The sequence below is a fragment of the Haemaphysalis longicornis genome, unplaced genomic scaffold (assembly GCF_048455015.1).
Source record: "Haemaphysalis longicornis isolate Haplotype H1 unplaced genomic scaffold, Haemaphysalis longicornis Haplotype H1 scaffold_3, whole genome shotgun sequence".
NCBI lineage: Eukaryota > Metazoa > Arthropoda > Arachnida > Ixodida > Ixodidae > Haemaphysalis > Haemaphysalis longicornis.
Window position 1 is genome coordinate 157726080 of NW_027526335.1, and position 125281 is coordinate 157851360.

General features: G+C 45.8%; 2 protein-coding genes across 3 annotated transcripts; both read left to right on the forward strand.

The window, feature by feature from the left end:
* The first annotated feature begins 1636 nt into the window (after positions 1–1636).
* On the forward strand, positions 1637–35128 carry LOC144175168 (uncharacterized). Its single transcript, XM_077704272.1, has 8 exons — positions 1637–1830; positions 7010–7113; positions 12961–13163; positions 18413–18581; positions 23910–24194; positions 28278–28422; positions 33169–33438; positions 34636–35128. Exons 1-8 carry the CDS (start codon positions 1770–1772, stop codon positions 34761–34763), a joined length of 1365 nt encoding a protein of 454 aa, XP_077560398.1. The 5' UTR covers positions 1637–1769; the 3' UTR covers positions 34764–35128.
* A 13744-nt stretch (positions 35129–48872) lies between these two features.
* LOC144175169 (uncharacterized) lies at positions 48873–115528 on the forward strand. 2 transcript variants are annotated; one of them, XM_077704274.1, is made up of 11 exons: positions 48883–49008; positions 59100–59245; positions 79539–79688; positions 84835–85036; positions 90771–90874; positions 94070–94272; positions 105033–105201; positions 108871–109155; positions 112418–112562; positions 114206–114475; positions 115157–115528. In XM_077704274.1, the coding sequence occupies exons 3-11, from the start codon at positions 79566–79568 to the stop codon at positions 115282–115284; spliced, it is 1629 nt and encodes a 542-aa protein (XP_077560400.1). In that variant the 5' UTR covers positions 48883–49008; positions 59100–59245; positions 79539–79565; the 3' UTR covers positions 115285–115528. The 2 variants fall into 2 exon arrangements, with proteins under 2 accessions (XP_077560399.1, XP_077560400.1); XM_077704273.1 differs by lacking the exon at positions 59100–59245 and having other exon boundaries at positions 48873–49008.
* Positions 115529–125281: the final 9753 nt, after the last annotated feature.

Below are 125281 nucleotides of genomic sequence, written 5' to 3' on the forward strand. Positions count from 1 at the left end.
GCTTTCACCGCTCTTTTTTCTTCTCATGAACCCCATAGTATTGCCATCCTGTCATGCAGATTTTTGTCAGACACACCCGTTTATTGGTTACCTTTCGTCGGAGCAGTCCTCAGCTGAGAAGTTCTAGCAATTACTTAAACGCACTCGAGGAACCACCAATGGAAGAAAAATGTATGAGCCGGTATGCTGTTTAAAAACGTGACATTTTCTAGTATCTATGCTTGAATTCTGGGTAAAATTCGGAACTACAAAGGAAGTGTACGGAAACCGGGTAGACAGAGAATATTTGCTGCCTGTGAGCCGGATATTGATTTTTGCAAATATTACTTCCTCAATGCACGATTTCAAGCGCATAGCTTCCTCGAAATCAAAAGCGGTGGGTACGGTCGCCGCCGTTTGTTGCGACCGGAAATGCAACCAGAGGCGGTGTGCAGCCAAGCACGATTTTTTGGAAGCTGTCACGCCCAGCTGTCACGCCAGAAAAAGTACAGCGGTGAATAAAGATATCAGATGAGGTGGCAGCCGCGGTGCACCCGCGTTCACGGAAAGCCGCGTGTGGCTTCCAGAAGCGGTTGCTAGGCGGCGCCGCGATAATATTATGCCAACGCTCCCGTTGGCCGTTTACCTCTGCCAGGAACTGCACATATTATGGCTTTTTCATCTGATACCATCCGTCATATAACACAATAAAACCAATGCAGCCTCTGTGAATGCGGTTCAACAGTCTCGTGTCGCAGAGTTGTGGTGCTTTAAATTTGGTTTTTACTAGGACGACTGGTTCCATTGGAACTTTGTCATCGCATAGGTGAGTCATAGGCGCTCCCGGAGCCAAAACGTTCAATGGGACACTCGGCGAATAGAAATAAAACCCGCATAAATCAAGAAACTGTGCAATGTCAAAACGCTCCCCGCGTACATTCATGATGTACATACGCCTCGCAAACAAAAAAGAAATCTTCTGGAAAATATTTATGCACAGCGTCTGTTCAAAGAACCTAGGAAGTGCATTTTCTTCATTCGTGACTCATATTACACCTACCAGAAGCAACATTGGTTCGTTAGAGCGGCTTAGTCAGTAAAAATTGCCAATGTAAATGTGCTGTGTGCAACATTTTACCAATTCTATCGTAGGATGTGTTTCTAACGCCAGCAATCAACCTCCACAATACATTGATCATTTTCTTTCCTCCCTTGGCAAGACTTGCCTTCGCAGTGAATTTCTGAAGCACTGCATTTATGCACTGGTGAACTATTCAACGTTTGCGGATCTTATTCCGAATAGAAATATCTATGGTTACAGCAGTGTGAAGCCTGCCGTCTTCATTGTTTATTTTCGACTATGCGTTTACTGGCTTCTATACCTGGCGGCATGTTACCTATAAGCGAGAGGCCGAGGGGTACCACTAACTTGCATGAGGAAGAACATGCACTTCCAGAATGGTTTGTTATATTAACCAAGATCAAGTATAAACTTCACACTGTTCTGCCATTTTCCTGTTTGTTTTTTATGGAAACAATATTTCAAAGAATTGCGCAATTTTCGAGAACAGTAGTTCTAGGTAAAACTAACATGTATTGAACACATGCCAAAATCACCCAATTTTTGGAGCCCTGACATTGTGTTCCAGGTGGACGATGTGCTGAGCCTCAGTCGAGCGGAATTGCTGGTACGATGTCAGCGTTATGCGGTTGGCTTCAGGCGCCATGGTGTGAAGCCGGGGGACCTAATTGGCATTCAGCTCAACAATAGCGTGGAAAACCTTGTTGCCATGTTGGGCTGCATCTTCGCTGGAGCAACCATCGTTCTGGTGAAGACGTCACTCACTGAACGTGAGAATACTGAAACACTTACTTGATATTACTCTTTGTGGCATGAATTAAATAGGCGAGAACACGGCAAAACCAACGAGAGCATGAGATGTTCAGACTGTTCACCTACAATACACAGGAAGCATCTATTGGCGCTTTCGCCTTTTATAGCAGCTGGTATTCGTCATGTGTCTCTACCAACTCGGCAAGTTTTTCACTTACGTATAGGCCTGGTACTATTACTGTTTTTAGAACCAACGCGATACACATATATCCACATAAGGCACCGGTAGTAGAGTAGGCACACATCATCCGGTGGAATAAAATTTTTTTGACAACTCCTTATCACTTTTAATGAGTGTTGAATGCGTGAACATCCTTATCTGATTCCACGCCACGAGTGGTCTTTTTTGTTCGGCAATGCTAGTCGTTTTTAATTTTTATGAAGCATGTTCTGCTGTGGTACTGTTCAACAGGCTCCGAGTACTTCTCAGAATTTCTACTGTAGCACGTGCTTGTTGGCTGTACACAGAAATATCTTAAACGGCATCGCATATTATTCAAATACACTTTTTCTTACACATTGTGTTCGGTAATGTTTAAGCGAGCCCACCTGCACCTCTACGAATTAAAGCAGCCCGAAAACATTTTTCCAGCGATGTCTTCATCGTCACACGGGCAGCGGTTTAGACTAAAACAGTTGTAGGACAAGTACTGCTATGCAAACCGGCCTGTATTGGCAAGACTCTTGACAGCTGAATCGAGAGTGCTTGCAATCGAACACATCACTACCTATGCGTATGAACGCAACTCGTCCAGCAGTGCCGAGGCATTTTTGCCCTGTGCGTTGGGCGTTGCCCCATACATCTTTGGGGGAAGTTGCTACGCCTCATGGATCGGTGAAGTAGGCTTCCACACTGCCTACTTCACCTGAAAAGTATTTTGTTAAGCCAACCTGTAGTTTATACCTGTTCTTGTTTTGAATGTTGAGCTCACAGAACTTGCAAGAAAGGCAAACTCTTTCTTCGTACAGTTGGGTGTACCGGTTGTCGAAGCTTTCTGGTTGGAATTCTAAAATGCATGCAGTGAGCTCACCTAAGTGAACTGCAAAATGAAGTAAAACATTTGTAACGAAGCCTAGGCAAATATTTGACAAGCCTGGCCACCAAGGCGCGCCGCTAGCGCGAAATATTTCAGCCTGTGCGCTCCTTTATCTGTAGTGGTCGACCTCAGTAATTACATGTATTGCGGTGGCAATACATCCGTCACAAGGATGATACATGTCTGGTACGCAATCCTCGCTTCGTAACGGTTGCAATGGTTCGGCTTGGTGGTGCTTTTAGCTGCAACACAGGCTTCACTCTGCTCTCATTTCAGCGTTTAAGTGTTCCCTTTCGTCTCCTAACACGTGGTATGGTGGCCCACAACGTTTCACAGTTGCGCTAACGCAGGCTATGCGGAGTCTAGTGCACTAGAGACGCTACAGACTTGCAAACAATGCGTGCAGTGTTGCAACGGCTGTTTATTCCCATCGTCATTACCTTTTTTCGAATTTTGCCGTATGCTTCTCTCTGTAATTAGGACTGAGAGGTTTGACGAGTGGCTGGTTTTAGCAGCACACGCGCGTGATCACCTGCAGAGATGGGTTAATTAGCATAGTGAAGTTACTCATGTGGGCCTCCAAGGGTGCAATGTTGTCCCCGTATTTTCATCCCCATGATCACTGTCCCTGTGCTTTCTTTTCGTTTTTTTTATTACTATAACTGAAAAGGTAGAAAGAAAGTGAAAATTCTTTAGTGAGACCGAAGAGGTCAACCCTGCATAATGCCGGACTGGCTATTTGGGGTGGTTGGTAAACATGTTATTAGGGTTAAATGCTAAACGGAACAATACGAATTACATAAGGAAAATGAAAGATTATTTACCAGACGGACGAACGCACACGTAGGCAAATAAAAAGCGACAGAGGCAGTCACAAGCTTGAATGGAGTACAGGTTCTTAAGAAAACGCACAAGAGCTTTAAAACCCCGCACCGGACTGTCTTCGCTGATCCAGAGGCCTAAAAGGTCCTTCATGCTTAGCTTTTACGTCCGCAGGAAACTTTACGCTGTCATTCGAACCAAGCTGAAACGTGCACAAACACACAACAGGTGTTCTATGTCCTTTCGTACATCGCAAAGGGGACACGAAGGTGATACCGATTTTGTTAAGAAATACCTATTTTGTTAAGAAATCTTTTGGTATGGGCTACTTTTAGCTGCAAGCGATATATAGCACACTGTTTGCAAGGATAAACCGTGAGGTATACGAAACGTACACGTAAACAATCGTCGTGACTTCAGCAATCATGGTGGTTAGCCCTACATACCGCTGTTAGCGTAAACAGGCTTTGCCACTTGGTAATTAGTTCGCTGAAAACACTCCTGTATGCGTCCTGTTGTAAGCTCGTATTGTCTCCGTTCAATCACCCTTGTCATCAGGCAAGGCGCGTGCCGGTGCTTGCGGCGGAGTAAATTGCGGCGAACTTATACATGAATCGACGAGACTCACATCAAGTTTCTGAAAGTACTTCATCAGTCAATCTTGCTCTCTGTAAGTGGCATGCACAATCAAGCCATCATTAACTCCGCGAAAAAATTCTTTCCACTCCCTTCTACGAACGCCGTCCTACCAGAAACCCACAGCGAAGCGGATGTTGCCGAAACATGACACAACCCGGTGTTGCAACGTCCCGAATGAGACACAAAACACCGGATTCAGTTTTGAGAGACCGCTAGATCTCTCATCCCTTCATTTATTCCAAATCACCCCTGGTGCTTCACCGAAACCTGCTTCACAAGGGTTGTCAACCATCCGTGCAAGCCTTCCTGTGAACTAAAAACAATTGGCTCCAATCGACGCTGTGAAGGTGGTTGGAAAGTAAAGTTGTTAATGATACCCACAACAAGCAGCCATGCGACATCACAAATTCACACACGTGGTTCTAGCGGCATGTGGTGGATCCTGCTAACAGAGCTCTCCGGAGAGACGGTAGTGTTACACCGGTGTCTTTAACATCGCCTTTATTTTATAACGCATTGATTGCTGGACCAAATTTTTCAAGGTGCAGGGCCATTTGTTAAAGAATATAAAATGCCAGAGGGGCACAGGTGTCTGCTGGTTTACCGCAGACACCTTTGGTAAACCAGCACTGCGTGGCACCTTTGTTCCACTCACCGCAAACTCAACAAACTGTCTTTCCAACGCTACCGGTAATTTTGTACGAACTTTACAGAAACAAGTGGTGGCGTTATGACCATACAGCCCCCCTCTGCCTTCCGTGGGTTATTTAGTATGCATTGGACGTCGGTTTTTCAACCATAATAGACAACAACTGCTTACGCTGTAAAATTCGCTATCACACGGGGAAGGTGCGTAATAGCATGGTGGCAGGCCAGTCTGAAAGGTTCTACTGGTTTTTGGTCGCTCTGAAACCTCGTGAACGACACGAATATTATCCATTGCTACATAGTCACTTTTGCACTAAGCTTCAATTACAAGTTACGGAGAGTTGAACTGGCTGTGCGGCTCCGATGTTAGCGACCGCAAGCACCAATGATCAACCTTCGGTGCAAAAGCAATGCATAACATTGTTCGTAGAGTTCCCAGTGGTAATGGACAAAAATGTTGTATTTCAAAGTCTTTGCACAATTTTTTATATGCTCTGTCAGTGTAGGCTGGATTCGATGTGTGTTTCTTCGCATAACTATTATTGCGATGAAAGCTATATTTTTCATGCGGTTTTCTTCAATGACTACTGCAATTTCTGCCGGCCTCTCACGGTAACCGACAGCTACAAAAAGAATCAATTTCGTTAGGTTAACGCGTCTTAGCAATACCATTGTTGTCATGCGATCTCCACTTGAAGATATCCTGCCGTAGACAAGAGCTCGAGAATTATATCGAATAATAAAGCGAAAGACTGGGTGAGTCGCTACATTTTCGAAAGATGAAATTGTGCTAAACGACCAAAAAGCGATAGACCGAAAACACGCCGTTGTCTGTTCGCTATTACTCAGGGAATCTTTAAGGTCCGCTTCAATCTCCTAAAGGGGCGCTGTCGATATTCTACCTAGATCCTAAAGGAGCCGTCACGACTAGAATTGAACCCGTGTTTTTGGCTTCAGCAGCACAAAGCCCCTACCCACTGAGCCACCGTTGCGAATCTGAAAGAATTGAAATCGTCGCCTTAACTGGCAATATTGCGTATTCGTTCAGTTTCCACTGCCCCTGTCCCCCCTATGTAATTTTTCCTAAACTTTTATGTTTGTGTACCCGATGATGGGATTTGCCTAAATTCCTACGGGTGGAATGAATCAGTTAGACGTGATTGTCACTGCTATTGAAGAGGCGACAGTGATAGCATTATAAAAAACGTTTCCCTGCACAAGTAAGTTTTTAAGGCAGCTCGATGGTCACAAATGCTGGTATCCCGGTGAACCCATGAATGACAGTCGAACAAGCAGACACAACAAGCAGTGTTTTTTTTGTCCCATTAATTCAAAACTCCGAGCGCTGGTGAGATCCCGATTGCGCTCTGAAGAGCTGCCAAATCTTCGATCTGCAGGCATTAACCCCGTTTTGCCTAATGTACACAAGTGTGTGATGGTTCAGCCCAATATCTGCACTGGCGCCTCGCAAAATCGCTAGAGGTGACACTGATGGGGCCCGAAATGTTTTCACGAATTATTCGAGAAACCTATTTTAGATCCAGTACAGTTGCCAATCAGATTTTATTGGCGAATTTATAGATTTCTGACTATTCCAGGAGGATTGACCGGAAAGTTGGAACCCACGAGTTTGGGATAGGTATTACCTTGCACGGTACACTGGACACTGGGCGCCTTTATAACGTGGGCGGGAAATGGAACTCAAGGAGCTACAATTATTGTACGAAGTTTTGGCACACGTGTGAACAGCTTGTTAGAAGTGGCAGTGTTAGGTGTCATTTCTTACAATTTCGCAGAACTACCGATCGACAACAGCAGCATATACCTTGCAGTATTGTTAACCTAGTGTAGAATGGTGAGGGCGCACATATTAGAGACATCACGACAAATATTTTCCACCAGCGAATGCGTTTTGTATCCTAATTTTAGTGATTGGTGCTCTGATTACAAGTGGCTGACAACATATCATTCGGTATGCTACATTTCGCAGAGGAAATTCGAAGCCAGGCTCAAGATTTCGGGAGTATGCACATACTCACCGAGGTTCAGTTCACGAATAAGGTTGCCGCAGCAACTACATCCCTGGATATGAAGGTAATCTTGGCAAATAAAGTTGGCCTTCTGTGGTGTAACTGCCATGACGTCTGTTTTGCAGATAGTCGTTGTTAGCTGTCTGAATGATAAATTATTGCCTTCCATGTCTGTCTGTTTGTCCCTTTGTCTTTCTTTGTGCCTGCCTCCAACGAATCAGGCAGAACTTATACTTGTTGGCCTACTTACTATTGGGCTACTGAACCACAGGCAACCCATTGGAAAGTGCTTAGTGAGGCGAAGAGGAATGCGGCGGGATAAGAAGACATCATGTGGAGTACACTAGTGTGGGAAATAGAGGAGTGGCTGATGAAGAGGATAGAAAAAGTGTATAGCTAAATTGAAAACAAGGGAAACACTTGTTAACAATCAGGAAGGAATCCACTGTAATGGGGAAGTTTGAAGAGGTGGAAAGGAGAGGGAGCACCGAACCAAGTCTGGTTATGAGAATAATGCCAAGAGAGGAAGCGGAGAATAGTGCAAGGGTATATGGAAAGAAGAACACTGGGCTAAAAAAAGGAATAGGTGTGAGGACAATAAATGAACAAGATAAAAAAGGTGCGGCAAATGAGTGCGTAGTGGTTGCGGAGAATATATTGTGGAAAAGAGTGTAATGGGGAGGTGACAAGGAGGGGAATAAAAGCAAAAATGACGCGGATGGTTAGGAGAGGAAAGGTGCCTTTCAGCACTGAGGTGAAACTTTGGAAATACATAAATGATGAGAAGATTTTTTACAACCTATTCCTGCCAAAAGTGCGCGTTTACAAGAGCTTTAAAGCTTAGCTTGAGCGCTCCGTGGCGCATAAAAGCCAGACTCTTTGGTGGGGTTTACCAAGAGCAGAAACTCTTGAAGCTTCACTGACACCGTCGACTAAAAGCCCAACGATTGTAAGTTGCGGTCCCAACAGATGGCGTGCGAGAAGGCGGCGCGTACCGTCAGCAGCCAATGCTACACGCAGCATGATGCAATTTGTGCAAGTTACGGCCAGTCATGTCATCCTCGTCACACGGGTGCACCGTGTCCGCGCCATCGAGTAAGGCTTTATGCAGGCAGCAGTTAGGTCCGTGTGTCGTGTAATGCAGGAGACGTTACCATAGAATATTTTGCAGATGCGTTGAGGAAGAACGGTTCCGCGGGCTGCGTCCAACGCGTTGAAGGATGAAGTGGTTGGTTCTGGTGCCCACGTGACCTGACGATGCTCGCACCCACGACACAACTGCCGCTACCCGTGCGCATTCGGGGCACCGGGCTATAGAGTGGGTTTAAAGGGGGACTACAGTTATTCCTAAAGAATAAAGGATTACGAGCGCAGATTGTAGTCCGGAGTCTGTAGGCCATGTCTCGAGCACTCTAGATGTGTTTACGTGATTTTATTTCCTAGAAAAATGGACTCAAAACGGCTGTCCTACTCTCTGCATTATCATTCATTTTTTTGTGACGTTCTGTTTGACGTCAGAAAAATGTTGCTTGGCTTGACTGCGCTACTGCACGGCTCTCCAGCCCTCTGACTGGGTCAGCAGTGGGCTCAGCGTTTAGTCCGCCAGTCGCCAACGAGTCGTCGCAATTCGTTCGCTAAACTGAGCCACGACGCGATTGTGAATGCAAGAATGTGCCTTTAGTTTGCTATTTTGTACACTGTATAAAGTTCTAAGTCCAGATCGCTCCATACAAGCGCTGCACAAACCCGCATGCGACGCTTCGCTGACCGGTACGCTAGCCGGAAAATCTAAGGCCAATTGAAGGCGGGAGAACAGTCAGCGAAGTTAATACAGGTACAGGTAAACCCAGATATAACGAAACTCCACTTAATGAATTCCTAGCTTTAACGAAGGTTTTAAATTCTTGTCGTCTTCCGAATTGCAGCCCGTGTGTTTTTTCCTCTGTGTAACGAAGGCGTTGGGGCGAATAACCTTGATTTAAAGAAGTCGCTAAGTTGATTACCTAATGGTTCTCAACTTTTACAAAAAAATCGGCTGGATAACTGCACTATTTTGGCGTATACTAGCACTATATTAGGAGGCCAGCAGCTGCGAATACGTCTAGAATTGAGTAAAGAACAAAATTCCCCATGATGATGATGATAAGAATAATTATTATTCTAATAAAAAGAACGGCTCGCGTCTTTTATGTGTAATATAGTATATAGTAACCAACCTCTAGTTTTATTTGTCTAGCGTATGACACCGCACCAAGTAGGGTGTTCACGCGAAACAAGCAAAACGAGAGGTGGTTACTACATTAGCCATGGACTACGCCAGCCATTCTTTTTTACCTGCACCACAAACTGCCGTCCGTTTCCAGGTGTGAGCGTGGTCTCCTTCGAGACTAAGGGCGGTATTCTGAGTCCCTCCTCCTGTCCATTTGCTCCCTCCACTCAGCTAGTGGGAGGATTCGGCAATGCTTATGAACGGGAAAATGGATTTTATTGATCTCTTCCACTGGACGAAACGTTGTCTGTTTTAAAGACAAACTCTGAATTTCTAAAGCATCTCCGCTGGCGGAAAGATGAATATCGGCACCCTGTACAGTATCCTAGCTAGCTCCACGGCAACAATTTTAAGACCGTAAAAGAGCATCAAGTTCACCAAAAGGCACCTTTTTGGCATACCTTTGGTTACTGAAACACGTTGAAGTACGTAAAAGTAGTCACCCGCCGTGGGGATCTGTGGCTAAGGCGTTGTGCTGCTGAGCACGACGACGCTGGTTCGATTCCCGGACGCGGCGGCCGCTTGTCTGACGGAAGCGGAAAGCACAAACGCCCGTATGTACGAGATTTAGGCGCACGTTACAGATCCCCAGGTGGACAAAATTAATCCGGAGCCCTCCACTACAAAGTGATAGTTAAGTTAGGTTTGTGAAAAGGGGGGTAGATCACCTTTCTTGTTTGGATCGCCGGTTTAGCACCCAAGCTCGTGCGAAAGCCGCAGTCGAAACTCACATAATCTTTCACTGTGGAATAAATCTTTGAACTGTCAGTTCAGCTTCACTCAAACCTAACATTTTCGCTTCGTTTATGCTTAATTCAAGCGAGCCTTAACTGGATGCCTGCAGGTAACGAAAACCTGCATGTAACAAAAATTTGCGCGTTTTGTCAAGTCGCTTAGAATCAGGTTTAACTGTACTGAAATATTAAAATCAGCAGCAACTTTTGTAGCACCGCGTAAAACCAAGTTTCCGTAAGCACCTTTTTCTTGGGGTGGGGGGAGGGGGGGGGAGGTGGTGAGGGGACTGGGGGGATGCCGTCTGAACTATCACAGCAGTCAGCAGCCTGACAACAAAGCTGCCAACACTTTTACGACTCAGCAATGCAATTGCTAGACGTGAGATATTCTGGCAATTTGGAGGACGCTTACTGCACGATCCCTATACACGAAATAGTCATCTAAGCTGCTTGCAATGCTAAAACTAAATAAAAATGCAAACTGGCTATACATAACTATACTTTATATTTCGACGCTGGCAGCGTTGGCTCGTGGCCGAGTCACTGTATATTGAAAGCACGAATAGCTGTGAATCATGGTGATGTGATTGCGCGAGTTGTGTGGGAGAACTTCAGTGAAAGTGTTGTGTATGTACGGGCTGTACCGCACTCAGTGGACACGCCCGAGATGCTGCCAGTTCCCAATAATTTAGTTGCTATGAAAAAATTGTGATGTAAACGCATCGGTGTAAAATGAATCACCGGCTTTTTTAGTGTTTGTGCTGAAACTTGTTTTATATCTAAGAAGGCAATAAATAAAAGAAGGCTCGTGGCCGAATGGTCTTGAGCGTTAAGCCTGTCGTTTTGAAAGTCGCAAGTTCTAATCTGCGAGATTGCATTGTTTGTTTGTTACTTTTTAAGAGTTTATTTTTTTTTCGATGTCTTCTATGCTGAATTCATCATTGTGCCGAAGCGAACATTGCTCCACGAGCGAGTTCGCAAAACGCGCTCCGACTGACTCTGGCGTTATAGCGAGTTCTCCTTGGCGTGCTGTTGCCATAGGCACCGACTCCTTGCAGGCAGTGGGCACAGTGCCGAACATGCCTACCCTTGGCCTGTTGCGAACATGCTTTTCGAGATGCAGACATGAGTCAGCTAAGCTCAAAAGATGAGGGAACGCGCATCGCATTTGAGCGTCTGTGGTGACGCGGAGGCCGTTCATCCACTGCGTACGCTTCGGCTAGTGATTGCTATGATTCCCAGCCGTGCTGGTAGGCTTACGTGACGCGTTGTACAGCCGACAACCTGGAAGAAGCGCGCAATGCCGATTACTGAGGTATCGATAATACCCATTCACCGACAACGTCGGATGCCAAGCATGTTGTTTCACAGAACAGAAACCGAACCTGGTTTGAATTCATTTCTTGCACATCGTGCAATCCCGTAACACCATTAGCTTACGTCACTGCTTTTGGTGCAGCCGCCGCTAACCCCGCGTGGGAATTTTTCTCCTTTAAGACTTTATAAAATAAATACCGCCTTATCGCCCGATTAAACAACGAAAAGTGTGTTTTTTGAGCCAGTCTATCCAGCTGAAGTTAACACAGGAGCTTGACAAATTCACTTCATTGTCCCTTCAATGTAATGAAGCACGTGCTCACCCTTATACTCGTGTGCTCCAAGCGCTTCAGTATAACTGTGCTTGGCGTACTAAACAGTCTACCTTATTTTAGAGTAGAAAAAAAGTACAGGTGCACCCAGGCACTCATGCCGATTTAACGAAACAAAGCAATTAGGTTTTAATTGTGGAAGCTTTATTTCATTATTTTAATAATATTGCCTCTTTGAACCTTTTATTCCTACCATTTAATAATGAAAAGCCTTGGTAATGTAGCATTAGCGACGTTCATGACGCATGACCCAAGAACGTACGGCTTACCATGTGCCAAGAGCAATAATACTATGTGCATGTCAAGCTGCAGGTATCGGTTGACGACTTAGAAATAAAAGTACAACGTCAGGCCTGACTGGAAGCTGGTAGCTAAGAGTGTTCACACTGAAGGCGCACCGTCCGTTGGGAAGCGCCGTATGATAACAGGTTTTAGAGTATCCCTGGTTCTGGCTCTACTAACATCAGTACAACTAAACTGGCGCTCGCATCTCCAATCATATAGGAAACTTAGCGAGATAGCGCTTTACAAATTGCTGTCTTTCAACTTCCAGTATCGACATTTTAAATGATTTGTGTACGCATCAACAGATGTGCTTAACACATGTTTCCAAGTTAGAAGACCGCAACATATTTACTACGTCTATCATTCTCAGCTCTGGAGCCATGGAGCCTCCGGAGTGTTAGCAATGCGTGCGGGTCTTGCATTCTTGAGGCGTTGGCTTGGATTCCCATCCACTCGCAGATATAACTCATTCACTTTCAACTCAATTATCGTGATTTTTAGCCTTCGCACCATTCCTACGAGCTTCCAGCTTTGTCTCAATAGTGGCGGATACTTTTAACTAGAAAGAAAATAAATATTTCGCTATATTAAGCTTGGTAAAATTGTCTAAAGTAAATATTGAAACCACAATGCTTTTTTTTTATCATCGGTGATGGGGTGCTGAAAGAGTACACATTTGGAACTAATACGATTCACAGAGAAAAATTAGCTGGCGCGACAACAGTTGCCGATAGTTGGGAGCCTACATGGATCCACATTGCAGTTTCTAAAATACAAATCTCACCTATAGTAAAAAATTTTTAAACACAGAATACCACAATGTTTAGCGCTGCATATATGACAAGATGCCATGATGATTTGTTTAACCAATGCTCTGTCAAAACCTATATAGTACAGAGAATATGTCGGGAATAATTATTGTAAATTTTGAAACCTTTCTGAAATGCATTCAGCCCAGAAACTTCTATTCACAGGGTCTTTTTTCTATGGGCCCTGCAGCGGGCTTTGTTACGGCAATCGATTTCGCAACACTGGATGAAAAGGAATTTCAAGAGTTTCAAGTTGTGGATCCAAAGAACACACTTTTGGCAGTCTGCTACACCTCGGGGAGCACGGGTCTGCCTAAGGGAGTGGAGATATCTCACTACAACTACGTGGGCGCCTTCTACACGTGCCGGTAATTTTCCTATATAAGCTAAATTACAATGGAATTACAGCTTTTGACCTTGTTCTATTTTATAATTTCACTTACCCTATTGCCTCAGGTACCTATTCAAAATAGGGCTCGAATTAGTGTTCTTAGTGAATAAGTGAACTCCTCCATCACACCTAAACGGGGAAGGAGACCTTGGTGCCGTAGTTGGTCCAGCGTGGCATAAAATATATGAAGCCGCGCCAAGTAAACATAGCTCAATAGTTTGGAGTAGCCACTATTGTCCTCTCGGTGACAGTATATTTCAGACCTGTCTAACTTCCGGCCATAAAGTCGCTATAGCTTCCTCTTTCTTGTACATCTTGGACCTTAGTTCATAATAATTTGCCAGTGCTGCTAAGTTTAGGAAAGGAAGTTGGAGCGTTACGCAACTAAAATGACCAAGACAGGTAATAAATCCCGGGTGCTCTACTGCCCAGACAATGGGTTAACGTTAGATATTTTGGATGCAGAACTGCCTGATCGAAGTGGGTACGCGCATTGTGTAGTCACAGGGACAAACGAATTGCTGAAATGTATTCGAAAATCTTGTCTGCAAAGTGGATATTTAGACGTGTGTGTGCAAGGAGCTCCCGTTGTGTGCACGTTCAGGTGCAAGAATGTGTCACGTAGGCCTATTTAGCCTTTGTAGCTTTTATTTCTTCCTGTTCCCGTAACGATCACTCGAATATATCATTGACAAGAAGCATGTTAACGTACACGGAGCAGTAAAAGCTTCCGTTTTTGCTCAGTTCTTAGCAGAATCAGTCTCACTGGGCTTAATCGCAGAGAGACTTTGAAATCTCACAAAGGCTGATAGAGAGAATGACAAAGAAAAAGCGAGAGGCAGGAAACATCACCACTAAATCTAGCAGACGTGAGAACAGTAGTGGTTGCCCAGGAAAACATTGTTAATGCAGAGTAATTTGGGCGGAAGCCTAAAGGAGTAGTTTGGGCAGAAAAACACCTCTTCGCAAGGAGCGAATATGTAAGACTGGCAAATATAAAGAATGAAATAAAAGCAAAAAAAAACAATCAACCTGCGAGACTAGTGATAATACACTAAATATCGAGAAGAAGTGAAGCAAAGAGAACCACAAAAAAGTGCAAGAAAAAAAAGTGCAGGATGGCTGTATAACAATGAAAATATGATACCACTGGGGGCTACAGTCGTGGTTTGAGAATGCTAATTACGGTAGTCGAAAGACTGGTTTGGAGAAAGAACGTATGACTAGGGAACGCAAGGGCGATTGGAGAAGACCTTTAATCAGTAACGGCTAAAGGAATAGAAACGACTGAAAAGGAGAAGGGTTATAATGATGATTAAGAAGAATACAATTTAACCCCTCGAGGCGCGCATCACTAAAATGAGCAAGCTAAATAAAAATGTAGCAGACTGTGTTTACTCCAATAGCGCATGCATAACAAAGAGACACAACGAGACACTAGTGAAGGGATAATGACGATTTCAATAAAAGGACCATGCACGTCTCACGACCCGTTTCTGTATGTCTGTGCCGCCTGCAGTACAAACGTCTCTTACGTGTCAACCTCAGCGACAGCTGTGAATCGTGGCCGCCCAGCCAAAACGCCGCCGAACAGATGTAAATGCCGCACCACGGGCGAAAAACCTGGAACTCGCTGCTGCTCGAACCAACAGCGGCCGATACCGCTAGAACCATCACGATGAAAAAATCACACAGGGTTGATATATGTCTACTGTGGCAAAGACAAGGTTGTAACAGAAAAACGCATAATCACCCCAGAGCTAATATACATGTACAGAATCTCATACGTTGAAGATAAATGTGTTTTTACATTGCCCCACGTAAGCACTCTTAAGTGTTTCTTGGAATTTTTTGTAATGTTTTCAGACAAATTTTCACACGCTCACGTATAGATTCACATTTTCCCCGGCAGTAAGCGATTTGTCGTTCTTGTGTATTGTAGTTAAAGCCACGCGGATGGGAACGAGAGTGAAAAGAAATAAATTAGTCCCAGCTTTTGATGCTGAGGAGTCGAAAAGGTCGACGAAACAAGGAATAATCTCTCAACAACGACAAGGGGCGAGTGCCAGAGAAGAAAACGTTTACCATTACTCGTCTAGCGTTGTGAAAATTCCTGGTCTTACCCGCCGCGGTGGCTCAGTGGCTAAGGCGTCGTGCTGCTGAGCGCGACGACGCGGGTTCGATTCTTGACCGCGGCGGGCGCTTTCTGATGAAGGCGAAAATCAAAAACACCCGTGTTTACGAGATTTCGGCCCACGTTAATGGCCGCTAGGTGGTCAAAATTAATCAGAGCCCTACACTACGACGCACCTCATCGCCTGCGTTGTGTTGGCTCGTAAAACCTATACAACCAATTATTCCTGGTCGGCACTTTTAGCAATTCATCTGAAGGTGGCGTGCTCCATGAGTCGCTGCAACACCTAAAATATGAACCTGCCATTTTGTTGGTATGGTGCTTCGATGCACGTTCATTTAATGACCATGGTTTTGATCCGTTGTCAGGGCTGGTATCGCCTCAGTAGCCTTCGCTGCCTTGTTGCCGCTCTTTTACATGTGACCAGTCCACATTGCTGAACACGTGTTGTTGCAGCGGCGGCACTTCTTTCGGTCGTCCAATTTTATGATTTAAGAGGCCCTAAATGAGTCCCCATGGGAAGCGCGCTATCGCTAGATAAGCGTTTTTTTCTTGTCCTGTTTACATGTGAAGTTTTACCATCATTCAAGGTAGCCTTGACGTAGCTTTTTTGCATCTGACGTAGCCTCTATGACGCAGCTGACGCGGAAGACAACGCCGCCGCTGTTGGAGGGTTCTATCAAATGCTGCAGCGAAAAGCGTTTCCGGCTCTGGGGGAAGAGGCAGGTGGTTTTGCCGGCTCGGGCGGCGTCTACGGGGGCGTAACTGCGACATGGCATATCATTGTAGGGAAGAATGTCCACCGTCACCATCCGTCAGGCGAGCTTAGCTGAGGTTGCTGTAATAGCGCGTGCTTTAACACATATGAGTAACGTTGACAAACACGGACCATAGAAACGCTACGCCTGCGACCGGGACGACGATCTGCCTTGACGGTGGACATGGACCACGCACGAAACGGCACACACGGCATCAGCTAAAACTCGTCCCCGCCTGTCAGATCCGGGCTGTTGCTGAATAGCAGTTTACAAATGCGTGAAAGGGGATGATAGTGCGCTGAAAAATTGGGCTGAGGATCGTCGTCGGTGCTGCTTCATAAAACGGTGACCGAATAGCTGCGGCGATGCTGAACCTGATATTCTTAATCATTCCTTTACTCTGCTCTCTGGTGGAGTAGATCCTTGAAATAGATTTTCCCATGCATAAGCATTGCAGAATCCTCCCCCCAGCCGAGTGGAGGGAGCAAATGGACTGCAGGAGGGACTCAGTATACGGCCAGAATTCTTTGTTGCACGACTCGGCCTCCGAGACACCTGTTCGCCGCGACAGAGCACGCGTGCATTAAACTTATGCGGACCGCTAGTCGCAGGTGGAAATCTTCAATCATTGCCGAAAGCGAGCATGTTGTTTCGGGAGCCCTCCTATCTGGCCTTCAAACGCTAGTTTCCCCTATACTAGAACTGACTTGCCATCGCTAGCATGGCCGACCCGACGCGAAAAGTAGTGCCCCGCAGCCAGTACTAGGCGCAGCATGTGCGCCGGCTGCTAAAAATGATGAGCCGGACAAGCAGCAGAGCAGAACCGATTGCTGCGCGTACCTCGGAGCGCAAGCGTCCTGACAGATGTTTCTAGGTTGTTTTGCTAGAGCTTTTCAGCTCATAGCATCGACAGCGGTTTGAGGCACGAGGAAAGCGTGTAAGCTCCAGGCCTTGTAGCCTTCGCCACCCTATTTAGGACCCCATTAAAGCTTGTAGTGTGGAAGCACGCGTTGGGGAGTACCCCTCCACAGCCAACCACGTGACGGCCTTGAGTTGCACAAAATTACACAGCGGGCAGGGATGAACTGCGGGCAGGAACAGCGGGCAGGGATAACACGGATAAAATAGCGCAGCTGAATATCAGTGCTGATGAGTAAATTGCAAAAGGCAAAAATGGTAAAACGGCAGTAACAACGTAAAATAAATTTGCACTTTACGCAAAGCATTCAGAAACCTGTCAAAATATAAAAATCAAAGGAAACAACAAAAAAAGATCAAGTCGTGAAAATGATTTGACACTGCAATACTTCGTATTTTCACACAGAAGCGTCCTTGGTACAGTTCACTTCATCTTGCTTTGTGATAGGCTGAACGGAAATAATTAGTCGAAGGAAATGACTAAAGAGGACAAAAGTAGGAAAATAAGAAAGCTACAAAAGAAACAAGCGAATTTAAAATATTTATGCCTAATAAACAAACCTCTCAAAACAAAAATTGAAATCGAAAATTGCGAAAATGGACTAACCGCGCAGCATTCTGCATTTTCACGAAAATACATCATTGCTGAAGTAATATATTTTACTGCTATAACTCAATAAATTAAGATACTCGGCTGGACGGTATCTCAAAAATCAGTAGATGCCAAAGGTATCAAATATCATCAGAGAAATAAACTAAGAAACTCAAGAACAGGTAATTTATACGGCGCCTTCACGCGACGAACACAAAATTTCAAGAACTCTGACAAAGATAACTGATACGCTACCACAGAATTCCGACAACGCCCCGCATGTTTAAGACATTGCTGTTGCACAAATATGAATATTAGGCGCAGATAAAACAAGTTCTCCTTACAACAGCGTAAGTACAATTCTCTGGACGGTTTGTAAATAATAATTCTCACGGAAAAATATAAAAATATTAAAACTAGGGAGCTCAATCAACAATATCCAACTTCAACACTGTCCTCATAAAATAGAGAAAAAAAACGACCAAAGCCGACCTAAAAACACCCGCACGTTGCACTACGCCTTTCTCCCTCAAAACAATGCATAATCAGCGAATGTAAACAGCGCAATCTTGGTAATAGTGTAAATGTGGCTCATCAAAAGAATGACAGCTACAAACCAACACAAATAATCAGACACATTCCGCTACTTAGAAACATCACTGGCTATGAAAACGCAAAATGAAAACAAGCCCAGCCCGCGGAGACATTTCTCTGAATTTCTGCAATTTTTTTTCTCTCGCGTGGCAGCTGTGGGCTGCCATTTTGTTTCGCCTATTCACTCACGCAATATTAAAATCATTCAACTACAAATGTGTTTCCCGCAGGGGGGTTTTGCCATGGAGGACCACCGAAATTTCTCTTGGTGCCAACCCTATCACCCACATCTCTGGACTGGTGTTTCAAATATTTCCCGTTCTCAACGGCGCTGTCGGTGCGGTTGTGTCCGCCACGTCAACCCCAATTCAACTCATGGACGCCATCGATAGGCACAAGGTGGGAATATTTCGCCATTCGTTTACAATAGGGATAGCGGTGCGCAAGTCTTATGCTTCAGCAGGTTATGTAAAATGGACTCTGAGAGGCTGATGGGGCAATTTTAACGCTTAACCTAATTTCAGCTTCGTATAGTTGTCATCTGTGCTTCGAAGAAAGGCACTTACCATTGACGTTGAAATGTAATCCACTCTCAAAAATAACTTCGCGTGGGGGACAGTAAAAGAACGATTCACAAAAGATGGCTCGGTTGTGTCATTTTCTACAAAAAAACAAAGACTTGTGTCGTCTTTTAACTAGAGCCGCGCGTATGGCATATTTTGCAAAAAAGAGCGCATACCGCGTGAGAATGCCAGCCAAACAAGTACAAAAACTTCAGTCAATATTTTTCTGTCGGACACAATCCTCATTTTTACCACCATCGTAATTCCGGGACTTATGGCTTCCCCCCGATAGTACAAGCCCCATATGAGCTATAATAATGGTGACTGAAGCATTAAAGGAAAAAAAAACCCTGTTTTTGGGCCGAGGAAACAGGAAGAGGTTTCCAAACGTAATTCTTTCAGCTGGTTTTCAGATAGCTACAAAGTGAATAGTTTGTTTTCCTTTTTTTTCTCTCCAGAAATTAAAAGATCGTGTGATGCTGTGTTTTTTTATATATTTTAGATGTAGCGCAGCGTTGAATATGTTCGGCAATCTGCTATGATGTACGCGTTGTAGCTGCCTCGCACAGAAATACGATTGAATGATTGTAGGGTTTAACGTGCCGAAGAAACGCAGGCGGTGAGGCCCACTGTAGTGGAGGGTTCCGGATTAATTTCGAACACCTGGGGTATCTTTAACGTGCGCCGAAATATCGTACACGCGGGCATTTTTGCTTTTCGCTCCATCAGAAATGCGGCCGCCGCGGACGGGAATCTAACCCGCGTCGTTGTGCTCCTCAGCACGACGCCTTAGCCACTGAGCCACAAAGAAGGGTACACAAAATACGTCTGAGACAAGATTTATATTAAAAGGAGGCACTTCCCCCATTTCTGTTATAAAGCTGCGTAGTTCGCTGTATTCTGTGCACGCGCGAATGGGCGGGTTGCGCCAATTATATCTCGCATTTTCCTTAAATGCGGCCACTCGAAGTACAGGTGAAGCAAGCACGTAGCTTTGGAGCAGGCATTAAGATAGAGAAGGAAACGAAGGAAATTTTGAAACATTCGAACTTGTGTGTGCGCTTTTTCCAAAATAATAATGTGACTGCTTCAGCAGTTTTTACGTCGCCAACTATAACGCAATGTCGCCTGCGTTGCGTCGGCGCGCTAAACCCTACCAATAACCAATGAATAACGTATGTTCATTTAGCAGCGCTGCGATGTCTTGAAAAAAAATATCCCACCTCCCCTCGCGGGAACCACTGTGTAGATGCGACGCATAGGGGGGTTCACGTTGCAGCGTTGGACAGTGGAAGAACGGCGCTAGAACGATGCAGCGGAGCGGCGCAGGCACCGCGTTTTATAGCGTGCATAACGGTGAGGGGACGCGCCGGCGCGAGTGCGTCTGTCGCGGCTATGACGCAACACAATCCAACACAATCCACTTTAATCCAATTCAATCCAAATCCAATACAGTCCAATCCAATTCAATCCAAGCCAAGCCAAGCCCAGCCAATCCAAACCAATCCAATCCAATACCCCTCGCGAGAGAGTGTTCGCTATCGGAGAGGAGAGGGGTGAGCGGCGGAGAGCGCAGCTGGCGCGGCGAGGAGAATGGGGGACGGGCGGACGCCGACGACGACAACGCCGGATGCAGGGACAAGGCGGGTTAATGAGATGGGTTGCATCTAAAAAAGTTGCGATGCTTCAACGCCGTAAACCATGTTTGTCAAGCGATAACTGCGGTTTTGCCCCGACAGCCGGCAGAAACTTCACACATAAATGTACCGCAACGCAGCCCTGCGCAATCACCGGGGTCATTTGCTGTAACATTTTCAGATTACCCGCACCCTTACTCACTTTGTTTTAGTCCCCTTCCCGCACCTCTCCTGAGGAAACAAAGCGCGTTTTCATGCTTTTATAAAGTCCGCACAAGAGCGCCATACGCTAGCTTGACCTCCATCATCTTCAAGTTGAGACTACCGCTAATTGCAATTTAGGCAATGACGCGGAGCAACAGAGTACTAGTTTTAAAACCAACTTCTTTTTCGCAAGCTCAAAAATGGAGTTAGAGTCGCATGAGCCGTCATCGTGATGTATGTTTTTTATTGTAGTTATAGTACTTGCCACTGAATTCAGTGATAGCGAATAATCAATGCTTTAGTTTGCTTGAGTTGAGATATTCGAAACTGCAAAATACATTACTGAGGCGCTGGAAATGAATACCATAACTAAATTCATTACGCGAGCACCTACGACTTTCACGTCTTCTCTGTAATATTCCCAATGGCTTCCGAACCCGCTTTTTTATATACCTTCTACGCCACTGGCATCACTTTTATCTTGTGAGGAATGACATGATGCGGCTTTCAGGAGGCTTCAGTTGCGTCAAGTAATTGTGCCTGGTGAGCTCGCTGGTTGTTGATTTGCGGGTTTTAATATTCTACGAAGTTTTCATATCTTTGAATTGAGCACTAGTCAGTCTTTTGGCTCTTTTTGAAGCACGTATGCAACGTAACAGAACACAGAGAACGCTTTAGTGCATGTACAAAACGCTCGTTGTCTAATTTATTAATCTGTCTATTTGCAGGTAATCGTATAAGCATTAGAATAAGGGTGCCAGCACTTCATACGATGTGGCCTTTGACTAATATGAGGGTGAAGAAATATGCCCATTGCACAATCAGGCATTCCTGTGAAATCTCTCGTGAAACAGCGTCACACAATTTAGGGAGGAAACCTCGCAGGGTGTTTTCAGAGTGTTTTTACACCGAATCGGCCTTAATTTGTTGGTACGTTTTGTGGCTGACATTTGGGGTCTATTTGTTAGTGCATTGTGTATACAACCGCTCCAGCAGGGGTGTTATTTTGTACAATCAGGCAGTTTTCCTGACAAGCCATCCTTAGAACACCTTGGTAAAAGCCTTATGAACAGGCTGTTCCACAAGTCATGATTTGTATTACTTCGCTTATTGTCAAGAACTACAGTGGGACCCTGATAACACGACTTTCAAGAGACCGCAAGAAAACGTCGTATAACCGGAGTTCCCTACGACCGGGGTGTAGGTAAATGCCGTCCTAGTAGTTGGGCTGCTAACCTTTTTGAACTACTATATTTAACGCGTTCTCACGCAATTTTCTAATATTTATTTGAAAAATCTGCTTCAAAAAACGCCTATATTTCCCCCTCTCTTCCAGTGCGTCCGCGATATCCCGCCAGCCAAGTTTCGCGCGCTACAAGACACCCGTGCCATGCGGTGCTATTTGTAGCCCACGAGCCCCGCGCCTTGCGCCCGCGATATAAGGTCGACTTGGTCAACCAAATTAAGAGGGGAAAAATGGAGTGTGAAACTCCCAAGGCTAAGCGAAACGAACGATAGTACAAGGCGGATATGAAAAAAAAAAACTGAATTTCCGTACAAGGTGGAGACACCCTTTAAATGATCCCGTGCGTCGCTGTTGGGTCAAAGTGCTATACGTGTCTTCACCCTTGCGGAGAACGCCCGTGATTGTAGGCTACCAAGCAAAAAAAGAAGCGGAGTGACAATGCCGCTTAGAAAGTCACTGATAAGCAGAGAGCAGAGGGAGGGAACGGAGCGTAGGGAAAGGAAGAAACTTGCATCGAGCAGGCGAGGAAAGCGGGTGTTCAGTCATCGTAATGGCGTTACGTCCTTGTGTTTTTGCATTAATCGGCGGCTCGATGGAAGCTTCACATTTCGGTCCGACAACCACCCGTACCCTCAACTATAACTTTTCGCGGTTGGCGCGTTGGTGTACTGGTGCCGCGTGGGGACGTCGAAGGTTAACTTCCGCTCACGAGTACCCGCTTGCTTGCTTGCGTCTGTTCAGCAAGTGGTCTCGCTTGCATACGGACATTTGCACATCAAGCCACGTCAAATGGGGGTTAAGAACAAAGGCCGGTAAAAGCCGGTGAAGCCGTGTAAAATATGGCGAAACCGCCGGTTTATACCCGTCAGGGTCCCTCGTATGAAGCTGACCGCGTGCACCGAAGCGTCATATCATCGGGGTTTTCAATGCATTGTTTCTACAGAGAGTTTCCCGGGACCGCGGTGATCTGACGTAACACGCGGGTCGTCGTACGTCTGGGGGACGTATCAGCGGGGTGCAACCGTAATTCATTCAAGAAAAAAACCAATTATTCAAATTTGGTCAAGCAATACTTGCTCTAAATATGAACCATAGCCGTGTTGAAATCGCAATAGGCCTCTTGGGCCCGCCAGATGGTTCTTTTAGGATGCCCTTCTGAAGCCAATAAAATATTGGGGACTATTGACGCAACAGCAAATTTATTTAAAAAGTTTAAAAGGCCTTGTACTGGCCATTTTTTTATACGTCTCAAGTCCCTCGAGGGCAATGACGCTCCACACTCTGCTGCACAGAAAATCCCCTCCGGGACGTCTGTGAAGACAGCCAATACCAGAAAATTCCCAAACCTCAACGGCTACGCCGTCATCCCGTCCCGCTGCAAACGCAAACGTCGACGGCTCCATCCACCCCACTCCTGCCTTTCCCGATCCGAGGCGACCACACTTCGCCGGCTGTAGACCACTGCACCACCAACCACCACTTCCACCACTGAACACTCAACACCTTCCACCACTCAACACTCGTCCAACATAACCTACCATACCAAATAGTACACCAGCTGAAGGTCCTGTTCTAGCCCAACGCCCTGTGTCATCTAGTATGACAGTACTAAAAATCGCCATCAATGACACTCAATTCCCGTCCCACGTACGAGCAGTGGGAGGGCCAGGTGTCCAGGTATCTCTATAGCAAGAGCACGCTGATAGACAGGGCACGAGCAACCATCATGAATCAGGGCATCCCGAAATAAAGGACGCCCCCTCCACCGCTCCATAGGGGCGATGCTCTCACCATGATGCCCCAAATAACTCCCAATAATGGTGTTTATTATTTTTTCCTCTTCTCACCTCGTACCTCTCGTCGTTGCGGTCTGTCCTCTCTATTTTCTGCTGCATGCATAAAAGAAATACGGGGTATGGCTAGCCAATGTGGTGGCCAACTGCGTCCCAAAGGGGTTCATATACTTTTCCTTTTATTTCAATGCTTAAACTGGTTGTTCCAGAACCTAGAGAACAAAAGCTGAAATCATTTAACAAAGCGCCCACTCAACTTATAATTCCTTTTTCTCCCCCGACAGGCCACATTGATGCTGACCTTCCCGGCCCCTCTGCAGACATTCGTGCGTGAGATGCGTCGTACAGGACGACGCCTACCAACGATGAGGCACATCACTGTTGGTGGTACAGTGCTCACAGAATGGCTATCCAATGCAGCCCGTTCTACGTTTGGAGGCCTCCACAGCCTACAGAATATTTACGGCATGACGGAAGCATCTCTTCTTATCTCTGCTCAGCCGGAAGACCTTGCAATTCAAGAGCACAGAGGGGACATTGGCTTCCCAGCAGTAACCGTCAAAGTTAAGGTAACCGTCAGTTACTATGTGATTGACAACTAGGGGCATCTCAGTCGTGTCATGATCTGAGCGGAATCCACTACGGTGTCGGCATACCAATGCAGTACCTTTATTTGTTTTATTTATTTATTTCGAAAATACTGCAGGCCAAGAATGGCGCAAGCAGGAGTGGGGGTGGTACAATAAAAGAAAACATGACCAAAAAAGGAAACAAAACAGAGGTGATGGTGGTCATATAGCAATAGCAAGGAGGTAGTGGTGGGAAGTGGAACAGGTTGTTACGCTGAAAGTCGGAAGTGGAGAAAATGGTGGGAGTGGGAGGCAAAGCACAGAATGCGGCAGCAGGGTAGGAGCAAGTGAGTGTCGTGGTCTTTGGAAGCTGCTGGGAAACGGGCAGCCCGGAAAACACGCGTCAGTGGGCACGCCGTAATTGCGGCGTCGGGCGGTGCCACTCAAATCTGTGCATGAAAAGAAGGTCAGCTACCCCGCCGTTGGAACCCAGAGGCGGGTGCCGCGGGGGCAGGAGCAGAGATTGGCCTATATTTCTACATTTTCGCATTACTCTCGAATTCTTTTTTACTACACGTCTGCAATTAATGCTGTTCGAGCAGCTCCTCTAACACACACAGCAGTAAAGAGCAATCATTTTAATATTTCAATGTATGCGCAAGCACTTGGGGATCAACCACAAGAAATCAAGATGTTTATCCTGAAGCGTGTGCCCCAAACCTGAAGCATAGCCCAGGGATACATATCGAGAGAGCAGCCGAATTAGGATAGTGTGCACTTGGTACGCTTGACAAAATGGTAGATATTTGGACGCCCAAACCAGTGATTCGTAATTTTAAACGAACAATAAGCAAAACCCTTTCACTCACCGGTGAAATGCTACGAACTACATAGCAACAACCTATTCACCACTGTACAAAATTGTGCGCAAGCATAAGAAATAAGGACCCCAAGTATTTCACGCGTGTACCCTAGCTTGATATTACGTGAACGCACACTTTACCATACCAACATGGGCTGGTGAAAAACCATATATAACGGGTTTTCGACTTATGCATCTTCATCGGTCAACATATTGAATAAGCCTATTAATCAGTTATACAACACTCTAACAGCGCAGTATACTGGGGCGCGGCCGTTGAGCGGGTGGGCGACAAATAATCTGTGCGCTTGCCCTGAAATTTAAGACAGTGTGACACAGCAAAAGAGTATCACTTTGCTACAGGATTGTGTTGGACAACAATTTATATGAGGAATATATGCTGCGCCCTTTCGAGACCGTTGGAGAGAACAAGCAAGGGTTATGTACACCTGCATAGCAGCCAATGTGAACATAATGGGAATAGGTTGCGCATTCTGAGGGAATTCGCACCCGATGGTTGCGTCAGTGGTCTTTGATTTCATTTTCGCTTAATATCTAGGAGCGTACGCCTGCCATTTTCCCTCCATTTTTATTGAGCACACAGTAGCAATTGACGAAAATTGCCATCTAGTTCATTTAGGCGGCAAACGAATTTCACTACAGAGTAAAATCAGCCAATATCAGAAGTCTCCGAGGAGGCGCATTTATAGGGAGTAATATTTAGGTGTGCATGCGCGTTGGTCAAAATGTGTTCTTTGCATTGAGCGCATCACCAGTAGCACCAATCATGCACTGTCCAGTTCATAACAGAAAAGTGTCTCTTCGCAGAGAGGAAGTGGCAGAAATCGGAAGCAGGCCCTCCAGTTATTAGGCGTGAATTCTAACCACTCAACCATGGTTTATTCCTCGGAGGAAGTTATAATACCCTATCTTGCATTTTCGGACGTGTTTTCAAACCTAGCAGGAATAAAATAAATAAACTACAGCTTGACGAATTCGCCACTACTAGAACTGGAAAAACTGATCCGATGCAGACACACGTACACACAAAACACATACGAGCGTAGGAGGACGAACGACTGCACTGTCTTTACCCTAGTCGTAGCAGTAGTAAAAATAATTTACTTGGGCCGACGATTTGCGAGTGCTTTCCTAGTAGGGGAATCCACGAGTTGAGAGGATGGCCTTCGCTCTAGAGAAGCGCAGTTGCTGTTTGTCTAGAAAGCTGCTGGCCACCAGGTTCTCCAACAGCTCAGCGGTGTAAAGAATGGATCGGATATCGGGAAGGTTGGGATACTGCTCACACTGCGATATAATATGACGTAGATGAGCGGGCGTTGACACAACTAGTAGTCTGAAGGGCAATGAGTTGAAAAGATACGATACAGGCAGCCTGGGTGAGGAAATGCATTGGTTAGTATCCATGCAGTAGCTATTCTTCTTCCTTTGATAGTGCAGGGTGAGCGGGGTGAAAGTGTTGGCTGAAAGACACGAAATTTGGAGCGCGTCTTAATGGGTGACGAGAGCGGTGGGCGACTTGGACTCGTTTGAGGCCTCGAGCCAGGGAACGCTGGTTTGCGGATGCACCGACACCTAAATAAAAAAAGTGCTCAAGACGAGACACAAAGGTGACATGAAGCAACAAGCCAAAATGCTTCTCTTTCTTATGTTGGTGCTCAAGGTTGAGGTCCATCAGTCAGGAATAGCCAGTAATAAGAACAACTTTGACTTGTCGGTAGGGTTGCTGTAGCGAGGGTAATTTTAATATACAGGGGGCCACCCTCCCGGCTAAGAATATCCGTATGGTCGAACCAGGCGCCACATATTGACCGACAGCACATGTCCCCTCCAAGGTGTTTTGCTGTGCCTTGCTGCTGTACTGTTTCCTGCACCGTTTTTCTGGCTGGCTAACTCTCTGGCACAAATATAAACAACATATTGGGGACACATTTTCCAACCACTAGTACCGCTGACACTATGTGTACATGTCAACCGCATTTTGCCCACCGGAAACTTCAACCACACGAGTCGGAATTCCAGCGTACACCTGATGCTAGGAACAGTTTTACATTAAAACAACCATTGCAGTGAATGACAGGAACCTAGATTACAATATACATGTCTAAGGTAAAACCCAAGGTTAATAAGAGGCCACGTGGCTTCGCGGAACGAACAGCTCCTCTACACTTCCGCTAATTGCAGCTCCGCGTGCACACAACAGCCGGCAGGAGGCACGAAAGAACACGGAATCTTCCCTCGATAGGGTGCAACCAGCCGTCTCGTTGACAGTTTATGTATTCCAAAAAGGTTGGCGCTGTTTCACGCTCTCCGAGATCCGTGCAGCTTTGCTCTGGCACAGTTGCCAATGGCGCTGTTGGGACTAACAATTACAGCAGAGATAAGCACTTTTACTGCAGTTAAAATTGTGTAATACATTCTTTGCTTCTCGGTTTTTCTGAGCTTCGCTATGCTAGCCTATCATGATTGTGAAGAATTCTTTGGCTACTGATCCCGGTTTCCGGATATCGCCTATCCGATTTTCTGGCCCCCTGTCGGACATGCCATCAAATGCGTCATGACATCTGCCGTTGCCTTAGGTCGTGCACGCTGCCTAAGCTAATACTTTCTGCACGCACTGATGCAAAAATACTTACACGGCCACCACACGTGCGCACACAAAAACCCAAGCACAACATATGCGTATGTATCCAAACACCCACGCAAAATCATATCCACACACCACATACACAGACGCATACCGAAGGTGTGTGTACCTATTTGCGCTTAGTGGGGTGGAGGGTGAAGTGAGTTAGATGCACCCGCACTTCATATTGTCCTTCGATTTTACCAATTTATGCGGAAAGCATTATTAATTGTTATCGTTCCCCAAGAAGGCAATGAATGCCACTGTAAACTACCTGCTAATGGTTACGAAAGAATTTCGCAAACGAAAGTAAAAGTGCCCTCACAACGGTGCTGATACAAATTTTATTGCAAAATAACCACTTATAAGGGTCATTTCCATTAGCACTGTTTGTACCATTACAACATCATTCTTTACTGTTTTCTCATAACTGACGAGATTCGGCTCCCGGCATTTAATGTGATGCGAGAGTAATGCGGCAGGCGACAATGTAAACGAATCTTTAAGTTTGTGCCAGTGACAAATGAGTTGTACTCAGGCACGCCAATCACGTTTTCCTTTTTGGTTTCTTTGAAAGGTTGTAGACACAATAACGGGACAAAAGCTCGGCCCTAACCAAATGGGAGAGATCTGCTTCCACAGCGCTTCCATGGTGAGAGGATACTACAAGAATCCCAAGGAGTCGGCAGAGCTGTTTGACAAAGATGGCTGGATGAAATCAGGTAAAGCGAAAGCACAACACCAAAATAACTGAAAAGCTACAAGTGTGCCGTAATCTTTTAAGCGTTTTAGTCTACACACTAGGAACGAATAGAATTCAAGAGGAAAGACTGTCTTAATCGAGGCGAGATACACCGATTGACGCAAGTGCAAACCGATTGTACTCCGCATACGTTCTGTAAGAGTTTGGAAACCACAAAAAAATTTTCTCTCCCAAAGGATGGTTGAAGACTTTAGCAATGCCACACTTATGAGCAATCTATACGCTATACAGAAAGGTGGATTTCAACTGACATATCGAGACAAATGTCTGCACAAGCAAGCAATTATAAAAACCAAATGTATTTTTCCTGTATTCGGCCGTGACGGAAACAGGCAGGCCACAAACTGTCGAAGGTTTTATACCGTATGCAGATGGAGCCGGGCACAAAAAGTATCGGTTTTGGTAACGCTATTGCTTACCCCTTTCATATGGGACTTTCCAGGTACTACTTTATCACTCACACAATTCGAAATTTATCGCGAAATTCCGGCTGCTAACATTATTTCGAGGGCGACGTTATACACTGGCCGCCGCATGCCCCCACACATTTGTCAACATCTAAATCGGTTTATCTCGCCGTTAGGGAATGTGCTGTGTAGCCGGCTCGTATACATAAATACGGCGTAGTAAACACTAGATGACACAGGTGCTGGTCACCACCGGCTTCTTCTATTGAAAGTGATGGCGTTATGGGAAGAAAAAGTATCCGCAAGACCAATCGCTCTCTGCACACCGGTATACGTAATTTATTTTGCAGGTATCACTTGAGAATGCCGAAAAGTATGGAGAATCCGACGCATAGGTACAAATACACCTACGATAACGCTTTCGTCGTGCTTTGTCTAGGTAGAAAAGAACTGTGCTGATGAATTTTTTAGCGTTCCCGTTCTTGCGTTAATTGCAGATATTTTGTAAGCCGCGGTGTGTGCGTGGACAAAATACGAGATATACTTTGAACGCTTCTACTGGTATGGGGAAACGGCCACCCAGTGCTGTGCCCTGAGAACGTGATACACGCAGATACAAAGTATTCTCGAACCATTACCCCAGTGTCTGTCACCACTGTGGCGCACAACAGAGCGGCCTGTGTTATCTCGTGCGACATCGCCGGGCACCCCCACCGCTCGAGGCCACTTTCCGAGCACCGCAGGCGCCATACCCGCGATTGAGCCAAAGTTATTTACTGTTAGAGAAAACCCTGCGGATGACCACAGCAGGAAGTAGCAGCAGCTGCAGCTCCGCTTTCCAGCCTGGCTGAAAACTGAAAGAAAGCTTTACTTTATATAATAGAGGGAAAACACATACAACCGCGTATTATTTGTTTAGAAAGAGTGAAATTGAGCTGCAGTTTTGTTCTTTAATGGCGGTTTGGAGCTATGAAAAGCCTCTTCATTCACGCGCTTCCCCTTAATCAAAAATGCTGGGGTTACTTCTACTTATTTTGTTTGTGGATGCTCATGTTTGCAATACGCACGTTTCATGCACACTTGTGATTGCAATCAAGGAGATCTGACCATGACCTTATCCACGGCCGTAGGCATAACTTTAGCAGGTTTTCACACAGCTTCCAAATTGGTCAATGCAATCTTGTCTACACTGAAGGGGTGCATAATAGGAAAAGATTTGGAGAAATAAGCTTGCTTTTTACCTTGCCACGGAAACAACATAAGGATCGGTTATACCCGGAAGAGCAGTATGCAGTTGAGTAGAACTATGCTACTTGCATATAAAGTTCTTGATAGTTATGAACCATATAGCTATGAGTACGGACAGGAATTTGTCCCCGAGCGGATTCAGAACCTGTTACAAGGAACGCCTACTCCTAATGAAGACAGTACCATGGCATGCACTAGCCTATTTTCGCAAAAAACAGACTGTGGGAGCCGTAGGTGCGCTTTTGTATCGATAGACTGGTATGAATAAGTAAAATGGTGCCGTAATGCCGCAAATTTTAGCGCAGCCTCCACGGTGGATCATTGTGATTGCCGCATGGCATTTTTACATTCAAACGTGTGATTATGCGCCGTGATGTAGATCGACGTTTATCCAACGCACTCGTTCCACATATGCGCAGGCGAACTTTGTATTCATTTTTTATTTATTTATTTATTCAATACTGCCAGCCGCCCTTTGGCAGCCAGAGCAGCAGCAACTTTATGCACAGATTGACAGCGCCGCCAACACTAAATGCAGACTGGGTACAGGGCATCTCACATTTATTATGAGGGTATATTGTTATCACGATTACGTATGTTTTTTACATGTGTCCCTGCTAAAAAAAAGAAAAAAATAACCAAGTCCAAGAATACCTTAGGAGTAGCTTGGCAAGCAGTAATTGCTCGAAGTGTAAGAACACGCTGCTTTCCTTACACGGTGCATCACCGCGTGTTTGATGACTGGATGGTGTAACACCATTTCGAAGCTGGGTAATGTGATGGGTGTGTCTGTTTTCAAGACAGGCTTGGAGCATAAAAACCGGCCCTTCTATAGGCCCCGGAAACATGTATGGCTGCAGTCAAGCATTTCGGATGTATTTGTTGTTGTCCGCACCGCTGCCGTTTTTGTTGTCCGATGTTGTTGTCCGCACCGCTGCCTTCCTGCCTGCGTCCGTTGTTGTTGACCGCAAGGCTGCGTCTATCCTTCACTCTCCCCCTCTCCTCTCCCCGTTGTTGTTGTCAGCACCGCTGCCTTCCCGCGTGCGTTCGATGTTGTTGTCCGCAGCCACTCTCCCCCTCTCCTCTCCGATAGCGAACGCTCTCTCGCGAGGGGCATTGGATTGGATTGGATTGGCTTGGCTTGGCTTGGCTTGGCTTGGCTTGGCCTGGCTTGGCTCGGCTTGGATTTAATTGGATTGGATTTGGATTGGATTGGATTAAAGTGGATTGTGTTGCGTCATAGCCGCGGCAGACGCACTGGCGCCGGCGCGTGTCCAGATGAGTGCGAACAATCTCTCTCAACATCTGCGGGTGTGCGGCCCAGCGCGCTCTCACTTCGCCGGTGGGCGGCGCTGCGCGCGGTGCTGCGCATGTGCAGTACTCTCTCTCTCCGCGGTCTCCTCTCCTTCGGGCGCGCTGCGCATATAACCGGTGTGCCGCTCTCCGGCGGCCTTTCGGTCGACGGTTGCTCTCCGCGTGCGCTTGAACCCCTCCTAAGCGTCGCATCACACCAGGGTTCTCGCGAGGGGAGGTGGGCGGAATTTTTTTGTTCTGACCGCCGTAACTTACACTTTTGTTTCATTCTTCGTAACTTCTTTTACGATTCTGCGAGTTAATTTATCACCGACCAATTTATTTGCTATTATGGTATTGTAATATTGCCCATTAAAGCAAAGCTTCCTACCTCTACTTGCCGGCAGTTCTTTCGTGGTGTGCGGGACAAGAAACCCCCAACGCAGCTGGGAAGGCAGAATGCGCTTTTCCCTCACGAAACACAGTGTAGGTGGCACGGTGATAAGGCGCAATTACCAAGCCTTCTCCGTTCTCAACCTTCCGGGCTCTTCAGCGGGACCCTTCCGTCGGCTTTGTCGTCTGCTTTAGTGACGGTTGTGGGCCTGTTTTGGCGCAGCATCACGTCCATTCTCGGCTTATTCCGCACGGCTTTAACAACTTGTTCTACAGCACCTCCTGGGTAACCCTGACCAGACCGAATTAAGTGGTCGTACACCAAAGATACATCAAGGATTGGTTTGAATGGCGGGAAAACAAAATGTAGAGACTACTTACAGACATCTGGCTCCTAGAAAAATGCCACCTTTTGCGCACTGCTTGTCACGAATAGGACTGTTTTCAAAATTGCTGAATGCTAACACCGTTGTGTTTTAACAGGTATTGCAAAAGACGAAAAAATAACTGGTTTTCGATAAATAGCAATGGTAAAAGTTCTGTCAGCTTCTCGCAATTCTCAAACTTGCAAAACTATTTAGTTTTATTCTGCATAAATGGGAATCACTAGGCTCACATGCCAGATTGTTTCGGTGTCTGCGCTTGTGTCGAGCTGCGCGATAGCTCCGAGCTAGCCCATCAGGATGGCTAGATTCCGCTGTCTCACCCTTAAGAACGGGCTCCTTTCCATTTTCTTTCTTCCGATGCACGGCCGGGCCACAGCAGTGGCGTCCGCTGGTCGAGCCCTGACGTGGCCGACGCTGCTGCGTTTGGGACGACGCCCCCGCGAATCCCACGTAACGGCTGGAAGAACCTCTGGTGTCACTCTTTCTAGAGCCACGTGGATAAATTCAAGTGACGTCACATGTGGAATTGTTGTGGGGGCCGTTCACAGCTTTGCTTTCCAACCACCGTCACAACGTGGATTGGAGCCAATTATTTCCACCTTTATTCTTTCAAGTACAAAATCAAAGATGAATATATTATTGTAGTCATCATGAATAAATTTCTAGCATGGGCTCAAGCCTGGTGATATGAGATATACCAGCGCAAAAATCTAGCCATTTATGAAAAATCCGGCACGACTCTGTGTTTAGGTGTGACAGATGTTCTCACATTGTTGGATGAGCAATATAGAAGATTGAGAAAAAAAAGCAAAACTCGGACATCTTGCTGCTTCAGGAAGGCTGTACCTTTCCGTATATTGTTTTGGAGCAGTCATATTACTTGCTCAGTCATCTCTAGCAAAATCTTTCAAACGCAGTTGCTTGGGCCAAGTGGACAGGTTCGTGAGAATGTTATGACTATATCCGCAAACTTCCCAGGAGATTGCGGCTTCTACGATGAAGAAGGACGTCTATACTACTGCGAGCGGCTCAAGCAGATGATTAAGTGCATGGACAACCAAGTAGTTCCCGGCGAGCTGGAAGAATTGCTGCTCCTCGAGCTCGGCGACGAGATCGCAGAGGTGTACGTAGTGGGTTTGCCCCACGACAAGTATGGAGAAGCAGCTGCGGCTGCCATCGTTCTCACGGAGAAAGGAAGGCAGCAGGATCGGTCGGACTTTGGTGACAAGATCAAAGCCACAATTGCAGGTGAACCATCACAAGTCCTTGCTTCCTTTAACGTCTTCTATCAGCAACGAGTATTAAAGTGTGTTGAATTGCAATGTTTGGGTTCTTAAAATGCGCCCTAGTTGTATTTGTTGAACTTGGACTGCCAAAGTAATAAAAAGGGTTCGATAATTCTAGGCAGTGCTCGCACTTATACGGCAATCGTGGCTTTCTCGGGGGTGTAAAACGGGCTCGCACCAGTTGGGTTGTCTATCTTCGCACGCAAATACCTTAAGAAAGCTGTCTCAACCTAACGGATTGAACCCCCTCGGAAAAAGGAAGCAGATATTATGGCTCGAAGTTTATTTGCGAGGGGATTTCATTGAACATATGACAAAACAGAAAATTGTCAGCAAAGAAAAGGTACGGGATCATGTAAATTGTGGAGGCACATATTATGCGGGGTTTCAAATAATGGGAAAATATGATTAAATAGTGTTTTTTTTTTCTTTCGCCAATGAACCGTGTTGCTTGTGTTGCTCAAAACTGTTCCGTCACTCCTTACGACAACATGTATGATAAAGTGCAACTTGATATCTAACTTTTTTCGAGAGTGCAGAAAGGCAGCGGGAATACTATACACCTGCTTAACTCTTTTCTTGGGTTGTTTCATTCGGAATATCCGCCGAACAAAACATTCCGGCGAATTATAGAACCTTCCAAATATCGGTCCGTGTTTTTGGTAAGTGTAATTTTACATATTTCACCTATGACAGTTTAGCGAGTTCGCCCACTAAATAAACTATAACAATTTTTTTACAACCCATTACTTTATATTCCAAAAGTGCTAAAACAACTCCCTGCATGATAGATTCAAACTCAAACATTCCATTCATGCTACCAGAGAGAAAGTTTAATAACTCCGTGTGGCAAATTCACCTATGCTGAGGAATGTGTGACATAAACTGTTAATTTGTGTTTTCACGTAAATGAAAGCTTTTAGGGTGGAATAAATTTGACTAAGCGAACAAGATTAGCAAGAATGCTTCTCAGAAACGGACGTAGCTTTCGCAAGTTAGTGGTTTTTAGAATCGACTGCTGAGAAAACCCCGAACTGGCCAGAGACACAAACACGAACAAGCTTTTCAACTTATACGAGAAAACTGCAGTTTGAGTTCAGTACCAAGCGATATTGCAAAGGTTTTGCCCCGGTAATTTTTTCAATCATTTTTCTTTCAGATAAGCTGGCCGTCCACAAACATCTACACCGTGGAGTCTTCTTTCTGGAGTCTTTCCCTAGGACTGAAAGCTCTAAAGTGGACCGTATTGCTTTGGCTGGTTTACTTCTCAATAACTTAAGCAACTGAAATCGAAAAGTGTCGCGCACAATGTTTTCAGCACAAACAGAAAGAAAACATTGGTGCTATTTATTGGTAAACTCAGCTCTTATGCCTTTGCTGCATCAAATCTGATTTGTCAACATGTCAGAGCCAAACAAATTCGGCTTTTATGGCTTTGCTGCACCAAGCCTATTTGTGGTTACTTGACACGAGTGTATTTCTGGTGCTTTCTCAGTGGCCAATGCAACACTGTGATGGCTCGAAAAATTCATGTCAAAGGGTCAGCTGTAGAACGTAATAAAGTTACATGTTCGTCTTCGTAGTAAACAGCCCTGGTTCGCGTATGCGAATTACATGGTAAATAAAATGCGTCATGGATTGCTAAAAAAACTAAAAACAATGCCACGTCTCAGTGTAAGTTGTCCAGGAACTAGAATTGATGCCACAGTTTTAACTAAGTACAGTTTGTAATAGCAAACTTGTGATCCCAAAATTCCCGAGGACCCTTAGTTTTGCTTGCTACCTCTCAAGAAAGAAAATATTATCATTTCTCCTGGGGATAAATATCACTAGCTGTTCTACGTTGCCTTTCTGTCTTTTTACCTTTGGTAGTTCAGTCTTTGGGGACCAATTATTTTGAGAGGCACAGGAGGTGCGCTTCACGTGACAGCTTCCCAGTAGTTATAGTTCTCTATGCCTGGAGTGTCCGTGTTCAACTCAGGTACCACCACATCCTCCTGTGATGTGATATCAAGCCACTGCTGCGTGCAATATACTACAGCTTGGTTAGCCGTTGGCAACAGGATTAGGTAGCTCTGTGATTTGGCACAAGGCTCCCACTCTAAATACCCTTGTTATAACTTGAAAACGTTTTGCAAGCTTGAAAGGATGATTACGAAGAAAAAAGCACGCAAGAGGCTCACAAGACATACACAGTTGAAGTCTAGCCACCGTCCGGGAGGCTGCTTTTTTCTACCCCCCTTTTTACGCTTGTGAAGAGTTTTTATGTATTAGCCAACAACTCCAACTTTCTGCCTTAACCCCTGTTGAAGTCTCATGAAAAATCAAATGCGTTTTCTTTATACGTTTTACAGCGGCTGCCATTTTCTGTAGACAAGAAAACACCTCCTCGTTTTCGTTCCATGTGTAACGTTAGGCTTTCTTATCAAAACCTAAAAGTGGTGCCTTCGAAGATTGCTCTGGTCAAAGAAAGCGTGTATTAAGCCAAATGTGTTCAAGAACGAAGCGTGATACATCGTTGACTTTTAGAAGAGCGAACCGGCATTTTCTGACTGGCAGTGTTGTATCTCCACGAGCATCTGTTTACGTTGTGGCATCCTGGGACAAATAGAATCATTGGGCATCGGCGAACAAAATGCAGCTGACAGGCGGACACGATAGAAAATGTCTGCCAAAAACCGCCGAATACTAAAGGGAAACTACTGGCCGCACTACTAGGACAACGCTCATGAAACATTCAGTGATTCTACTCTCTCATGTAAGCTGCAGCATGCGAAGGGTTTTTCCTGGTTTGTACAGCTGGCTGTAGATCGGATCAGGATTCAAGCGACAGAAGCTGGTATATACAAATATTTATCTGCAGCAAGAGTACACAGAGCAGAAAGCATCAATTGCCCGAGTAAAGTTATAGCCGCACCATACACTTTACCTCAAAACTATTTGCGGGATTACGAATTTTCAATGGTGAAGCGCCGTATGAGTAAAACCTGCTTAAACGTTTCGAAGCAATGGCTCTTTCGGCTCATCCGTCAATTTTACTGGAGGCTGCTCTTGCTGCTGTATAGCCGTATGTGCCACTCGGTGTCACCTAACACCAGATATGACTGGCCTTCACGCACCGTCCCCGTGGGGCCTGGAAAGGGATTTTGGCACGGGGAGGGCCCACGGCGAAGTTACACGACTTAGAGCTAGCTTCCTGCCACAGGGCCCGACAGGTTGTCCTGGGAATAGATTCGGGGTAAATCCTAAGAAAGCCCCAGTGCGTGTCACGCTCTCTGCGCTTGGAGCTGGTGGATTCTACGCCACCGGGATTGAGAAGAAAAGTTTTCCTCACGACCTCACAATCAGTACACTTCTGCCAGCTCGCTGCTCAGAAAATGCACCAACTACTTTACCCATGGTAGCAGCAAAAACATGTGTATCCCTTTATTTTTCTCCTGGGTATGCAATATGAGAGCTTCGCGTAAGTTGATTACCTTGTGTTCATTCGATCCACCAACTTGTGCAGTTATATCAACTCTAACGCCTGTTGGTATCCGATGTGCGCATAGTATCTTCCATAATTATTCCAGCACGCATTTTATTCGATATGCATGAATCGAACGCCGAGGTGTTTGCTGCTCATGTATTTATGAAACAACGCAGTCTTTTGTCGAAGTATTCACTAAAATTGAGAACGGTTTCCATAATGCCAACCCACACCCAGCATGCGCGCGCGTGCGTGCAATATAGCCAGTTCAAAAGGTTGTTTCCGGATCGGTCCACTGTTCTGACTGTTCTGTTCATTGCCATCACCTGCCTTCTAACGAGCGTTCGCTACATTATTTCTGGACAAAACAAAAGGCTAGTACAACTACTACAAACACGCCAAGTGCGTAGAAGCTGGCGATAGCACTCCTGACAGGAGTAGGAACCGGCAATGCAAAATGGTGTTTATTGCGTGCGTGCTTCTAAATTTCTGGTGTGGTCCTCTTGGTGGATTTGCATACGCTTACTAACGGAAAAACACTAGAGCGAAAACTTCCCACAAAGCATTTTATTTTGATTGAAATGAGTTTCAGTCATGGTTTTACGATCCTTATCAACAACGTCACAGGCAGAGCTGACACATATAAACTGTACAGTCTGCCGTGGTGAGAAGGTGAGAGGTAAGCAAAAAAATTGGGCCCATCTCCCCGCGAGGGGGACTCGAGTAAATGCGTCGCATAGGGGGTGGGTGTATTGCGTTAACGTTTAGTGTATGGGGAGTTGGTGGTAGTGAATGCGTTGTATCAGCAGCTTCTTGACGTAGTTTGAATGAGTCAAGGATATAAGGCGCGTTCGTAGCCTTTTATTCTGTGTCGGTTTTGTGGCGCAGTGGGAAGAGCACCATGTACCTCGCGTTCCGCCCACAGGTAGTGAATGCGTTGTATCAGCGGCTTCTTGACGTAGTTTGAGTGAGTAAAGGATATAAGGCGCGTTCGTAGCCTTCCATTCTGTGTCGGCTTTGTGGCGCTGTGGGTAGAGCACCATGTACCTTGCGTTCCGCCCGCAGGGTCGTGGGATCGAAACCACGCGCCGGTAAGTATTATTTTTTTATATAGTGTAGGGGGAAGGGTGTGGACTACTACGGACGCCTAGAACGGGTGACATCGTGAGTTAAAGAAATGCTCTGCATTTAAAACCTGGCTGTGTATCAGCTCACTTCGCTGTCAATCTAATCGAAACACGTTAGTTTCGTACCACTGCTACACACGAGATATCACTCCAGGAATGCTGTTCTGCAAAAGTGTTCTTAAAGGTCGAGCGATGCCGGCAAACGCGATGACGTCATAGCTAGGCGAAGCTCGGTCCCGCCAAGGCATTGCTCGGAGGTCTTCACGGGCGTGTCGCGCCCGATGAGTTTGTTTTCTTGTTTTCTTGGCATTTATTTTCCACACGCAGGACAGAGCATGTTCAAGCTGAATCAGCTCAACTTTTAAGAACTATCGTCTTTAAGAACTGCTACTTTTTACTATCAGGGTGATAATAATGCGCTTTTAGATGACCCTCCGATTGCTTGAAATCTGTCCACACACTTAAGATTCCCCAATCATGGTGTAATCAAACTTTTCGAAATAAAAAGTCGTAAAGGGACACTAATGGGTTGAAACAAGTTGGCCTGCATAGATAGGTCACGGTGCCGCGAATGTATGTACACCATTATCGCAACTAGAACTTTTGAATAAGGAACAAAATGCCAGAAACATGAAATCAGCTTTCGACGCCACGAACGCTTTTGCGTGCTACGGTTTGTGACCTCACCATAGTTGCGAACCGAGAGAGCTCATTGGAGCAGCATTTTAGAGATGTTTTCTTGACATAAACAGTTCTTACTTTCTTTTGCACGTGAAACAAGTGCGAATATAAACCTTACGTGAGCTCACCTCATTTGGAAAACACCAAATACAGCGCTTACAAATTTCGAGGGAGACAGGCTGCTTCCCTCACTATTCAATCAGCTATCATGCATACCGTTTTATTTTGTAAAAGCATTGGAGCGCAAGTAGTGAGGTCAATTCCCTATGACAGTGGAAGCGGGAGACTCTGCAACCCATATTTCCAGCATGAAGAGCATAAACATGATTCATTAGAAGCGAAAAAAGGAAAAAGATTCACTGAGGTGGTTAAGCGGCCCGCCGGAACTTCGAATATCCTGTTCTCCGTGCGCGAATGTTTCCATCCGTAAAGCGCGCCGTGTTCCAACCTCACCGCCCGTGAAATGATCAGTACTTACTGCACCTGGTTAGATGACCGATCTCTCCTTGTGTTTTCCCTTGGCGTAGAGCTTTTTTTTTGTTATTCCGTTAAGCCTGTGTCCTCTACCCTTGTTAAAATTGTCCCAGGGGAGCGGGGGCAGCGACAACAATAAAATGGGAAGGGAACTGAGCTTCCTGGGGCAGCCTGATAACCTCACCAGCGTTTGGCGAACGTCACGTTTCCGGCATCTGGCGGCAAGCGAAGGAAGTGCCCGGTCATCGCCACAGCCGGCGCGCGTTCTGTTCACGATCGCCCAGTCCAACCCGGCCGCGGCATCGCATCGGTATTTCGCCGGGCCGCTGAAACATTCCGTTGCCGAACCGAGAGTGTGTTCGCTCTTCTGCGCTTCCGTTGGCTGAAGAGCCTGCCTTCGCGATTATTTTCTGTCAATTTTAAACCGGCCGGTACAAGATAATAAAAGGTGCATTTTCTTTTTATGCGTAAGCAATCTTGCGCGAGCAGCAAGCCCTAAATGCAAATCTGCAAACGGAAAATAAATTAACGCCAACCCATCCTGAGAATGTGGTTGGAAAGCGAAGCTGTAAAGGGCCCCCACAACGTTTACCCATGCGGTAACAGTTGAATTCGCTCACGTCGCTCTACAAATAGTGAAGCCAAAAAGAAGTGACATGCACTTAACCACACCCTCTATTACTTAAAAGTGGTATCATTGGTAAGGTTAAATTAATGAATCATGCATGAACGGTGGTTGGTTGAGTTGTATTGGTGTAGCACATGAGGGGAAACTCTTTTTCTCATAAAATTAAAGCTTTAAGCCCGGTGTTAGATTTTATGTTAGGTAAAGCCCGGTGTTAGAGAAAGCCCGGTGTTAGATAAAGCCCGGTGTTAGATTAAAGCCCAGTGTTAGACGATCTCATTACTCTGTCGCGGACGGAGGCTGCGAGATCGGCGGCAGAGACGGAGGAGGAGCTGGGGAGGAGAAAGATGAGGAGGAGGAACTACTTCTATTCAGATTTATGAACGGCCTACAGTGCGACCCAGGGGAGTGGTTCCTTCTTCACTGTAGCCCATATTCAGTCCGCGTTGGCTGTGTTATATCCACCAGCTGAAGATGGGTAGGCAGAGAGGGGTTGGACAGCCGCATCTCCCATTGCTCTTGTTCGGTAGTTGACGGAACGAGAGCAGGGTGCTCACGGCTAAAGTCGCTCACCCCGATTATGTGGGATAGTGTTCCTACTTATGAGCAAAATTTACATTGATCGTAGTAGCGCTTCGGGTGTATCAATTGAAGACGCGTCGGGTGTGGGAAAGAGCCGGATTGTATCAGCCGTAGGGTAGTTTGTTGTTCTATGTAAATGTCATGGTAAGGGGAAGGTAGGGTCTCTCTCACAAGGCGCTAATGCTAGGTTATGTCCCGGAACGAGACAAGCGGTTGACTGTCCTCGCGCAGCTCCATAGCACGGGAGGTAAAAGTGCAGGCTTGGTGGGCGTATTCGTAGCCCTCCATGGAAGCGTGAGCGGGTGTCCAGGTGGACTGAATGGAACCATTTGTGGAGTGGCTTTTTACCACACGCAGATAAGGTCGGGACATAAAACCCGACTGGTAATTTCAGGAGCCTTGTTGGGAATCGGTGACTACCTGACGAGACCCTGGTTAAGTGAGAACCAAGGCGATGGCTGCCTCTTCTGCTGCCGTCATGTCGTCGCTCCTGAGTGAGCCACAAGCAACGAGGTTGGTTCTGAAGGTAGCCAGGATCATGACGTACTGCTGCCCTCGATGTTGGGAGGCGACTGGGTAAATAACTGCATGATCCCTATCGACGGTGGTGTTGAGCGCTTGAGCCCGTGCTTGTCGGCGACCCTCGTCGTCTGAGAGGTTCATATTTCAGCAAAGGGAGCATCTTTAGTTCTTGTCGCCAAAAGTCCAGGAGTACATCTAGCGGAGTCACATTCTGTGCTGCCCAGCAAATCTGGTGAAAGATGCGGTGACCCGCCACCGTTCTGCTCATTCGGAGCTTCTGGATAGAAAGATGGCCCTCAATCAGCTCTTCCACCAGAGAATTCTGCGTGTCTATCGCCACAGCACCAGAGGAGTAGGGGCTGCCGCTAAAGTCACTCCTGTAAACGGAGTTTTGGATCAGGCAATTTGTTTGTTTAAAGTTTGGATGTCTTTCTTGCATACAAAGAATACTACAGTGATTTAAAGAAGAATTTCGCAGATATCTCGATTATTTGTTAAGCCCCCAAAGTTCCATTGTTCAATGCTGGGTTTCATATACCTTCTAGCATATTATTTATATTATATTAAAGGGTCGTTAGGTAAGGGTATTAAAGTCAAACTTCGATATATCGAACACGGGTATATCGAATTATTGCCTATATCGAACACTTCCTATATCACGTGGAAAATCACATGCATTTTTAATTTTTTATTTCGAACTGGGACGGACATAAAATGGGTATATCGAACTCCGCCACCCCAGACTGCCCAGACCGCTGGCGCTCTGTTGACAGGCGGCGTGCTATCCCGCAGTACCCTCGAGGATATCGGTGGCGCGATGGGCGTTCCCGACTGCTGCGCATCGGTTGCACCGAAGCAGAATTAGACGGTGCAAAAGAATAATGCGAGCTTGAAGAAACCTGAAGCCAGCTGGATCGTTTTGTTGGTGCCGAGTCACGAAGCATGTACATTGATGACTTTGTTGGCGGTCACGACAGCACCGGAACGACGGCGGAGTTTACGGATGTGGAGATCCTAGCGGAGGTTACTACTGAGCGCACAAACGAAGACGCTGCCGAGGTTCTACCCGCAAGCGCTGATAGTGCCCCGCTCCCGACTTCGACCGAGGCTTCAGCGGTTTTGTCCCTACCGCACCGCAACTGCAGCGCTATAGAAGGCACCGGCCTGTCGCTTGTGGAACGTTTGGACTACGTTGAGGACGTCATTTATAACACGCGTGTATACCCTGCTGCAGTACTTTAAGCCAAAAGAATAAATACTTTGAAGCACCAAGTGAGTATTTACTGCACAATTCATTCATTTATTGATTTGTACCAGTTTATGACGCGTTTTTTTACGTGCTTTTATATTTCGAATTGTGGTTATATCGAACTGCGGGCACCGCGCTGTTCGATATATCGAGGTTTCACTGTAGGTGTTCTATTTTGGTGTGGTCACCTAGGGGGGTGGCTTTTTCGGGCGTTCAAGAGAGGGCCGTCTCTCCTTGGGCGTCTGTGTTGGTGGTGAGGATGGTGGTCCACGCATTAGGTCCCCTGGCGTGCTTGGAGTTGACGCTGTGTCAGGTGACTTGCACGGACGCCACGAAGGACACGATGGGGGCGAAGCCCATGTGGTGGCCGCACAGGGTGGTCGGGTGAGGAGTTGTAGCCATCGCTTCATTTTCAGTGTCAGCCGCAACTCCAGGTCCACGGGGGTATTGTAATAGGCACAGGAGAGGCCACACCACCTCCAGACGTATTTGTCGCCACTGTGACTGCGGAGTCCGCAGGCTGTTTGGAAGCGTGGGCTGGGGGTGGGTGGAGGGACCAAGTCAGCGATGATATATTGTGTTCCAACCAAAACCTGACGCCGCCCTACCTCCCGGCGAGCAGCTTCCGCGTAGCTTCCTGAAGGAAGCATTTCGGATCTTTTTTCAGCCTCTGGGTAATATATATATATATATATATATATATATATATATATATATATATATATATATATATATATATATATATATATACATATATATATATATATACAGGGTGTTTCAGTGAACACTTTCAAAAATTCCTGAAGGTAAGCTTTTCAAGAAAAATAGGAATTCTCTTAAGAAACAAGCTATCTGGCGGACGTGAGCAGTTCTGAGAAACATGCGAATTACATAGTTAATTACTTAAAATTGTCTAATGAACCTTTAAGTGCGAATGCACTTCTTAAGCGACCCTGAATCACGCGTCCACCGCCGTCCATCCGTCCGCACCACATACCCACTTAGGGCGATTGGCCAAGAAGAGTTCCTAATTTCTTTAGCACATACCCACTTAGGGCGATTGGCCAAGAAGAATTATTTCGCATCACCCGTGCATTCTCACTTCCCCATCGATGACTGCTGCTTCGCCAGGAGCGGAAGTCGGGTCGAGTACTGCGGCGTCTACCTCGTCGGTCACGTCTACGCGAACCTCGTGTCGCACGCCGTGTCCACCTCGCCGGTCGGGGACGAGTCGCCGTACAGTGCCGTCTACACCGACGCGTACTCGGGCGACGGAATCGTGGTCGTCACCCTCTACCTCGCGCCAAACATCTCGCGCGACGATGTCGTCGAATACGTGGACGCGGCGATGGAGAGTGTGGCCAGGCGCGTAAAGCCCTCGGACCCGGTCGTGGTTGTTGGGGACTTTAACGTGGACGTGCGAAAGGGCAGCGAGTGGTTGAGGGAATACATGCTCGCCAACCACTCCATGACGTGCCTACCGCTAGAGGCTCCCACCACCATCAACGGCAGCTACATCGACCTGGCCTTTGCGAGGAACTGTCTGATACGCGCGGTCTTGCAACAACTCTTGACCGTACATTTCAGTGACCACAAGGCGGTCATAATGACCGTCAACTACAACGACAACACCAACAAGTGCTGAATAAAGAATACTGTCGTTTCACTTTACTTGCGTGTGTGTGTGATCTCCTCGAACATACACTTTAATTCACCAAGATTTCCAGAGAACGACTAACGGGGTGTGTGAATCCCCACTTGATCACGCGGGGGTGTTAAATGCAACTAACGGGCGAATGCCAACACAGTTCAACATAACTCCCCCTCATAGCATCACCCGTGCATTCGCACTTCCCCATGGTCCCCTTCGGGGAAATGCGGGTGTTTTTTTAATTAGCGGAGTTTGGCGGTTATTGCCAATGGCGACTTTGTAGCTACGGAGAAGATGATAACCGATCAGTTTTTAAAGCAACGAAAAAGACACTCTGTAGAGCCCTGCAGCCCGCAAAAATCAAGTATTTTTCCCGCATGAAACCGAAACGCAGCGCACATGGTGCGCCAGAAGTGTAGTGAAAACGCAACATCCGCTGATGACGTGTTGCAGTGACTGTGTCGCCAAATTCAAGAAGGCTCTGGTGATTCACCACGCTAGGGAATCAGCTTATATAAACGCCATCGCCTCCTGTATTTCTTTAATGATCAACGATCACCTTATACCACGGCTAGCGTTATCTTTTCTTTCGTTGGTAGGCGCAATATCGCCCACTGCGCGGTCGCCCGTTTCAGGAGCCCTAGTGGGCGTTGGTGACAGTTTTGTTTTTCTTTTTTTATTGTCTTGTCCACATCTGAAGTGGCTACCAGTCGTGCAAAATGTGAAACGTCACCATCCGTTCATTTTTTTTTCCGCCAGGTTTTATCTGCTGTTCCTTCATAATCGCTGCGTGTCAGAAAGCGCATCAGACAAAGGAAAGGTTTGTTTGCTGGGTGAGGAAGGCTTTCGCAGCTGTGGCCGCATGCTGAGGCTTCCTAGCTGGGGAAAATTGCACTTACATTTTAAATTGGCCGCCACATTCATTGAAACACCTCACCAGCGGACGTTGCGTTCGCTTAAGACTTCCAGCGCTCCTCGAACGCCGAATTCGTTTTTCAGCGAAAAACAACGGCAGGTTTTCTCGTGCTACAGGGCTTTAAACACCGACTTTTTCGTTGTTTTCAAATATGATGTGAAAACGTCTTCTCCGGGGCTACAAAATCACCATTTACAATAGCCACCAAACTCCGCTAATTAAGAAGTTAATTAGTAGAGTTTAATTACCCACCTAACTAATGTGCACGCCCTTCATACTACCTGGCGTCCGCCGCAGCTAGCAGTCTCCTTCTGTAAAGGGTTTCTTTTTTTCTCGAAGAGTTTAAGTATTTTTGAAAGTGTTCACTGAAACACCCTGTATATATATATATATATATATATATATATATATATATATATATATATATATATATATATATATATATATATATATATATATATATATATATATATATATATATATATATATATATTCAGTAACTTTCAGATATATTATTTCCTTTCATTTTTAAACTTTAAAGGAAGCGGCGTGAGAGGCCCTTCATTGTTATAGCACATTACCTGTGTGGTGCGGCAATCACCGGTCCGGTGATTACTCGCTTAGCTTTTTGCGCATGTTTCTTGGGTTCGACAATTTTTGCTATTGTGCCCATCCCATTCACACTTTGAGGAACGTCGCGGGTGCGGGATGCAAGGTCTTGTTTGGCAGTGGAGGAAACCAGCTGTTGCAGACTCGTAGGGTGCTACGGTCAAACGCCATGATTATGGGTTTGGTTGTCCGTCACGCCTTATTGCGATATGTCTGACTGCCGTAACACTGTGCTCTCGCAAGCCATCGTAGACGTCAGAATCACTTTCATTAAAAGTTCAATTTCCGATATTACTCCCTGCAGCTATTGAGGGCACCGTGAGGTGTTAGACTGATCTGTGATCACCAATGTTTGTTTGTTTTACATAGACGTTGGACTGGGATAGTTGGTACATGTTTGATCGGATGAAAAACAATCGGGGAACACAGAACACAGAAGAAAACGGCGGGACAAAGAACGAAATCTTACCAAGCAACCACAGTGTTTGAAAAAGCTCACCCCTTTGCCACACGGGAGGAGTGACATGTCGCTGTAACCATTTCCCCCCCTTTTTTTATAAAAAAGCCTCCAAAATTTTCAGAGCGAGGCTTTACTACTTTTGTCCAGCGATTTCGTAGAGGATGCATAGGGCGACCTTTTGACCGGAGACACACCCCCTGGCGACACCTCCCCCCTCCCCGTGCATCGCGTTCAAAGCTGCGGTCAAGGCTACGATTTCTGCAGTGGGAGCGGTCACCTCCGCCGCTGCAGCCAAGACTGCCGACTACCACTGCAGCCTCCCATACATGCGGCGATGGGTTGTCTCGGGAAACGTGACTCGTCTCGCGCCCGGCGAAGAGGAACGTGCGTTTGCCGCGAATGAACGCCGCGTTTGCCGCATTCACCCGGCTTCTTCTACGAGCTATGCACGGAACCGAACGGCTTTGAGACGTGGTTGGCACTTCAGCTAAATCACAGGTAAACCAAGCGAAACCAAGACTTCACCCGGCTAAGATAAGGTTTTCCTATGCATATCCAAGATTAGCTGAGCTAAGGCGCAGCCATTTTTCCTGTCGGTTTTAGTACTACCCCGGCCTTAGCGTTATGAAAAACAGAGTGCACCCACATCGTGTTAGTATGTTACAAGTCTGTTCTTCACTTTTAACTTCGATGAGCATGCCACCAGTGGTTAGCTTTTTTGCTTCGTAGTTTTTTTCCAACCAGACTTCCGATAAATTTTGTGATCAGGAACACAGACTTGGTGGTAATTGGTGTCTCGCGGTCCACTGATCTGATGACCAAAAATGATGGGAAGTTTCCCAGGTTTCCGAACCGAAGCTTTGAGACTTCCTTAAAATGGCTTCGGTGCGGATCCTGCTCATGACCCCATCAGGTTTAAAAAGGGTTCAGAGAATGCCATCCGCCATAGCATAAGATAGGAACGGGGGCGTGCTCTTCACTAACCTTAAGCTAATAGCGATGTCCCGGATATTTATGCCGGCTAAACATAGAGGGAACCCATCGGCTGGATATTGACCAAGGCTCCGACGACCACCGTTAGAGGCTTCTACTTTTCGCCTTAAACCTCGTTGCTACGGTTAGATACAGTGCGAGTATGGGGCTCGTGGTGCGCAGTGTCTTTATATACACAAGGTGGCCCATGAGGGGGACTTTATTTTTCATTCTTCGGTTTGGGGAGAGACATATAGGATGCATATTTTTATTTTTGTCACAATATTTTCCTGATTTTTTTTTCATTTTGCCTATTTAATGAGTTTTAAAAATTGTGTTTGCGTAATATTTTTATTTACGCTATTGTAACAACGAAGGGTATCACTTCCGGCAACTCGGCATTTTTATGGAAATTTTGGACGGAACCTGATTCACTCGTTACCGCAGTTTTTATTGGTATTTCGTACGTCTTTTTGGGAAGTATATTTGTTTAGTCTTTGGTTTGGGGGGGGGGGGGGCGGGGGGTATGTATAATAATATGCGTATTTTCGATTTTGTCAGACCAATTTTGCGGAATTTGTTTCTTTATTTTCTCACTTGAAAGTTTGTTGCACCAGTAATCTCCATTGACGCTATTATTACGATTGATGCCAGTGCAAGATATCTGCATTTTTGTGGATATGAAGGGCGTTTGAGTGTTTGCTCAATAATGCTGTTGGTGTATTCGTAATTTAAACGATCTTTCGCGGACTTCTATTTTTATTCATCAGCTTTGGGGGGTAATGTATAAGATGCCTATTCTTTGTCGTTTCTCCTGTGTTATTTTCTTTATTTTTTGGTTTCTAATGTTCTGTCTGACCAACAATGTCAATTTACGCTATTGTAACCTATAAAGGTGTTACTAGGGCCAATTATGCATTTTTTTCCTATTTTTCAGTTATTCTAAATTCTATTCGACCAAGTATCTCCGTTTACGCTATCATAGCGATGCAAGGTAATACTTCTGCGAAATATACATTTTTGTGGAAATGTAAGCCGTTTCACGTTCCTTGCTGTAGCGCTGCTCCGCAAGGAATGCTGCGCATTAATAATCTTTAGTCGCATGAAAAATTCTTGAACTGAGTATGAATGGCGTCAAGTGGCAATCTTCGCCCTTTAGAGTCCTCACACATCTCACTTGGTCAACGATTAGTACTTCGTGTAGGTTCAAGCAGCACCGCCCTACTTTATGTATTTTGTGAAACAATGAATTACATCCGAAACATTGAAGCGCCAGTTAATGATCTTGGCGAGAATTTATCGTTCGGGCCTGCCAGATGTGATTGGTCTGGAGATTGTTATGATTCCCGAAAAAAGGGAACCACCAGTGATTATAAACATTTCGTTGTTACCAATTTCAATGGGCATTTCTCGGCAAGATCTTTCTTTGACCTTCTGAGAGGTATGTGTTTGTGTGATGCTCTTTGCCTCTTCTTGGCCATTGTCCTCATGGCGGATCCTTTAGTGAAAAAGTTCACGTATTAACCTGCACGTTGAAATCAGGTCATCGTCCTAATCAATTTAAGCCGTCACATGGAACGCCACCTTAGCGTTTTATTCGCACGATGGGTAAAGAAAGGACAGCGATATATTTGCACACATGTTCGTGTGGCTATATCATTTTTTGATGCGCACTGCATTTCTTGGCAATACCACATCCATGTCCCACAAAAACATGCCATTTCATAGACTAATCATGTTCTGTGCCGCATCAGACACTATAGACACCGTTTTTAACAGAAAAGGCGAAAGCGTCAACTCATAACCTATAATGGGTAGTGTGTGTATATGGAACGTTCGTAATCATTTTGTGGACAAAATTAAGTTGATGGATGCGTGCAGACGGAAGATGGTTAGGACGAATGGTTCGTCTATATATTTGTGCACGCGTCTTATGTTTTTCTTGTAACACCAGGTGCGCAGTTCATTGTTTTCTACGTGCGTTGGCAGGGGCGTTAGTGCAAGGCATTAAACAGCTGCTTTCAGGTATGTGTCATCCCACAACTGGCACCCCGCCACTGCGCCATGGGGGAGTGTATCCGATAATGCTGCAGCAGCTGCTAGAACGTTTTTGATCAAGTGGCAGTGCAGCCAAAAGGAAGCAACGCTCATATACACGCCAGCAGGGCGCCAACTGCACCAGCAGAAGTATCAATGTATGTATTCAGTATTTTCTAATACCAACCCAAGAGGTGCAACATATAATGCTGTAGCTTAGGACTAGATAAGCCCATAGAATGGGCAACTTTGTGGTTTACGAGCGTCGAAAATAAAATAATCTCTGTCACTTCAACAAATGCGGAACGAAAAAGTCACTTATTATATCAGCCTTTGTTTGTGGTCTTTCTAACTACTTTTTTGGCTCTGCTTGGCAGGTGTGACGACCGTTACGCTGGTTAAATTTTTCATTTGCTGATCGAGTACGCTCAGGACAGCAATGACCTTGCACGTGTAGTTCAACAACTAATGCAAAATGCAATGTACGTGAGGTTGAGGGAAGCGATAAAAATGTTATGTTATCTTGTCCCGACACGAGCTCGGAGCTACTAACGCTACTCTTCCTTACGGAGTACGAGGAATATTAAATTAGGTTGGCTTAGTTGCCAATAACACAACGGTAGCACCGCCGTATATTTTGCAGTGGTGTCACTCCGCGCTGCATCACGTGGTCCATACGATCGGGTCTGCTCTTTTGCCGTTCTATGGTGTACAACTCGAAAATATTTTGTGCTTGCTTGGCGTTCGCATACTGTCTCAGTTGCAGTAGCGGAAGAAGACTGCATATAAAAGGCGGTGTAGCAATGAACATTGACAATAAAGTGGATGCCGGCGCGCACACTACATTCTGAAAGTATTAACTTTTGCAAACCTCGATATCACGAAAAAAAGCAGTCGCTTGTATTTACCCGCTTTTTTGTTTTATAGTTGTTCATATCGTAAAATACATCGTCCGCATCTTATTGTTCATGTCTTGCGCCACGTAATATGTTTGGTGAGGTGCAGGGTATTGCTGAAGAATGGCGGCTACAGCATCTGCTATCTTAGGACGCCTGCGTGCCCAGTAAGGTTCTCTCTAGCGTGCTTATCCGGCCTCACTTTGCCCCCGTTCCACATTAAAATTTCAAAAGCCCGGCGTCCAGCTACATCAACTAGATCATTAAGTTCAGCCAGTCGTTGCGCGGAATAGCCAGCACCTACGGCCAAGCAAACGCGTCATCTATGACAAGAAAAGCTACCAATCGCCGGCAAAGCACCCGCTAAACCTTCCCCTACTCACGTAGCACAGCAGCTCGGAGCGAGCACAGCTGAGACGCTCTTTCCCAGCGGATCACAAGGCGTGATGTCACACATGCTTCGCTTGTGCTCCGGTGGCTCTAGGTTATTGTGACGCGATGAATTATCTTGCGATAGATGACGTAGTAAAACTTCTGCTCTAAAGTTTGTTGTTACCGAGCAAATAAACCAAGGCAGACTCAAGATCCACGACAGTTCGGAAGCGAGTTCGCTTGAAAATACTGCCGCCGGTGGTCAGATCGCTTAGCGAAGAATGATAATATTCCGCGGACAAACTCAGGTGAACTTCTAGATTTCGTACAAGGACTCACATGGAAAGTGGAAGTCCATAAAACCCAAATAAGAAAGTAAAACATAAGGTTTGTTGCAACATCGCACAACAGCTAATCACGACAGGCATTATCCAGCAGAGAGTCTGTACCGTAAACAAGTACATTTCCCGGATGGCCACAACTAATTTCAATCTCAGCGTGTTAGCCCACAGAGGCCCGCGTATTTTCGCGTATTTAATCGCATTTCTTTTAATTTCGGCGCTCTCTGTTAGACATCTGGTGGAACAAAGCAGATTCGTGGATTTGAGAATCAAAACGTCAAAAATGGAAGTCTAGGGAGGCTATAAAGCAAGTAAACGGGCTGATGGAGATGTGGAGCACTCCGCCTGCTCAGGGTTATCACAGTTACAATCGCTTTGTTGCCAAGATTAAAATCAACCATGATTGTTACTGCGTGTTGCAATGACTTAGGTCTTTATAATGGGGCTCGGGAAAAGTTTCCGAGCATGAATGCCAGAAACTAGGTTCTCTTATCGTATATCTAATTTTTACAGAAACTCTACAAACGTAACATTTTATGGCCCAGGTTTTTTTCAGCGATGTAAATCTTCATGCGTTGGTATTCTAAGAGTCAGTTAGACTGTCGTGACTGAGTTGCATTCCGCACTTGCGCTATAATAGAGAAAACGGCAATATTGGCCGCACTAGTCTTGCACTCCCGCTTGAAGGGGTACATGCATTGGGCGTTCTGTTGTGAAATCATGCCCGTTTGAGAACCCGCACACTGAGAATGCAGAATAATGCACTCACTAATACAGATGAGTGGTTGTATTGTGGTTTGTGGGCATGGTTTTTTGTAATATTTGCGTGTAGCTCGAACCTGATAGACCGACTGATAGGTTGTGCTCAATAAACCTGTTTTATTGCGTAGGAATTTGCGAGCACTTGACGACAAGAAAAATGTCGGGAGGAAGTGCAAATGTGAAGTTGCGTGGAGCAGCATGTACGTGTTCACACTGCTAGACCTTGCAAGCCTAACGTTAGACCAAACCAAATAGCTTTGGTTAATTTTGTCACAGCGAAGACAATGGATCTTGGTGGTTTCAGGTTAATGGACTTGGCTTTATTGCTACGAACGCGTTGGCTGCTAAAACAGCGGCTGCGCGATTGTCAAGAGCGAACAACGTCGTCTTCCTCTGGCCGACAGTCGATAATGATACCGATGGTGTACTGATGATGCTGTGGAGGCTGAGCTAAAGAATAGATGATAGTGGGGGTTGACCGTTCGCCACGTCAATGAACGCTCATGCTTGCGGCATTACCCCCCTCTTCAAGAACGCATCGTCCCGATGCGGCTGGATACGTAAACTGCAATGCGATAATCTGGAAGTGACGGCTGGAATCCAAGCAATAAAAGTGGTGTTTGAGGCGCGCAACATCCGCACGTACAACGTCCGCACGTAAAGTTCGTCGGGATGAAGAATGCACTGTCTCCGGTACTACCTCGTAGTTAACGTCACTGATACGACACAGTATTGTATACGCGCCGAAATAACGCTTAAGGAGCTTTTCGCTGAGCCCCAGGCGTCGAACAGGTATCCAGGCCCCCATCTTATCGCCTGGACTAAAGTGTACGTCATGTCTACGAAGATTGTAGCGATCAGCATCGGCTGTCTTTTGGGTTCTGCCTCCGGATTCGGATTCTGGATAATTGCCGGGCCTCGTCTGCGCGCTGAGAGACAAGTCGAGCGTCCTCGTGGGCATCAGCATTGGGCAGGAGGGGCAACATAAGATCCAGCATTGTGGTTACTTGCCGACCGTGAACCAGGTGAAACAGAGAAATCCTTCTTGTCTGCTGAACGGCAGTATTGTGCGCGAAGGTGACAAAAGGTAAAAGCTCGTCCCATGTTCGATGCTCCACGTCGGTGTACATCCCCATCACGTCTGTATAACTCTTGTTCAGGTGCTCTGTCAGTCCATTTGTTTGAGGGTGGTATACGGTAGTTCTGCGATGGCTGGTGTGACTTGGGCGCAGACCAAAACTACCTAATAAACTTTGAATAGAGAGACAGAACGTTCTGCGAATTCTTTCTCTGCTTGGGTTATTGCAGACCTACAGCTGACGTTTATGCCCCAGGAACGGTGTATCGGCTCAAAACAACGCCGTAATGGCACAATGTCCCGTGAAAATAGAAGCACTCCTGTAGTGGGCGCACGAGATGAACGAAGTAGCGCTGGCCTGATCGGCGGCCGTTCGGAAAGGGGCAAATTAATCGAAGCAATCGATGCACCTGCGATGTTTGAGGAAGAATTAATTCTTATTCGAAGATTTCTATATCGATGAGGGTGATATTCTTGCGACACATGTTTGCTTAGTATGCTTAGGGCTACCCCTTCTTTTTTTTGCATGGGCTTCGTATTCTTGTTGGTCCCAAAAAACAAAGCAATCGGTGCAAGGTACGCTTAAACTGGGTGTCTATGCTGTTCAGTCTGCTGTGTTGAATAATCTCCTTTTCGTGATGGTTATACCTACCATTCGCAAGTGTATTTATAAAGTTGACAGATTAATGGGCGATGTTCTGTGGAATTCATCCCTCCCTCAACAGCGAACGTGCTAGCAGTGCCAATAATGTAGGGAAGACTAGGGTTCCATCCCGCCCTTGCCTGTATGACGATGCGTAGCAATCATTGGTTACTACGTGTAGACTTCTGACTATGGTCTGCGGGTCATCTATTCCCCCGCAACACTGACAGTAAAAGTTTAAAAAAGCCAGCACCAATTGCTTTTGAACCTCCCCATGACGATCTTGCATAGGAAGTAACATTGACCCTAACATTGTTTTTCTTCAATACCACCCACACAGATTAGTGTCCATAAAAACTCAACAATTTATAACTTAGTGATTAGGCTTTACACAATTTTTTTCCATTATGAAATAAAACCGAGTTTTGTAAGAAACAACGCCCCCCCTGAAAAAATGAAGGGAGCAGCATTCTGGTGTAAAAAAATTCTTCAAAAAGATTCGGAGTAATTGTGGATCGTGAAGCGAAAGAAAACCCCTAACCATGCTTTCATTTTATTTCTCCGGGGGGTACAACCAGCGAACGTTCATTTTGCGAGCCATTGTTTTAGGGCGCCAACCTGGCACAGGCCAAAGGGAAGGGCGTGGGGTGAAGTGGAGGCGGGAGGTTTGGGGTAGGTTTCTACGCTGACGTTGGCGCCCAGTCGTAGCTTCTAATCGGAAGAGGCACCAGTTTGCTGGTGGGAGACTGCAGCCAGTATGCATTTAATAAGTAGGTATTTCTCTGCATCCTGCCTCCACTTTCAAGGACCCATGCCGCCAGGCCGCTTGGTTCCTTCGATTGAAGAATGAGCATCAAGAAATGGAAAACACCGGACTTTTCGAATTACCGCCTCTATACTGAAGATGCTCTTTTTGAGCGCCGTCTTCCGTATGGGCTCTCTCGACCCCAGTCGACTTTATTTTGTATACTATGGTTGGGAGTTGCCTTCACGAAAGTTTACTGCTTCGTCATCGGTAAGGCCAGTCGCGCTCGCTGTGACGCCCACTGGGCAGAAGAGACGATAGAGCATGTGCAGTGTCGCTGCACCAAAAAATCGTCAGAGAGGAGCGTGCTTTCAACCACGCTCAGCCAATCGGACAATAGATCACTTACAGTAGAGGCTATCCTAGGTCATCGGTCTCTACCATGGTCTTTACAGAAGGCGACGAAAGCTTTTCAGCGTTTCCTGAGCAAAACGAATTTGCATGACATACTGTAGTGCCTAAAACGGGACGATAGAATGCAGCTTCATACGCCTATCTCTTGCTCTTCTCCTTCCGTTTCTTTTATCTTTTATCCCTTGAACCCCATTCCCCCAGCGCAGGGTAGCAAACCGACCTTTACACCTGGTTAACCTCCTGGCATTTCCATCCTTTCCTTCTCCTCTCCCCCTGCGTAGACAATCATTGTGTGGAGGTGATGTTGAGGTTGCAGACATTGACCACCATCGGCAACGGCTCGGTGTACCATATCGCAAGCCTTGGCGTGAGCTGCTTCATTGCTGGAGGTGGTGGCGCGTCAAGCAGCGAAGACGGTGGGGATGTCGCGGTTTGTCGAACGGCTTTGGAGGATAGGTGGGGCTGGTAAAGATATGCGCCAATCTGGCAGTTTTGGCCGGCTGTCTGAGAATCGGTAAGAATAGTGACTGCTTAAGGGTGAGAAGTGGCCGCCAGAGCAATAGATGTTTCCTCTGCGACGTCTATTGAAAAAATTGTTTTCTTTTCCAAAATTGTGGTCGCATATATGAAATCATTGATGGTTTTTATTTTCGCGGTAGGCTGCGCTCCTGACGTCGCAACGTCGGACATGCTGCAAGGCTTGATGTTGCGCTCCTCACCTTGTGTCCATGGGCAAATCTCTGGTCCTACGGGCCCATGCATACTTCGCAGTGCGTTCTTGTGCATGCGTTTTAAATGCAGAGCATTTCTTTAACTCACGATGTCACCCGTTCTTGGCGTCCGTAGTTGTCCGCATCGCTCGCAGGTGCGCCCTGTCGGCGCGATCGTGGCGTAATAAAGGCGGTTGTCGGTGAGGCTGGAACCCGCTCATCGCCGCGCTATCTCGTCAGCCCCGCTCCTCCTCGCCTACTCACCACTCGCAGCGCGCTCTCTCCGCGGTCGGTTCGCGCCCAACAGGTGGGGGCGCGCGCGTCGCGGGATCAACAACATCTTTGGAGTGATCGTGACGTCAGCATCGCGCGCGCGTGGCGCGATCGTGGCGTGATAAAGGCGGCTGTCGGCGAGGCTGGAACGCACTCATCGCCGCGCTCTCTCGTCAGCAGTTGCCACAAGTGCAACAGCATTAACGTAACGCCAACTACTTAACGTCGTGCGCCCCCGGAAATGCTCTGCATTTGATCGTGCCCCTCGCGAGGGGGATGTTTCTTCCATCAGGAAAACGGCTACCGCTGGCGGGAATCGAAACCGCGTCCTCGGGCACAGCATTTCTTCCACCCGTCGTCTTGTCATCATTCACTCAGTTAGGACGGTGACGCTGCTGAGCCCAGAAACGGCCGCCAAAGGGCTGCGCCCTAAAATAACACTTTCTTGGTGTGTGCAACGTTCCCAGGACTCTTTATGGGCTCCACTTGCTTTGTCGGGGGGGGGGGGGGTGAAATTTTAAATAATTTATGCCGTCAACGTCAAAAGACTTTAACCAACTTCCCCGTGAAATCGCTTCAATTGTTCATTCGAAGTTGTTTACAGCTGTTCTTCTTAATACGACGGTGTAACCCTTTTACCCAAACAGCCCACCCGATCCTTCTGTCATTGCCGCCTTTCATAACAAACCTGGGGGTCAATCTGTATAACAGGAAACAATGCTTCGGCAAACCACGGCTGCCAGTACGAGCACACATTTATACGATTTATGTTTACTGCGCACTCTGCTGCGCAGGCTTGTGCTTATGACTAAAGATATCTCATAAGTCATCCCGCAGAACATTTCAGTGCAGCCGGACCATACGTATTGCAAAATGAGATGCCCAGTTTACAGAGCGCCAGAGATCCAAGAAACCTCCGTTCTATGTCCGCAGCAAGAATGACAGTATCAGTGTTCACTCAACAGAAGCTCTTCGTCTCTCTCGTTCCCATTCACACTGTTTACTCCACAGCCACAGTACACAAACACGGCATCAAATTGACGTCAAAATAACCATGCGAATGGCATAATCAGCGCTCCTCCGTACTTCCGCGAAACATTTCTTCGAATTGGGCCACCGGGACATCACGAAGCTGCTCCCCGACCGAAATATCACCCCGCACAGGCTCAGCTTTTTTTTGTGAAGGCGTGCCCATGCGTTCTTGTGCCCATACGCGGCCATGTTGCGTTTCTGTGGAACCCTGAAAAAGCGATCGAAGAGTAAGCAATGTTCGTCACTTTTATATCTTTGTAACTGAAGATGTTATCGTAACTGCGCTTTTCTTCTGCAGTTGGAGGAACACGTGCCCTCGCGAAATCGCAACACACGTGCCAACATGCACGCACACAAACACGGACGAACACATACACACAAAAACACATACTCTCTCGCTCTTCTCTGCGATGGAGAACTTTTTTTCAGCCTCTTTTGATTGCGCCTCATCATCTACAGTCAGAGCTGCATAGTGCTTTTGTATTCCTACCATTACAGGCGTAATTTGTCACTCTTCAGCCAACTTTAGGCACATAAAGGTAGTTAAGGTAGTTACGCCTGCGCTCAACCATCGTCGTCCTTAGATGGAGGGGCGCATGAGTTTTTATTTGTTCTATTTCTTTTTTCAAAAGTCTGTACCCCCAATAGTTATTAATTCACTATCATAACGTTTAAAGGTGTTACTTCAGCCAAATGTGCAGTTTTCCTGGAAATGCAGAGTGTTACACGGTATGCCATTTCTGCTGTTTTTTCTGCTTTTCTTGTTTTTAGTTTCTTCAAATTGCTGTTCAACCAATTATCCTTTTTTACGCTATTATAACCATTAGAGCAGTTACCTCTGCCAAATCTGCATTTTTATGGAAATGGAAGCCGTGACACATTTTCTGGATGCGGGGGTACTCCGAAAAGAATGCTACGCATTAAAAACTACCAGTATACTGGGGTGCTGGATGTAAATTATTTGGGAAGAAATCTCCAAACCCTTCCCTTCTTGTTATTTACATTCACCTCCATGTAGAACTTCTTATTTAAATATGATTACCTCTTTCTTTTAGAGCACTAACATCGACGAGCTCTGTATTTTACAACTCGACCTAGTGTGCACCCCTTTTCCATTTTGCGCGTAAACATTCGTGGTATCAGTTAGCACTGGGACGAATTTTCGGCGAATGTGGAAAATGCAGGTTGTGTCCTGGATTTAATATTACTACCAGAAATGTACACTCACAGCTTCTTTTACTCTTTGAACTGAACAGCTGTTCTTCATATTCATTTCCACGACCAGCAGCAAATTGTTGAGGGGTACTCGTTTATGTACGCTACGAAAGGCCGCTGGTTTCCTGGCGCCTACAATTTTCGGAACGGAATGCATTGGCTCAACTATTGCTTTGGCTGAGGTTTACATCACCCTTCTATACTCTTACCGACCACCTGCACCAAATGCCAATGTTATATATCTAAACTTGACAGCTTTGTTTACTCAGTTTCTTTAAATTTATTACATGTTTAGCCCGACATTTTAATCTTGATAATTTGTCTTCCTCGGGGCCGTATGTGTGCGATTATATTATTATTTTGGCAACACGAAGCCTTAAACATACTATATGTCCATCCACAAGGGAAGAGAACCTCCGTAGCAAATTTACAACGATATCTCTTAACCATGTGAATATGACGTCGCTGCCGCTATTATCAAGCAGAAACTGACCGAGCAATAATCCTTTGGCTGTCATCTTTCTCTTCCCGACTCAAACAGCACACATGTTCCAAGGTTTTTTACTTTCAGTAGTGCCACATGGGTCTATTTTATCGCCATTGTTGTTTAACGTGTATGTCAATGATTTGTGTTCGGTCACAACAAGAAGTCGCCTGTTTCAGTATGCAGACGAAACCCTTCTTGTGTCAAATCACTCTTTTTATTTACTTCCTCCAAGCATAAATTACTCACACCTTTCATTCATTCTCTTCAAACAGATGCTATTGGGGTTATGGACTAGAGTTCTAAAAACTCCATTTGTATACAGATGCAAAAAAACAAAAAACAAAATGTGTATCTTTCCGCAATCCTCACAAATAGTTGGCTGAAAACCGATTCTATTTCATAACTCGCGGTGCAAGATTGCCACAGTATACAACTTCCCTTTTGGTCAGGTGTGGAGTATCTAAGTATATATCTTGATAGTGTCATGGCGTGCAACACCCAGTACAACTAAGTTTGTAACGTCCTTCGCGTAGTATATTATGACTTATACAATGTACGTTTTTTGATGCCAGTTGCAATCCGTAATATTATGCACTCACTTTCGTAGAGCTTTCTGCAATATGGGATATCGTTGTTCTACCATTGCTGTTTCACCAGGCGTTCAAAAGTAAACTGCCTATTTAATAACAATAGCCCTCAGCATTGCCTTACAAGTTAATTTTTATTGTTGTGTTTAACGTACCGACGCTTCATGGGCGATAACACGCGTCGTAGTGGAGGATTGAAGAATAATGTTTATCGCCTAAGGTTCTCTAAAGTACGGCAAAATCTAGAACAAACGGGAGATTTTGCTTTTCGCCTCCGTCAAAAAAGCGCCCTGGGCAGCTGGGAATCAAACCTTCGTCTTTTTTCACACGATTCTCTTATCAAACTTTTGGTGGAGCTCTTTTTTGTACTGTTAGGTGCTTGTGCCAGCGCGCACGCACTCCTCGATTTGTTACGCCACGTTTCTACTCACGTTTTGGTTGCTTTGTTAGGCTTCACTTTGTGCCAAAAATTGCGGTCTCCTTAGCCGATGGTAGATTTTCTGTTTCCTCTCTAGGGGGTCCAGGAGCTTCCCTGCGTAAAATGAAGCCAGCTCCCATATACATGTCAGACGTAAAGGTAGTGAGGCTGCGCACAGCCTTCACGACCGCCACGACGATTCAGGTCCACGATTGTAGCCGATTTGCTACTTTCTTGGCCGCCACAACGACATATACTCCTTTTTTGTTACTATAGAGGCGAAGAAGAAACAAATTCAAGACGCAGAAAGAACGACCAAAACATGCCCACTAAAACTACGTGCCCCGAGAAGCAACATCTACCATATCACGTGTTTTGTGCCGAGCAGGGGGAGTGATTCCTCTACCCTAAGTCCCAGCCGAGTGAGTAAGCCGTTTGACGCTGGGGTATTAACTCGCGGTTGTAGCAGAGTGGCTAAGACGACTGACAATAACTATAGACACAGGTTCTAGTTCTAGTGATGGCGGTGATTTTCTTACACTGTTGTACTGAGCTTTGTGAAACGCTAGAATCAACAAATTGCTAAACACCTTCCTTGTTAAAGACTTTTCTCTTATGTCTATCTCTTATTAATGAACCTTATTGCCTCTGCTGACTGCTGACAGTGGTCCGACAAGCCTTGCATGGCTTGAGCTTACCAGATGTTGATTTGTATATTTCACATGATGAAATAAATCTATTATTATTACTGTTACATTGTGACTATTTATTATAAGCAAAATTCTTCTTAGGGACCGCTTCACTGAGCAAACGCCGCAAATACTGATGTTAAAAGCGAAGCTACATGGCATTGCCTAATCGCAAACCTATGCTTCATAGAATTCTCAAAGCCAGCAGATCGATTCCAGTTCGGAGCAATTCATTTTTCCCGTGTGCCACTGTAAAGAAATAGGTATGTATTTATTAATATATATATAAATACATGTATATATATATATATATATATATATATATATATATATATATATATATATATATATATATATATATATATATATATATATATATATATATATATGTGTGTGTGTATGTGTGTGTGTGTGTATAGGCTGCGTATTGGCATATTACAGCTGTATGAAACCGCATGTACTATACATAGCAGTAGTCTGCTGAGCGCGCATGTGATCTTTCTGCCGTCGCCATTTGAATTCACTTCTTTAACCTCATTGTTTGTGAAGACAAGCACCGTAAATTTTAATTACTTGAAAGATTGGAGAAGCTTGCTATCTTTTAGGTTGAAGCATAACTCTGTAATGAATTTCTCTGTCTCTAGTGAAACCTTCTCGTAATTTCTAACTAGACAACTGCCTTGAGGGGGCGTCCCGAGCGTTTTCATTTTTACACGCTGTATTTTTTATTTTTTATCACGGACTCACATGTCCATGTATTTTAATTAGAAGAATCAAGCACACATAACTTATGTAGTGATGTCATGCCTAAAATATGCTTACTGTTTTCTTTTTACTGCTCGATGCTGGTAAGCACAAAGATTGTCGCAAGATTTAGAAGTTTAGAACAGCTTTGCCTTTATAGGCGTCTGTTTCAAGCATTGTTTTACTTGCGGCATGTGTGCTTGGCGCTTGCCCTCCTCCTCGATAGGGTATGCTTTTCCAGATCGCTGCGACCGCTTTGCCACATTTCGTTTCGGGAAAGAATCGCCCAAGCACCGCCCAATGTCAGATATCCCAAAGAATCGCCCGATGCCAAATATCCTTTAACTACAGGAAATAAATTTATATTTTGAACAAATACAAGGCTGAAGAAGACACTGTCTTTGCTTAAAAGTGCAAGAGATACCTCATCTCAGTTTTCCAATAGTGCAGCAATGGTTTCACCGATGGCAGTCCTCTCCCAATTTTATTGTTTAAAGCACACACCATTGAAGCGATCGCTGCCAAGGCCATCAGTTGAAGTATTAACAATACGATGAGTACGAATTCTCCCTAATTTCCCCCTATTTGCCACTGCAGTTCGTTCCTTAATGCACGGCGGCACATAACCGTTCATGCTTATCGGCGACCTTACTACACAAAGCATAATTACTTGTCTCTAAAACTTATGTGGGGATACAGTAAGCTGAGGGAATACAATTGTTTAATGCTGATATGCTAACACTGCAATAGTGCGCGCGACGTCACAAACTTTTATATTTGCTTTTAAACTTTGAATTTCCGATCCGTCCGTTAGGTTGGCAATTGGCAGCAACCTTTCTGAAGGGACACCTGCTTAGAGCACCCAAATCTTTTTTTTTTTGTATAGTTGGAGAATGCCGTTTAAAAACAATATTGTACAAACATACAGGTAAATTTCAACTAATATCTGAACTTCTACAACATTTATATGACCCCCAGTCACTGCTAAACATTGTACACTCCTTCGAGGTTTAACGAGGACGATATAAAAATCCTATCCATCTGGACACCGGTACTTTTCCGCGAAAGTGACGGTATAATGATGTAATGAGAAGTGTGCCCGTGCACAGAGGGCCATAATAAAGCCCGAAATTTTTTGCGGCGGACTAGGCAGCTGAAACTAATAGTGAATGAGAAAGCGTTCAAATCGAATTTTTAGGCGTCGGTTCTCACTGGCGCTTTCCGGTGCCAGTCACAATAGCGACTTTCTTGATGCTTGTGCAATAAAGGACCAAACGGCATCCTCGCTACTGGCGAGGCTGTAGTCACCGGCAATCTATAATCTACAGACTCCCTAGCGGCGCCCTGCACACTGCCGTGCAAGGTCTCTGACAACTGTTGCGCCCCTTGGGGAGGCTGGTGGGCGATACCTCGAGAGCACGCAGCTGCGAGTGTTTATTGATCCGCGGATCCAAATTCAGCCCTGCTTCACTGATGTAACGTCGAGAACACTGGCGCTAACAGGGAAGCTTCCTGGCGTTACCTAATATCAAGGCTGAGCTTTGTAGAACGTCTCACAGCCAGCATATCAATACCCGCTCGTGTCAATTCGTTCTTGCCGTGTTTCAGTGCTTGTGTCATGTGCTGTCAAGTTCTGTTACTTTTGTGCGCTTGAAAATTTTTCTTTTTTCTCGCCTTTGTTGTTCATGCTGTATATGGCACGACTAGAAAGATACGTTGAAGACAGTAACACAGGTTTTAATCTATGTTGTAGTCACAAAGAGCAGGAATCGCAACAACATATCCCGGTACTGATATGGACAGATGATATAGTACTACTAGGAGATAGCGTGAAGTTTCTGCAACAGCTCGCAAATATATGCGGGGAAAAAGCCGCTAACTGGGTTAGAGTTGAGCACTGCAACGTCGGGAGTTCTGTTTTTTAATGACGACGCCCATACCAAAGCGGTATTCGTTCAAAAAGCAGCAATACCATGAGTAGCGAAGTGCAAATATCTGGGCATACGGAAAAACGAATTCCAGGAGTACCTAAAAACTCGTGAGGAGTATTTACAAATAAAAGTCAAAAGAGACACCCCTATCATGAAGCACGGGTTATAACAAATATGAAGTAGTGAGAGGAATCTGGAAGGGTGTAAGGTTACGGGCGCTCACCTTTTCAAATGCAGTAGTGTGTGTCAAATAAGCGGTCCAATCGTGGCTAGAAGTAAATCACAGGTCAGTAGGGCGATTGGCATTAGGTGCACACTTAGAAACAACAGAGGAGGCAGTGCAGGGAGTCATGGGATGGGCTTCCTTTGAAGCGAGATGAGCACAGAGCAAAATATGTTTTGAAGAGCGACACTTAGAAACAATGATGACCAGAGATGGACGGCCAGAGTGTTACGGTATCCTTACATGACAAGTGTTGACACACTTACAAGGGCAGGAAAGGACCAGAAGGTTCAGGGCAAAGTATATGAAACCTTGAAGTCCAGGTGAAACAAACACGGTAATAAAAAATGAAGTGAAATATTCAGAGGCAGCGACCTGGGAAAAGAGCATGGACGAAAAGACGTCCTTAGATGTATACAAAATCGGGAAGCGTCAGATCACGAGGGAAAAGGTCTTTGATAACATCGAAGAGACTGCAATGCTTTTCGGTGCCCGGGCGCGTTGATTGCGAACAAAAACGCTTATTCGTGAGCCGATATCAGAAGAACTGTGCGCAGGTGGCGGCAGGGAGCCAGAAATCATGCGACATATTGTAACGGAGTGCAAAGGTATCCGTCCAGTCCTCAGTGAGGAAGACATCCAGCTTACGAAAGCCCTCGGCTTTAAGCTTAACAGAAAAGTGAATTCGACAGCTGTAGAGGTTAGTAAAAGAAGGTTAGAATGTTGGTGGCAGAGAACAATCTGGGAAGACATGCGAACATACAAGTGTGACTAGCACAAAAATTTCATAAAGGATTTTTCTCTTTTTTTTGTTGCGAGATAAATGTACGGTGGCGTTAAGACTAAGCTCGCTGTGCAAGGCCACTCCGTTACAAAGGGGAAGCCGCGAAGCATCACCCGCATCATAATAATTTTTTCACGGAGTAAGTTTCTGAATTTCCATCCCGAATATCCAGCCACCATGTATTTTTAATTTAAAGGAGCCATGAAGAAGTTTATTTCATTAAAAAGACGGCCTCGTTAGAATCATATTGACACCAGTTTTAAGGTAAACTCCGCTAAAATAAGCTATATAATTAGGAAAAAAGGGAATGGCCATGCGACACACTCGCTCATTTCCCGCAACTGAACCTATGATGTCATTCGCGATTGCTCTGCGATTGGCGGAGGCCGGCAAAAGCAAACACAAATTACGCTGAGCTGATAAGCTTGCAGAATGAGCTATTTGTGCTTAAATTTAGGGCACATTCTTTTTAAACAATAAGAATGGTGGGACAAACAGTGGAAGTTACGAAAGCACATGTAAACATATGATGCGTACTGCTGTTGGTACTGCGCCCTCTATGCTTGGTTTAGCTGCGCAGCAATGCGGGGCGTTGGGGTTGTCTCGGACGACACTGGCCGATTGACGGAAGCAACGGTGTCTTACGTGAACATATTTGCCGAGCGAGAACTGTTTCACGAAACGATTATTTTCTGCCAGAACAAAAACAAGCCAGGTTTAAATGCAGTAAAAAATAAACCGAAGGCAGAAAACGGTTTGGCACGGTATGGTGGCGCCATCTAGGTTGGAGTAGATTACCTTGACGCAATACCGCCGTACAGGGTAGAGACACCCTTGCAACGGTCCCGTGCCGCTGCAATTGGGTCAACGTGCTCAGCGCGTTGTTCTTTTCGTTTCCCACGAGAACCAGCAACGCGGAACACATAAGATGATTCAAACTTCGGCAGTAAACTGCGTTGCAGCGAAAATTTTAGCGCGGTTTTGATGCAATGACTTGTTTCGGCGGCGCGCGAGCGACACAAAATGACGGCGCTAGCGTATATGTGTCAGCACCCTGTTCGACGGATATGTGATTCAAGGCACCCTAGGCTGCAGGCGATCGGTTCCTGTGATGTCATTGCAGACCACGAAAACACACGATTTGGCGGGAAAATCAAAATTTCAACTTAAATTGAATAATTTCTCCATGAATAAAGCATCGTTCGTATCCGGACAAGCGCTGGGGGCACTAAAAACACGAAATCTTTCGAATAAAACAAACTCGTATTTTGTCTTCATGGCTCCTTTAAAAGTAATGAAAATATCACCAATGCCTGGACGTTTTGCTCTAAATATGCCCTATTTTTTTTACTGAACAATATTTGGAAGTATAAACATTGTTACCAGGTTTAGTTGTTTAAAAAATGTTTGCCAATTATGCGTCTCGTTCAAGTATTGCTTTTTTTTGTTGCATGTGTGCTGATTTCTTCCTCTCTTCCTCGCTAAGGTAAGCCCTCTCCCAGTCCCGGAGACTGCGTACCAACATTTATTCCTACGAAAACGTCCACCAAGAGCAGCTTCGCCGTTAAGAACCACGCAATATGCTGTATCCCATGCTGATGATTGATTGCGGGCTTTAATGCTACGAGGTGCGCTTTAGTCGAGGTTTCAAGATTAATTTTGGCCAGCCGGGGATCCTTAACGTGCCCTGAAACGTCGGTCCTATGGCGGTTTCGCTTTTCTTCTGGACTAGAAAAGTAGGCACCGCCACTGGGATTGAACCTGCGTCCTTGGACAGAGCAACGCAACGCTCTATTCCCTCAGCCACTTCACGGGTGTTGGACCCCAGGTATCAGGGTGTAGAAGATATCGCCCGTCTTTGGTTATATCAATGTTAAATAACACTAACGTTAACGGCAACCTCAGTGTCCGTTAAGCTTCAGGCAGTTGTAAACGTTGTTGCACATCTATGCGTAAGGCCGGCTTCAGGCTGTTGTCGCAACTGTAGTGATAAATTTAAACAATGACGTCATTTCATGTCTCAGACAACCGACCAGCGTGACACGCCGTTTTTTTACGTCCATAGATCACGATATGGATTTGCGACGGTAGTCTGAACATAGCATGAATTAGTGTAATGCCAGAAAAGCCTCCAGACGGCGTTGGCGATTGCACCCGTAGAGATATGTAACGTGTTACAACAAACTTCATGTTTAAAACTCGCTTCGCTGCTAGAGATGTCGGACACGGGACGCTACTTTTTCACAGCTTGGAATCAAATGACGGCATAATAAATCCTGACCTGTTTTAATCGCTCTCAAACGACGAGAAAGCCCATTAGCCTTGCTCACCCTTAGTAAGGTATTTCGTATACTTTGTAAGCGCAAATAGTAACCCTGTATCTAATCGCTGTTTAAAAACTGAAAGAGCCACAAAAAAGCCTTCGATAGAACTACTAGTAACACAGTAGTAATGTAAGTTCTCTGAAGGCCTTTGAACGCAATTTCTTGCTGTTTCCGTTGCCAAATACATTTATCCATTAGATATGTCCACCAAGGGAAAATCGATCCGACGAAACAGGAGGGAAAATGCACCTCACAACTGCAATTTTCCTATGAATAAACTCATAATGGCTCTGCGTTTTTCTGGGAATTCTGTGCCAACTGCAGCTAACAGAATTACAAAATCAGGAAACACCCACATTCAAGCACTCTTGCTTGATGCTTTTGTGCGCCTCTTTGAGTAAGTTTGGAGCCGAATGTTTTGGAAGTGCGAAGAAGGAGGCAATCATTTTTTCATTATTAAAAGAAAGAAAGGGTGCCTCGTCTCTAGATATTTAACAGGTAGGCGCAGTTTGTTTGATCTCTTTCAAAGCAGTATAGGTGACACACTTCCATACTTTTTGGAAATATTTTTTAACTGTCAACTCTCAAAAAGGCATTCGGAAGGACGGATTCACGGCTTGTAGCACCAAAATAGTAGTAGCCTTTCTTGTCCACACGACGCAGCTTATACTTTTTGACTGAGAAAGATTGGTTATACGACTTCACTCGTTCTACCTCAAAGTTACGTATTTGAAAACATGATGAACGCGCTTGAGAACTACATCTCAGGGTAGTATGTGAGGCTCGGAAATACACCATCCCGTACATACACAGAAGTACACTTCGTGCATAGCCGTGGCGACTGGGTGCTATGTTTATCTTTGCAATACACTGAAAATAGCACTCCCGGTGGTGTTTCCTGCTATGACAACCTGCACCATGTCAACTTTTGTTGAAATTTTTGTTTTAAGTTATGGATAAAAGTAGGCCTCAGGAAATATTACACGTGGGCAACTTTGAACTGCATTAAGCTAAATGTCTACAAAGAACCGATGTTTACACTCCAAACCGCCTGACATCCGGAAACTCCTCGGCATACAGCTGCATGAACGACCCATTCCCGTGAACACGAATGTTGTCGCTGTGCTGCTCAACGCGAAAGTCATATTTATTACAAACGCCACAGGGTAAAAATGAACGCACAAAAAATAAACACAGTGCGCATGCGCCAGAAGCATGCTTGTGATGGAATGAAACGAGGCGGTAACATCTTTTTAACAACCTTGGTTAGCCGCATTTCAACTTAAAGCGCACCGTATATGGGTGGGCACACGTTGAAAAGAAGAATTCAAATGGTCATTCCTGGGGTAGATCTACAACTCCGATTTGAATTTTTAGCTTTCCGCAAGAAACAATCGAGAAGTTATAATCGAGTGCGATTAGTTTCCCAAAGAGCACCAACGTGACTATGCGACCATGATAAATTCAAAAAAGAGACACGACTTGCAGATCCGGCGTATAATTCAATAATAAAAACACGTAGTGCACTAAATTTGTTGTTATGACCACCGTAAATATCCGCGCGTTTCTTTCTGCAAGGTGCTTCTGAAAGCAATAAAAAAAGGGTCTCTGCAACGATGCTTGCAAAACTGCTCTTACAGACGCTGTTAATTGTTCACAATAGTCACCCATTGCCATTAACAAGCACTTGAGAAAAATCTACAAAGCAGATGCACCACAAAAGCTCATTTGATCGCAGTCGGCGTGGTTAAAGCACAAATACCCGTTCACTACGCTTTCCACAGAGGCTGCACATCACTGGATCTCTAAAGCAAGGTGCCAGTTAGCGAGAAAAAACATTTCAAATTTTACAGCCGAACAAAGCCAATTCTGATTACAGTGCCACACATAAGATAACCAAAACACGATTACCAATCATGCCTACAAACCCTTTGAGCTTTTGAGGACGTGTCAAGCAGTCCAACGAACGGAAAGCGTCATCCCCAACAACGACAACAAACATAGTATTCTTGCCGATCGCCAACACTTGCACGAACTGATGGCTTTGTTCGAGGGCACAGCAGCATTTTAGGCAATGTATTCACTCAAAATGACTACGCCAGTGATCCGCTATTTAGCGGCGGAAATGTCCTACAGGTCCTATCAAGGCAAGAAACCATTAATAGGGATGCTATGCCGGCAACAAACATGCTACATATTGTTACGTTAGATAGCGTACGTAACCACCAGTTGGCGATAAATGCAGAGAATGGCTTTTCGTTTTTACGCGGTGGAACTGCACTTCCTGCGATAATGTGAGGGACGAATTCATCCAAAATATACAGCTGCAAAATGGCGTTATATCATATTATTTTACAGTCAAGCCACACATGGTACTTTATTTGAACGTGGCTTTTAAAGCATGCCTCATATGCCCGTAGCGTGAGAGAACCAAAGCAGACAAGAAGCCCAGCGTCGATGACTTACCGTCGCGAACACTGATGTTAGCAGCACAGCTGCCTGGCGTCCCCTAGTCTCTACCCTAAGCTTCATACAACTTCTGAAATCAAGCAGATCAGTTGTCTTTCGTGCCACCTTCTTTTTGCTGTCTTCTACTGCTGGTACCATGTACTGGAATCTTTGGTTTTGAAGGTTCAAGTTTTACGTTTATAGCAGTACTTTATACATGTTTACAGCTGCCTATACATGTTTACAGTATATGCAGGTATACATGTACATGTATACATGTTTACCGTAAAGAGGAAGGTCCCAAGGCCGACGCCGCACGCAGGACGTGCATTGAAAGTACCAAAAATAAAGAATACTACCGACATTGCGAAAGAAAAAACTTGGTTATAACTATAGTTATACATAAGTACTGACAGGTAATCGTCAACTACGGAAAACCTTTAATAGAACAGCAATATGCGACCGATTTGAAATTGAACTGAAATGTCGACGACAATATAAAAAACTAAGCGACATGTTAAGCTAAAAACAACTATTCGACACCAAACAGGTAGCCCCTTAGTAAAGCCTTAAACTTGGACAATACCCGCACGGGGCACCTTGAGTAATCTTGGTGACGGTATTGGCGACTCCGCGGTACCCGAGCCCCCATGGTCACGCTGTAAGCTATCGTGGCTAGGAGTTGTATGGCGAAGGGCAGACACCACAAACGGTGGCCGTCAGAGCCTAGGTCAAGCTCCGGCGGATGGGCTCCCCGTCTGTTTACCAGGCAGGGAGATCCGGGGCCTCTCTCGGAATCAGGGTAAACGGAGCTAAGGAAGTACCGCCATGCCCTGCTTATTTCAATATCGCATGTTTTTTTCTCTGTCCGCCCAATCGAATAATTGGCCCCCTAAAAGGGGCCGCACCGAAGTACTAGCTAAAGGTAAATCAGAACATTTCCGCAAGTTTCTTGTCGATCACTAAGGAGAAACTACTCCTGTTGAAACAAGCCAGTCATTCTGTTGACGAAATGCATTGAGTCTGTTGTTGGTTCAGCCTGTGATACTAATAAACTCGCCTCAGGTGATGTGCTGGTGGAAGTAAAAAAGAAAAATCAGAGAGCGAACATACTGAAACATACGACGTTGGCCGACTTAACTATTACTGTGACACCACACCGGACCCGCGACTCCTCGCAAGGAGTCATATCAGAGACAGAGCTAGAGTCTGTGACGGAGGCAGATCTCCTTGAGGGGCTCCAACCTCAAGGTGTAACTGCAGTAAACAGAATCTTCATCTGGAGAGCGAATCAGGAAACTCCGACAAAGCAGTTAATCCTAACGTTTAATCGCACAACGCCACCAGAAATGGTCAAAGTGGGTTTTCTTAGCTGCAACGTACGACCTTATGTCCCAAACCCACTTTTAAGTGCCAACGATACGGCCCTGGAACCCAATCTTAGAGAGGAAAGTTGACATGTGCCAAATGTGTTGAGATGGGTCACCCTTTACAAGATTATAAAAGCACCACTCTGAAGTGCCCCAATTGCAGCGGACCGCACGCTGCTTATTCACGTGCATGTACGCAATTCAAAGCCGAAAAGGAAATACTCCATATAAAAGTACACGAAAACATCACCTATCCAGAGTTGCGCCAAAGCACAAGCTGCTTTGAGCCACATCGTACGCAGGCGCATCCCACCAGGGGTTGGAGCGGCGTTTGGTCTGCACTGCAACACAGTGAAGCCTTCTTGCTGACGTGTTGCTGTCCCAACCCCCGTTTGAGCAGCCACCTGCTGCCTCTACAACACCTGTAGAGGCTGCGGGGGCCCAGCCTCTTGCCGGACTTGCTTCGGTAGTATAGAGCTGTCAGGAATCGCCCAGTGGGGCGACTCCAGCGAATGTGGCGATTGTGATCGCTGCTGGGAGCTCTTCCAATCTCACTGTTTCCTCTCCACCGGTGCTAGGGACACCTGAGGGCATGGAGAAGATGGAGTCGTGAGGGCCCACAGCAGCGCCCATTCAAGGCGCACCACTTGCCTTGCCCGCGGCGCTGGCGGCTGGAACCAAAGTCACCCGAAAGGGCGCCAGGTACAGGAGGCCCGGTCCGCCGGACAGCCCCCAAAACATCTGATGAGGAAATGGACGTCGGACCATTCCTGCGTGCATCGCAGCGCAAGGAACGGGCTGCGGCGTTCAAACCAACAAAAGAGCCTAAGAAACCCGCTCCAAGAATATAAGCCAGCATTGACAAAACATGAACACACACACACGTTCCAGTAGCTCTTAAATGTCCATAAAGGAAAGACAAAAAATATCATCTAATGGAACTTCAGAGCCCTCCTTAAAAATTTTGATGATGTCTACGAGATAGTGCATTCCAATCAGCCAAGTGTGATGTGTCTACAAGAAACACACTTAAACAGCAAACCCACCAATCTCTTAAATTGTGACATGATATTTAGGAAGGACAGCGATGGTGGTGGCCCATCTTCAGCTGGTGTGGCCATCATTGCCCGAAAATCATTGGAATGTTACCCTATCCAATTACAGACTGTCCTTGAGGCTATTGCCACTAGAACCATAATTTTCAGTAGGCTAATAACCGTATGCTTTATCTACATCTCTCCTGATTTCCAGCTTTCAAGCGGCCTTGTAGATTAGCTACCAGGACCTTTCATTTTTATAGGCGACCTCAATGCATACAACACTCTTGGGGCTCTCTCGGCACGGATGCCCGAGGTCGCCTTATCGAAACATTTTTAATATCTTCAGGAGCATGCCCATTACACAAAACTAGGCCTGCATACCATATTACAGGATACAACACATATTCAAACCTTGACTTGGCTATTGCTTTGCAGTACTGTTTCCATCGCTTGAGTATGATGTTGGCACTAACCCATATGGCAGTGACAACTTCCATTCTTCACTTGCAGACATAGATAAAGGTCTTAATAGTTCACCTTCCCATTGCAAGTTTATAGAAGCAAGAGCAAACTGGAACACATTCACAAAGACATCTCAACTACACTAGGCATACATAACAGACTTATCTGTAAACAAGGCAGCCCAGCTTGTCACCGCGCACATTCTCGCCACTGCCGAAAAGTCAATTCCCCAGGCCTCTGTGGCCTCGCCCAACCCGAGAAGGCCCTGGTGGAATTACGACTGCAGGCGGGCTCGGGAGGCCCAGAAGAAGGCGTGGGGCATCCTCCGTAGATACCCCACATGTTCTAACCTTATTGCGTTCAAACGAGACATGTCATTAGGTAAGCGTGTGCGCCCTGAGGCAAAAAGGGACAGCTGGCGCGGCTTTCTCACATCCATAATTTCATACACAGGCACCCACAAGGTATGGACCCGAATACGTAAACTATTAGGACAGCACACAGAAAGCCTGGACCTGGTTAGCACAACAGGGGACACACTGGAAGATCAAACTATCACACTTCCACAACACTTCCAACACGTGTCTGGTTCTGCACAATACACAAAAACTTCATGCAACGCAAAAGATCTGCCGAAATGAAGCCTATACGTGCAAAAACAAGTCAGTCTGCATACAACTCTGAATTTACACTCCATGAGCTAAAGGTTGCTCTTTCCACTTGCAAATCATCAGCTCCGGGTGCAGACAACATTACAAATTCAATGATTCAACACCTACATGCAGACACTCATGAGACACTCCTACCCCTATACAACCGTATATGGCTTTTGGGGCACCTTCCTCGGTCTTGGATGTAGGCCATAATTGGGGCTTTTCTGAAGGAAGGGACGGGCCCTGCTTCTCCCGCAACTATAAACCCATTGCCCTGACAAGCTGCCCGTACAAGCTTTTCGAGAAGATGATTAACCGGAGGCTCATGTACTTTCTTGAGTACAATGGTCTTCTCGAGAGCTTCCGGGCAGGATTCCGGGCAGAACAATACGCAAATGATCAGCTTTTTGCATTATAATCCCACATTAAAGATGCGTTTATACACAAACAGTCTGCATGACCATATTTTTGACGTCGGAAAAGCGTATGATATGGCAAGGCGTCATGGCATTCTCGCAGAATTGAAAATCATATCGGGTAACAGGTAAGATGTTGAACACTCTTGATAGTTAGTTGTCCAAACGAACATTTCGTCTCAGAGTCGGGTCGGCACTGTCAAGAGTTCACATTCAAGAAAATGGCTTGGCTCAAGCGGAGTATTGAGCTGCACGCTATTTATCGTTAAGATCAATTCGCTTCGTAAAGCATTGCCTCCAGCGACTTCTGTATAGTGTATGTGGATGATGTACAAATATCTTTTAAATCTCATAACATATGCATATGTGAGCGTCAAGTTCAGCTTGGGGTAAAGAAACTTTCTCGCTGGGCAGACGAAATGGTTTCAATCTTAATCCCGCGAAACGTACCTGAGTCGTATTCTCAACGAGACGCTGAGTAAGGCCCGATCGTGAAATAAATCGTAATGGTGACACCATTCCTGTTAAAAGGGAACATACGTTTTTGAGTGTGGTTATGGACGAAAAACTCACATTCATCTCTCACATCAAAGAACTAAAAAAAATGTCTAAAAACAATTATTATTCTGAAAGTCCTATCTCACCAATGATACGGTGCAGGTAAACAACTCCTGCTACGCCTTTATACCGCTCTGGTAGGGTCTAGTTTGTATTACGGAAGCGTTGTCTACGAGTCGGCCACAAAAACAACGCTATAAATGCTCGACCCAGTGCTGCACTTGGGGCTTCGCCTCTAATGTAGTGCCTTCCGTACCAGCCCTGTCCAAAGTCTGTATGTGGAATGTGACAAATGGTGCCTGGAGTACCAGCGAACTCATGTTTATCTTTTGTATGCTTGTAAAATTTATCATCAATCGAAAACCATCTTTTTAAACTTGTTTTTTATGAATACATTCACATTACAGCTCTTTTTAAATTGCCCATCTGTTTCTGTCCCCTTTTCAAAGAGAGTGAGAGAGGAGGCGGCAATAATGAATGTATCCTTCTAAAACACATACACATCTTGCATTGATTTTATAGCATCATGACACCTTCGCACGGTGTCGTGTCACTTGTCTTTCATCCAACTTGATAAAAGTAGGGTACCGAGAATTGCCATTCTGCAGCACTTTCTGTCACTGCAGAAGAAGTACCAGTGCACCAAATTCTTCAGCGACGCCTCCAAAACTGCCTCTGCCTGTTCATGTGCTGCGCAAGGAACCAATTTTAAAGCTTCTGAATCCATGAATGAAACTTCTAGCATCTTCACAGCAGAAGCTTATGCAATCTTTCTTGCTGAGAGTCACATTGTGAAGTGTCATATTCTGAATTCTGTCATTTATACGGATTCACTAGGTGGCGTACGGGTGTTATCATCCCGAAAGAAATCCAAAAATTACTTTATCACTCTTCTTCTTACGACAAATATGTCGACATATGACGCAAATTTTGAGGTGACTGTTTCTTGGGTCCCAGGTCACTAGGTATGGCTGGAAATGGGACGGCAGATGAAATGGCCGCTGCTGCACTCACAAACACAGTGCAAATAACAATAGTACCCTACACCAACTTCAAACCGCACAACAAATCTAGGTAAAACATGGCAAAAACATTGGACTGAAGAGATAGGCAGCAATCTGGACATTGTAAAACCACACTTGGGACGATACGCAACCGATTCAGACAACCGACACACAGAGGTAATCTTGGCAAGGTTATGGATAGGCCACACACATATAACACACTCCCATCTGCGTACTCGATCCCCAAGATCCATGTGCTGCGGGTGTGGAGAGGGCCTATCCGTAATCCACATACTCATTCAATTCAAGACACTTGACATAACACGACGCAAACACTTCCCACAACTATACACACGACATATTCCACAACACCCTTCATACGTCTTAGGAGATGAGCCTATGTTTTCAACCAGACATGTTTTTGAGTTTCTTACTGATGGAAAAGTTTTACATCTCATTTCCTATCATACATCTTGACGACCTGGCCCTTTAAACCAGTCATCTGCATTACGTTGTGTTTTACTTTGTTTATTTTTACTGAAATGATCTACTTATACTTTCATGTAGCTCTCATGAAATCACTTTTTTCTGGCGCTGTTTGCCCTAGTTGGACTGGCGCCATTAAAATCAAAACATGATCAAGAAATTTGGACAATGATTTGGTTTTTATATTTATAGGCAAGGTATACAATAATGATACAGCGGGAAATTGTATTGTGTATTTGCAGTAATTGGTTCATTGTTAGAGAGCAAGATATGGTTTTGGTTCGAAAAACACGTGTAATTCGTATTAATAGACAGTTTTAGTTGAGCGCACGCAGCAGCTCTGCGCGCGCAAGGAACTTGCGGAAGAGCGAGAGTGCATGCGCAGTACGTAAGCGGCATCCGCGCGCTTTGCGTGCGCCCGCAAGTTTTGGCTTCTTGCGTTGCGGGTTTTGCGGGCTTAGCGGGCCGTTCGCGAGCCCCCTCCCGTCCTCTTTCCGGTCCCTCTCGCCCGTGAACGAAAGGAACAAACGAACGGTGTCTCCCCACAAACTGGTTTACGGCTTCTTCTGGCTATGTTTACGTCTGCGCTGGCCGACAACCACTTCTTTCGTTCGCCAATCTGACGTTCAGTGGCGCTGCGTGACACACAAAGCGCGGATTTCGGCGCTACTGGCTTATCCACGCACCAACTTCTGCGTGCGGTCAACTAAAACTGGTTCTTCGCGAGAACTTCGCTGCGCGCGCTAAGCTGCCCCTACGTGCACGCGCAACTCTGTGCGTACGCTCAACTAAAACTGTCTAGTAATTAAGTGACGAGGAAACATGTCTAGTAAGAGTTTATGATAAAGACTTTGGAGAAACTGAATACAAGGCTCTCAAGATGAAGTTGAGTTACAGGTATAATGCTAAGCTTATGAAACAACGGAAATGATTGTGATACTTGGGGAGCAGAGTTCATAATGCGAACGACTTGCTTCTGTATTGTAATGAATGGTGAGAGGTGACTGGTGTACGAGCTATCCCACGATAATATACAGTAGTTCGAATGACAGAGATCGAACGCTAAGTACAAGCTACGAAGGGTTTGGAGTTTTAAATTATGGGCGTACCCGAGTCAACACTCCGAGACCGAAAGGCCAATGTTTAACTATAGAAATCACATGCTCCTTAAACTTCAAATTAGAGTTTACTGGAGCGAATGAAATTCTCCAAAATCAAGTTTTTTAGAAGATAACTGAAGATTCAGAAAAACAGGAATACATTTGTTAGGGGAGCAGTGGCGCATAATAGAGGTTTTGCTGTCCTCAAGAGACGTTCAATTTGTTCAACACCCTTTCTCTAGCGAGAGAAAGTCCGCTTGCAATTTGGTAATATTGTTATCACAAGAAAACATAGTTCTGTCATAACCATACAGAATACATTGTGAATTTTTTAAACATTGGGTCAAGTCTATAGTGTACAGCAAGTATAAAAAAGGTTTCAGGATTGACCGAAGGGTATAACTGTTTTTATAACAACCGGATGTGATTAGTGACGGTTAACGCAGATGAACTGGCTCCTATTTGTAAGAAAGTTTTTCAAAAGGGTTGGTGGGGGTCCAGCAATTCCGTAAAGTTGTAGTTTATTCACGAGGGTGTTATGATCAATCGTATCAAAAGCTTTGGGTTATTCAATAAAAACATAACAGGCGTATTACCACAATCAATTAAAACTGCAAAACAAGCATTTGCTTGTTAGACAAAGAACAGTGAAACCCGAAATGACAACTCCTGAGTAATTCAAACTTGCTTAAACACCGTTATTTGTATTAGTTCAGTTAGTTTCTCCAACACTTTATATAAAAGCGGTGATTGTCTTTATTGTATACTGCAACACGTTTCTACACTTTCAACTGCGTTGGAAACACACCCGTCTGAAAAACCAATTTATATATGTGACTAAGTCAAATAAAAATAACGTTTCCGCAGAGCGTAATATGTGCTCCTGTATAAAATTAAACCAGGGCATTTCACTTTAAGCAGCTCAATAGCGGACGCAACATCCGGAGAATCAGGGCGAACATAGAAGGTTTTATCACAGTGGCAAAACGGAGCATAACGAGTATGATAATGTAAATCAGGAATGATATTCGCGAAATATGGGCTGAGGAGTTTAGCAACGCCCTTTGGCAAAGCGATACAAGAAACAGTGTATTATTTGAAGTAATTCCTTTCATTTGTTTTGTGCTATTTAAAAATTCATTACCTAGTTCTATTTTTCTTGGTGTCATGGATACACAATTCGAGCTGACGTTGATAACATTGCTGTCTGATAGAGCTAAACAGGACGACAGAGTTGAAGCATAACTGTTGTAGCATCCTTTGGGATTGCAGTTGAAAGGTAGACGCTTGGTTTTCTTAAAAAAAGTTTTTTTGTCACATAAAAAGCCTGAAATCATTGTAAAATCTAGGGACAACGAGGGTCGTCGTATTTACCTAGCTACATCTCTTCACAGGGGGAGGGGTAAGTGCGATCAATACCGCTCCAGATTTGTTTTTCAGTTTTCGTGCATGCGTGCTTTGGTGCGAGTGGGTACTGGTAACTTGTCATATATTGTTGTTAGGAGTGCCGCTTTCATTGCGTCGTTCACGCTGTATTAGTGTATGTATCGTTACTTCTCTGACGGGAAACTTTCCATCGCTGGAAAAAAAAGTTCGATGATAATACCGTACATGTGTAGTCCCCTACGAAAACGCGCTTGGAGGAACCCATTGAACGTGTCAACCGTGCGACCTATTGTCAAACTTGTTGACGCTTGATTCGCGACTGGTATATATATATATATATATATATATATATATATATATATATATATATATATATATATATATATATAGATATATATATATATATATATATATATAGCGAAGAATAAGATCCGGGATTTTTTCAAAAATGCACGAGAGAGTGGACACACGTATGAAAACGATGATTAACCTAAAGTTTCGACCGGGGTCCGGTCTTCGTCAGTCTCTGACGAAGACCGGACCATGGTCGAAACTTTAGTTCACTCATCGTTTTCATACGGGTGTCTACTCTCTCGTGCATATATATATATATATATATATATATATATATATATATATATATATAGCGCAGCAGAATAGGAAATGAGGAGCTTGTTAAAAATAAGACAGAAATAAAGTTTGGCAGTCAAGAAAACCTCGGAAAGCAAAGGGGAGGATATGGTAGCTCATTGAAAGAGATAAAGAATTTCGGTAAGAAAGTGGAGAAAAATTGCCCGCCATGTGGGATCCGAACGCACGACCTCCAGAATACTGACAGTTGCGTTAACCACTACGCTACTGGTGGGGCTATTTTGTCCTCCACTTTCTGGGGTATTTATGGCAATGTAATTTTTTCCTGTGCTTTGGGGTGGTAGCCAGCGCAACTCCGACTACTCGGGCTGAAGGGGACCTCCTTTTTAACCCCCGGGCCGTGACTCGAGTGTCTACGACATGTCCAGAGTAGTCGACCAGCGTTGAACCCTCTTAAGCTTCCTATGGCACCAAGACTGCCAGAACAGAGGCCCTCGCTCGGCATGTAGCGAATCAGAAGATGTAATGAGGGGCTCGTTGAAAATAGGACAGAAATAAAGTTTGGCAGTCAAGAAAACCTCGGAAAGCAAAGGGGGGGATATGGTAGGTCATTGAAAGAAATAAAGAATTTTGGAAAGAAAGAAAGTGGAGAAAAAATACCCGCCAGGTTGAATCCGAACCCACGACCACTTTCTTTCTTTCCAAAATTCTTTATCTTTTTCAGTAACCTACCATATCCTCCCCTTTGCTTTCCGAGGTTTTCTTGACTGCCAAACTTTATATATAAATTATATATATATATAATAAATCAGAACGTAAACACACGTATGCAAACGATGATTGAACTAACGTTTCGCCCGGGGTCCGGTCTTCGTCCTAGTCTGACGAAGACTGAACCCCATCTGGTGGAGACCTGACCGGACCGGACCGGACTTCGTCTGACGAAGACCGTACCCCGGTCGAAAAGTTAGTTCAATCATCGCGTTCATACGTGTGTCTACGTTCTCATGTGTTTTTGAAACCAAATCCCAGAACCTATTTATCGCTCGTATTCATTATTCATCAATATATATATATATATATATATATATATATATATATATATATATATATATATATATATATATATATATATATATATATATACAGAAACATAGGTCGGCAGTCTACAACGCCAAAGGAGGCATAGGGGTGTGGTTAGGCTCTATTTTTTACTACGGTTAATGAAGTTAACATTTTTTTTAAATATAAGGAAGAAAGAAAGAAAGAAAAACACGCGCCCAGAGTGGGGACCGAACACACGCCTTTTGATCGGAAGGCGTGGGTTCGGTCCCCACTCTGGGCGCGTGTTTTTCTTTCTTTCTTTCTTCCTTATATTTAAAAAAAAATCTTAACTTCATTAGCCGTAGTAAAAAATAGAGCCTAACCACACCCCTATGCCTCCTTTGGCGTTGTAGACTGCCGACCTATGTTTCTGTATTTCTTCAATGAGCCCCTCAATTCCTTATATATATATATATATATATACATATATATACATAAATATATATATATATATATATATATATATATATATACATATTCACGAATCTATTTGGCTTTTCATTTTCATTGTGCCGCTCTGTTTTCTTGAAGTTTTTTTTTCAATGCCGACATGCACGAATTACGGGTTTTATGGTTAGTAGCAAAGATTTGACTACGATCCACCACATCTATTCTTTAAGGGGTCTCATGTGATTAAGCACCGACAAGTCATTTTAATTTTAATCTCCGTAGCTTTCGTGACCAGTGTTAGTATCTTCCATACTGAGGAGTCTCTGTACCCGCCAAGACTTTCCACGAAATTGCTACTCTAAGTCACAATGAGGGATACTTAGATGTGCTCCTGTTCCAAATATGCCGCAGGAGCAGGACGTTTACCACATATCTCCTCGAAATTACCCTCGGCTATGGAGTAAACTTCGTGCACAGCCGGGTGTAGCGCTTTGACGCGCAGGACAAAATTTTAGGTGTTTGTATGTGGAAGCCCCGTTTTTTCGGGCTTCATTGAAATTTACAATTTGACTCCATAGCTATACTGATGCACGGTCCATCTCAACATCAGATTTGTGCATCCACAAACTCGTCCACGCTGTAACTTCCACCCGTGACGGTTATGTATGTTTATCTGAGGTATTGTGGGGGACCACTCAGGGTTATGTTTCACAACACGTAGCGTGGATATCTGTGGAGCGCAGTATGTCTTCTTTTCCGTTTGCACTCCCCGGCTCTCGCAAAATTCTGCCCGCGTTTGTTCTGACCTCTGAAAGGTACAGTGACAAACCAAAACACGAAAATCTCGTTTTGGTTTCGGAAATACACTTAACTAAGATATACGCCACACAACTGCTGTCTATGAAATTATGGAGAAACGCTGGTGTAAGTGGCGGTTGGGTTGTTACATTTATGTTGGGAAAAAGAAGAAACCAAACAAACGGCAGTTAAAAGACTTATGATTGTTCTGCAGCGAACCTGTGCCGACTTAAACCGAAAGATGAAAGGTCGCATTGAAGACAGAGTTGTGTATTCTCCGTACCCGGACATCGAGATCCCCGTGTGCTCATTCTACACCCTGGCCAAAGAGCAGCTAATGAAGAACCCCGACAAACTGGCCTTGGTAAGCATTGTCTCCAAACACTTTAGCCGTGATAGGAATTTTGTAGTATTCGTATGCGTTAACATTGCTGGTTACAAGGAAATTATAACAAGTACACCTATTCTGAAGGTGTTTCGCGGCATGGCTGAAAACCACCATTATTTACCCATATATCGGACCTATTTTTAAGTGTACTTACGCCCTCTATGCTACCGCTATAAAGGACATTGGTTTCTACCGAACAGTATCACTAGTCAGTCCTCATGAAAAATATCTTTGGCGCGAACATTATCAAGGCGTTGTCACTTTTCAAAGGGGCGTATAGGTGCTGTTAAATTCTTCTCTTCAAGGGTTCTTAAGCCCTCCATGCGGGGACTAGGTAAGCGCCGCGCACTGTATGAGTAGTCAATTCCCACAGAAAGAGTGGTTTAATTTACTTGTCAAAAGGCCATATATTGCTCTTTGAATCTTCGGTCGGTGCTCTCGGTAGCACAGCAAAAGACACTCCAGCGCTCGCTTGGGACGGTGATCAACTTTGCGGGCACTTGTCCGCACGAAAATTACGGTTTTCCATTTTAAATAACTGGCCCGATGCCTCCACAAACGCCCTCCCTGCCCATTGATTGTTTGACTTCCGTTGAACTACACGTTATGGTAGAAGATATTGCTGGGACATCTATTGAGTGCGAAATGACGTTCTCATCGTAATATTTTGAAGCTGGGTGCTGGCCTGATACTTGCGCTACGTATGCGGGTCGACATCACGTTCGTCTGAAAAGGTGTTGCAGGGAAGTTTGGCAGATGTTTTAACCCATTATTGAATCTCTAACCACTGCTAAAAAGTGCATTTTTAAATGTGGATAGTTACTTTTGCTTGTTTAAAACTTAGATTTCAATGCCATTTGCCCACACATGTCACAGCTGTTTGGCCACACTTGGCCACACTATTGGCCACACTTGCCACACTTTCCAAAGCTGAAACTGGTACTTCGTGATAGATATGTTCTTACTGTCTTCGCTGTATCTTCAACCGGTGACTAAAAGACGTCATCTTTTATTATGCGTAGATACACGGTTGCCGAGAAGAAATGAAGAATCCGAAATACCTAAATGCGCCAACTCGAAGGGTTTATAATACGCACAGCCAGCTTTGTCAGCATTGACGGAAAGTCTCCATATGGCAGCACTGGGCAAATCATAACTGTAATTAGGCTGGATGCACTAAGGTGCATTTGACATGCTCTACCCAGGCCACGCGAAGAAGCCTCCGGTAATCCATTTTTAATTGATGAAAAATAGATTGAGAAAGAGTACCGTTTTCTTTCGTACCCGTGCGTCTTTATTTCGAGTTGACACGTTTTTATTCTACAAACCTGTTTATCTACGGGCTTATTTTATAATTGGATATTAGCAAGCAAGCACAGTAGAAAACAGAAGTGCGTGACCGTGCTCCATGAATTGCTGATCAAAAAGGCAGCCGGTGCCGATAGTGAGGAATCCATGTTTTACCTAGCCAGATGTGCATCAAAGTTTCGAACAGCATTATACTCTCCTCCATAAGTAGTTTGCGCGAGCAGTAATGGCGGCAACACTAGAAGACAAGAAAGCAATTTTAAATTTTGAAGTAAAACTAGTAGCTTTCTGGTTAACGCGAAAGAATTCTTTCTGCAGATGACATTCATTACTACGCCAGAAAGGTGTACTTTTTGTCATGACGTGTTTAAATGGAATATCATATTTTCTATGGCACCAATAGCATGTCAAAGCGGTTCAACATGAAAATTTAAAGCTTCGCACATGCCATAAAATCCCATAATTCACAGCCACTCTGTTATTGTCACAAAGTTTGATTACTTAATATTTTACCAAAGTACTCTCAGAATTGCGTGACTGTTGTCAACAGCACAAATTAAGTGCTGTGTAATAAGAAATGAGTTGAACTGCAGCTTTCAACTGAAGCAGAAAAAGAGAAAGGATTTTTTTCCGCAGAAGAAAATTATTACTCAATAATAGTGCATAACAGGAGCAATTACAATACATGTACACATAGAGGAAGCAGCGAAAATGCTATGCAGTACTAGCAGAGCAAATATTAATTGATCAAAATTGGGCATTTGGTAGGAAGCTTGTACTTATATACAGCTAATACACGCATATTCAATACCCCTAAACTTCAGAACACTCAATTCGCCCATACTGACCATACTTGCTCAAAAGCATTACGAGTAATGTTCTTAATTTTCAATAGTACAACAATTAAGCATGTAATAAAACACGTCGAAACCAACATTTAGGCGGTGCTATGGTCTACTGAAAATAAAACTTATAGTTCTAAAAAGTGTGCTTAGTGCTCTTTTCCTCTAGATTATCACGTGCCATCATTTAGGTGCGAAGGCAAATTGTTCTGCATAAATTAAACCAACGTGAGCATTATCTTTCCGTAATTAGTATGAACTTTTGGCCATAAAAATTCAGTTAAAATGCAAATCGGGCGTTGTTTGTATTACGGAAATACTGACTTCGATAAATTGTAAAGAAGCTACATTTTAGGGCACATATGAAAAGAGAAGTATTTTTGATAAGCACGTTTCGAAGGCAATGAACTGTAAAGATAATTGTATAAGAATTTCTCACGATTTTTATGCCTTGAGTTACTAAAGTGTTCAATCCAAAGCGCACTATTTATTCTTTTCCGTTTATGTAATCTTGTTAAAATAAGTTACGGGTGACCTGTTTTGCGGATGCAAAAGCCACGCCCAAAACACAATGCATTGAACCCAGTGATGGCTCTTGCGTTCCGTGTACATGTTGGCTATTCATTTATTTGTTGTCCTGCGGAATGCAATGCAATATGTTAACAGTACCCCAGTCTCTATACAAGTGAGCAAGCGCCACTCAAGGAACGCCGATGTGTTAAGAAGCAGAGTAGCATTTGTAGGAAATGTTGGTCTTCCGACAGGGGCGCAGCGTATCCTATTATCAAAAGAAAAAACCGCACAAAGAAACCCATAAAGCACAAAATCACAAAATATATTCATCTTAACAATTCAGTATGGTTCGGGACCTTCACAATAGGGAGTACTGATTGAGTTTGTGCTTTATAAAGGACTTGCCACAGAATTTCTTTTTCAGTATTAATAATTACTTCCTTATATTTTTCGGTATTAGATGGTGCAACAAAAGCTTGAGTGGCCAATAGTTTTGTGGAAAGGGCTGCTCGTGTTGTTCTGTACATCAAGCACGGAAAACCGTGGGGCCATGGAGAGTGGTTAATTTATTCTCTATTTTGAGCCCACTGTGAACAGATTAGCAGCAACGCTCGCCGAAACCGCCATGCTGAAGGAGGAGTTAACGCGGAAAAAACCTTGGCAAATACCATTGCGAATCCGCAATAATCCCCGATGTTCAGGTCAGGATAATTTTAGGTAGAAACTCGAGGATGTGAAACTAATGAAACAACGAATGATAAATCAGTGGCAATTTTATGCACCCTCCACCCAATGCAAAATAGATGCGCACACATTGCACACACTCCGATTCCCGCGTATTGTAAAAATTTGAAACCTAGAATGATTAGTTCTCCTTTTCCTGGTACTCTGTTTTCCTCTACAGCTACACCCGACCTATGAGGCACGCCGTAGTGCATCGCACCACTTTAATTGCGACCAGCTGGAGGAACTTGGGGTGCACCGAAACAACGAAGCCCGCGTTTCCGTTTGTCACCTTCACTAGAAAAAACAACCTCCGCTGCTGCCGTTTGGTGCGGAAGCTGCACAGACCTTCGCTCTGAGCCACACCTGCGTGTAATTTGCAAATTCTGATTTTTCTTCTCAGCAACCGACGCTTCGCAAACAAACCATCAATCTTCGCACGCAGTCGACCAGGTGTTTCACAGCGGCTGCCCCAGGTGCCCAAGTTAATTGCACTAAATATGCTTGACTTAGCCCGGTGGCTCATTAGGCAAGCCGTCGTGCTCCTGGGCTGAATGAAAGTAGTGCGATAGGGCGATCTAGGCGGCACCTGCCGGATATTTTTTGCGCATTCAGAAAACAGAAGCGCCAAAATGTCGAATGGGTGACGCACGATGCAGATAAAAAATCGTCAATATTATTTCATAGCCCTGTACTACGGTGTGCCGGATACCGCAGGCGTAGCCTCGGTGCGTGAAGATTGTAATATGCATTATAGCAATACGAATCCTACTTTACAAGTCATTGAGCGGCGCCTGACGGACGAAGATTTGATTGATTGTATGGTTTAACGCGCCGACGCAACGCAGGCGATGAGACGCGCCGTAGTGGAGGGCTCCGGATTAATTTCGACCACCTGGGGATCCTTAACGTGTGCCGAAATCTCGTACACACGGGAGTTTTTGCTTTTCGCCTCCATCAGAAAAGCGGCCGCCTTGGCCGGTAATCGAACCCGCGACCTCGCGCTAAGCAGCGCCTGAGTAAAGTTACAATACTAATAGTGTCTACGAGGACTGAATATGCAACACCTATTCTTCAGTATTTTAACTGAATTCGCTGTTAAGTAAATTGTAGGTGTGAAGCTTGTGTCTAAAACGACAGACGCAGCCGATATGCGCAAACCGGTAAAATAACTGCATAAAGAATTTATTTGTACTTGTACTCTACATACAGCGTTGTCACTCACACTCGCTAGAAATCAACCTCACGACTTTCTTTTTATACTTAAACCTGCTACCATTAACCGTTTTGCATGAATCAATTGCTTTGAGCGCAAGTAAGAGTGAGCTCAGCCACAATAGCACTTCCCCCGTAGTCTGAATAATGAGTGTATTTTCTGAAGCCTACAAATGTTTTACAAACCCACGATGTAGCATATACTCGCTATGCAAAATTTCACAAATTCATCATGGGAAGAAAAGTGTGCTGTTCCCCGGCAGTATTTACTGTTTGACAATGCCGAAGCACCTGCCCGTTTTTTGTGTGGAAATGTTTTTAATCTGTTTCAGTAGTTACCTCTATAATTGACCGAGATCAAAATGATGATTCCGACTTCAATGACCTCTTTGTCGCCTTTTTTAATTTAAAAATTGGACAACATTTAGGTCTGGGAAACGCTTTCTTTTTTGAAACTTGAAAATGTTTGAGGGGTAAGGTACAGTCACTGAATTTTTTTCGCCATTGACGTTCTGGTACAGATTGATGAGGCGCTGAGCCTCACCCGTGGTCAACTTCTGGTACGGTGTCAGCGCTATGCTGTTGGCTTCCGGCGCCATGGCGTGAATCCAGGCGATCTTATTTGCGTTCACCTCGAAAATAGTGTAGAGAGTATTGCCGCCATGTACGGCTGTGTCTTTGCTGGGGCAACCATCGTGCTGTTTAAGACGTCACTAACTGAACGTGAGTACCCTCAACCATATATTAGAAACTGTTCTTTTTGACGCCAACCGGATGCATGAGAACCTGACACTTTCCATAATTTTTATCGTAGCCAACTAACAAACTAAACCAGAACTGGGAATTGACAAAAGTGAGAGAATTGATGATTCTGTACTTGAATGCGGCTGGAGTTTATTATGAATCGCCACCAATTTGAGAAATTCGCAACATTCCGGGGCCGAATTCTATAAAACGACGCGATGCCGCCATGAAAAGGCATATATTTTTTTCGGGTAGGGAATCGCGTCGAAGGGTGAAGGTTGTGGAATTCACACACAGCATGGCTATGCAGCACCACATAAACCATGGTATAAAACGACATGCCAAAGGCGGGAAACTGTAGATATGATATGGGAAGTCCAAAGGAGTACGAGCTAGACCACAGCACAAGATGACGCGAGCAGAGCACGTCGTTCTATATCACAATTAGGTGGTTCTTCTCTGGAACCCCCCCCCCCCCCTTCATTTCTACCATTTGCCGCCCTTACACGCAACACTTAAAGAGAAGAATGCAGCCGCTTGAACGCCGGTGGGGCTTCGTTTTCAAGCGAAAGACGTCGCTTTTCATTTGAGAGAATAAAAAGACTGAACGCGTTATTTCTTACCAGTATAATAACTCCTCGCCATAGTACGTAGTAGTACAGTCAAAGCCACCGCTACACTATCCCTTGGGGCATCTTTACTAAGTATGTGCGCCTCTCTCCCAGAATCTCCACATCTCCTCGAGTAGACTTAAGGAGTTCGTGGATGAGAAAGGATTAATACTGTATCGATCCACTTTGAGTGCTCCTCGATGTTTTGCACTGCAAGTAATGCTTTCATAATTTTGTGTGGTATATTTTGCAATTCAGGTTTTTTGTTAATTTGAGCAACGTACTTTTATTATTTTAGCCCCCAGCTTTTACGTTTTATACAGACATTTTCTCTGTTCAGCTTGTTAGCTAATGTCTGGAATCGTTTGGACGCTCTTTCAGAAAATAAAAGTGCACTTCGATTAAGAGATCGATTTTGCCGACTGTTACGTGTGATATTTAAAGGTTAAAACAGAATAATGGAAGGCGAGGGGCTTGAGCGCGAGGCCGCCTGCCTCTCTGGTGAAACTATAGGCCTTTATGCATGAAGCGTATTAGACAACCCGTCGTAGCCTGTGCCCATGGCAAGGCATTGCCCGGAACTGCGTGTTTCTCTGTGATGTTCTGGGGTTGGGGCCTGCCAATACCCTTTCGCGAATACTAAGTACTCCTATTCTATTGGGTGCGCTGCTTTGAATAGCGATTGACGTAAAGGGCGCTTCGTCTTGTGCACGTGAAAGCGAAATTGTTCGTCTTGTCTATGTGAAGGCGAAAGTTTTTTAGAGGATCTGTGAAGGTCAGACGATGTCCCTAAAATTCGCGGCAAAGCTTCTGGTACTTTTACGTAGTCGTGTTTTGGGAACTTCTGCTCGGCTCGAAGGCTTAAGGCGTCGGGCTGAAAATTCATGAAATCAATAAGGTGTTCAAGGAGCTTGATTTGGTGGCCGCCAAAGTGACATTTTCTGGAACTTATTTCAAAGTCGGGACGTCAAAATCTGCCAGAATTGTGGAAACAAGGAGGGTTATAAGGCAGTTTATTCACACCTGAACTGTTATAACGAAAGGGCGAGATAGACAAAGTCACCTAGCCTTCCCCGTTAGAGGGCGGCCGTGAGGCCGTGGGCCCTAGGAGAAACCTTCCGCCAATAAGTGTGTATAGGTGGGTGTCAAATGTAGGGGAAACACAATTACTCTCTCAAGATAACACAGGCCGATCGATCACTTAAACGAGTGCATCGTCCTCTCAAAGGTTCTAGGCGCTTTAGCGAGGCGAAATGGCATTGCACAAATTGTTATCGGCCGTCGGGTGTAGCAAATGCCGTTTTTTACGGTCTGATTATTCAACTGAAACTTGCCAATAGCCACACCGGAGGTCTATAGACGACGAATATTTCGCGCCGTGTTGGCCGTCCAGCGCGTCGTCGACCCCTTGTAACAGATAAACGCTCTTTTTTTGTGACACGGTTGAGGCGTCGGTAATACACGAAGTACCCCCAGTTTCCAGACTATTTTTTACTGAATCAATAGGAGGAGCCCATGACTCGACCATATTTTGACGATATCCTGGTAGAGCAAGCTTTTCTCCTCGTGTTGAATTGCAAGTCATTCAGCCCGAAACACACGACATGGGCGGCTGTACACTGGGCTGACATCACTGCTGAATATACAATTCATAAGAGAAGTCTGGCGTAAAGGACGAATGTCGCAGTTGAAGATGTCGCGATAGGAGGTCCAGAACCTTGTGATCACTTATAAGCTCTTTGACAAAATCTGAGGGGATGTCCTAAAGCGTAGGACTGCAAGTCGTATCTTTCTGTCACTAACAGTCACAACCGAGTGTGGTACGGCAACATCCCGCAACAGAAGAACGTCCAAAATGCGCGAAAGAATGTATTCGCCGATTCACACGGGGATAATTTAACGTAACAGGACCCTGCAAAACTTCGAACTGTTTTTAGATGCGACGCTGAGAGCATCTCTTGTCGGCGGCCCTGTTCTTCCTGCGCGCGTCCGTCGTCGTCGTCGCCGTCCGCACTCTCCTCCGCTCACCCCTATCCTCTCCGATAGCGAACACTCTGTCGCGAGGGGCATTGGATTGGATTCGATTGGCTTGGCTTGGCTTGGCTTGGCTTGGCTTGGCTTGGATTGGATTGAATTAGATTTGGATTGGATTGGATTAAAGTGGATTGTGTTGGATTGTGTTGCGTCATAGCCACGGCAGACGCACTGGCGTCGGCGCGTGGCCAGGTGAGAGCGAACACTCTCTCTCAACATCTGCGTGTGTGCGGCCCAGCGCGCTCTCACTCCACCGGTGGGCGGTGCTACGCGCGGTGCTGCGCATGTGCAGTACTCTCTCTCTCCGTGGTCTCCTCTCCTTCGGGCGCGCTGCACAAATAACCGGTGTGCCGCTCTCCGGCAGCCTTTCGGTGATGGTGCCTCTCCGCTTGCGCTTGAACCCCCCTCAGCGTAGCATCACACCAGGGTTCGCGCGAGGGGAGGTGGGCGTAATTTTTGATACCCAAATGCTTGCAGATTGTACTCAATCAACACGTGCGGTAGTTATATTGAGGGGTGCAAAGAAACCAAGCCAAAAATATTACTAGTATATGCCCATCATATAGGTTGGGGATTATCCCAACAAATTTTTCTGTCTTTGCCGGTCGCGGGGTTCTTCGACCGCTGTAATTACGTCATTAGGGCGACTTAGTTGTTTTTTGCAATCCTTCCTTCAGTTGCAGCAGCGAACCCAATCGATAGCCACTTTAGAAAGAATGCCACAACAGGAAAGCAGAAATACAAGACCTATCTCCGGCGACGAATACCTCACGCGGTGCTGCTGCGTGCTAGCCATACGTAATTTTCGCAGTGCTTCCAGAGGCGTTTATGGGAAGTGTTACCGAGACTTGTTAGGAGACTCTGCAACACTTCCAATAGACCGTTTAACTTTTTTCATTTCATCTGGAAGGACTGCGAAAGCTATCGTTATCGCAGACTCAAAGAACAATTGTGTGGTTTGCTCGTTGCATCTGTTCCGCCGTCCGTTTCTCCTCTGATTTCGTGTCCAATTTTTAAACTAGCTTATGAATGCCTTTAGTGCGGCAACTGAAATAAATCCAGCTAATAGCCGCTACATCTTTCTAGTGACGGAATTCAAGCGCCCTAAGAGCACCAGTACCGGATTGGGAGAACAAGCATTTGATTGAGTTTCTAAGTTAGTTGATGAGCATTGATCAGTCATTTTGGGCTGAGCTACTTCGTGACCCCAACTAAGTATTAGGTATGTTTGGTGACTACAGTCTCGAAGCCTTTAGGATTTACGGAAAAGTCGGGAAAACAGTTGCAGAGTCCCTCGCAGCAGCTGTCCTTGGCTGCAATTCTACGTAATGAGCAGAGGAAAAAATAGCTTTAAGAGTTTCGGCGGCAGAAATGCCTTTATGCTTCTGAATTGTTTTCCAGTCATCGGATTTGGAAACGGTAGGTGAACTCGGCAAACACCCGTGGAATAGTCAATAAGGGAGGAAGGATCCGACTGAAAACCATGGCCGAGGATTACATTGTGAGGGCTTCGGTACAAAACTGCGAACAGTACAGCTCTTTCGTGTCAAAGCAATTGGAACCTGAACCTGGACGGTAAACAGTCCGGTGACAGTGCACGTCCGTTCACCGAAAACCTGTAGAACGCTGGGTGCGGCGAGCGTCAGAACTTTACGAAGGCGGCGGTGAACGTTAGAGCTCATTATCAAGACTTGGGAATCCACTGTTCCCGAGGGCACAGACGAGAGAACCATCAACATGGACATCTATAAAGTTTTGTTTATGGACAGCATAAGAGAGGACTTCGGCGTCTTAATACGCATACAGCGTTACCTCTGGAATATTCATTATTTAGTTTTTCCATGACTACGGGTTAAGTGTAGTCGTATAATTATGACGTCGAGGCTGCGGCGATAGGGTCTGGCGAGGTTCAGGTGAAAGCGAGCGACCACTGAATCCACATGGTGGAGCGGGGACGTGTAGGCGTGGCTCACGGTGACTAGAAAGGCAACCGGCGTTATCTTCGTAGTAGGCAGAGTACGAGGAACGGTTTGATCGGGATAACACCCGGTGCGTGTTGCAGTAGCGTTGAATGTGTGTCATGCGGCAACAGTTGAAACATATAAGCTTTGTCGCCAGCCATGCGCCAAATCGCAGGGTTTCGTATGCGGCAATGGGTAGGAAAATACTAGCTGCGGCTTTGGAGCGAGGCAAACACATAGCGGTTGCTCGGGTAACGCATTTAGCAAACTGAAGGAATGCCAAGGCTGACGAGCTCTTGTCGGACAACAGCCTGTATAAAACAATCCCCGACAGATGGGAGTACGGTGCCTGCTGTGGAAAGTCGGTTGCTGCTATAGACTCAAGTTTTGGTCATACTATTCCTGTCGGGGGGAAAGCTGACGGAAATTCCCGAACGAATTCCTAGCTTTTTCACCAGCACATCAAACCCTTACGGAAAGATACATTCAATGTCAGCACTCCGATAACAACAGTTTTCAATGAAGTTTGATATCATTACGTTGTCCGGTAGAAACACACAGCGCACGCTATTTCCTCTCCTGCCACTGATTACAGATGAAAAAGGACTTCGGACGCACTAGGTTGACCTGGTATAGACCACATACCCTAGACTCCGCAACAGGGTCACAAAATATTTAATAATACCCGTCCCTTGCCCTTCAAAATATTGGTATACTTGAGCAACACCCGTAGAAGTACTATCGAAGCACCATCCCAAATTCTCCCGAATTTTCTGTTGCCGCTGAAAGTTATGGCAAGAACAATCTAGGAGCAACATTGTGAATACTATTTATGAATCCGAACAACTTTAAATGGCAGGCGCATAGTTGTACTGATAGCCACTTCGCGCATGGCTACATTTCGCAAAAAAAATTAACTGTACAGATCTACCTGTAAAATCCATCCCGTTCGTTACGTCGTGACAGGAACTGGTGACATAGAGATACATATAACGCGCATGTCGTCTCAACTCAACCTAAAGACCAATCTTTTACGCTACTTTTAACTCTCAGTGCTCTAGATGACATGTATACTGACAGCGACCATTTGGGATGGTACCTTCGCAGAGGAAATTCACAACCAGGCTCAAGACTGCTGCGGCGCGCACGTAGTCACCGAGGTACCGTTCACAGAAAGGATTCTGAGCGCCACCTCGTCGCTGAATATGAAGGTAGCCGTGGCTGCAAAATCTGCCTTTCTTCTCCGTGTAACTGGCCAAGGGCCAGCCCTAGGGTGTAGTCTTTACTACGCCACCTCAATTCTAAAATACTGCTTTCTGTCTGTCTGTCTGTCTGTCTGTCTGTCTGTCTGTCTGTCTGTCTGTCTGTCTGTCTGTCTGTCTGTCTGTCTGTCTGTCTGTCTGTCTGTCTGTCTGTCTGTCTTCATTATGCTATCTCCACGTGAAAATATTGTTCGCTCTATCTGCATGCCTGCTGTGTGTGTCATTTAAAATCAGCCAGCGATGTGGCTAATGAGCCTGCCCACAATTGCGTTACTAACGTATTGGTAACTGGCAGCTAAGGCATCGGGGAAGGGAACACGAATGTCAGTCACAAATTGGAGAACAAAATGTATAATATATACAATATATAGGGAGGGGGATGCAGGAGTGACAGGGGAAAGGGTAAATAGAGTATTGGGAAGGGAATAAACATTGAAAAGACGAGAGAGGGAGGTCACAAAAATAATTTTTCGATGAAAATAATGGAGACAGAGACAGTGACACCAAAATAGAAGTGGCAAAACGGCAAGAAAGATAAGTAAAACTAGGATAGAAAGCCATATGTTGAAGGAACAATTAAGCTTAGGACGAAAAGTGTTGCAGAAGACCAACGAACTCGGTAGGGAGATGAGGATGGGAAAAAGAGTGCAGGCAAATACGACAGAAAAGCCTGACCTAGGGGAATGCGAGGGGGAGTGAGAATCAAAGAATTTGAGAGAAGGTGTGAATGTAATTCAACTTAACTTCAATTCAATTAAAATAAAAAGAGGGGGCATGCAGGGCAAGGGCTAACACACGAAGAGGGGAAGAAACGAAAAAAAATTGAGGACGGGGACCAATTGTGGTGGGAATTCGGGGAAATATCGCGGAGGACGGGTGTGGATGGGTAATGCTAAAATACGGGGGAAAGGTATGAGAAGTGTGGAAAGAGGGAAAATGCAGTGGTGAACAATTGGAAGGTGGGGAGACAGTAAGGAGGACAGATTCGAGGGAGAAAAAATGACTAGAGGCTAAGGAAGTAAGTCGGAAGAAGGGAGGTGGTAAAAAGATAAAAACATAATCTGTGTGGGGGGGCCAGGAGGAATACAAGAAAGCGAGCGTAGCATGACGGGTAGAAATAATGAGAGGAACACATAAGGGGAGCGCATGCGGAGTAAGCACACAACTGGAGAGGGTGGATAAATAGCAGGAGAGACGGGTCAGTGAGAGATGGGGACGGAAATTAACGGGGCCAGAAAGGAAGGCAATGCGAATAGAGAGAGAGAGAAGCAAAACACCAGTGTTGGGTTTCTGATGTGAAATGGAAATCGTAAAGCAATTTTTGGATACAAAGATCACGGGACAACGGCTAAATGGTACGCTTAATTCAAGGTAATGAAGTCGGAGGCACGAAAAAGAGAGGGTAAATGAATGGAGGAAGTACGGGAAAAGAACACCACGAATGTTATGAGACAATGGGTCGAACTGGCGCGTTACAAGTAAAGTGCAACTGAAAGGCTATCACCTTGGGACTTCCTTGTTCCGAAGTAGGCCCATACGGAGGCCATTTTGCTTGCCCCTTATCATTGTGCCCGTATTATAAATGTACTTGACTTGTAGATGAGTATTCAATTTTGAAGATTTTGCTAATCGCTGACTGCATAATAAAATTTAGCCACAAGTTATCAATGCTCATTAGGCTTTGAAGGCACATGTGCGCAGTCAAGCCAAACTTGTTGAATTGTAAGGTTATCAGAAGAGTTTGTACAACCAAAGCGCGCTTAATGTGTGCATTCCGCTACCATTTAAAGTAGTGTCTCTGGCTACAAATCTATGCACCTACAGTGAGCCGAAGTCTTTGAAAGCTACAAAAATGTCAGTAACCACAGATACATTGTGCGAGAACCACTCAGTTGAAACTTACTTACTTTCCCACACGCGTCAGTGTTGCAATAATGAAGCTTCGAGTTATATTGTCTTGATACACAGAACGAAACGCAGAAAGTAGTAGTTTATATTATCACCCGTTCTGTGGTACTGACTGCGAAACTATTAGAGCTAGTTTTCCAGCGTTTCGTTTCATCATAACAATGATTACTTTGTGTTTCTGTCTGGTTATGCTTGCTGTTAGCGATATCAAAATCTTTCACTTTCCACTTTTCTGAACTTTAATTCGGCGTAACATTATGCAGCCATAGAACAGAGCTGCCTAATGGGCCAAGAACGTCAAACTCCAAGTAGGCCAACATGCGAGTACCGGTTGATTTCTTTAGATTTCGAGTACATCCTTGGTGCTAATGTTAAGCCTGCATCGAATCCATTTTCCGTTACTCACGCATTATCGGTTGGGTAGCGCCATACCATTGCACGTTTCAGAAAATCCGACTTGATCGGGCTGCTAATGTAAGTCCGACACAAAATTTCAGTTCACATCACCATACACAAATGACTATTAGAGAGAACGCACTTTTATTTTCGCTGGCACCATTTATTAATTAGTATGGCCAAATTTTTGATTAATACCTCAATAAGGGTGTACCACACATATTTATGTCGAAGGCCTCGCGCACTCACTGGGTCTCCCTGTGTCAGCTAGAGCCATGACGCCTTAGTGCAGCTGACCGTGCGTGCTCGTCCCCTATTCTAGGAGCCACAGGATGCGATTCCCGTCCAGTCTGAAATTTAGCTCATATTGTGAACTAAGTTTTTTGTTTTCGTATTTGCGATGATTGTATTTGGTCAGCTTCGTCACGGGGGCGTGTAATCTTCGTTTAAGGAGTAAGATATTGGTTTCAGGATGTCTAACCAAAGAGAACTATGACTTCCTGCCAATATTTAGTGAGGCCACAATGACATTATTTAGCGGCAGCCGAGACAGCGAAAAATTGTTCCACATTCGGTGCCCTTACCTACTCCAGGCAGGACGCGGAGCTGGTGTGTCCATCTTTTCTGCACTTCTCAATCCACCCACAAAACGCATTGCAGGTTCGCAGAAAATCAATTTGCTGTTTACAGAGAAAATGTGGGTAGCTTCAAAATATCACAATAGTTGGTGTGATGAAGGCTCAGTGAAGAAGTGTTTTATACAGATATTTCAGGCTCTATATGATGAAACTTAGAAGCCTTTAGGGAGTGGCATGCGACGCAACAAACTCATTCTTTCAGGGTTTTTTCTCAATGGGCCCTGCAGCAGGCTTTGTCTCAGTCACTGACTTTACAACGCTGGACGAACAGGAATTTCAGGAGTGCCCCGTCGTGGATCCCAAGAGCACAGTGCTAGCAGTCTGCTACACCTCAGGAAGCGCGGGTCTGCCTAAGGGAGTGGAGATCTCGCACTACAACTATGTGGGCTGCTTCTACACGTGTTCGTAAGTTTTCCGCTTTTGCTATACGCCCACGCCATGCCAAAAATCTGACCTTGCACCACTTTGCAAGCTAACTTCGCAAGGAAATCCCCAAAACTTGCTGATTATTTTGCTTCGTTAGAATGTTGTATACAGGCTGCACGCACAAGGTCCACCTGCAGTCGCTGACTTTGGCACCTACTCCTGTACACTTTTGGTGAATATAAAAACATCTGTGACCTCAATTGCAGTGAATTCACACTCATGCTTCCTAAATAGACGAATGAGGTTAGAGTGTTATTGCCACAGAATGCCCCAGACGTGCAATAAGTCGCGGTACTGGGCAGCCTTGAATAAACGATCTTTCGTTAAATATTTTGAACAAGAAACTTTCCTGTCAAGGTAATTTAGCCCATTGGGTTAGCCATGGGGCCAGCAACATGCCGGAGATTTATTAGAAAGTCTGGTATAGACTCGGTACAGGAAAGCCTTCTGTAAGACACGTCGTTTGGCGAGTTAGCGCATACTCGTCCTAAAGAATTTAAGCACGCCTTAAGTAGCGACACAGAAGAAGCCCGGTGGGACAAACCTTCAAAATAACTGCGTGTCCAGTCTAGCTTCTTCTGTATTGTGGTGCTCTAGTGCGCCTATTTTGAGAGAAGTAATGTCGGTATTTTCAAGCTTCCAGCATTGCGTACGATGATGGCAACATATTGCTGAGGGTGCTGTGTAGATTTGCTGCTTCCCTTTTTCAAGGTCTAAGGTTGAGGTTCGCTGTTTCAGTTTCGAGTTTTTATTTACTGAAGTGAGTCATAGGAATATACTGTGGGGTAGAAAAACTGGAGCGCTTTGGGAAAGGGAAACAGCAGCGCTATAGGGGGGTTCTGAGAAGGTGTGACGTACACTACAGCATTCTATCCCGGCCTTAAATACGTGGGCACCTTCGCTTAGAGCGTAATTCCATACAGCTATCGGTTACAAGGCACCAGAGCCTTGTTTCGGGCTTACAACACACTAAAGATTCGCTACGACGGAAGATTCTAGAGCAGCTCAAGATGGCACTCCTCGTAACAGCCATCAGGAGCAAGCGACTATGCAAGTGCTTCGGCGGCGTCCCTTCGAGAGCAGCGCAGATGTTCAACAGACATCTACACACAAACACAGCAGAGGCCTTACTTATACTTTCTTTTTTTAATATTAAAAGAGAGTTCTGTCTTGCTCGTGTACCATTATTCTATTTCTATTATAAATAATTTCCTTTACACGTATCTCATCATTTTTAGCCAACCTAGAGAAGGAAGGGCGGCCATGAAGGGCGGCGCCTAAAGGATGCAATACAAACTATTCCCGAGCGGAACCTAATAGCTTAAGGCTCTTCGATCTGTCCAACTTCCTATTTTTTCGCAGTACCTTTGGGAGTTCATAGGCGAGGAATGCTTACTATATATGTCATTATTCGCAACCGTGCATCCGCTGGCATTTTGACATATGGGCGGTGTTGCTTCGAGAATATCCCAGCAAAATGCTGCACAAAAGTTTGTTCTGATGTCCACGCCCATGTTCCACTATGTTTAACGCCGTTTTCTAAATATCACCGCAGATTTACTCACCTAGAGCGCACCTGAGTGGCCAATCAATTAACTGAATGGTGGGCGGAATGCCAGTAACAAGGCACATAAAAGTTGGTTTGCGAAAGCGATTTAAGGTATGGTATGCCGTAGGTCACGTTGAACTTGGACTCCGCTAAAAGGAAGACCCAAATCCAGCTCGACTGTCGAAGGTCTTCGCTTTTATAACGGGAATATTGCTCTTCGCGTGCCCAATAGGTGTGCCACGTCGGCAACAACTTCCGCCGCCAACCCATGAAAACAGAGCGACAGAACAGAGGGCGATTGAGCACGTTAGCGATGGCGACGTTAGACGAGCATTGGCTGTGGTAGCGCTGTGTTTATCCCGCTTCCGACCTCGTGGGTAGCAGCCACCACGTGAAGTCGAAGCGTTTGCGGACGCTCTCCGTCATCGCTTCTAGGCCTAGCGAAATACACCGTGCATCGAATGGAGGTGGATTCGGTGGCAATGGAGCATAAATTGTGACGAACTGCGACAAAATCTTGTGGCTGGCGGGCAACAGAACTGCGATAGGCATCTACTACAGCACGTAAACAGAAACCTTGACCACTGAGGCGGTTAGTACACATAGGGGGAATGAACCGGTAAGCAAAGTTCGAAGAAAAAACATCCCGTGGCGACCGCTAAAGCCGAAACAAGGGATACCTATTCCTCCGAGCCTCAAATCGGCAAGGGAGAGAGGTGAGAATCTCACGCCCTCCTAAATATCTAGCAATACATATTCGATTAGAATTTTCTGTCATTTCACGAACGCCTGCCGGTATGTGAAAGCTTCACTTCAATATCACCGTCAAAGGAAGAAGAATCCGGCCACGATGAGGATTATGTCGGCTATAGAACAGCCAACCCTAGCGACTTGTTTCCGAACGCTCTTAACCATGCGCCCACGGCGTTGCAGCACCATTCCCATTGGTGACAATGATGTGTCTTTTCAGGTCACTACATCACTGCTGCATCACTACATAGTTTACGCTATACAAATGGGGGCACGTTTAGGCGGAGGGGGAGAAACAAATACTGCGATCGTAGATAATACTTCCCTTTGGGGCTTTTCACGATGCTATCTATAGTAGGGCACCGGCTCTACACTGATGGGCACTTGGCCGCAATACTAAACTTGTTGGCACACTAGAAGCTCAGTAATACCCCTGCATATATATATATATACCGTGCTATGCTATATATATGCCGCGATATGCCCTGCTGTACGAGTCGCCAACGGAGGAACGACCACCGTAGCCGGAATGTGTACAGCCCGCGTCGCAATTGCCGGACACGACATCCCTGTCTTGTTCACCGTCTTGGACACATGTCCTTACGACATAATATTCGGACTGGACTTTCTTACAGAACACGCCGCCCTCATTGACTGCGCCGCCGGGGTTTTACTTCTTGAGCTGCCCACAACACCCCTTGATGACATCACGCCCACTTACCGGCTTTGCGGCGCCGAACATGCTCGATTAGCTCCCAAGGCCATGACCTACGTGCGTTTATCGTCGTGCCCGCCAGTTCCAGATGGTGACTACCTTGCCTCGCCCGTCACCGATATACTCCTTGAACGCAACGTGACCCTTCCTTATACAGTCGTGACTGTCGCGAAGAACGAAATTGGCCTCCCATTTTTGAACTTCAGTTTCTCCACCCAAGTCCTTCCCCGTGGAATGTCGCTTGCTACACTGATCCCCTTGGCTGAATGCGAAGTTTCCGTGGTGAGAACTGACGACTCTGAATCCTCTACGTATAGCCAACGGGACATTTCACGAACTACCTCTGATTTTATGGACATGATAGCGTCGGACCTTCCACCTCCGGAAGCCCATCAGCTCCGTTGTCTCCTAGCGTCATATCGGGACATTTTCGACTTGGACAACCGTCCGTTGGGCCAGACTTCCCATGTGACACATCGCATAAACACTGGTGATGCGACCCCTATCCGCCGACGTCCATATCGTGTCTCCCACGCCGAACGTACCGTCATTCAGCAGGAAGTCGAGAAGATGTTGCGGAAAGATGTTATTGAGCAGTCTTCTAGTCCATGGGCGTCTCCAGTCGTGCTGGTCAAAAAGAAAGACGGCTCATGGCGATTCTGTGTTGTTTAGAGACATTTAAACAAAATAACCAAGAAGGACGTTTATCCACTTCCTCGAATTGACAACGCCCTCGACTGCTTGCATGGCGCGTCGTATTTCTCGTCCATTGACCTGAGATCAGGGTACTGGCAAATTGCAGTCGACGCCATGGACCGCGAAAAGACCGCTTTTGTAACACCAGACGGACTGTACCAATTTAAGGTCATGCCGTTCGGGCTCTGCAATGCGCCAGCCACATTCGAAAGGATGATGGACTCTCTTCTCCAGGGATTTAAACGGACGACATGCTTATGCTACCTGGATGACGTTATCGTCTTTTCTCCCACGTTTGAGACACACTTGCATCGCCTTTCCGACATCCTGGCAGTTTATCGCAGTGCTGGACTTCAGCTAAATTCGTCAAAGTGCCACTTCGGTTGTCGCCAAATAAAGAACCTTGGGCACCTCGTCGACGCTACCGGAGTCCAACCTGATCCAGACAAAATACGAGCCGTAAAAGACTTCCCTGCTCCTCGATCGGTGGAAGAAGTTCGAAGTTTTGTGGGGCTCTGCTCCTACTTTCGGCGCTTCGTCAATACTTCGCTGAAATTGCCAGGCCCCTCACGGATCTGCTTCGGCACGATAACCCGTTTTCCTGGGGCACTGAGCAAGCTTGCGCTTTTTCAACACTCGTCAATCATCTCACTAATCCACCTATTCTGGCGCACTTTGACCCTTCCGCTCCGACCGAAGTCCACACGGACGCGAGTGGACACGGCATAGGTGCTGTACTGGTTCAGAAACACGCCGGTCTCCAACGAGTGATAGCGTATGCCAGTCGCCTTTTGTCACCTTCCGAGAGGAACTACTCGATCACCGAGCGCGAATGCCTGGCTCTTGTATGGGCCGTGAACAAATTCCGCCCATATTTATACGGAAGGCCTTTTTCTGCGGTAACTGACCACCATGCCCTATGCTGGCTTGCTTCCTTGAAAGATCCCACTGGTCGTCTTGGTCGCTGGGCTTTACGCCTTCAGGAGTTTGACTACTCCGTGGCCTACAAGTCTGGTAGGCTCCACAGCGACGCCGACTGCCTGTCGCGTCAACCGGTCGACCAACCTGATACAGCTGACAACGACCTTGATTCTTGTGTCCTTGCACTAACTGACTTTCTCAACATCGCCGACCACCAGCGTCGCGACCAATCATTGCAGTCGATCATTGCACGTCTCACCACCATGCCGTCAGACCCTGCATTGAACGCGTTTTTGCTCCGCGACGGCGTGCTGTTCCGCCGGAACTTTCGCGCAGACGGCCCTGACGAGCTTCTCGTTGTTCCTGAACACCTCCGATCTGACGTCCTCCATCAGCTGCACGACGAGCCGACGGCTGGCCACCTTGGCGTCGCACGAACTTACGACCGTGTACGTAAGCGATTTTACTGGCCCGGACTCTACCGATCAGTCCGCCGCTACGTAACGGCATGTGACCTGTGCCAGCGTCGGAAAACCCCTTCCTTTGGCCCAGCCGGACTGCTCCAACCGATAGAGATTCCTTCCGAACCTTTCTTTCGGGTCGGTTTGGACCTGCTCGGCCCTTTTCCTCTCTCTCGTTCGGGAAATCGCTGGATCGCTGTTGCGACCGATTACGCGACCCGCTACGCTATTACGCGTGCTCTCCCCACCAGTTGTGCCGCCGACGTTGCAGATTTCTTGCTTCACAACGTCATCCTACAACACGGTGCTCCCCGTCAACTCCTTACCGACCGTGGCCGGTACTTCCTGTCTCGGGTTGTTGACGACCTCCTCCGCTCTTGCCACACGAAGCACAAGCTGACCACCGCCTACCATCCCCAGACTAATGGCTTGACGGAAAGGCTTAACAAGACCATCACCGACATGCTGGCGATGTACGTTTCTGCGGACCATCTGTATTGGGACGTCACTTTGCCGTATGTTACATTCGCATACAACTCATCCCGCCATGACACCGCCGGTTATTCACCGTTCTTTCTTCTCTACGGCCGTGAACCCTCTCTTCCCTTAGATACCCTACTTCCTGATGCGACACCTCTGGCTACCGAATATGCCCGCGATGCTGTCGCTCACGCTGATGGCGCCCGCCAGGTTGCCCGTGCCAAGCTCGCGGCTTCCCAGTCTTCCCAGAAACACCGCTATGACGAGCAACACCGCACCGCCCACTTTACGCCCGGCTCCTTGGTTCTTGTCAGCACCCCTTGCCGCCGCATTGGTCTCTCCGAGAAACTGCTGCCTCGCTTCAAAGGCCCCTATCGGATTAAGCGTATGGTCACACCTGTGACGTACGAAATTGTTCCCGCCGCTCCTTCCTCACCGTCACTGGACCCATCAGCTCAACTCGTCCACGTCGGCCGCCTCAAGGCGTATTACTCAGCGGCCCCACCTGTTATGGGCGCTTGCACGTTCGAACATGCGAATCCATTCTTCCACGTCGGTGTCGTCCTCACCGGTGAAAAAGCCTGGGTCACGAGGCTGAGAAACGATGATGAGGGGCGCAACGGGTGCGGTCTCGTTGGCAGGAGGCATCGTGCGTCGACGAATGTGTCGCCCACTTCGAAGATCCGTGGTGTGGTGTTGCTGCGCTGTTGAGAGGCACAGGGACGGGAACCGCAACCTCCACCAAAAGATGTTACGAGGCAGATGCGGGCTATTTACACGCTGTGCTTAAAAGCGATATATTTTCAAAGAATGAGGCGTATAGTCCGAAGCCGAGGATACCAGCGTAGCTCGAGCCAGTCTGTCTCTGCGCGACCTCTTCGTCTTCGCTTCGGCTTGCGTTGCGCGACCCACTGCTGTGGCACGTACCCATAGATGAAATGTACGATGGATTGACCACCAGGTGATCCAGTGCATTGCCATGCGAAATGTCAAGAGGGCCGTGACAATATATATATAGTGAATCAGAATAGGAAATGAGGGGCTCGTTGAAAATTACATAGAAATAAGAGTTGGCAGTCAATAAAACCTCGGAAAGCAAAGGGGGGGATGTGGTAGTTCATTGAAAAAGATAAAGAATTTGAAAAGAAAGAATGAAAGTGGAAGAAAAATGCCCGCCAAGTGGGATCCGAACCCACGACCTCCAGAATACCGGTCTGGTGTGATAACCACTACGCTACCGGCGGGGCGATTTTCCCTTCCACTTTCTGGGGTATTTATGTTTAGTATTTTTGTTTCCTGTGCTTGGGGGTGGTAGCCAGCGCCACTCGGACTACTCGGGGTGAAGGGGACCCTCTTTTTAACACCCGGGCCGTGACTCGAGTGTCTACGACATGTCCAGAGTGGTCGACCAGCGTTGAACCCTCTTAGGCTTCCTATGGCACCAAGACTGCCAGAACAGAGGCCCTCGCTATGCATGTAGCGAATCAGAATAGGACATGACGGGCTCGTTGAAAATTACATAGAAGTAAGAGTTTGCAGTCCATAAAGCCTTGAAAAGCAAAGGGGGGGATGTGGGAGGTCATGGAAACAGATAAAGAATTTCGAAAGAAAGAAAGAAAATGGAGGACAAATCGCACCAGACCGGTATTCTGGAGGTCGTGGGTTCGGATCCCACCTGGCGGGCATTTTTCCTCCGCATTCTTTCTTTCTTTCTTTCCAAATTCTTCATCTGTTTCAATGACCTACCACATCGCCCCCCCCCCCCTTTGCTTTCCGCTGTTTCATTGACTGCCAAGTCTCATTTCTGTATATTTATATATATACAGTCAAACCCGGTTATATCGAACTCGCAAAAAAACGCCCGCGAGTTCGATATATGGCATAATTCGATATATGCATGCTGAAGAATTGGACAGCATAAAAGCACCTACCGTTTATGAAAGCACTTTATTAATGAAACAAACTCACTTCCGCACGAAGTAGTCATGAATTTTCTTCTGTTTAAGCAGCTTCGCTGCCTGCGAAGCGCGTCGTCGCTGCAAAGCCGCGGCGACAACAGACTTCTCACCACGGTCCACTCTATTTATAATTTCCAGCTTCAAGGAGAAAGGCAGGTTCTGCCGCTTCGCGCTAGCCATCGCGGCTACACACTACAAGTCCAACACACGCCGACAATTCGAACACTCCGAACGCAAATACAGCAAAAAGAACAACGCGCGCCTCTCCAGCGACGAGAGAACTGGAGTGGCAACAGCCTGTGATTGGCTGTCTGAGCAAACGGGGTGGGAGGGCCAGGATCATTTTTATGTTGAGGGTCGACGGCGGCTTCCCGACGTGGAAACAGCCCGAGAGAGAGAGAGAGGAAGAAAGAGCGAGGTGAAGGAGCTGCACAGGAACCGCCGGGCTAAACCACTTTTCGAGGGTGTGTCGGTGGGTTTCTCCTCGGCCGCGAGGGAAAGCCAACTTGGGGGGCACTTTTGCGCCGCTGGCGTTCGATATATCGGTAGTTGCTGCCATTTCTGTTCGATGTAAGCGTAATTTTTGCTATACATTCTCATAGACTACATTCCGTGCGCAGAAATAGTTTGATATAGAGGATAATTCGATGTAAACGGGTTCGATATAGTCGGGTTTGACTGTATATATATATATATATATAAGAGAAGAAAAACTTCGAACAAGGTAAAAGCACGATTGTGGCCTACGTTTCAGCAAAGAGAACTTATGAATGAATCGCTCAATAAATTAATAACGCACAGGAAATCATCAAGGAGTCTACAAAATAAGTGTGTTCTCATCTTCTGATCCGTCATGTTTCGGTACACCCTACCAATACGTTGAGTACGAACACAGTAGCACCTACATAATGCAGTGTATTGAAGAACGCTGTGTAAGAGGGGCAGATCGCTGCTTTCACACCACATCTCATTGTTGGACCTGCAAGACCGTCTCTAAACATTCTCTTGCTGTACGGCCCTAACACTTCGCGGTTTGCTCATGGTCGATCTTAATGCGTGTTTCCTGGCGCAACTTTTGTATGTACAGATCAAATGTGCGTAAAAGGCCGCTAGGTAGTTTTGCTCCGGCTTTGCCATAAGATGCAAGACTGATCAATTCTGTCTCCCGAAGATTGGCTCCAGCTTTTAAACCGAAGCATTCAAACTCTCATTGATGTCTTCTGTAGTTTATCTACAACACACTGCAGGGCGGCCAATTTTTTGTGACCGTGATGATCGCGGATAAATTGAAGAAATATTTATTCGCTTCCCGAGTTGAAAATCGAACCCGGGTTCCTCGCTTTGTAAAGCCGACGTCTATCCAATCACGCCATTTTGGTACGGCCGAAGGAGTTTGTATTTGGAGAGGGGTGCATAGACGTGCACAATTAAACAGGACATCATGCACCCCTCCGGCTAACAAGGACGATGATCGAGCGCCACGAAAAGTCATGTAGTGCCCGTATCAGTAAAGCACGACAGAGCACAAGCGCAATGGAGTAAACAGTTGTGATATGGGTCCGCTCTCTTCTGGGATGGTTCATTTAGTATTGGACTTGATTTTGGAAAGCTTGGCATTCCCGAATCGTAGTCGCTTCGACAGAGGAGCGATTAGTTTGTATAATCACTGCCGCTTGACGATAGTGAACATTTCCACCGAAATGCGGATGAAACTGAACGACTTGTTATCCACGCTTGCTCGACGTATTTAGCCGACACGTGATGCGGCTTGCAAGGACAAGATGACCGATACAACCACCTTTACTTCCTTAAGTCAGGAAAGACTACTGCGGTGTGGCACCGCGTGGCTGATTGTCGCTCCGAATGTTTCCAGTTCAACGCTGTTTCGCTACGAGTGTGCGTTACACAGTAGTTTTGGTATAGGTGGGGTACACTGCAGAGCTGTCACGCTTATACTATGAAGAACGGATGGCAAAAGAAAACAAAAACCGTATTTAGCTTCATCGTGCGGTCTTGTCCCAATTTTATGTATGCACTGTTAACAATCCATGTGGTAATAAGTGCTCTTCCTTATGTATTAGTCCCATGCCTAGACGATGGACACTGATGGATAGTTGGAAGTGTGCCTTAGTGCACCCGCACCTCTTTTAGGCACTTGTAAGCTTCTGCCGAGGCGGAAAGCGCCTCAGCTACTTTTGCGGTTCCATGGCCCCATTGTAGCGCAAAAGCAGTCAACCGTCCTGAGAACGTTTATTCTTTGTTTCGATGGCTATGTTTTCTTCTTCAAATTTTATACATTCAAGCTATTCCAGCCAAGATGTTTGTATAGGGATGTGCATTAATGTTTGGCGCCCATCAGTATTATAGGATGTCAACATCGCTTCACAGCATTACTAGCTGTATCGCCCATGCTTTGCAGAAAACGGCTGGTGCTCTCTCTCTCGCTTTATCAAAAACTTCTCCATAACAGTATTTTAAAAATTGGCTGCTGCGACGGCTCTGCTCATTTGTGAAGTTGTCTTTCTTCTCATAATTACGTCGCTCCCAGCGAAGCTGCAGACCTTATAGAATCCCCATCTCCCCGATCGCAAATCTCAGCATAAATTGTGCTGGGAAACCAGGTGGGCACCCTGGGTAATTAGGTGGGCATTGTGATCATTCTGGAAACTTACCTGGACAAGGCAAGGCTGACATGCGAATGTCTGGGAGGAGTATGGTTACAACAAGTACTGAAACTCTTCTTTTATCGCAGCTATCCCGCAAAAATCAAAGTGACCGTGAGCTGCTGAGGCGACCGTAATATTGCGTCGAGCCTCATTTACTTTTCTTAATTAGCTAGTTCGCTGCAAAGTTGCAAATATTGGGAATATTACTTCGCTAGGTCGCTGTAAAGCTGTAGATATTGGGGATTCTCCTCCAGCTGTAAAAACAAGGGCGCCTCTGGGAGTGGCAGGAAGAGGACACAATTTGCGTCATAGGATGAAACTGTGGTAATTCCAAGTAACCTCAAAACCATAGCCAAATGACCCCACAGCTACACAAAGCCATGTGCACGATTCTTATGTTATACAAAGGAGCTGGTCATCCATTTTCGCAGTCTGGAATTCCGCCTTTTTTTCTCGGACGAACCTACTTTATGTCCACATTTTATTTGCTTATTCTTCAGTGTAACAATCTAAACACCTCAATTACCAATGTTCTCACCACAGTGAGCACTTTCCATGGAGGTGGACTGAAATTTCCCTTGGAGCCAACCCCATAACGCACGTCTCTGGGCTGGTGTTTCAATTATTGCCCGTTCTCAACGGCGCTGCTGGTGCTGTTGTGTCGGCCGCGTCGACAGCCATTGAACTGATGGACGCTATAGACAAATACAAGGTTGGCACTTTCTATCATGTGTCATTGATATGAACAGCGATGTGCCCTAGGTAAGTTTTATTTTGTTATGCGAAAAAGAAGCAACCAAACTGATGCATCAGCTTTAAAGCTAAAGGGTAGTCAATGTGATTATTGCTTCGTTTAGTTGCAATCTGAGCTTCCAAGACGAACGCACAGCACATTGGGTAAAAAAAGAATTACCACCTACAAACTATAGCTAATGAAGGAGAGAAGAAAACAGATAATGCACTAATGACACCATGCAGCGTATATTTACATTTCCTACTACATAAATAATGAACTTGAGTCCGCTTCTGCGCTGCACGCGTGTGCCGTGATTCGATAAAATACGCGCGCCTCGCAAAAGTGAAATAAGTCAAATAATTGCGCAAAAAGGGGAGACACGGAGTAAGTGAAGAGCGCCACTCACGGCGCAAACTTCCAACTAAATTGTATTAGTGTTTAAACTTATAAAATTCACAAGGAACGAACGCGTATGCATAAACAGAGATTAAACGCTCGGCGAGGCGGCGGCCGAGAAAACATTCCTTTTTGGTGAGAGCAAGCGAGGGCGTGTTGACACAATTGTCTACGAGTCTTGCTTTACTTACGTAATTTTTCGCAGAAGTTGTGTCCTCCCCGGGGTAAAAATGAAGGGTGCTCACACTATTGCGTAAGACTTAGAGGTAGCGAAGCTGTTCGCAACAGTAGCGTGTTTTCTTTTTTTCACCCCACGGCGTGGTTTAAACCCCGCCGCTGTACGAGGCACCAAAGCTGGATTTTCGTTATCCTCTAACGCACACGGTTCTGCGTTGCATGTATTCTCGTGGCCTCCCAACCTTCCTTTGTGGCGCATGCTTATCGCTGCGGTGGTGGCCTCCTCGCCTTCCTCCACCACGTCCCCCGTATGGGTACCGCGCATATCTCCTTTCCCTCCTTGACTATCTCTCCCCTGCTGCTTAACTCTCCCCATTATCGGGCATCCACTCGGTGCCATACGCTTGCGGAAGGGGGTGTGGCTTGACCTCTAGCTCTAAAGGGCAAAACTTGTCACCCCGTGAAGACTGCCTGAGGAAGTGTAGTCTATCTTCCGCTGCAAAATGGCACACTTCTCAAACATAAATCTACACCCGTATCTTAAACAATGTGCAGCCAAGAACCCACCAGTACCAGATTTAATGTTATTGCCATGTCCGCGTAACCGGTCATTCAGGCAACGCCTGGTCTCCCGAACGTACTGCCTGTTACAATTGAGTGGGCAGCTGTACACCACGGGTGTCGCACAGTGAAGTTTATAAAGTTTGCACGGAGGCACAATAAATGTAGTTGGGAGTTTGTGCCGGGTGTGTCCGTCTTCATTTCTTCCGTGCCTCCTATATTTTGCACCATTATTGTAATTAGGATGGAATACCAACATTCCCAGGATGCTATCCTTGTTGCAGAAACGAAATCTGTTTCGCACTTTAACACCATAATCACAATCACAGTGCTAAAATATTGGCGTAATTTTTGTTCTCCGAACATTGTATGGGTAATACCGGCACTATAAACGCCACTATTATGGCACTCATAGTTACATACCGCTAGGAATCTTCAAAAAAGCAAAATAAGCATGAAATGCCCGAATCATTGTGACTGGTTTTCACTACGCGGAATCTAGCGACTGCTTCTTTTCAAACGGCATTGTTATATTAGCTATCTGGCGTAGGTGCACGCGTGTGGGTGTGGTGTACGTGCGTGTGTGTCTGCGCAACGCCGCCTGTATAAACAGTGCCTAACGCGTGAGCGAAAAATGGCCAAACAGCCACTCTCCTGTTGCTCTCTCCTACCCTTCCCCGCTCCGTAGCCTTCCAGCGTGCTTTCGTGTCCGCCAGCCAGCGCCGCTTTTCGGAAACTATGCAAAATAGTGGAAAGTTTGTTTAGAGTTACCGAGGCGGCGCTCGTACGCCTTCTTGTTTTTCACCATGCCTGTCTGTCTTGGTCTGTCACTGATAAAACTTCCTTTGTCACGAAGCAAAATCCCTTGCGCTGCCGCAGGCTGATGCCGGCTTTGCGCGCTTATCTACTCGGATCACAGGCCCTGAAATTTTCTGAGTGGGGCATCCCCCCTCTATCCCCTCCGCATTTAGGTATTGTTTTGACCCCCCTGTTCGCACTCCGCATCGGTACGCACTTCTGAAATTGAGGACTATACTGTAGAAGCGCCCGGACAGCGTGGCGGGATCGCAGCTGCTTATTCTTTTGTTTCCAATAATTTTCTAAAGTTTACAAGCACGTTATATTATTGGAAAGTAATCGTAGAAGTAAGTGCCTGAACAAAAAACGTGCACGCAATTTTTTCTTCTCTAAATACTCCAGAAAGAAAAATATCAGTAAAATAATGGCTGCCCCATCCGAAAATATCGTTTTTCTGTTAGCTATATGTCTACCCGACAATCAGTATGTTCTTAGACTATTTCAGTCCGCCTCCGTCTTTATCTTTGGAAAAATGCAGCAAGTATGAAGCGAGCGACACGTTGAACGAGATCCCCAGTGCGCCACAGAACTAGCGCCCCGTCACGGTTAAGATGTAAGCGAAACGGCCCTTGAAGCCCAACAGGCAAGCTGACAGACACACGTCGTAGAAGTGGGTGCAGCGTTCGCGACTCGCGAGCAGTGACGTAAGGCGAAATGTCCGCCGGCACGCGCCACATAGCGGATCAGTGCCTGAACTAAGCGTCCCTACCCTCCCCATTGAAAAGCGCGCGACGCGTCAGGCAATGTTAATACAGGCGGCGTTGGTCTGCGTATGCGTGTGGACGTGTGCATGCGCGTGTGCGTTGCGTGCATGTGCGTGCGTGTGTGTATGCTTGTGTGCGCGTGCGTGCGTGCGCGTGTGAGTGCATGCGTGCTTGAGCATGTGTGCGTGCTTACGCGTGCCCGCGTGTGAGCGTGTGTGTGCGCGCGTGTGGGCGCGTTGCGTGTGTGCGTGCGTGCGTGCGCGTGTGCGTGCGTGTGTGTGCGTGTGTGTGTGCTTGTGAGTGTGTGTGTGTGTGCGTGTGTGTGCGTACTTTTTCCGGGAGGAGATTGCTGGGACCATACACTTTGTTTAAAAAAGCATTCCGTGTAGTCGATGGGAAGGGCTGCATTAAGTAGCCCCAAAAAAGCCAGAAAAAGCCGCAAATAACTGAAAAAATCAACGAGGTTAGAACTCATCCAATCGAGTTCCGTAAAAAAAAATACTATTTCAGTAAACGTGAAGTTCATGAGCCTGACATTTTCAGTGAGCCACTGTTGACGCCTAAAAAAATTGCTACGGCACCCTTCTGAGGTGTTCAAATTGTGTTTACACTTTACGCAACTTTGCATGCAATCAGCCTCAATAACTCAAAACGCTGTATCATAGAACTATGTTCAGTGCATTACGCAGGAGAACGCCGACAACTTTACCAGCTGTCCGTCATCTTTGGTGCTGCATACTGCTCTGAACCGCGCGCGAGTGGAAAGATATTATGATACACAACTGCATTCCGAGCTAGTTTTATTTATTCTCGCTTTATGAAGCTTCGATAGGAACGACCAGAATAAGCGTGAAAGCTTAGTGTAATCGTTTCGGAACCTAGGAAACAAAAGTCTAAATCATTTGAAGAAGGGAGCCGTCCTTTCAACCTGCCTTTCTCCGCGCGACAGGCCACTTTGATGCTGACCTTCCCGGCCATACTGCAGGCAGTGGTGACCCAGATGCGCCGTACAGGGCGCCGCCTACCCACCATGCGGCACATCACTATTGGAGGTGCTGTTGTCACGGGAACGCTCTCGGAAGCCTGTTACTCTACGTTTGAAGGACTGCGGAGCATGCAGAAGATATACGGCATGACGGAAGCGTGTCTCCTCATTTCCGTTCAGTCCGAACACGCTGACATCGGGCAGCCCAGAGGCGATGTTGGCATGCTTGCAGTAACCACCAAAGTTAAGGTAACCGTTGTTCGTTTGTGGGAGCAATTCTTACGAGACGCACCTAATAAATGTAACGTGGGCAAGTTTGGCACGCGTTGGCACTGTACGAAGAAAGCAAGGAAAATTGGGATAGACGAACTGGACACAGGTGGCGCGCATCTCAAATATTTATTAGAAACAGTAAACACACATTCATAGAAGCGCAGTCGACCGCGATCTTCCCACAAATGACAGTAAGCATGGCCTGGTTGCTACCTGCGACTCGAAGTAATAGTCATTGGAGGCGACAAAATCCTCTCAAAATGCTCATGGTGGCGAGTCATAGCTTGTGCGAAGACGGGTTTGACTGCTTCGCGTGTGGATGATCGTCGCAAAGACAGAGTGCTCAATATGGATTCACACGGAGGACAAAATCCATCCACTTCCCCCCCCCCCCCCCCCCCCGCACAGCGTATCCCTTCGCGACGAGCTGTAGGAATGTGTCGGGAGCAGCGCCACTGGGATCGGGTTGGGTTTGCCTAAAATTTACAGACGATACCCCCCGTGACGGGAAATCTATCGCTGTTGGCGCATGGACGAAATAAAGCTCTTGGCGCAATGCTTCCCGCCTTTCGGGCAATTGCGCTTCCTTTTCTTTTGTTTTCTCGCTTTTATCTGCGTTGCTGCTGATAACGAATGCGGTGAGTTCGCCGGGCCCAACTTAATGGTGGGCATGGAGTGACCCCTGCTGAAGTGCCAGTGATTGCACCGCACATCACCAGGAGTGGCAAAGTAAAAAGAGAAGGTGGCAACAGCGCAAACAAAGAGCGATGTTTGCGCATGAAGCTGGAGCATTTCGCCAGCGGCCCAGATATTGCCCCCGATGCCGCTCTTTATACCACCTGCGCCGCTACGGAGGGCCAGCCGCCTGCCACCCACGAATCTGTTGCAGACCCACATGTCTGCGCACGGAGGCGTGACGTGCAATCACGTGGTACGCGACGCGGGGAGCCAGTAGATGAACCATATCCTCCGTGTGAAAACGCGCATGCGAATGTGTTTCTGTACTTTTTGCACACAGATTCGCTGTCTTTTCTGAACATGCGTTTCAGCAACGCGTTGCGAACTTCGTTTGGCTGGAACCCCGAGCCCTAAGAAACATTTTATACTGACAATATCTCATTTTTTGTAACCCCATGTTTCAGCACAGTTAGTTTTGAAAGTGAACAACAGTTTCTCTTTACGTTATGTTGTTAGATATGCAGCTTTCGGACTAATTCGCGTGGCGCTTGAGCAGCGGCAGTTTGGCGGCCGTTCCGGCTTTCCGCGATAACCAACTTGCACCGAGTTTCTGCCGGGGTTCCTGGCCGCAGCCACTAGCAAAAAATTAGCAGCCGCTACACTATGTGAATGTCAGTGACCAGGGAAGGTTTTTAGCACAGGGCATAGAGGTGACAGAATTTAATCGAAAGATGTGAGCGAATTATAATTCTCTCGATAGTGAACAGCCATCGTTTCTGAAAATTAGTTTTCTTCTTTTTTGTCTCTCAGCAACTTAGATGCTTCTTTCTACCATTTTTTGATGGCACGCGCTTTTACACTTTCTCCTATCCCTTCATTTCCAACCATCCCCTTTGACCGCTACAGCCATTAGACGCTTTCAGATCGGAAGCCGTGGCCGATGCGAACTGGTTTGGTGGGTAGCGTTTCCCTCGGAACGAACACCCGCACTTGCATTGGCTTGACCTTGAGCCCATGAAGTGCTTGCCTGAAGGCCAGAGCGATGCTGACAACATGTTTGTTGGGTTTTGTACCTGGTCTTCAATTGTTTTACGGAGCAAACCACCTGATTATTCTAAACAAAACTCACCAAGGGGCCGCATTTCTGGCTTTATTTTGTTAAACACTAGTAACAGTGTCGCCACATACGTACTTAATTGGCAAATGTATAAAAATGATTCTGACCTGCGGGAGTGTCGGAAGCCATCTTCAAAAAGATGATCCCGGTGGGACTGCTGCGCCACCAGGGATATCTAGAACAATCCCTGCAATTAGGATTTACGATTTAGGACAGTTATTGATCGTTGTAACGCCCTGATTTAACAGCCGGAACTGCCAATGGGAAAGTCAGAGTACATTGCCTTAATTCAGTCGAAATTAGGTGGCTGTCAAAGGCGTTGGTCAACTGCGCGCGTATTTTGTACGCGGGATCCGGACCTCCCTACCTCCTCGGTACGTCTGCCCTAGGGAAGCATAGAGAAGCGCGGATTGATGACCGACATCGCCTGGCCAGCGTGATACAAAAACCGCGTCGGAAGACACTGTTGCCACTAGATTCCAATCGTTGCAACGGAGTAAAAGCAAAGACGAATATATTTTACGTAGATTGGGACCGTGGAGGAAGCTCTATAACCGGAACCCGGCTAGTTCATGACGCTTTGGGACGTTCTCTGCAATGTCACCAAAACATAGGGAAAAGAACCGTTATAAAACCAGCTTGAACTTTTATTTCTCACTTTACAAGGCACTGTTGACTGTTGAACAAAATTTAGTAGAGTTATAAAACGCGTCTTCTTTCAGCGAAATGCATACTGAGCTTTTTGTCTTTTTATCTCAGATTTCTGTCAGCTTTGGCATCTTTAAAAATCAACTTTACTATTCATTCTGATACACAAACATGAGTAACCTTATTATTGATCGATATTTAGAAGGGACTGAACGACGCCCACTAAACAGAGTTTTGCTTTGCTAAACGCCTTGCAAACCTTTCAAGTGTTGACAATGGTGACGGCACAATGAATCATTCTCTTGACGTTAGATGAGCAGCTACTTGAGGGGCAGTGCAGAGGCGTTTCATTTCGCTGTTCTTTTATGGGTTTTTAATGTTTCTGAAGACAGGTGTATGCAGAAAAGCTTCGCAGGCATACCCGTGACCAAATGACCGAAGAACATAACACGCTTACGTAAGGCAAAATCAGAGAATTCATCTTCACTACTACCTTTCTCTACTGAACCTTCCTGTGCTTCCTTTCTGCCGGCTTGCGGTGCGCTGACCTTGTATCAAACCTGGGATAAGTATAATCACATTAGACACGAATAAAACTCGCAAAAGATCGATCCGTAGGTTCACTTCAAGAAAGATCCTCCCTTCAGCTTGTGGGCACATGAAACCAGATAATACATGCAAACACCTACTTTGAGATGAGCAATGCTGCACAAGGCTACTAAGTAAACGAATCTTCGGGTTCTAGGAAGAGATGCATGAGTCTCACATATGTCGCTGATATCGTTGCTTTTTTAGATAGTCGACCCAGTGACCCATGAAAAGCTCGGCCCGAACCAGATTGGTGAGATCTACTTCCGCAGCGGCAGCATGGTGAGAGGCTACTTCAAAAGGCCCAAAGAGTCAGCTGAACTTTTTGATAAGGATGGCTGGATGATTACAGGTAAAAATACAGAATAACGCCATAATAACGGAAAAGACGTGTTTTAGCATATTTGTTCAACCTTTCCCGTCATGCCTGTTGACAGCGTGTTTCTTTTGCTAGAGCCCAATACTTCTTTTATGGAGACGAAAAAAACGAATTGATACAGAAAAGGTTGTGAACGAGCATTAAAATGTTCCGCGAAAGTCCAGGAGACGCAAATATTCTGGTTTTACTGCTGTGTTCTTTCTTTAGTTTAAATCCGGTTTGGGTTCGCGCCTTCAGAGCATACTTTTCGGAAATTTAGCTGGTGCTTTTTAGAGTTTTTTTACGCAAATGCGTCATGTTTGGTAATAATGAATTAGTTTCACTTTTTATCTATAGTCCGGCGTACTATAGAGAATATATTGAAATACAAAAACACTACGGCTGGCAAAACGCACTAAAATCGTATGAAAGTGACAGCAAGAAAGCGACGTGCAGTGTGACGTTCCTAAAAACAGTAAGGGTTCACAAATGACAATGCTTTCAGATTTCTTACAGGTAAAAAAATCACTCATAGTCAGGCTCATGTCGTCAAATTCGAGAAACGCCATCTTGAAAATCAAGGCATCGGTATGGAGCGCCTGGTGTAGTTAAGGCCGGGCTCAGACTGTTGCCGTAACTGTCGTTTAAAGTTATCACACTTTAAAGAATGACGTCATATCACGTCTCAGCCAACCTAACTGCGTGACAAGCCATTTTTTTTACGTCCATAGATCACGATATGGCATTTACGTCGGTAGTCTCAACACAGTCTGAGCTTTATATTTCTATCCATAATTCGAACACTGTACGAAGACCAGGGAGATAAGGTAACCTTTGCTTTACCAGCCGTGCTTGTCTTTAAAAAAGATAAAAGATTCTACTTGGAGGCACTGGATTTTCCAACTTATACCCTAGCAAGCAAATGGTGAACAGCCCCGAGAAATCTCGTTGGAAACGCAGGGTGTTCCAACTTACACCCTAGCGATGGAAATGGTCTGTCGCCCGGAGAAGTTCTAATTTAGAACTTCGGCTGTTTTTTTTTACAGCGTGACCTCCTGAATAAGATTTTATTGCACATATACTAACTGCAAAAAACTAATGCGAACTTTTCATAGAACTTTTTTTATTTTTACCGGAAGGCGCGGAGTCCTATTAGCAGTTCATGGCGATTGGTTCCCAGTGAGTGGAGACATCAATTGAAAGGTGATCTCTGCCTTCTCTACTTAATTCATCCAGGAATGGCGGTGTTATCAGCAATGGGAACTGCGGACAGGAATCTAGCTTTCAGGTAAACAAATAAAAGGTCCAGGTTTAACACTGGGCAAAGCGAAGATTACTCACGCAGTGTTTCCTGAAAGTTTGATTTGCTTAAGGTTTCGCAGCAAGTCGTCAGGCTATATATTCTGATGGATAGATGGCATGAAGAAGGCTGCGGTGCAGATATGTGTTAGTCTGTAGTGTTTTAAAGTGGTTGATCGATTCAGGCTGCGTTAGTTGGTAGTGTGTATCGCGGAATATTCGCCATTTGCGCCGGTAGTCTGCCAAGATGTGACCCCAGAAAAACGATGTCTAACGATCTTCTTGGACAAGTCGAAAGATTTCCCAAAATGCCATAAACATGTCCGCGAGAATTGCAGGAGACGCAGGCTACTACGACGAAGGCGGGTGGCTATACTACGCCGAGCGGCTCAAGCAAATGATCAAATGCATGGATAAGCAAGTCGTCCCGGCTGAGCTTGAGGAACTGCTGCTTCTCAAGCTAGGAGACGCGATCGCCGAGATGTCGGTAGTGGGCTTGCCCCACGCCGAGTACGGCGAAGCACCTGCAGCGGCCGTTGTGCCCACGGAAAAAGGACGGCTGCAAGATAAGGCGTACCTTGCCGACAAGATCAAAGCCACAGTTGCAGGTGAAGCATCACAAGTCTTTTCATGCCTCTGATATTGTATTCTATGAGCATGAACTGCTACAAGTTAGTCTTCAACTGGTACAGCTGTCTTCAAAAACCCTACTAGGTGCATATTTTCAGCATTGGGTTTACAAACCCTAGAAAACTTTTTGTTGGTTATATTGGAAATGCAGAACGCTTAGAGGGATTACGCGTTTTTAAAGCGCTTAGGTTGTTCAGCTTACTGAACAGATAACTTACTGGCATCTTTTGAAAGTGAAATAGTTGAATCTTGTCCGCAGGGGCAAACGATACCGTCATTGCTATTGGTAGTTTTTAAATCGCATAGCAAAAGAAGGAAGTCTTTGCAAAGAGAAAGAGTTGACAGCCTCTCAAATAAGTCACAGTGAAAACGCGGGAAAATTGATTCGAATTCACCAAACCTTTTTTGCGTTTCACCTGAGAGGACCGACAGAGGAGAGAAACTGCGTGAGAGGTGGTTGGTGGAGCAAGAATAGGGAGTTACGTTGTAATCTCGGCCGAAGAATACGACTTTCTACAATATTTGCAGCGGCGAGAGCAGATACGCGGCAAATTTGTCCTACGGGAAACTATGAAGTCTGCTGTTTGCCGGCATCCTTAAGCAATAATGCAGGGTTTCCACCCTTTCTAATATTGCTTTTTTATCGTTTCTATTTTCAGCTCAGCTCTCAGTGCACAAACACCTGCATGGTGGCGTCTTCTTTTTGGAGTCTTTGCCCAGGACTGAAAATTCCAAGGTGGACCGTATCGCTTTGGCTCGTTCGCTTCTGATGAGCATAAGCAAATAAGCATATGGCGTAATTGAGATATTTTCGCAGCACGTGCTTCAAGCTCGAAGAGAACAAGATTAAAATTCGAGGTTCACAAGATGTCAAGACGTCGACACGAAACAAATATTTACGTCCATGTCTTTACGGCACCTTTTTGAGGCCACTTGACACGAAGACTTCTACTTTTGGTGTTGTATGTCAATGAATAACTATGCAGGCTACCGGATTTGAAGTCGAAGCCCACGCTGAAGGACACCTAATAAAGTAACACCTTTTTTTGTGGCAAGGAATCGTGACTTCAGTGACTGAGTGTACCTGTTGCGATAATGCCGCTGGACAAAGTTATAGAAAAGTGCTTTCACTGAGCCACTTTATTAGTGCGTCAGTTAGAGAAACCACAAAAAATTAATCCCTAAATACAGTTTGTCAAACAAACTTGTCCTCCAAAAGATACGATAAAAATTCATTGTACCAACCTCCGTCTGCTCTCAGGAACTCAACACCGTACTTGATATTTAAACTAGGGCTCCTGCTTCCTCTTCAGACTTTGAACTTGCTTTTCAGCGCCGCAAAAAAAAAAAAAAAAAAAAACGGAAAATCGAAATGTCAGAGTAAGTTAGCTATTTTATGTATCAAGGCCTATTCAAACAAGAGCCAGCCGATGTACAAACCCTGATGATTGTTCACCTAACACAAAACGTCACTCTGACGTTAACGTCCCTTTAGATATGCCTAAGCTACAATTATTCACACTATAAATTAACATATAGAAACCGTAGAACACCAGCGAAAGCAGTTGGGAAGGGTATTTTCTTTTATACACATCGTACACTGAAACGCATTTGAGCATAGGTCGGTTTTGTTTAGTATGCTATCTCCACAAGGTGGAAACATCTTCAAGAACACTCTTCTGAACTTCTCCCGTGGCGCACTCGGCTTTCGTCCACACAATACCGGGCTTCAACAGCCAGTGAAAGAAGATAACGTGGGCCTGCTGAAATTGACGGTCGCACTTCGACGGCTTTGGCGTAATTGTTTTTCTGCAAGGGCGCAGTCATTGCCGAAGCATCCAGTCATGTCTGAAATGTCGATCATGTCAGATCACGGCTAGTTTGTTGGGCGCACGTTTGTTACAGCATCTCCAAAGAGTTCTTTGCCCGCACCGTTCGTAGTTTTGTGTGGCGGCTCACTTAGCTAAAATAAACCTGGTTATTTACGCCGCTGTAAACAATAATGGCAGCATCGTCACCATGCACCCCTGAACTTGCTTTTGCGCGCAAAATTCTGGACGGGGTCTTGAAACTAATAAAACTAATATACAGGGCACACCGGTCTAGCAGTGGGCGTTAGACATGTGCTGGAGTGCTCGATATGGGTGGTCACTGCAGTGGAGGCTACTGCCTAGCAGTACCGCAAATATTGAGAACTGCAAATATCACCAGTGGCCGCCGTTGTGGCCGTGTATGTACTCTTCTGAGGGCTCTAATGGGTGGTTTTTGCACACACGAAAAAACATTAAAACGCAAGTGCAGAAATGTTTAGACTGCTTTTTATTCAGGAAGAAGTACAGTCGACTCGTCGAATTCCAGCGAAAAACTTCAACAGAAGGGGCAAAACCTCACTAGCCCTACACTTTACACTCATACATTTACGGTGCACTCTTCCTAGCGTCCATCTTGATCGGTTTACAAGCAAGGTTGTCGCAAACTTCTCGGTGGTGAGATTCAGTCCCTGTGGGCATCTTATGGTTGTGGCACGAGTTGCTTTGGGAATCGTGGAGCAAAGACCGCAAAGGTATGCAAGCTAGAATTACAGCTATTGGGTTTGCAAGTGTATTTCGTCTTGGCAAAAAATATTATGAACTCCTTCATCACAAGTAGATGGGCAAATATTGACGGTCTTGGAGGTATAGTGGTAACCTGCTGCTGAGAGGAACGATGTGCTTCTTCTATTACCAGTGTTTTTGTTGTTCAATATATGCATTCTTGATCCGCCATTACAAAAGAAGAATTGCCGGATTATTACAGAATTCTGCTGTATTCCAAATTGAGCTCTTCCGCACCAACAAAGCGGAAAACACAATTCGAGTAATTAAAAACAACTGCCAAGGTTCCAACCCTCTACTTCCCCAACACGTACCCTGCCCATTATCCTGCAACAAAAATCCTGTATTTTGGCGGATATTCCTGCCAGGAAAAAATGCGGTCTGTGTTTACCTAAGGCGGAGGAAACAAACATGGCAGATTTTTAAGGGTGAGAATCGAATTTATTGGTGGCGCGTTTCCTGCGCAACACGCTGTAACGATGGATTACGGCAGGTGTATCTTGCGCTTCGGTGGCCACACTAGAAGACGGAAATTTTGCGACCTTCGCTGCGGTCCACAGGTCTTCAAATCCGACGAAATAGCAAGTGACAGGGTTATTGCTGTAAACACCAGTCGCTACCAATCCTGCATCGTACTGCCCAACGCTATGAGCGAAATTCTCAACCCCCGATCACTTATCGTTGCGCCACCGGCCACTATCTGTTCTCTAAATAACTGTCCGTTGGAAAGACCCGTAGGGAAAAAAACATCCGCCATCATCGGAGTTGAGATGTGAAGACTGAGTACACAACAGAGCTGGTGGCATTCACTAGCTTTCAACTAGCTTTTTAGCTTCATCAGTCGTCGCCCAAAATTCTGAATCTGCTCGACGCTGCTGGGCACGCTAACTTCGCGACGCTCCGCTTCTTCCTCGACAGAAAGCACTTTCTTAGGTCTGCCCATCTTATGGGTAGATCGGACACTCATACCGCCTAGCCGAAACTTTCTCTCTAGAGTCGGAGAAAACCAACACTTGAGAGCTTACGTCTCCAATAGACGCAGCCAATTCCTCATGTGCACCTCCCGAGTCCCCACTCGAACACCTGCATCGCTTCGCGCATTGCTTACAAATGCTCGTCGGTTCCTTGCCACGTCCCTCCAGAGTGCTTAGAATAGCATTAATCTCGTTTTCACTTTGCTGCGTTCAGTTTTCAGTGACAACCGGCACGCCTCAAACTCTCGTCTAAATAGCTGGGGTCTTAATAAAACGGACTGTTATCCATGCATAGTATTCTAATTTCATCTTTTTGTTGCAGAACCAGCCCCGTTACTTTCTACGGCCGTTTATGGCTGTTTTAAGTGGGGTAGTCATTGTGGGGCCTGTTTTTCTATTTCGTTTTGATTACTTCAACAAAAATGCCTTCGATTTGAATCTTTTGGTGGCTTGGATGGTTATATCTATCCATGCTGAGGGAGCATTTATTGAGCGTTTTTATGCTCCAGTCTGCTCTGACTCGCGACACTCAGCTACGGCAGACCGCCGAGCGAGTTTTCCTTATGCGATTTGAGCCGCGCAGCGGTCCTTGCGAACTTGCAGCGCCGTCTTGCTGAACACCACCTAATACTAGAAAATAAAAACCATTTGGTCTCTTTACAAACTGTAGGGAGTACCCCACTTTTTGCATAATTTTTGATGTTCGTTGCAGGCAGGGTGATCCCATATGCAACCATCATAGAATAGTCTTAAGTATATGCAGGCCCGGGAGAGGATTCGTGCATTGAACATGTTTATTCGCGGGAACGGCCTCCACGCTCGCCGCTGTGCTTCGACTGCATAACAGAGAGTTTTAATTTGGCATAGTTACGCTCCGATCAGCAGGTAAGCGGAGCGTGAGGGCGAATGCGCATGCGCTCTCCGCTTAGCAGTAAGTGGGCCAGCGGAGCAAGAAACACGGTCCGCTAAAGCGCAGTTTGAGCACACTTTTACGGCCCTCTCTGTTGGCGCGGCGGGGCGATGCGGGCGCCCTCTCTCACGCGTGCATCAACTTGGTTATTCTAAGATGGCTGCCTCCACCGACACCACGCCTGCGGCAAGCTCCGCGGCTTCAAGCACTTGCTTTACACGCAAACCGCGAAGCGGTTCTGCAACGACGTGCACGTACGGAAAACTTGTAAATGCACCTTCAAACGATTCTTCAGGAAAAGTGTAAACAAAGAGAACTAGACAGAACGCCGCGTGGCAGCGTTGCCGTCGGAAAGGATACAAATGGATCTGGAAGGCAAATTCTTTGTCTATTGCGTGGCCATTATCAAGTCGAAAGTTTATATTTCATTCATTGTAATTTACCAGAAAAGCAATACGATTGCACGTGTCAATACGTAACAAACAAACTAGCTATACCTACTGGATCTACTTTGTTAAAGTGGTACTAAAAGCGTTTTCGGTTCTCTTTCATTACGTCAAACCAGTCAAACTTGGCCAGACGGCGCTGCTAGCAGTCCGAGGTGACGTTTTGCTAGTTCCTCTTTGATTTACCCGCTCCAAGTCGCAGCGGCGCAAGGCAAGCAAAACACTCGTCCTCCTCTCACTGTTTTTCCATCTGCCTCTTCCCGGCGCGCGTTCAGGCGAGCAAGCGCGACAACGGTCGCCGCAGCTGCCGGAGCAACAGCGGCGGCGGTTCGCTAGAGTAGCTCCGGTGCTCGCGTGCGCGTCGTAGCATAGTAGAAATGTTGTGTCAGCCTTCTGAAGACCACAGAAGAGCGGTTATATGCCCTATTCACAGGGACAAAGCGCAGCAAGAAGTAATTTTGCTTCGTGTTAGCAAAAGGTGAGACATTCGTTCCTAAAGGGTGAATTTAATCTGATCGATAGCGCTGGTATCGTGCAAAGAGCTGTACAACTAAGTGTACCGTTTTCGATATCAAGGGCCCTATTCTCGACTGCAGAAATTGCCGGCATTTCGCCCATGTTTTTTTGCGTAAACACGACGTAAGCAATTAGTGACGTGCTGAACCTATAGCTATGACGACATGCAGTGTAATTTCACAAGTCACTTATAAAGATCTCGACCAAGGTATCAAATATTGTGCAAGAAAGATATAAAAACACTTGGCATGTACTATAAAAATTAAGACAGTAGCTGAGGCTGACAAGAAAAACACATTTCTGGAGGTCAGAATTGGCGTCAACACCACAAGGCGATCGAGTAACGTTGATCCAAAATCGAGCGAAAGGCGGATGTCGAGCTAAAGAACATCACACAATTTTTTTACCGTATCTATTTATTTATTTCAATCGCTTTTAGTAACATAGCTGGGCTCTCTGCTTCAATGCAAGCTTTGTTGCGTTATCACCTTCCCTGCCGCCACCGCCGCCACGCCATCGTCTGCTGCTATGTTACAAGTTCATGGCGTGATCACAGAAAAAGACGGCCGCGACCATCGCTTCTATGACACATAAGAGCAGCGAAGCGCTACGCCTGATAACCGCGGAGCGCACCGATGTCGCCGATTCACTCATTCGTCAAGCTCGACTGCAATCAGCGCTGTAATGAACCAAATTGTCACTTTTCTTTGTTATTTTTCTCTTGAGTTCGATCATGTGACCCAACAGTGCCAACAGCTTACTAGGACAAGTATGGACAAATGCCAAGCATTGGGTTCTCTTTGTCATGGAGAGGCTTGCACTGCCCTCTTATGTTGCGGTTGCGCCAAACAAATAATTTTTATTTTATTGCCAAACATAAAAGCAAAATACTGCATGTTATTTGTATGTTCCATGATCGCTGACTTGGCAGCAGTTGAAACTATAATTTGTTTCGGTAGGAAACATGCTTTAAACAGCACGCATGCGAAACTGCGCCTGCTGCAAATTGCCGCACATTTCGCAGAGCCGTAAGCCGGGGCAATTTTTTGCCCTATTTTGCTTGTATTTTGCGACAAAAACAGCCGCCATTTTCAAGCTGTTACGTAGCATTACGTCACTTTTACGCAGGCTGAAGTTGCCAATGCATGACGCAATTGTTCCCGCCAACTGTTCAAATTACGTCACGCCTTCTCAGCCAATCACAGAGGGGGCGTGTATTACAAGCAGTATTGTTGTTGAATAGCAAAGACAGGCTTACGTTGTCATGTCTAGTACTTTTAGTCTGGTTTTTCATTGCCGGCCAAGAATTATGCGTTTTCAGTAAAGAGAAATAAGGCGAACTTTAGAATTGGTGCCCGTAGACGTCATAAAATGTCAAAATGACGACAACACACCCAACCGCTTTGTCAACGGGAAGCACGTGACCAAAATTGAAAGCCAATCAGAAAAGACTTCCGGAAAATTGCCTGAATTGCCGGCAATTTGTGCAGTCGAGAATAGGGCCCCAACTTAAGCTATGCCGTGTCGTACATCACACGGCACGTTGCGTTTGTGCTCGGTCGCATTTTCGTAACATGAATAAAGTGTTGAAGTGCGATTTCGGCTGCCGTCTTACTGCCCGAGAAGCGTATGTAATACGTGCGTCTGCATGGATGCGCGTCGGTCTCGGCGAGGCCTATTCGGCGGCGCAACGGGTGTGGGTACAGCACCCGAGCGGCGGGAAGAAGCGAGGGGAGGGAGGCATCACACCCCCCCCCCCCCCTACATTTTGCGCCTCCTCGCGGTGTTGCCATGACAATTAGTACGCCTCAAAACTCAATATGGCGGCGACGATGCTATGTCAATTAAAACTCACTTTTCCCACCCAGGCTCGCCAGGGGAGGATTTGGCGCTACGACCACAATTAGCGGGGACGCTGGGTTGAAGGCTACGATGCCGCCTACTGCTGCTGGTCCGAAAGGCCCAGTTCACTGCGCATTACTGGTGCCGAAAGCGAAAACATCGCTCGCTGCTCCGCTGCATCTTAGCGGGGCCGACCGGAGCGGAGCGTAAAAACGCCAAACTAAAACACCCTCTTATCGGAGTGTGGTTCGCGCTCGGCTTACCCGCGGGAGGCTCAAGCGGGATTCAGGCGACGGAGAAATCCTGTGTTTCTTGCCCACAGGGCCCGCTCACGGGACCATTTTTAGGCTGCGCCCCTCGGCTGGGAACAGACGCGATGCTCCAGAAAAGAAAATGCCTCCGAATGTTTTCGCTCAACGGCGGCAGACCTCCAAGGGCAATTAAACTTGTTTTTGGCACAGCGGTTACGCCGTGTCAGGTTGTACCAGGTGAGAGTTCGGCTTCGGCTTTTCGACAAGGCGTGGTCGACACGTGTGGGAGGGAAAACTGCGGTCACAGGTGAAGCGCGCCTTGGCTTTTGGGGGCGCTGTCGGCGATCGAGAGCTAGGGTGTCTAGATGTGTGCCTCTCGAGAGCCGCCTCGCTTTCTAAGCGCTGTAGTCGGCTAGTGCCTCTGCACGTGCGGATGCGCCGCCAAGCCGGACCATCCGGTGACGCTGTGTTGATGTCACATATACTTCCACCTCCTCTGGCCTGCTCGTCTGTCTTGTGAATTCCACTTAAGCGGAAAAAGCATGCCGATTCTCACTGCCGCTAGGCTTAGCTGCTGAGGGGAAGGTAAAAACGCCAAACTAGAATTTTGTTATAAGTAGTCAATGTTCTTAGTGTTGACGTTTTGGTTTTTCAAATGAACTAAGCAGGTCGGTGCGTAGTGCTTTACGCTTTGAACAGCTAATAAAGGGTCAAGCTACTATAATGGGGCAATGGGCGCTGCTGCCTCAGAACATAATTTCAGCGCTGTCCGCATGTTTTTTGTCCCCTTTCGTACTTTACTACTGGCTTTCACCTCTGAAATAATCCCATCATTGCTTCACTAGTCATTTCGTGTTTAATGTCTGATCATCTGAGAAATACTCCATTTAGAGTCAGCCTGCTGCCCAAGCAATCGTTTTATCCCTGGATGGCGGAGAAGACACAACCTAGAAGTGATGTTGCCGGTGTAAGCTCATAGCAACTCCCGCAGCCATAAAGCGTTCTGCGAAGTATTACCATGCTTGCCGAAAGTGAGCAGCAGCCATATTTAAGCAGCGTCATCAGCTCTGTTCGCAACTTCATTTATTTTCATAATTAGACATGGCCGTTTCATGTGCGCATTCATGGGCCCTCCCCTCAGCTGCCGTTTGAAGCTCAGCTTAATTTTGTGTTGTGTTGTGTTGTGTGTTATGGCACATAAGCAACTTAGGCTATCATGCGCAAAACAGAAGGTTTTGTGTATTTTGTGGATAATAACGGTTACAGCACGTTACAGCTTTACAGCTTGCTTAGAAGCCCTGCTTTTTTTATAAAACTAAAAACGGAGAAAATTTTAACAAGTGCGTTTTCTCCTAAAAGTAGACTGGAGTGAAGTGGAATGTGTTCTTCGTAGAACAGGCTAAAATGCTTTTTTCTCAGGACCTCAAATTTTGTACATGAGAGGAACATGTGGTTTACTGTTAGCTCTTGGTCGCATTCCTCACATCTCGGTTTATCTTCTTTCTTTAGAAGGAAGTTATGTGTCAGGTGTGTATGTCCGATGCGGAGACGACATAAAATGACTTCTGTGTAGCGTTCCTCATGTTTGCTTGATTCCCACTCTGCTATAGTGGGTTTGACTATGTGAAGGTTGTTGTTTGTTTCGTTATCTCATGAGGACTGCCATGTTTCTCTGAGTTTACTCCGTATAAATTTCATACAGTCGCTATGAGGAATATGTACTTGTGTTACTGTTTTACTACCAGCCTGTGCAGCACATGCATCGGCTCTCTCATTACCATTGATCCCAACATGACTAGGAAATCAGCACAACTTAATTGCCTGTCCCTGTGTTTTTGCTGTCACTAAATTGTGTATTATGTCTCCTATTATGGGTTGAGCTGCATTTTTGTAATGTAGGGCTGTGATCGCGCTGAGCGAGTCTGTGTAGATAACACTTTTCGGAATGCTTTCCTTCCTTATTCTTTCCACAGCCACAGCAATTGCATAAGACTCTGCTGTGAAAACCGAGGTGCACTGAGGTAGTCTGATCACCTTCTCCCATTTACCTAGTAGTATTGCACTCCCAGCATAGCATGCTGTTTTGGAACCGTCTGTGTAAAATGAGGTGTAGCCTTTGTATTTTTCGTTCAGTGCCAAAAACTCCTGTAATATGTGTTCACGCGGTGTTTCTTTTTTTGAAAGTGTGTCAGTGTAAAATCGCGCACAGCAGGGAATGTATACCAAGGTGGTAGTTGTTTTGTTCTTTGAGCAGTCCCAGGTGATATGTCCAGCATACTAAGTTCTTGGCATTTCTCTTCAAACCGATGGAGCAATGGTCTAATAGCTTGGGGTTTCTTATTAAACAGTTTCCTAGATGGGAATTTCGTGACTATGGGAGAGCACAGATGTTTCGGTAGTTAACGGATCTTTAGGATGTATGAGCCCGTGAGCATGAGTCTTCTGTATGTAAGTGGTGGTTCATTGGTTTCAACATAAAGACTACTAATGGGTGTGGGTGATGTCCTATATGCACCAGACGAGAGTCGTATACCTAAATTATGTACGGGATCCAGTCGTTTTAGGTAGGACTGCCTTGCTGAGCCATACATAATGCCACCATAGTCTAAGCAACAGCGCACAACGGAGCGATTAACTTGTAGGAGGCATGACCGGTCGGAACCCTAGTGTTTGCGATACAGAACCTTAAGTATATTTAGAGCTCGGGATGCTTTCTTTTTCAATATATTGATGTGAGGCAGGAAACTGAGTTTTTTGTCAAATGTTATGCCGAGAAATTTGTGTTCATTTTGCATGGGCAAATTTATTTCTTTTAGGTGTGGGGTGGGGTCGGTCTGCAGGCCTCGTTTGAGTGAGAAAAGAATAGCGATTGTTTTGTGTGGTGAAAACTGGAAACCATTTCTGTCTGCCCATGTTGTCAGTTTATTTATAGTCAACTGTACTTGTCTCTCGCATGTCGTTACATTGGACGATGTGAAAGTATTTGAAGGTCATCAACACAAACAGAACACATAATCGACCTTGGAATTATTTTGGATATGGAATTCATTTTTACGACAAACAGTGTTGTGCTAGGAATACAGCCCTGAGGGACCCCGTTCTCCTGTACAAAATTCCTCGACAGGGTTGCGCCCACGCGTACTTGAAATGAACGATTTGTCAAGAAGTCATTCAGGCAGTTCAGCATTCTTCCACGGATGCCTAATTCTACTAAATCCCGCATTATTCCAAACCTCAATGTAGTGTCATAG

Excerpts from the sequence above, each read along its gene's own strand:
- LOC144175168 (XM_077704272.1), top strand. The coding sequence starts at position 1,770 with ATGTTGGGCTGCATCTTCGCTGGAGCAACCATCGTTCTGGTGAAGACG. Across the intron at positions 7,114-12,960 it reads CTACATCCCTGGATATGAAG|GGTCTTTTTTCTATGGGCCC; the intron begins GTAATCTTGGCA and ends TTCTATTCACAG. Across the intron at positions 28,423-33,168 it reads AGATGGCTGGATGAAATCAG|GAGATTGCGGCTTCTACGAT; the intron begins GTAAAGCGAAAG and ends CAAACTTCCCAG.
- LOC144175169 (XM_077704273.1), top strand. The coding sequence starts at position 79,566 with ATGAAAGGTCGCATTGAAGACAGAGTTGTGTATTCTCCGTACCCGGAC. Across the intron at positions 79,689-84,834 it reads ACCCCGACAAACTGGCCTTG|ATTGATGAGGCGCTGAGCCT; the intron begins GTAAGCATTGTC and ends GTTCTGGTACAG. Across the intron at positions 109,156-112,417 it reads CAGTAACCACCAAAGTTAAG|ATAGTCGACCCAGTGACCCA; the intron begins GTAACCGTTGTT and ends TTGCTTTTTTAG.